The following is a 133,015-nucleotide window of genomic DNA, read 5'->3' as shown; positions in this document are numbered from 1 at the left end:
AGAAACTAATGGTAGCAGTGATGATGAATAGATGTCAGAAGGAACCTCTTCCTTTTTCCAAAAGAAAAGGACATGGGATGTGGCAGTCAAAGCAGCTGCCCTAGAGAAGCTCTGTAGTCTTTGCATATACCTGATGTAATTAGCGTTCTGCCAGTCTTCCAAGCTCATCTCTGATGATCGACAAGTATTGGGAAGATGTTTTGGCCCAACGTGTTTTGGAGCACTTCTCTCCACCACACCCCGAGAGCTCAATTTGAAAAATTAGAACTGCCTATTGTCCTATTGCATTGCCTCTAATTTCTCCACTAAATTGTTAAAAATAAAATAAACTGTAAATACAATTGCTTGTTTACTTGTTGTTTCTGGTGTTTTTTTCTCTGCTCATAACCCAACAGATTTCTCGAGGCTAGTAGTGCATGTTTTGGAGTGAGACCAAAGAGCAAAACCTACCTGCTGGATTTTATAGGTGTGTCTCCTCTAAATTCCATAGCCTGTCATGAGAAACACAGGCTGAACACTCTCTTCTCAGAAGGGGATCTTTCTTTTGCTTCACGCAGGAAAGAAGGACATCCTCTCCGAGGATGTCATTCATCTGTGGCGGTACTTGCTTGGTACCATTTAGCTTGTGTGATGAGAGGCCCACTAAAAAGCTGGCCATTATACAAGGGGCCTACTTTAGTTAGCTAAACTATCAATGTCTGTCGGGGTCGAGATGGGCAGCGGGCGGGGGGGGGAGTCAATTATCTCTCCCTTGGAGGCTGTCAGGTGGCCCAGAACTGCGGCCTGGATCAGCTCTTGTTGGTTCGGGGAGTCCAACAGAGGATGCAGAGGTGGAATTTGCAGAGTTGAAAACTTCTGTGCCTTCAGATCCTTTTTCACCTTTTGGGGTCGTTCATCTGCAGAGGCCACCAGTGAGGGAGGAAGCAGCAGCCAGGCACCTCTCCACCGTGCCTGGGTCCAGCTCCAGCTGAGAGCCCCCTCCCTCCTGCCACCAACTGTCTCTGCAGAGGCCACCAGTGAGGGAGGAAGCAGCAGCCAGGCACCTCTCCACCGTGCCTGGGTCCAGCTCCAGCTGAGAGCCCCCTCCCTCCTGCTACCAACTGTCTCTGCAGAGGCCACCAGTGAGGGAGGAAGCAGCAGCCAGGCACCTCTCCACCGTGCCTGGGTCCAGCTCCAGCTGAGAGCCCCCTCCCTCCTGCTACTAACTGTCTCTGCAGAGGCCACCAGTGAGGGAGGAAGCAGCAGCCAGGCACCTCTCCACCGTGCCTGGGTCCAGCTCCAGCTCAGAGCTCCCTCCCTCCTGCTGTCAACTGTAACTGCTGAGCTTTGCAACTAAGATTGTAGTGCCTGAATTTGCTTTCCTTTTCCCCCTCCTCCTCCTCCCTCCCAATCCCCTTTCCTTTTGTGTCATGTCTTTTAGATTGTAAGCCTGTGGGCAGGGACTGTCAAGAAATACTTTTGTAAGCCGCTGTGAGAGCCTTTTTTGGCTGAATGGCAGCACAAAAATCCTTAAATAAATAAATTGTTGGAAGCATCCGACCTTGGAGCATCCGTTGCTTCCAACGCTTCTCCACAGGGTAGCTTTTAGTCTGACTGCTCTGTTCTTCCACGTTTGCCTAGAAAAGTCCTGGTAGTGATTCCCAGAGACAAAACAGGCACAAAAAATGGGCGTCGGTTGGAGGGAGCTTGCTGCCGCAATGGACACACTTTCTGAATGGTGGCAATCAGAGATTGTGAAGAAAATTAGGAGAGAAAGACAGTAGAAAAAATGAAGAGTAGAAGGAAGATAATAGAGTAAGAGTTCTTTCCTCAGCAGACAAAACATATTTGTCAAGAGCAGTTCCTCCTTAAGGCAGTATGGTGGTCCAAAGAGAACTGAGGGACCAGGTGCACAGTGGGGAGTGGTGGGAGAGGTTCCTGACAAAACACTCCTCAGCTTTGGTACTTTCCTCCAATCGGAGGCTCCACGCAGGCACAGAGCCCACGTGTGTGAGTGAACCATAGAGGCCACAAAGAATTGTTGAGTCATTCTGAAGGGGGAGAAACGATCACTTTGAATATTGTTAGATGGGACCTGGATCAGGTAAATTCAATTCCGATTTGCTGGAAATTCTAGCTAGGTGGAAAAGAACAGTTGGGCAATTACAGTTAAGGTAAGAGGGTTGACAGGAGGAAAGTCAGAGGGTCTGTGAGAAAGAGGTCTGCTGGTTGGTGTGTGGTGAAAAAGAATTAGGAGAAAGCTGAGGAGAATGTTAATAGCTATTCTCTCTCTGTGAGATAACCTTAGATGGCTGGTGAGGATCAGGAGTAGGTGGGCTGTATTGTCAACTGGCTGCCCTAAGATCTTGCCAGAGGAAGGTTATCCCAGCAGGCAGTAAAACCAAGATAAGCTGTCCAAGCAACTTGTAATACAACAGAAGCTTGCATGTCAGAGGAACACTGTACCCTAGTTATAAGGGTATTTGGCTGGGGTGAGGGTTCAGGAAATTTGGCCTGATGTAAAAGAAGTCCTTAGAGCATGGGTTCTCAACAAGGGGGGGGATTTTATGGTTCTGGGTGGGGGGGGAGTTGGGACCACTATTCAGCAAAGTATGATGTCCTGTAGATTATGTCTTCCTACACGTTATTAAAAATGTCCCAGAAAAGTGTCATGTCGTCTGCAAAAGCCAGGCCTTTGCTCTCTTTTCTCTCCCTCCCAATCTTAGAAGTTTCAGGCTTCCCATTTAAAGGGGCAACGCAAAGCATGGGAGCTGAGCATGTAAAAGGGACCATGCTTTGCGTTGTCCCTTTAAATGGGACTAATACAGAAAAAAATAAAAGATTTTCAATATTCTATGCATATTATTTGGAATGCGCCTTTTGAGTTAGACTATCTTGGGAAGGGGGGAATTATATTCTGAACAATGGTGAAAGGGAGAATGGAGCAAAAAAGGTTGAGAACCACTGCCTTAGAGGCTTCTAACAGCAACAATGTTTCTTGAACCAAACAATTGTCACTAAGGAGTGTTTTGAAACCCCCAAATTAAATATTAGTATCCCTTATGTACAAAATATCCCTTTAATAAATTACTTGTTTTAATTGTTCAGTTTGTCTTTAATGTTGGTACCCATCTCATGCCTAAGCTTCTTATACCAACTATAAGGAGGTTTTCAAGTATTCTAACCTAATTGGTGGCAGCGGGAAAGGGTCAGTTTGTGGAACTCCGAGTTAATAGTGGCAGATATTTCCTTGGACCCAGAAAAATAAACTTTTGCTATAAATAAGAAATCCCATAAGTGGGACTGCCCAGTGAAGGAGCAATTTACTTAGATGAAATCCCCCATAGAGCAACAAGAACCTTTTCAGTTGCAACATCCCAACTACAAACTCCCACCCCTCTTATGTTTAAGATGCATTGCTAAAACTATTTTATTTCATCATTTAGTCTGTCCTGAAATTCTTCTCTTCTGCTGTTTGTTTGTTTACTATGCTGGCGCATATTCATGGTTTGCTGGTCTTGTTTATACTTAAATAATAAACAACAGCAGTAAAATGTAAGCTGTTTGGGGGGCCTCATAAGGGCTGAAAGCCAGAGTATATAAATGTTTTTAAAATAAATGGCATGAGTGAGCCTGAAGAAGATTCTCCCCAACTCCTATCAGATCTCCCTCAGGAGTCAGTTTCGAATGAGGGTTTGCAGCCCTGAGAAGGAACTCTCTGGCAAAGTCCAGCCCTACCCTTAAAAGAAATTCTTCACAGCCATCCCTCTGGCTTCTGAGATTTCAGCAAGGATTGTTCAAGCACCTCTTCACACATAAGAGATAGACATTTGTTTTATTTTTAATATGAACTTTATGATTTTCTGGAAACTAAACTCTGCCAGAATGGACCAACACAGCTGATAACAGCAATTACTATTAGGTCTTCTTCTAACATCTTTATAGTTTATCTGAATAGAAGGCAAAAGCAAACCTTGTTTTTTTAAAACATCATTTATTTAATTGCACCAAGTGGCAAATCAGTAATAGAGGTTATAAACATTATTTTGGTTGGCTCACAAGCCTAATCAATAATACCTGGAAACATAAATTTTGTTATGTGAATTGCAAAAAAACAAAACAAAAACCATTCCAGACATGATAAATGGCTGAAAAAAGGGTGACACAAATGCAACAGAAGGTAAGCTTTAGAAGAGTACTAGAAGATAGAACCCCACTTCTTACCCAGTGACAACCAAGACTGGTGTGGTTTGGAAATGCTTCAGAACTAGCCTCCAATTTCCTTCCTAGCACCGCCACAAACCTTACACTTCATCTGACTAGTTCTGAAGATTCAGTCGTCTTGCATAGCTGACCTACATCAGTCCACCTGAGTTGTTCCCAAGCCCACAGCACTGGCATAGGCAGTGAGAATATCCACCACTTGCTTTGTCTCTAGGGTCATCCGCGCTTCATTCAGCCAGTCCTGTGCCACCCTCCTAGATTCTCCTTTCAGCTGATTGACAAATTTAGCTGCCAGCTCCAGGTCTCCACGCTCAATACAATAAGATGCATAAGAGAGCAACTTAAATGTGTCCAGGTCTTCAGGGCCAAGTTCAGAAGGTGGCTTCAGCTGCTGAGGGTGAATCACAAGAAGGGACTGCAGATAAGACAGGAAGTACTGATACAAGCTGTTTCTTGTTTCATCTATCAATGCCACCCTCTTAGCTAGTTTTTGGACCGTGTGGAACCGCGCCCTCAGGGCCTCTTCTGTGTACACTCCGCGACTGAGCGATTCTGGGGGAAGTGCAGCCGTTAAGGCCTGGGTGAATGCATTGTCAGAACAGCTGGCTTGGACAGCATCCACTGCACCCTCCAGAGGCTCCGTGGGGCTATCCCCAGAAGCAGTTTTCATGCTTTGCTTTAGAGCTTCAACAGAAAGCCACAACTGGTGGGCCTTCCTGGCTTCTTCCTCAGCAACTGCGTGGCCTGCAACACAAAATCCCATAAAGTTTACTAGGACAACAGTAACCTTAAAACAGAATACTTAAAAATGTGAAGGATTTAAATAGTCATTTTTTAGACTGCTCAACACACTTCATATACATTATCTTATGAATCCTAACAGCAGCCCTGTTATACGGTAGGGTAATATATTAACATTCCCAGATTATAATGAACAGCTTAGATAGAATGATGGCTTAACTGCTGTAGAAGCAGAAAGATACACTGAGGAACATAGGAAATTGTCTTTTGCTGAGTCAGAGCTTTAGCTTAGCTCAGTACTGTCCACAGTAGGCTTTCAGAGAGGGTTTTCCCCCAACCCTACCTGGAGATGCCAGGGGTTGGACTTGGAATCTTTTGCGCACACAAAGTAGGTGTTCTACTACTAAGCTACGGCCCTTCCCCTAAGACACTTCGCACAAAACAAAAGCTACTAGAATAGACTAAACAAGTTGATTTTCATACTATTTTTGCAGCCAAGCTCAAAGAGCTGAGAAATTAATGGTCTCTCCTGTGGACTCCTATGCAAAATAGATTGTATCTGACAGTCTACAATACTAAGCAAAGCATCTATGGAGATCTCCCTTTTACTCAAACTTGGGTACGGCTGTCATCTCTGGAGAAGTACTCCCTCCCCACCACCTTCTGTCAGGGCTGGAGGAGAAACCTTTTAAGAATGCAGACTTTACCTGGATGATTAATAAGGAGAGAGTTGAAAATACTATCCTCTTCTGAGAATAAGGAAGAGGGGAAGGCTAAGTGGTGCTTCTGCCATGACGGAAGGAAAGAAATCTGCCTCAGCTCCTACTGATTTGGCATGGCAAGCTGCAGGCCAACCCAGAGGGTAGTCTGAGGCCTTCTCAAAAGCACCACAAGCAGTGAAAAAGCCACAGCTCAAAGCCCTTTTAGACCCTCTCTGACATACAAAGAGTAGATTACAATGTTGGTACTGATGGGCAGTCTGCTCTGGTTGGAAGCAGAGATCATAATTTGCTCCCATGATCTGTAGCAATTCCCAGTTGCCTGCACTCAGTGACATCCTGCGTAGGAGGGCCAGTTGCTGGATCACTTCTCCATTTCCAACCCAAGCACAGTGCGATCAAGGAGGGACCTGCACTCACAGAACTAGACTGCTGGAGCATCTGGCTCAGCAGAAGGAAATAGCCATCCAGGTCTCAAGTTTTTCATACTCACTTTCAACTGCCTGCTCAATTCCCCTCAGCCTGGCATAGGCTGTGTTGATGTCCAGAGTAAAGTTGTCAAGCTGTTCCTGAGTAAGGCGTTTATATTGCATTTCTTGATCACTGAGTTTTTCTGACAAATTCTGAAACCCAAAACTGTCTGTTACTAAAATATCAGAATAAACTTTCATTAAAGCCCTGTTTGAGCATAAAGCCTCTGCATGTTCTGAGAATATTTATCTCTGCAAGAGTCACTTCTGGGGACGCGTGGAAAGAGGAGTGGGGCTGTGCACACTAGTCCTGATCCCAACATCCCCAAAGCTACAGCCTTAAAGTCCTTTGTATGTTGAGCGGAAGGGCTGGAAGGGGCCTGCAGTGTCGGGGTTCCCAATCGTGTGGAGGATTTTAAGCACATTCAGCCAGTCACAACAATTTCCCTTTCAACGACTACCTAAACAAGACTGAACACAAAGCAAAGAATATCTTGACACATTTCATTCCTAGCAGTCCTATTTAGGATATATAGGTATATATCAGTAAGCACATTTGGAATTCAATCATGTGCCTGCTGAAGTCAATGCAAATAAATCCACAAAAGAATGCACAATCCTAAGCACACCTACACACTAATAAGTACAACTTGAGATCAGTCCTATTTACTTATGCATAATCATAGTTAGGACTGAGCTTTAAGAAGGGACATCTTTGAGATTATCCAATGATGCAAAATGCTGCACTTAAAATCACACAATAACAATACAAGCTTCCACCTGGTCAAACTGCAGCTTGAGTTCCTGCTCTTGGATCCTGAGAACATCTCTTAAGTGATCAGAATGCGCTGCAGCCTGCCGGCGGAGTTGGGTCCTCATTTCACTCTCCATCACTGCCTGGGCTTCTTCAACCTGTCAAAATGTCACTGGTATTCACTTAATTTATCTTACATGAACAGACAGTCCTCTACCCAGTGGTTCTGGTGTGCAACTTTACCTAAGAGATAGGGCCTATCCCCAATTACACAGGAAACAGTGCTCAATCATATAAGCTAACTGATCACTGAAGTTGTCAACACACTGACTGCATTTCCTACCTTGATTTATTGACCTATGTAGTAAGAGCGAAGAGTGCTTTGAAAGCAAAATAAACAGACTTAAAATCATAGAATAGAATAACAGAATTGGAAGGGACCTACAAGGCCATCGAGTCCAAGCCCCTGCTCAATGCAGGAATCCATCCTAAAGCATCCCTGACAGATGGCTGTCCAGCTGCCTCTTGAAGGCCTCTAGTGTGGGAGAGCCCACAACCTTCCTAGGTAACTGGTTCCACTGTCGCACTGCTCTAACAGTCAGGAAGTTTTCCCTGATGTCCAGCCGGAATCTGGCTTCCTTTAACTTGAGCCTGTTATTCCGTGTCCTGCACTCTGGGAAGATCGAGAAGAGATCGTAGCCCTCCTCTGTGACAACCTTTTAAGTATTTGAAGAGTGCTCTCATGTCTCCCCTCAATCTTCTCTTCTCCAGGCTAAACAGGCCCAGTTCTTTCAGTCTCTCCTCATAGGGCTTTGTTTCCAGACCCCTGATCTTCCTGGTTGCCCCCCTCTGAATATGCTCCAGCTTGTCTGCATCCTTCTTGAATTGTGGAACCCAGAACTGGATGAAATGAATAGTTTGAATTCTAATTAAACTGTAACAAAATCTCAGCAAGACTTGATTAAAAGTATCCTAAAGGCACAAGATGCCAATAATTACATGTGAGAAATCTGACTATTGGCTATTATTGTTAAGACTCGGTCACTTTGACATTAGTGGCCTTCAATTAAAGAAAGGTAGAACTCCATTTTGAGAATCAACATTTCCATTGTTTAATCCTGTCTGCCAGACAGTAGATGTTATTTGTGACTTACCCAGCTTTAATTGGTCCAGGGGCCTGGAAGCCTTTTAACGCCTTTTAGCTTTAAAAAGAGGCTGGACTAACAGCTATTCATATATGAAATTCCCCATAATGCCCACATTAGAATTTCTTGGTTGGAACACTTTATTTTGGGGGCAGCCTAGAACCCACAGAAGATAAGCGAAAGACTTATTCTAAGACTCTGTATCCATGACTGCTTAACTTCCTGATAAAATTAAAAATAGTCCTTGCGAAGAGATTGAGCTGCTGGATGGTATGGACTGGATGTTTTACCTCCATGCAATTGCACTGGGAAATTTAAATGCAGTACAAACAGAAGGGTGTAATGAGCATTTTGTGTTTCCTTTCTTTACAATAAAGTACATTTGCCTAATTTCTTTACAAGAGCTTTTTTCAGGATTTTAATGGCACACATTAGTGACTACATTCAATAGAAGTTTTTAGACTGTGCAAGGTCTGGATGGTTAAAGGACACACAGAGTTTGCCCTTGACCCATGCAATCTAGTAGCATTGTAGCCCAACACTTCAGTACTTCTTGTTGATAAATGCATTTTCATTCCCTTCAGTTATGGAGAACATTTTGAAATTATAGAAGTGAAATTCCCAGCAAAAAATATAGTACGTCAATGCCGCAAAACATAGTTTTATTGCTGCCAGAAAATATCAGTGAAACAGAGGCATAAAGGACCCCAGTGACAAGAGACCTAGCCTTGCTATGTAAACCATTCAGTCTTTTCTTTATTCTCTGACTTGTCTTATGCTCAATTTTCTGCACATGCAACGGGATTTCCAACCACACACATCCAATCTGATTAGTCACAGATATACTGGCTTATTCAGCTTCTGTGCATCTGCATGTGAAAGAAGGGCCAGTCACTGTAGTGAGCAGTGAAAAGGTTCTGTGTGGCTACAGCTTTCCTGTGCCTGCCCCTGTCTCAGCTCCAAGGCAGAGGAGTTGATTTTAACCTCTTCCCATCTCCTTGCTCTAGCCGGCCAAGCAAAGGGGTCCTGCCTTGGCAGGCAGGCTCAGCAGCTAGCTTCTTCGACCCTTGCAAGCAGTACAGGTCTCATCTGTTAGGGAGTTGCCTCTCCATCACCATGGGAATGGAGCTGTACCTTCCTTCTGGTGTTTCCATATCACAGTGTCTGCCCAATATCTGGATTGCCAAATGGCTACAGCCAACTCCACCAATTTATCAGCCCAACTTGTTAATTTGGCCATGTCCGCTGGTAGCTGGACCATGCGTCCAGGGTGGATTCCCAGACCTTACAAACAGAATAATTAAAAGCATATGCTGAAGACCATGTGAGAACCAGATCCTCAGTGTCCAAAGTTCTACTGAAATCTGGTCATATTATTAAGCAGACTTAACACTGAACACAGGCAATCTTCATATACACACACACCATCAAAAGACATTGTGCATGCACACACAGACTAATCAACAGAACAGCAGAAAATTAAAAAGTGCAACAGTTACCTTCTTCTCCTGTTCAATTTGGATTTCGTTCTTATGATGTTCTAGTGCCTTTGCCACAGCTGATTCAAAAGCTTTTTTGTCTTCCAGTTTCTGCTTTTCTAGAGCTGTATCAATGTGTTGCTGTTCTCGAACTCTCAGCTCCACCAGCTCTTTATTGAGTTGATCTATACGTCGATGAGCGTGAGCAATGAGAGAGTTCAAGTCATCCGCTGTGAGTCGTCCAGCTAAAGAGAACAGATTGTTAGATACAAATTGAACTGCACAAAGATCATCATATCTTCATAGCATAAGTAGAGACTTTACAATACTTTATGCTTACTTGACTGGCCAAATATAGTTGCACATTCCTCAGCATTAAGAATACATCAAAGTTATCAAGTAATGTACTTATCCAAAAAAGGGCTGCTAGGTCCAAAGCCCAATAGGGCTCTGTATATTATTAAAACAGCACAGGGAAATGTTGATCAGATGAAACTTCTCTCAACCAATCACATCATCCTGCTCATAACATTCAGGATACCTTTCAGGACCTAAACCTAGCAAGGTTAAAACAAAAGAAAAGAACCACACCTATTGACTCAAGTCAACACAGCAAAACACCATATATGTATTTTCTAACATGGAGCTTATCTCCATGTTAGGAAAAACTCAACACAGGCAGTGACTTTTGGGGAGGAAGGGGCAAAATGGCAACTTTTTTTTCAAGGCCAACAGAGCCTTCTGATCTAGGTTAGGACTTTAAACAATGTTAAACGTCATTTGCTTGTAAGAATTTTTTTTTTCATTTCTCAATGATTCCAAGAAACACAGGGATAGCAGGAGCCTAAAACCATATTGTAGACTAAGTTTTTGTTTGTGTACTAAAGACCTAAGCGAACATATTCATATTAAAATTGTTAAGTCCTTACATGATACAGCTTCTAGATTACTTCACCCTATGAAGCTCTCTCTCACTTTGACCACAGCTACATGAGACTTTGCTTTGAGAACCCAGAGCCACAAGAGGTATATACTTATTTATGTATTTCAATACAGCCTACAATCAAGGGATTCGATTACCAGGGGTTGAAAGTCAAAGAACATTTGGTGAGTTAACCACTTTGCAAATCTGTATGAAAATAGTGTGTACATTAGTGAAATACAAGATTGACACTCACTTTCCTTCCACCCTACTCTCCAACCAGAGTTTGGTGAGATTCTAATCAACGGCCTTATTGGTCAATTCGCTTAGTCTGTAGAAGGCTTCGTTGTAAATAGAAATAGAGCTTTTGAGAGTAAGTGTTTTAACTGGTGCATCTTGTACTGCAGTGTTTTTTCTCAAAAGGAATAAAGGCAGGTAAGGGGCATGATTCCAAAGCATGACAATTTCTGGTGTTCAATCTTATTCATGGCATCTATAAAATACTCATCTGCAAACAGCTCAAGAAAATGCTCTTATTAATGTCAGAACACTTTCTCTCATATTATGGTTGTTATTTATGTTCACAGCAATACCATTAGCAAAACAGATCATTTTCTGTTTAGTAGCATACCAAACCAAAAAGCATTATTAATTTTAGAAGTAAAAAGAAGAACAATCAAAATTGCAAAGCAACTTGATATAAGGCATTTGCCATCATAATCCTAAGAAATGCACAAGAGACCCATCACATCTACAGAAAGCAGAAATGTGGAAAGAACTCACCTAAATCACTTATTTCTGCAAGAGGAAACGAACGTTTGAAAAAATTAAAGGCTGTCCACAGAAGCAGATCAATGAGCTGTTAAAAGCATGCAGGAGTGCAAAAGCATAGATACAAGCAGACAACATGAACAAAGTATATTTGAGAGTGAAGCATTAAATGGTTCATTTCAGAAACCCATGTGGGTCACACTGAAGTAACACCTGGTTAGAGATGTACAAAGAACTACACTCAAGTTATAGCCATCGTTCAAGAGAGGGCTCCAACCACCTGGCTTTCCCCCCTAAAAGAGTGTTCATCTCCCCTTTCTTAAACAGAGCCCTCTCCTGAATTAAAAAAAGCAGCTTCAGAATTTGGTGCAAGAGGTTTTGGTGTTTTTTTAAAAAGGCAAACAGTACTAGTGTGTACGTGCTAATATTCCCCTTAAAGGAAAAAAAAGTCTCCCCAAGAGTATCTCCAACTCAGAAAAATGTGGATGCAGGCATATACATTCTTCTAATTATACATATTCATTTGATATTTCTATCCCATCTTTCTATAAAATCATACAAACAGTACACAAAGCAGCAAACATAACCCCTCAGAACTAAATCATTTTTATCTGCAAGCTAACACTCACACAGCAATGTTTTATTTATTTACTTATTTGGAAAATTTATATTAAAACAGAAAGACAAGATATAAAACACCCGAGGCAGTTTACAAATATAATCTAACATAATTCAGTCAAACAAAACAACCTGAAAGACAACTAAGACAGTAGATAAAAACTTTCAGAAATTGTAGGGAGAAAAAGGAATAGCCAACTCAAAAGGTCAAATGCCTGTCAGAATAAAAAGGCAAACCACCAGGCCGGAGGGCCTGCTTTGCCCTCCCTGAAAAGGGAGTTCCACTCCTGTGTCCCAACTGGTGGCTGCCTCCGATGTCGCAATATGGAGAAGAGCCTCTCCATCTATGTTCTAAATAGAAATAATTCAACCAAATATTTTGCACATTTTTCAGAATCGAAACTCTTTTTTAAAACAACTCTTAATTATTTTTATTTGAAAATGGGAGTTAATTTTTTGAAGTGAAGCTGCTACCTCAGCACATTATTTGATCACTTTGATCTTTAGGCATGAATTTATATATCTGAAAGGAAAGTAGGGATTTACCTCATTGCTTCCTGAAAATGACAAGGAAGCAGTAGCTAACAAAGGTAACCTGGCTCTTGAATTCTATCCTCAGGATCAAAGAGGAAGAAAACAACTCTGCTGCATGCAGGGGATTAAACTGGGTTTCTGAGGGAAAGGGTGGTCCCTCATCTGTTACAGAAGATTACTGGAATGCAACTGCCTCCTACTGGCTGAACTGACAAGCTACCCATTGTCAGAGGAGTAATGCCTACAGTGAGGGGAAAGAGAAGAATTAAAATCAGGTATTCACAGATCCTGACTGGCTTTGGAAGCTAATCAGCTGTAAGGACCAAACCCACTATGCTACTGAACAATATTATATGCACTTTCAAAACATATTAGTTTCAATGACTGAATGATGCAACATCTCAGATTTTATCTAGGTGGGGGAAAAACCATGAAATTAATTTTTAAAGCTCTTAGAGAGCAATCCTATGCGCCCTAGACAGTGTCTGGGGGACATTGGATATTTCAGTTTCCTGGCTCCAACCTCAGAGACAGGAAACCACACTCCCCAGCTGGCTGCTGCTTATGAGCTCACAAACTCACAAGAGGTATAAGGTGGCATTTTCTGGGGGCAGGGAAGAGACTGGGGATGTGGGTATCCCTAGCTGTTCCCAACCTCTTCCTTCCCCCTTCCTAAAGCCTCTGCCGGATTGGAAAAAGTGCCTGTCTAGCCAAAATGCAGAGCTTTGCATTTGATACTTCTAAGCCTATGAGTTCAGAGGCTTACGTGTACCCAGGGTGCATCCCATAGAATTGCACCCTTAATTGTGATCTTTATGGCTTTTTACTTTTTTCCTTTCTAAGTTTTAAGTCTAATCCACCTTCTGGACATTTTTATATATAATTTATTAAAAACTCAAGCACTTATGTTTTCTGGTCCACAACCAAAATTGTGTGGAAAGGATGGATTTTGGCCAATATTTTGCTTATTGTAGTTCCCTCTACAAGAAGTTTTGTTACAAAAATGAAGGACTAATGACAATTTTTTCAAGCATCAAGAGTCCTCTGGCACCTTTAAAGCAGAAGGTGTGCAACTGCAGGAGGTGTGCAACTCCAGGCGGCATTTTCACCCTCAGGCTCTCGTGACACCATTAAAAATGGGTGTCCATAGCAGCTACAGAGCACCAAAAGGGTCAAAACTACCTTGTTTGTAAGATAACATTGACTCTTTCAGCACTCAGTAGTTTTATGGACACCTTTTTCTTCTTTCAAAAATTTTTTTAAAACACAGTTGGGAAGTAGCTGGGGCCCACTGTTACCTTAAGACTAACACCTTTTTTCTGCCCATCTTCCTGCATCACACCTTTAGAACATGCTAACTACCCAAACATTTTTAAAACCTTCCTGATCCTCATTCTTTGGTATCTCATTTACTTGAATCTGAGAGGAAGCAAAGGGCAGGAGCCTTCTGTGGCATCCTGACTCAAATGCACACTTTTATTAAGTATCTACTTTGGTTATTGTTACTGAAGGATTTCCTGCTATTGCTGCTTTAGTGAATGTTAATTGACTTGTTTAAATGAAGTTGTAATATTTATTATAGTTGATGATCTCATTTGTTGTTAGCATTTTTACATTGCCTAGAGCACTTCTGTAAAGAAGGGCAGCTTATAACTCACAAGCAATATATTCAACAACAGCAGCTGATTGGCCCAATCGTTATCAATTTTATTGTAAAATGGAAGAGGACAGGTTTATGCTTTGTTCTGTACAAGGTTGTTCGGAGTGCAAAAGCCAAGGCCTTTGAGAGGGGCTCTAAGTCAATGACAGAGGTTATGCTATGCATCTAGGTGATATCAGATTTAATCAATGGTGTTTCTACTTCAAAGGATATGAAGTAGCAGACCGGGGAACACCTCTTTCTCAGTCCTTGTAGAGCTGCTACCTGTGAAGTAGACAGTATAGGGGAAGAAGGACCACCTAACTTAGTATGAACACAGCTCTTAATAGAACTGTAGGCAAATGAGTATTCTTATATAATCTTGGATCACCAATTGATGAAGTAGCTAATTTGCTTTCCTCTGTAATTTGGTGTTCATACTGGAACAGCAAGATTCTTATGGTTTATCAAACTGAAAGTACATTTTACTCAGGTCTTCAAAATTAAGAGTCTTTTTAGTTTGAAGGTAAATTTTTGATTAATAGTAGCTTATTCAAGCTACCAAAATCATCTCAGGCCAAAAAGGTAAGTACAAGCAGTAGACAAAGCCAGTACCCCAAGATTAAATAGCCATAGAATTCAGTCACTATCATTTAGAAAAGAGATTTTTAAAAGGAGGGGAACAGTCAGTGCAAGCTTATTTACTACTATAAAAAGTAGGATACCAGCAGAGATTACTTGTCAGGACCACAACTAAATGTTAACTTTAAGATAACCATCTTACTTACTTAGCCCCTTCCAACCAGGCTGAAGTTCTGGAGTAACACTATCCAGCTCTCTCTGAAATTCTTCTCTTGCTTTAGCTACAAGCTCATGGTACTGAGTTACTATTTTAGCCTCTGACTGAGCTGCTTGCACCTACACAAAAAACAAAAGGATTAAAGTCTCAAAGCAGGTATTAAATCGTAAGTTTAGAAATGACATACAGCAACTGATATCAGGCATCACACAAGTATCTAAGGGCAAAACATTGAAGCAAAGATTCAAAATGAAATATTCATCGAACTTCTCTTGCCCCCTCTTTCTTAGATAGGGGAGCTCCTTTCTGCATTACCCACCCAACCAGAAATTAGGGTAGAGGTCCAGTGGTACAAACAGGCCAATACGTAAACATTGTCAAAGCAGGAAAGGCAGTTCGAAGTACTTTGGTGGAATTAATTCTTTTAAATGTCTTCAGTTCAGAGCAGAAACAGAACATCTGATATTGTTCCCAAAGTGGGCGGTACCACCCTCTTGGGGGCGGGTAGGATTGCATAGGGGGACGCTAAGAGGCAAGGGAGCGGCAGGGGGGCACTCGAGGTGGTCTTTTCTGAGAAGCACCTCTCCAGAAGGTCTTAAAACCCAGGGACATTTTAATGGGAGAAGGTAGTTTGGTCCCAAGCCATATAGGGAAGAATCCACACATGCATTAATACCATTTAAGAAGAGTCCTTTTAACGGTGAATTGAAATGTTTCAAAAGCACCAAAACGCTAATGAAGAGACATACCCTGCTTGGTGTGCCCCGCCACGCTGGCCATGCTCTCTTTTCCCTCCCTCCCTCGGCAAGCCTGCGGCGGGTGCTTCCCATTTAAAGGGGCCAATTGAACTACAAAATGACATTGAGCTGAAGCCAAAGTTTAAGAAATCGTACCAGGAGTTTTGGTTACAGAAGGAAATTTCTGATCGCTATCCTGCACTATGGAGAGTGGTTCAGAAGCTCCTGGTTGCATTTCCAACATCATATTTGGTGGAATGTGGTTTTAGTGTGGTCTGCCTACTTCTCTCCAAGCAAAGAAATCGACTCCAGATTACTAAACATGGTGATTTAAGACTCATGTTAAATGACTTTAAACCAGACATTGGGAAACTGGTATCACTTCATCAAACCTACCCATCACATTAAAAATTTACAGAATAGTGAGGTACTCTACCCTAGTTACTAAATGTGATATCTAATATTCTTGCTAAATGACTATCAGACTTTGAAAAGATGTTATCACTGGATCAAGTTCATCAATTATGTTTAATTGAATGAACTAAAAAATGTAACTGGATTTTGAATAAATATTCAATTGTTACTCTTTTGAATTTTATTGTTATTATCTTCCTTAGTGGGTCGTTGAAAACCGCTATTCTGAATAATTATTTTTATAGGGTAGGGTAGGGGGCACTAGGCATGAGTTTGTGGAACCAAGGAGGCAGTTACCTGAAAAAGTTTGGGAACCACTGGTCTAAATTGAAAGGCCTAAACTAGGGCAGCTGCATTAATGCTGTAAATAAAAGAGCAGAGGAGTCACATTTCAACAGAAAACCTATACTGAGACAGATAACAGCACCCCATTCATGCATCACACAAACTCTCTCCCCCTAACAACCCCAAACGTTTCTCTCCAGCTGGTCCCTGGCCTCCCCAGCCCTTCCAGCTGACTTCTCACTACCCTCCCCAGTCCCACATTGGCTTTCCTTGCCCCATATCGGCTTCTTGCTACCCTCTGTAACCAACTGTGGCTCTCCTAATACCCACTCCCAGGTTCCTGCCACCCACCTAAACACTCCCTGCTTGCTTTCCTAGTACCTCTTCCAGCTTCTTGCTACCCCCCACCCCCACAAACCCCTGCTGGGTATCTTAGTCCCTCCCCTCAGCTTACCAGGCAACGACAGCCCCCTTTTCCCTTTCTTTTTCCCTTTGCTGGATGGGCTGACCATCTGCCACACAGAGTACATGTGAAGAGGTTTCCCTCCCTACCCAAGGAAGGAGCAGGAATGCTAATGTAGGTAAAGCACTATGAAGTTCTGAAGTTCTGAGATAGCTTAGCTACAGTTATCCATGCTCTGATAACCTCTCGTTTGGATTACTGCAATGCGTTATATGTGGGGCTGCCTTTGAAAACGGTCCGGAAACTTCAACTGGTGCAAAACAGGGAAGCACGCTTACTAACAGGGACTGGCCGACGACACCACATTACGCTAGTCCTTTTCCAGCTTCATTGGCTGCCAGTCCAGGTCCGGGCCCGATTCAAAGTGCTGGTATTAACATTTAAAGCCCTAAACGGCTTGGGGCCAGGTTATCTGAAGGAACGCCTCCTCCCATATGTACCTGCCCGGACCCTAAGGTCATCCTCAGGGGTCCTTCTCCGTGAGCCCCTGCCAAAGGAAGTGAGGCAGGTGGCTACCAGGAGGAGGGCCTTCTCTGCTGTGGCACCCCGGCTGTGGAATGAGCTCCCTAAGGAGGTTCGCTTGGCACCTACATTATATTCTTTTAGACGCCAGGTGAAGACCTGTTTATTCTCCCAACATTTTAACAATCTATAAATTTTAAATAACATGGTTTTAAATTTGTAATTTTGCATTGCTGCTGTTTTTATCTGGTTGAGCTTTTATATTGTATTTTATATTATGGTTTTATACTGTTGTTTTATACTTTGAATAGTTTTAATTTTTGTGAACCGCCCAGAGAGCTCCGGCTATTGGGCGGTATAGAAATGTAATAAATAAAATAAAATAAAATAAAATAAGATAAAAATTTTCTGCAGAGATGCAGAAGCCCATTGTGTGACTGGAAATCACTCAAAGAACACCACTTACAGGTAAGCAAACTACTCTTCTTGCCTTTATGTAAACAAATACCATTCAGCAGGTCCCAGCTCCCTGTCCTCAGTTCTCATTGTCTAATGTTTTGTGTATTCCTTTCAAGGAGGATCCCCACACAATCCTCAATTAAATATACACGAAAACAGTTCTAAGGGTATTTTAAAAACATATACAAGGGGCATTATCTGGACAGGGTTATTATCTGGGTTATCTGGACAGGGATAACCTAGTTTCAGTTGTCCATACTCTGGTAACTTCCAAATTAGATTACTGCAATGCCATCTACATGGGGCAGCCTTTGAAGACGGTCCCGGAAGCTGCAGCTTGTGCAAAATGCGGCGGCCAGATTGATAGTTGGAACAGGGAGGTTTGAGCATATAACACCGATTCTGGCCCGCTTGTATTGGCTGCCTATATGTTTCCAAGCCCAGTTCAAGGTGCTGGTCTTAACCTATAAAGCCCTACATGGCTAACGCCTCTCCCGACATGAACCTACCCGTACACTGCGCTCAGCGTCTAAGTGCCTACTCCGAGGGAAGCTCGGAGGATGGCAACAAGGGAGAGGGCCTTCTCAGTGGTTGCCCCCCGACTGTGGAATGATCTCCCCGATGAGGCTCGCCTGGCGCCAACGTTATCTTTTCGGCGCCAGGTCAAGATTTTTCTCTTCTCCCAGGCATTTTAACAGCATTTAACAATGTTAAGTTTGTTTTTAATAGACCTCCCAGAATTGTTGTTTTTAAATGGATACTGTTGTTTTTATACTGTTTTTATGTTTTTTAAATTTTTGTATACTTTTAATGTTTACTATTTTTAATTGTTGTAAACCGCCCAGAGAGCTTCGGCAGTGGGGCGGTATATAAATGTAATAAATAAATAAATAAATTAGCTCTGTTCAGCACACACACAAATATGGAAAGGCAAAACAGACACCTGGTGTTTTACAAAAATGAAAGAAATGCTTTTGCATCAAAGAGTCTGAAAAAAGTCAAGCTTCTCCATCACAAATGCAGTACACTCTAGTTCAGTGGTTCTCAACCTTCCTAATGCCGCGACCCTTTAATACAGTTCCTCATGTTGTGGTGACCCCCAACCATAAAATTATTTTTGTTCTTCTCTACACGATCCATTGTCATGGGATAGTAGGCTAATGAAAATAATACATAACAATGGCTTTAATAATACAAAAGATGATACATGACATAGTTCAGTCAATACAGTTTCCTAAGACCATCAGAAATACGTGTTTTCCAATGGTCTTAGGCGACCCCTGTGAAAGGGTCATTCGACCCCCAAAGGGGTCCCAACCCACAGGTTGAGAACCGCTGCTCTAGTTCATTATGGCAAAATACATCTGCTTAGAAAATGAAGTTAGTTTTTAGATGCTCAAATATCCCAAAGAGATTCCATCACGTTTACTGAAGTTCACTGAAGGCTCATAACATGCTGGTTCTTAAGCATCAAATTAAAATAATTAAAACCCGATTTAGGTTAAATTCACCTTTTTGACCACACTATCCAAGTCAACTATCATATGATGAAGGTTCTCTTCTGCAGCCAGGATATGAGGTTTGGCCCCAGGAATCTGAGACTTCTTGGCACCATCAATCACCCCTTTCATTTTCTCCAGTTCTTCTCTAAACAAAAACAAAGCACCGTTAGGGTAAGGGTTGAACCTATTGACCCCAGTCAGTGAAAATCAAGCCTGATCTTTTCTGAATAAAAAATAGACCTATCACTTTGTTGACATAGCTCTATAATGGACTGCATTTTTGGTCACGTTTAAATAATTTCATTACTGTTTATAGTTCTAATATAATGGAATCACATTATGATTTTCTACTACATTTATGTTAAAGCTAAAATGACTTACTTGGCTTTTAAAAGGACATCTGCAGCTTCATCGACAGCTTTCCTACGATCTTTCAATGCTTCCTCCAATGTTCGCCACTGAGTTGTCTTTTTGTCACTTGTACTCTAGCAAAATATACAGTCATTCTAGATCTTTCAGGTAAGGGCAATAAGCTGCTCGTCAAAAATCAAAACATATTTACCTAGATTGCCAAAACCATGTTGGATCGGAACGTTGGTACTTACTGAGAAGTTTCCTTCTGGGTTGGTGAGTAGAAGGTGTAAGGGATGGGTGAATGGTACTGGGAATGGTTCGTCTTTTAATATGTTAAATTTTATTATGGTTCCTAGGAACTGGGAGATAAGCGTCCAGCTGCATGGGGGCGTTCTGGCGCATACCGCTTGGGGCCAGGCCCGGCTGGCCTTGAGAGAGAATTAACATCTCAAGCGGAGGTGTGAAAGATCTTCATATGGAAAGCCAAGGGGAGGGGAGAAGGAATAAGAAAAAGAAACTATAAAGGCTATTCTTGGAAAGGGGGGTCGAGCTGACTCCAAGGCTGGGTGATGTATGAGTTGTAACTTAGTTTCTAGCTTGCTTTTTCTGGGTTCTTATATATATGCATGTTTTATAGTTTTTAGTATGCTAATCCCATGTAACCTACCACTTATCCTGAAATAAAATTGGTCTTAAACCTCCAAATTGTGAGCTGTGTGCGTGTGTTCTGGGGATCTGTGCAAAATCCAGTGGAAAGGCCAGTTTTGCTGGGGCGTGCTTCCTTTACAGAAGGCATCCCCTACAATGGAACAATTATTGCCCAGGAAAAGCAGGGACCATGTGACAGCGTTTTGTGTAGTCTGCTGGTCCTAGACTGCTTCTTGCTAGTTCTGCCTGTGGCTGTAGCTTAATAACCGAGACCAGGGGGGAAAATCCCCAATATAAATGGAAAAACATAAGGACCGCAGAAGAGAGGAAGGAACTTTTCCAGGACAGATACATAAAAGAAAAAGAAACTAGACTCCAAGGCGAAGGCCGGACCCAAAAGACGCAGAGGCAAGGAACCAAAAAAAGTCAGGATGTGGCCAGGATGCCTTCCAAACAACAATCCAGAAAGAACTTTCTTATTAAGTACCAATATTCTGTTCTCCAGGTTGGTTACGTTGTCCAGGAAGGCAATGGGATATGCTAAAGCTGATTGCGAGATAAGGTTGGACGATTTATTTATATTTTTTATTTATTAAAACATTTGTATCCCACCCTATATCACTGGGATCTCAGGGTAGCATACAGTCTCTATTGAGAAGTAACCCTCCTATTCAGAGAGATATAGCAGGAGAAGCCATCCTAGTCTGAACCTGCTTAATGATCATAGAATCATAGAATAGCAGAGTTGGAAGGGGCCGACAAGGCCATCGAGTACAACCCCCTGCTCAATGCAGGAATCCACCCTAAAGCATCCCTGACAGATGGTAGTCCAGCTGCCTCTTGAAGGCCTCTAGTGTGGGAGAGCCCACAACCTCCCTAGGTAACTGATTCCATTGTCGTACTGCTCTAACAGTCAGGAAGTTTTTCCTGATGTCCAGCTGGAATCTGGCTTCCTTTAACTTTAACGGGCTCCTTTAACTTGAGCCCGTTATTCTGTGTCCTGCACTCTGGGAGGATCGAGAAGAGATCCTGGCCCTCCTCTGTGTGACAACCTTTTATGTATTTGAAGAGTGCTATCATGTCTCCCCTCAACCTTCTCTTCTCCAGGCTAAACATGCCCAGTTCTTTCAGTCTCTCTTCATAGGGCTTTGTTTCCAGACCCCTGATCATCCTGGTTGCCCTTCTCTGAACACGCTCCAGCTTGTCTGCGTCCTTCTTGAATTGTGGATCCCAGAAATGGAAAACAATACTCTAGAAGAGGCCTAACCGGGGCCAAATAGAGAGGAACCAGTACCTCACGTGATTTGGAAGCTATACTTCTATTAATGCAGCCCGAAATAGCATTTGCCTTTCTTGCAGCTATATTGCACTGTTGGCTCATATTCAGCTTGTGATCTACAACAATTCCAAGATCCTTCTCATATGTAGTATTGCTGAGCCAAGTATCCCCCATCTTGTAACTGGGCATTTGGTTTCTATTTCCTAAATGTAGAACTTGGCATTTATCCCTATTAAATTTCATTCTGTTGATTTCAGCCCAGCACTCCAGCCTATCAAGATCACTTTGAAGTTTGTTTCTGTCTTCCAGGGTATTAGCTATCCCACCCAATTCTGTGTCATCTACAAATCTGATAAGCGTGCCCTGCACCTCCTCATCCAAATCATTAATAAAAATGTTGAAGAGCACTGTTGATAGCTACCCTCGGAGGAACACCACAGTAGCAGAGAAGTAGGGTTGATCCCTCTAGTCCTGATCACTGCAAGAAAGAAGGGCTTCCTGACAGCCATGCTCCCAGTCCCCATGAAGGAGACTGGCAGGACAAAGCTAGCTGTGAGATAACATGTGAACAAGTCCAGCAAATGGCTGATAGATCTCCTCAAGCCCATTACTCACTCCAAGCACCTGGGCAGGGATTCCACAGCTAAACCTGGGTCAGATGAAGAAAAGAGGTATAGCTGGATATGGTCCACATGTTGATCTTTGACCTTTCCCAGTGATTGTTGTAGATGCTAAAGAACATACTTATACACAGAACATACTTTCGGTTTCAGTCAAAGCCCAATTACTTCCACATCTTATGTGGAAGGAATAAAGTGGCTTATAATAATTATCTAAATATAATAATTAAAATAATGTTGATTAAAATAATTATTTAAATTATTTATACCCTATATTTTCAAAGAAATTTTTATCAAAGCAGAGTTTGGAAAAAGACACACAATAAAACTCAGATTAAAATAAAATGTACAAAAATTCAACACATGCAATAAAAATTAAAACATACTAACCTCAGAATTATCCATAGCCTCCTTTAGTTTTTGAGCATGAAGGTTAACAGACTGCACAGCAGCCTCCTGGAGTGTAATTGCTTGCAAAGTGACACGAGCAGTGCTACTCAGAGCACTTTCTAAAGCTGACGCAAGTGCTAGTGAGAGAGAGAAAAAATGCTTTAGTTTGCTCATCACTTACCTTGCATAATTTATTTATTTATTTATTGCATTCATATACCGCCCCATAGCTGAAGCTCTCTGGGCGGTTTACAAAAGTTAAAAACAGTAAACATTAAAACAAATATGCAAAGTTTATAAACATAAGCATAAAATCACAGAATCCATTAAAAACAAACTAACTCAGCATATGTTGTTAAATGCCTGGAAGAAGAGAAAGTTTTTGACCTGACACCAAAAATATAACAATGTTGGCGCCAGGTGAGCCTCGTTGGGGAGATCATTCCATAACTGGGGGGCCACCACTGAAAAGGCCCTCTCCCTTGTTGCCATCCTCCGAGCTTCCCTCGGAGTAGGCACTTGGAGGAGGACCTTAGATGTTGAGCGCAGTGAGCGGGTAGGTTCATGTCGGGAGACGTGTTCTGTCAGGTGTTGTGGTCCCAAGCCATGTAAGTTTAGTTTAGCTTTGTACTATCCTCCAGTGACCCAGTTTGCACATAACACTAATTCAAACATTGAACAGAGTGCACCAGGCTTCATTCCTCCTTTCATGCAATGTAGTTTACTCTGGTGTCTGGGAATTCGATGTGCAACCTGTTCTGGAGGAGGCTGCATTCCCTTAAGAGAACAGGTTTGGAGCTCCTCGATCCATTTTGTGACTGGAGGCCCAGGCAGGCCTCCTCAGTGGCTTGGAGTGTATTTTACTGGCTTTGGCTGGCTTGCCAGCTGGAACCGTTCCTAGAAAGGGATAGCTTGGCCCCAGTGGTTCATGCTCTAGCAATCTCTTGATGCAACGACTGTCATGTTACGTACATGGGTCTGCCCCTCAAAAGACCTAGAATTTTCAGCTAGTTCAGAATGTGGTTACCAGAATTTCAATTGGAGCAGCTAGTTGGGATCACATTATAGCATTCATGAAAGAGCTGGACTGGCTGTCTATTCACTTCCAAGCCCAATCCAAGGTGCTACTGCTCATCTTTAAAACCCTAAACAGTTTGAGACCCAAATCTCTTAAGGAGCACTTCTCTCTATAACAGCCTGGCCACATCTTAAGCTCTGCAGGGGAGATTCTTCCCCAGGTGCCTACAATACTTTGTGACAACAAGGGAGAAATCCTTTTGTGTTGTGACCCCAAGCTGAGGAACATCTTCCTTTTAGAGGTGTGTTTGACAACCACATTTCAGTCCCTTTGGCACCAGGTAAAACTATTTTGTTTACCCAGGCATTTTAAGTGGGGTAAAATGACTGATTGTATTTGCTGCTTCTCAATTTGTTGATGATTGTATTTTACTGTTTTTTGGAATTATAGGACTATAAGTAACCATACCTACTGTACTGTAATCATACCTCCTGCGTTCCATAAGAATGAATGTTTAAGAAAGAAGTAAATAAAAAATTCTGGAACACAGCCCACAGCAAATCAAGTCAATCCATGGTAGAGACCTCAAAGAGCAGATCACTCAGGAAAGTGAGCCAACCCACAGACTACAATATATATTATATAGTCAAAGAATCAAGCTGTCCAGATAGAGTATAGGCACACATGTACACACTACGCACCCTGAAGAATTCTATCTGCCAATTAAATACATTTGCAGGACTCTCCACTCCTATTTTTGTCTTCAGATTACCTGCTAAACAAGTGTGACACAAATTGTCCCTACATCATTTCCAAATTAAAATGGAAATTTTGAAACATCATAATTTTAGAAATATATTTTCACCGAACCAGCAAAAAAGAGATTTCTGCAATGTTCTTGATTATTTTCCATAATCTAAACTGTGAAAAAAAGCAGCATCAGGTACATTTGGGTGGGTAGAAAAAGGGTGGAAACAGAAAAGCCGTGCCCCCTCAATATGAATAATTTAACTGCTGGACCTAAGATATTCGTCCCAGGATTTTAATGAAATTTTAAATCTGAAATCTACCCTTCAGCAGGTAGATTCTTTCCATGCCAAATTTCATTCTGATCGGACTAAGTGCCTAGATATTATGAATACAGCTTTCAGTTTCACAATATACCGCCCCCGTAGTCAGAGCTCTCTGGGCGGTTTACAGAAATTCTAAATGAAAGAATGAAAGAATGCTGGGGAAAAACAGCCACCTTAGCTATGGAGCTGCTCTTGCAGCTGTAGAAGAATGCATAATTTGCAGTGCCTGGCTAGATTGTTTACCTACATACCCAAAATCCTCTTTTGTTCCTCTTTATCTTGCTGCGCAAGACGAGCTGCAACCTCCTCAGGCGGCCTCTCTTTTACAATAGTAGAATCTCCACGGCTGTGTTCTTTGCCTAGGTACAGAAGTTTTAAATAAAACACTGAATGCAAAACAAAGAGTAATACAAGTATATTCATAAGGCAGCTAATTTCTTGTCAGACTACTATTTCCTTATAGGACTACAACAGTAGTTTGCATCCTGGAAGTGTATTTTGCCACTTCAGCTGACCTCTTTAGGCTGGGGAAGCTCCATAATTTAAAAAAAAAACCCATCTAGCAGTAAGAGCATCAATATTATGGAACACAATGCACTCAGCCACATCAAGGAAAAAAGAACACAGAGCGATGCTTAACACTACAGCATGAACAACAGGGATCCACATTTCTGTTCACCCACTAACAAGGGTGATAAAAGGACCTCCAGCTTTCCTCTCTAGCTTAGAACCAGTGAGAAAGTGGGATCAGCTGTGCACTGATGCTGAGCTTTGGAAGGCTCCATGCAATGACAAGGAAATTATCCACTCCCCTAACTCATAGATAGATCAGAAGGTTAGAGTTGGTCATTTTGGTGATGGGTTTTCCTTTGGCTCTGGAAGGGAAAGCTGGGGCTGACTGATTTAGTGATGGAAAGCCAACGTTCTAGAAGCACCTTGGGTAACCAGTGTCAAAATTGACACACACATCCCAACTCCCATTCATCAACTCCAAAATTTGGACCTTGAGGGAGAGGGCAGGGGCGGGTATCCTTGACTTTATATGGAATGGAACATGACTGGAGGCCAAAGCTGCAACCCTATACACATTTACCTGGGAGTAAACTCTACTGAACAGAATGAGGGTGTTCAGACAATCACAGGGGGAAAAGAAGCCATTGTGACTTCTCCCCCCACCCCACCCAGCACATTGTTTACATAATTACATGTGCTGCAGTGTAGGTTGCCATGTTGTGTGAACCTGGCATTCAGTGCATCGGGGATGGCTTCATACCCACCCTCACTGCACGTCATGGTTGTGAGGTGGCTACAAAGCCAGTCACGCTGCGTGTCAGGTTCGCATGACACACCAACCCCTGTTGCAGTATGGCTAATTATGTAAACAAAGGGCATGTGCAGGGGTGGGAAGAGAAGCTTCTTGCCCCCCTCCTGTGATTATTGAAACTCAGTCACTATGGCTTACTTCCAAATTGTTAAGAAGATAAGGACAAATTCCTGATGACCACAAATATTAGCTTGGTTGCCAAAGCCAGCCAAAATTTATGGACTCATGGTGAACACTACTCCCAATTGAAAATATATTTGCACCTTAATTAAAATTTGGTATGGCTACTAGGGTTCAGATAAAATTGTGTCAGGGTCCAGATTCACCCTACAGACCACCAGTTAACCACTTCCTATTTAAAAACTGAACAGAATTTTTAGTGGTTTTTATTGAGAATGATGCCTTTAGTTAACATCAAAGGAGAACTGGAACAGCATACATACAGTTGGAAAGAGACACATCAGAAAAGGAAAAAAATACACACACCAAAAGAATGAAACACTTAGATCTATGTACAAAACCTTGCGTTTTGTTTGTGGCATCCAAGCAATTTTTCTCTGGGTGACTCATTAAAATCCTTATTAATGCATAGAGTAACCAAAGCAAAGAGAAACCTCTACCCCAAGGAGTTTAGAATCTAAACTTTATCAGACAGACAGGAAGACAGCAGAGAGAAAAAATAACAGAAACAATAAGCAGAAATGCAATTGTATGGTAAGTTTAATTTCAGTAGCAGATGAGAATTAAGAGGCTGAGCAAACAGCAAGAATGGCAGAGATCCTGTTTGGACATAACAGTGGCATACAGTGTCAATGGCGAGGACGTGTGCTGCATACAAGCTGGTTCCAATTTTGTAGGTTATTTCCATTACATCCGAACAAGGGGACTTGGGATTGTTCATGGGTTAAACAACCCCAAGTTAACTCAGTTTGGCTGTACGGAGATGCATAATTCTTTGGGCTTTAAATCCCAAAGCTTATAGATAAATAGGAAGTCTACAGATAAACAGACAATACCTAAGTCAGGAGGTTTGTGTTTTCCTTCAGGATGCATTTGACTTTTGTCATGTTCCTCCTTTTGCATCCCTGGAGCTGGGACTGACAAAGCTTCACCTGTCGCTGAGATTATTTGAGCTACTTCTGATGACACTGTAAATATATATTCAAATATACATTAGAACCATAAAACACAATTGTTTTATGCTGAAATACAATTCCAAGATTGACCTTAAAAATAAACAGAAATCTTGTGAAGATTATGAGCATCCCTTATACACAATTTAATTCCTCCAGTCTTGTTAACAATTTCATACATATTCAATCTTTGGAATGTAAGTTATCACCAAACATCATTGAATGTACAAAAGCAGGCATATATTAGACTCTCCAAAGACCTAGAGTTTCAAGGTTTCTCCTGGAGTCATCATTGTCACTAGAAGCTCAGGTGACCTCCATGTAATGAAGTGCCTTATATGAGGGTTGGCTTTTGGCCCAGCTATACTCCGATCTAGACAGGGATAATCTGACTTCAGTAGTCTATCCTCTGGTAATCTACAAATTAAGATTACTGCCTTTGGGGCTGCTTTGAAAACTGTTCAGAATCTGCAGCTTGTGCAAAATCAGATTGAAAGCAAAGACCAGAAGTCTGAGTATATAACACCAACTCTGCCCCACTTTCACTGGCTGCTTGTCCAATTCAAGATGCTTACATGGCCTTGGACTGCAATACTTGATGGAGCGCTTCTCCCAGTATAAACCTACTCATACACTATGACCAGTGCTGACGCCCTCATGTGAGAGGCTCCTCCAAGGGAGGTTCAGAGGATAGCAACAAGGGAGAGGGCCTTCTCAGTGGTAGCCCACAATTGTGGAAAGCTCTTCCCAGGGAGGTCTACCTCATGCTAACATTGTCATCCTTTTGGTGGCAGGTTAAGACTTTCCTTTACTTCCAGGCATCTGATGGCAAGATGAGGCCTCTTAATTAAGCTTTATTAGTCTTGGCATGCTAAAGCATTTTAGCTGATTTAGACTGTTTTACATTTTTGTATGTTTTAATCTCTGTTGTAAGACACCTTGAGTCTTTTTCTAGAAAAGTGTCTAATATAATGGTAATAGCAGCAGAAATCATGATAATGACAATGATGATAATAAGTCTATAAAAATGTGAAATACTTAAGGCAGGACCCCCATATTTTTATGAGAACGAGAGCCATTGTATCTTGTTACCTTCCTTTTCTTCACTAGCAGCTGATGGTACCTCTGTTTTACTCTTTGGAGATCTGACAGCAGGCTGTTTAGATTCTTTCATTACCTCTGCTACAGAGGAGATCTTTAGTGGACCTGGCTGTATCTGGGAGAAAACAACAACCCTATTGTGAACTGCAAACTATCAAGAATAAACATGAGACAAGTATGTTATTGTGTATGTGTGTGTACGCACACACAATATATATACATACATACACACACACACATATATATATATATATTACACACAAACACACATAGTTCAGGAATTGGCAGCAAGTGGGAAAAGTTTGATATGAATCTATATATTTAGAAGCGTAGACAAAAATTAAAAATACAATAATTTAGATTCATAATGGAAAAGCTGTTTATTAAATGCAAAAAAAAAAGATGGTAATTGCTTTTTTAGGTGGCATACTCAAAGGATACTGGGAACAAAATACAGGACAGATGCTTGTGCCTGAACTGATGTTTTCAGGAAGGAAGTCTAAGGAACTGAGGCAAACAGTGGTGACAAAACACAAATTGAAAGCAAATAAATCACCAGGCCCTGATGGTATCCATCTTAGAGTTCTCAAAGAACTTAAATATGAAATTATGGATTTTCTAACTAAAATATGCTAGGGGGGATTCAGGAAATTACAGGCCGATTAGCTTGACATCTGTTCCAGGTAAATTGCTTGAAAGCATTATTAAAGACAAAATTAGTAAGCATATAGAAGGACATGTCCTACTGAAAAAGAACCAACACGGCTTCTGCAAAGCCAAGTCCTGTCTCACTAATATTCTAGAATTCTATGAGACTGTCAACAAACACGTAGACAGAGGTGATCCAGTGGACACTTTTTACTTGGACTTCCAAAAGACTTTTGATATAGTCCCTCACCAAAGACTCCTGAACAAACTTAGCAGTTATGGAATAAGAGGAGAGTCCTCTTATGGATCAGTAATTGGTTAAAAGCAAAAAGCAGAGAGTAGGAATAAATGGTAAATTCTTCCAATGGAAGGAAGTGGGTCCCACAGGGATCGGTATTGGGCCCAATTCTTTTTAACTTGTTCATAAATGATCTGGAATTAGGAGTGAGCAGTGAAGTGGCCAAGTTTGCCAATGACCCCAAATTGAGAGATCAATGAAACTGACAGATCAATGAAAATGTTGACCCAGTGTGCAGCCTCTATAAAGAAGGCAAATGCAATGTTAGGCATTATTAGAAAAGGAATTGAGAATAAAACAGCCAGTATCATACTGCCTTTATACAAATCTATGGTGTGACCACACTTAGAATACCGTGTACAGTTCTGGTCACCAAACCTAAAAAAAAAAAGGTATTATAGAGCTGGAAAAAGAACAGAAAGGGGAAACTAAAATGATCAAGGGGCTGGAGCATCTCCCCTATGAGGAAAGGTTACAACAACTGGGATTGTTTAGCTTAGAAAAAAGGAGGCTATGGGGAGATAGGATAGAGGTGTACAAAATTATGCATGGTGTGGAGAATGTGGATAGGGAGACATTTTTCTCCCATAACGCTAGAACCCAGGGTCATCGAATGAAGCCGATTGGTGGGAAATTCAGGACAGATAAAAGGAAGTACTTCTTCATACCGCAAATAGAATTCACTACCACATAGAATTCACTATGGAATTCACTACCACAAGATATAGTGATGGCCACCAATTTGGATGGCTTTAAAAGAGGACTGGATAAATTCCTGGAGAAGGCTATCAATTGCTATTAGCCCTAATGGCTATGTGCCACCTCCAGTATCTGAGGCAGTAAGCCTGTATGCACCAGTTGCTGGGGAACATGGGTGGGAGGATGCTGTAGTATCGTGTCCTGCTTTGTTGGTCCCTGGCTGACAGCTGGTTAGCCACTGTATGAGGGTCTGAAAATTCTACGACTAATCCATCTCTACTCTATGAAACATGTACAGTGCTACAAAAGTGCAACAGTTAAAAAGAACATTACAATAGGAGTAGAATCAGGAACAGAATAGTGCAAATATCGTTTTTAACATGAAGCATTCCAAATAAGAAGATACCATATTTTTTATAATCCATGAATCACAGCCCTCTAGTAGCCATGAAAGCTTTACAACACAAACCACAACACCTGAGTTAAGAAGCCCCCCAAAAGGAAGCAGGATATTCATAAGTTTCTGAACAATTAGCGTCCTCAGTCACATACCATTTAAGTGTACAAGATCTAATTTAGAATTGGAGAAACATTGTGTGCGTTATTAAGGCAAAGGGAGAAACTTACTGGCTTCTTTGGTGTTGGAATACTATAAGGAGGACCCAGTACCATTTCAAAGAAGTTGCTGGAATAAGGGATGGTCTTCTCTACATTTTCACGGAAGCGGGGATCGTAGTTAGCATATAAAATAGTTCCACCTACTCCTCCACCAAGAAACAAGACACTGGCACCAATGATTTTGCCTGCAGAGACACTGCTGAAAACAAACAAACAAACAAACAAACACGTAAATACTGAGAAATTTTGTATAACGTCACCAAAAGCATTTCAGAGAGGAAAATACATCTGAATGCCTGCCTAGGTGCTCAGCAAAGTTCTCCAAGAATAAACTTGCTGTCAGTAGGCAAAAAAATTCATACTGCAGTGCCTACACATACATGCATACATGTTCTTACAACATAATTTGCATGGATGTGAGGGAGAAAATTCAAGCTCCTATTCACAATGTGAATAGGAGTATTGGATTCCTCCCTTCCTTTTAATCTGTTACAGTTTTAAAGTTTTAAAGATGTTTTAACATGTTTTTAATTTTACTTTAGGTTTAATCCTACTTTAACTTTTGTAATTTATATTTATATGTTTTAATTGTACATGTTTTAATATTGTAAACCACCTTGAGTCCCAGTACTGGGGAAAAGGTGGGATATAAATATAATAATAATAATAATAATAATAATAATAATAATAATAATGATGCTATTAGAGTGAATCCTCAATGACAATATAACAAGAAAGCTTTGCTCTCAAGCTAAGGAACACCGAGTTTCCTTAAAACCAATTTGCCATTGCCCATGGAAGGCAATGTGCTGTTCTAAGAAATTCTACTAGTTACACCTAAAATAGCTCTCAGAACCCCTCAGTTTCAAAGAAGAGTATATTTGCATGCAAGGAAACATTCAAGGGAATATTGGCATAAGATAAAGCTTAGAAGTTGTCCCTTTATGCAAAGAATGCAGTCTTCATATAAACAAATTTCATTAGTATAATTAAGAGATTGAGTGAAATAGCTCAAATGATTAAATACAATCAAAGGAGGTCTGAAACTTTTTTTTTAATACCAGCACTGGAAATTCATAGTGTAAGCAAACCAGTATGGAAAATTGGGGACATTCAGTATCTATGGAGACATCTCTCTACTAATGTTTCTAAGGACACAATCCTATACATGTTAGACAGAGTCTTACAACTAACACTACCAGCACTTTTTTCTGTCTAGACATGCATATGATTGTGCCCTCAGTTGATTAAACATGATGTTGACCCTTTTATTAAGAAGTTTCAAGTAGGATATATAGAAATGGACTTTGATGGGCATGGCAGCTATAATTAAGATGAAGGTTTCTATTTTTATTTCTTAAATTGTAAATTAAAACAAAATATTCTGAAGATACAATTTTAAACAAGTTTATATGAAAACACAGAACTCTAAGAACTGAGAGTGTAGTGCTCTTGTTTTAAAGAAGGATGTCTGTACTTTTTTTTTTTTTTGAAGTATTATGGTGCTGCATGTTTAGCCTTGTATCACTAGCAAGAATCCAAACATAATGGTTGTGTTAGCATGTCACGCTAAGCCATGGTGTATTGCAATATAAACAAGGCACAGCAAGTCTCAGGCTCATTCTTCTGCCCTCCTCCTCCTATGCAGCCAGGAGGGGTTCAGAAGCCTTTGCTTCTGCTTTTTCCTAACCACAGTTTATGTCACCTGGACCTATGGTTAGTCTAAAGCAAACCAACTTCAAACTGAAGCTGGTTTGTATTAACTAAACTAACCATAGTTAAAACTAAACAGAGTTCCAGGCAGCACAGCAACATGTGGTTAATAAAAAACAGAAGGTCCAAAATCCTCCTTGTGGCCACATGGGAAGAAGAGAAGAGTGCATGCAAGCCCAAGGTTTATGGTGGCTTACTGCTGCTAATTCACACCACACCAAACCATGGTTTAGTACAAGGATGGGGACTGTGTAGCCCTCCAGATGTTTTTGGACCGCAACTCCCATCATTCTTCACCATTGGTAACACTAACTAGGGCTGATGGAAATTACAGCCCAACAACATCTGGAAGGCCACATGTTCCCCACTCCTAATTTCATGTGAGTGAAATATGAACAGGCTAATATGTCCTGGGTTTTAGAGCAGCAAATAAGTTAGCCTAAGAAGGCTAAGGTAATAAAAGCTCTAGCATCCATTTGGAATACAGACATTTTTTGGCACCAGTATTTCCTGGTTTAGCACTTGTTCTTTACAACAAGGATTTTGTAGCTGCAAGAAGCACAAATGGTTTAAAATAAAATATCTGCATCCCACCTTTCCTTTTCTAACTGTAACATACAAAGCGGCTAGCATCATAATTTAAAAACTATCAAATTTTAAACAAAACCTTAATCATAGGCAGGGAATACTAGACAAAGCCAGCGACAAAGAGAGACCAGGCAAAACTAATTCAAACACTAGAAAGAATAAAGGCCTGCTGAGCACAAAAAAAAGGCTTTAGCCAGTGTTGAAACACCATCAGGGAGGGAGCCAGGGAGATCTTCCAGAGCAGGGGGTTTCACAGAGAAGGCGCTTTCATAAATTCAAACCAACTGCGCATCCAATGCTGACAGGATACACAGAATGGCTTCCCCAGCTGATCTAGGCGAATAGGCAGGTTCATGTGAGAGGAGACAGTCTTATGTGAAATTTGATTTGCAGTTTATTTCTACTTTTTAGGGGGGGTATTACTCAGCAAACAAAATATTTAGCTATTTTTAAGTCCGTTTCACTGATCCAACTAACAAAAAGGATACCCACCAAGAAGTTTTTTAAAAACCAGTCATGGATCTACGTACCCAGATTCTCCAGATGTAGCATATCCACGACACAAACGTAATGGACGGAGTGAACTTTTACGACACAGACAGTTCTAAGGAGAAATGCAAGAAATTATGCATAAAGGCTCCATTCAGTCTCATTTCATGTAACTCATGCCTTCTCTCTCCCTCTCTCTCTCCACCTGTATTTGTTTTTGTTAAGGCCCTTTTGCAAATAACTAGCCCACAATATTTTTGGCTGGCCCTTTTGCCCACATACACCTTTGCAGATCTTTTGTAGCATACTTGCAGCATGAAACAACAAGAACCAACAACTGTCTTGTGATTTAGAAAAGCTTTCCTGTCTCGCCAACTGGAAGCATCATTTATTTGCCACTCATGACGAGGCAAGTGACTACCAACAAGGTAGTGGTAAAAGACTGAAGAACAAACTGAAGAACAGATTGCCCTAGCTGATGCCACAGCAAGTTTCAGTTCAGATTCAAACCCAGACAGGATTCCAAGCATTTCAGGATCATTTTTATAATATATTTTTTCTAGAAGCTTCCACTTCTAAACAAAAATATTGTTTTATTGTTTTGAGTCTCATTTGATATTTAAAAGAAGTCCTGTAATAGTGTCCCATTTATTATTATTATTATTATTATTAGTAGTAGTAGTAGTAGTAGTAGTATCCCACCTTTTGCCCAATGCTGGGCCTCAAGGCAGCCTTACAAAGTTTAAAACATACATTGGGGGGGGGGGGAACAAAACCATAAACGTTTAAAATACACAACAAAGTTATAAGGCATTAACATAGATGGAGGGCCAGATTATTCTCCAAAGGCCTGCTGGAGAATAAAATATCCCATACATTTTATTCTCATACAATTTTTGTGAACCGCCCAGAGAGCTCCGGCTATTGGGCGGTATAGAAATGTAATAAATAAATAAATACAAAAAATCCAACTTGATAGTCAAAATTGTCTAATTTTGATCAGTATTTAGAAATGGCAAGGGTGCATCCCATAGACTACAGGCAGGCCCACAAACTTTTTCTGGCAGGCCCCCAGCATCTGCTACCACCACCAGTTGGGGGTGGGGGGACCACACAGACAAAACATGTTAGGTGTGGGCTCTATGGTTCCTGCCATAGAAGCCTCATTCCTACAGCATCCCAGGAAGGTCCCTGCCTGCTTCCCAGAATGCTCCATGGACACTCTAGGAATGAGGCTTCTACTGCAGAAACCATAGAAGGGTTAAAAGCGGTGAGTGAGCAGGCACGTGTAGGTGTGAATGAATTGGTAAGGGAGTGATTGTGTGAGAGTGAGCAACTGAGCTCTGGCGTGGGCTGGTCCATGAAGTCACGAAGAGTCGGAAACAACTGAATGAATAAACAACAAAAAAAGTTTGTATGGAGGAGACATAGGGGGATCCCAGCCCTAATAAATTATTCCTAAAGGATTGCAGAACAAGTTGCCCACCCTGTCTTAAACAGAAGGGCTTCAGCTATTGGATAGTATAGAAATGCAATAAATATTAGGATGCGTACAAGACAAGCAATGAGCGAGTGGCGTGTGTTGTATGTGAATGTGCATGCCTATGTGCGAACACGCACACACATGCAATCCCCACCACCCCAGCACACATCTGATGTCACCCTTGGGGCAAAAATATTGTGTACCTCTGATATAGAGACTATTACACATGATTGAATCTTGCAGGATCCCAAGTTGAATTCAAAAGGGAAGGAAGGAATCATGCATACAAATCTCTAAAGAAAATTTGCAGTATTAAAGGGAACATTCCATTTCCTCAGAGAAGATACTATGGAAGCACCAGACCAATATTAATCTACAAGGACATAATAGCAATCCCAAGTGATGGTACTAAAATCTCCACCTATACTCCACCCATCTAATCAAGCCCTTTCCAGTCACTAGATCCCCAACTCCGTTCACTATTCTATTTGCAAAGCTTCAGGCAGACAGGGGAAATGGATGAGATAAAGAGGAATCTGAGCTGTAGCAGCTCTCTACTCTCTCTGTGAATCTGCACCAGGCTGAGCCTGACCTTAAACTGCAATGAAAGTCTGGTTTTGTGGCGTTTTTGTGCGCACACTTGCATTTTATTGTTTGTGCAAAACAGCACCTTTAACAGAATGAAAAAGTGGATAAGAGAAGACACACCAAATAATTTGGCTTCACAAAACTATCACTATGACACATGATTTTTTTAAAAAATCCACAAGTTTCTCTGATAAAATAAACTTTTCTAAATAAAAGGTTTGGAAGTCACAGTTGTAACTTATATTCAAAAGACCTAAAGATCTGTGCATTTGACATGCATTACTACAGCTCAGGAATATTAATAAATTTCAAAGGATTAAAAAACCCTGCCTACATTATTTATAAAATGCCTGAATGAATAAGGTGCTATACTGTAAGGGAACAGACCCTGCTGCCAGCCTTACTTTCGAAAATACAATGCCGTCTTATGTAGATTAAGTTTCAGTTTGTTCACTCTCATTCAGCTATCACCAACTTCAAGCACTAATTCAGGACTACTACTGCCTCCCAAGGACCTGATTCAAATGGGAGATACAGTTGAGTCTCATTAGCATAGTGATGACCCCACACTCTAAATCTCTGGATGTTATTACAGAGAAAAATGAAATAACATGGAATTCCATGGCATCCAAACATAAACATTGTCATCTATATATTAACTGCAATTTCAAATTCAATCAGGCAAAAGCTACAGTTCTAAAACCTCTGTAGTTTCAAACCCTGCAAGAACTCATTGAAATTAGCCTGTTTAGCCTGGAGAAGATAAGATTGAGGGGAGACATGATAGCACTCTTCAAATATTTAAAAGGTTGCCACACAGAGGAGGGCCAGGATCTCTTCTCGATCCTCCCAGAGTGCAGGACATGGAATAACGGGCTCAAGTTAAAGGAAGCCAGATTCCAGCTGGACATCAGGAAAAACTTCCTGACTGTTAGAGCAGTACGACAATGGAATCAGTGACCTAGGGAGGTTGTGGGCTCTCCCACACTAGAGGCCTTCAAGAGGCAGCTGGACAACCATCTGTCAGGGATGCTTTAGGGTGGATTCCTGCATTGAGCAGGGGGTTGGACTTGATGGCCTTGTAGGTCCCTTCCAACTCTGCTATTCTATGATTCTATGATTGACTGCTGTTGTAACCCCATATTGATATTAACCTATTTTCCTTTATCATCCCATATCCAAATGGGTTCGTTACTAATGCTCTTTGTGTGAACCTTGTTCTTTCTGTGAACCTTTTTAGTCACTGTTGCAGTGACTAATAAGTGTTGTCATGTCTTATTTTCATCAGGAAGAAGAGATGTCTCAAACTTTCATTAAGGCCATGTATAAAATTCATAAGTTGTAAACTTTGGAAGTTTGTATTGTAAACTATGGAAGTTTGCATTGTATTACACACCCCAAACTTTTTCCACAACTTAAAAATATAATTTTGAAAATGCCCAAAGGACTGGCTTACAGAACTTAAACCCCCAAAGGATGGGGGCAGGGAAAGTAACACAAGTTGCTATAGTTGTGCGACTGGATGCCTTCAAAATAATTCCAATCATAAAACAAAGCCATCATATCTTTTGTGAAGGCTATCATTTATGTATGCTAAACAACACACCAGAGGGACCCCAAAGTGGCCACAGAAAACTAGGATACAGAGATACATTCAAATAAGGGTGCAATCCTATGCATGTTTTGAAAAAAAAAAATCCTAGAACTCCCAGCATGCTTCAGCCAACCATGTTGGCTAGAGCATGCTGGCAATTGTAGGCTTTTTTTCCTGTTTAAGCATGTATTTGATTGCACCCTAAATAACCTAAATTTACAGTCCATTTCACTTCTACATTAACAGCTATTTTTCTCACACAAGTCCCAAGCTTTATCGTGGACTTCATTAAAATTTTGAACTTAGTACGCTAAATGTTTTTGTTTCCAGTCACTAGAACCCAAACTATTCTGTATTGGTTGTTTTATAATGAAAATTATAAAACAACCAATACAGAAAATCAGCATTTCTTTAATGCATAGGCAGCAATCCAACATAGGGCCTGTTCAGAGAACACACTAAGCCATAGTTAGGCTGCTAACCCTTTTTCAGCAAATGGTTAGTGAGCATGTTTAGGCTGTGGATTGTAGCCACTATTGTTAGGAATGGTTCATATGACACACTAAACCATAATGTTTAGCTCAAAATGTGCTTAGTGTGTTGTCTGAGCAGGGTCAATGAGTTAAACATGTTAAACTCACTGAAATCAGTGGACTTGAGGGTGCTTTAGGCTGCAATCCTGAACTCACTTACTAGCAAGTCTCACTGATCGTAGCAATATTTACTTCTACACAGGATTGCACTGTCACTTTGAGTTGGATTATGGCCATGACTGCAAACAAATCAGAAAAAAAAACTACAGCAAAATGACTGATGTGGCTATATGCATGTTTATAGATAGGATCACAACTTTACACTGCAATCCTATACATCTTTATTCAGAAGTCCCACTATGCTCAACGGGGCTTACCCTCACTAAACATTCACAGGACTGCAGCTTGATCATAGTTCCATTTTCATGACTTAACCTGTTCAGATGACACACTAAGCCACAGTGGTTAGGCATTTTGAGCTAAACATTATGAGTTAGCATGTCGTGTGAACCATACCTAACCATGATGGCTACATGACCACAGTTTAAATATACTCACTATTTGCTGCAAAAGAGTTAGCGGCCTAACCATGGTTTAGTGTGTTACAGTCCCCACTGCCTCTTTGAATTTCCCTTCTCACCCTCTTTCTGCATATATCAAGTATGGTGAGTGGGCACAAGACTGTTTCAATGGTATCTTTCTCTATGATTATTGTTAGTCACCTTGAATATCATGATAGAAAAGCAGGGTATGATTTTGATCTTTGAAGAGAAAACAACAACCAAATGCCAAGAGCTTCAGCTATTGGGCAGTATAGAAATGAAATAAATCAATAAATATATAAATAAATACTGCAGTATGTTCTAAATGGGTCAGGAACTGAAGAAGTTAGCGCAGTCAGGCCTTACTTTGCAGGTTCAGCCCTAGAAACATTTTTTCAACGCCAGGGTCAGGTTATGGAATATGTAAACGCCATATGAATGCCCCAAGAGTATGAGCAGAATGCTTTCCTATCGCCACAGTCTGCCCCACACACTTTACAAGAAGAAGCAGACCTTCCAGGACAAGTGCTTACTGGCACTTATTTTCATAGAAATTAAACACAGGGAGCAATTTTTAAGCTTTGGAAAATAAAAATTAAAGCAAGGTCATGTCCTTCCATGCGATCTGAAGGACCTTGCCTATAATAATCTGACAGGCGTTGTAACCAAAGAAACGTATTTGGAAATTGGACACGTGGTTTGCAGGATACCCGCGAAGTAATGAGAGAAATCTCGTGGAGTTTGAGGGGGCGGCTGGCTTAGAGGTGACTCTCAAGGATCCTACAAGCCCCAGCAGCCCCTGCGAAGACCCCGGGAGTGACCCCCGACCTCTCTCAGCACGTGACTACACATTCCCACAAGCATTTCCCAGACTGACTCTGCCTGCGCCGCCCTCAGCCCCAAGAACTACAAATCCATGATGCACGACGGGTGTGTGCGAGAGACGACGCAGCCATACACCAGGGAAAGGGCGTCGCTGCGCGATGCATCATGGGACGTGTAGGCTTAATTTAAACCTACACCACGCGAACCGTCCTCATCCCGCCGCTTCGGTTGCGCCGCCGCCGCCCTCCTCCTCAATAAGACCCTGCGCGCGTCTTCCCCTCAGAGCCTCGAACGCCGACTCACGACGACCTTCCTCTGAGGCGATTTTTTGACCGGAAAAAGGCGCCCTGGCGAATGACGGCAACGGTGACAGGAGGCTGCCGGCGGCGGCGGCGGCTCCCGCCCATCCTTTTCTCACAACCGTCGTCGCTCCTGCTTACCTGAGCGGCTGTGCTCCCCGCGCGCTGACAGACCCGCAGCATGATCCCGGCCGCTGACTGAGGGGAGGTGGCGGAGAGCAAAGCGCGTAAAGCCAAGCTCGGCGGACGCCGCTCGTCTCTCCCCTCAGCGCGCAACCGCCCTGGGCCCGACAGCGCGATAGGCGGAGCTTCTTCTGCCCACCAATCAAAACAAGGGAAAGGATGAGTATGCAAATTACCGCCCGTGTCCTACGAAGACACGCGTGGCAGCCAATCGGAAAACTACTGTCATCGGCCTTTCCTGCTCGGAAACATAGAGGGAAAACTGGGAGTGACACACCCTTTGTCCTTAGAGGGGAGTGGGGGGAATCACGCCATCTTTTTTGAGTCAGTGATAGCTGCCAGTAGAAAACAATGAAGGAATCTAAAATCGCAGTGAAAATGTGTTTCTAACCTCAGGTCTGGAGCGTGTTCAGAGGAGGGCAACCAGGATGATCAGGGGTCTGGAAACAAAGCCCTATGAAGAGAGACTGAAAGAACTGGGCATGTTTAGCCTGGAGAAGAGAAGATGGAGGGGAGACATGATAGCACTCTTAAAATACTTAAAAGGTTGTCGCACAGAGGAGGGCCAGGATCTCTTCTCGATCCTCCCAGAGTGCAGGACATGGAATAACGGGCTCAAGTTAAAGGAAGTCAGATTCCAGCTGGACATCAGGAAAAACTTCCTGACTGTTAGAGCAGTACAACAATGGAATCAGTGACCTAGGGAGGTTGTGGGCTCTCCCACACTAGAGGCATTCAAGAGGCAGCTGGACAACCATCTGTCAGGGATGCTTTAGGGTGGATTCCTGCATTGAGCAGGGGGTTGGACTTGATGGCCTTGTAAGTCCCTTCCAACTCTGCTATTCTATGATTCTATGTGGAAAATATTTTTCACCATTTAAAAAATTGCCCTGCCGATGTAAATATTCTCCAGCAACATTAAGCGTGGTTTACGCCAGCCTTGCAAATACCAATAGGGGCGGGGGAGAGATGGATGGTGAGGGCGGTGCAATGAGAGATCATAGAATGAGACAATTCTGCCATGGCATAAAAATAAGTAAATAAATCACAAGTCAGTTCCATTTCTAGGGAAGCTTAGAAAAAACATATAATTAAACATAAACACAAAAATAAGCTGACAGATACAAAATTATAATAGCAACATACAGCAGGATCAAAAAGACTAAACAGTGTAGTTCAGTGTTATTATCCAGTCTTCCGCCGTTTGGGTTTTGTTTTTAAGTACATGCAGTCAAACGTACTCTGCAAAATTGATCACAGATGAGTCTAGGGAAGGAGTTAATCCTTTCCCTCCATACTTTTTTTTTTGCTATTAAATTTAAAATAGCCACCGACCCGCAGGACTCTCAACTTTCCCCTTAGATTCCCAGCCCTAAATCCCCCATACACACCGCACGTTGCAACAAGGTTCAATTGAGTTAGAGTGTTCCCCAGAACCACATCCTCTCCTGTCCGCCCAAATCTCATTCAGTTGCATGCAGAAGTGTTCCATTGACTCGCAACGTGCAGAATCAAGTGTCACATAATCTTGCCAAGTCAACTCAGAAACTGACTCTAAGAAGGCTCTTTTAAACTCTTCATTTTTTTCTAGGGATTAATGAGGTCGCAAGACCAAAAAAAAGGCCCTATGTCTGCCACCTACTGGTCACAAATAACATTTCTCTAAACGATTACTTAGACAAGTGGCTGGGGAGGGTACAAGCTTTTAAAACTATGCTCCACAACAAGCTGTTCCAAAGAAAAGCCTCTAAAAATAATGCTTTCCTTCCATTCCTAACTGCCAGTCTATGAGGAGGGGGCCTGGAGCCATTAGCCAACCTTTTAACACGATTTATTTATTACATTTATCTAGGGTGACCCTATGAAAAGGAGGACAGGGCTCCTGTATCTTTAACAGTAGTATTGAAAGGGGAATTTCAGCAGGTGTCATTTGTATATATGGAGAACCTGGTGAAATTACCTCTTCATCTCCACAGTTAAAGCTGCAGGAGCTATACTAAAGTGACCGGATTTAAACGAGGGCAGGGCACCTGCAGCTTTAACTGCTGTGATGGAGGGAATGACACCTGCTGAAATTCCCTTTTCAATACAACTGTTAAAGATACAGGACCCCTGTCCTCCTTTCCATAGGGTCACCCTAATTTATATCCGCCGCCACCATTCCCCCCCCCCTTCCAAGGAATGTGAGGCAGCTTACATGGTTGTCCTCCTTGCCATTTTATCCACACAACAGCCCTGTGAAGTAGGTTAGGCTGAGCGTCCATGACTGGCCAATGTCATCCAGTGAGCATCATGGCAGAGTAGGGACTAGAACCCAAATCTCCTTTCAGCCCAACACTCTAACCACTACACCACATTGACATTATTATATGAAATATTCATGTTATTGTCAAAAACAGTCCTTTTTCTGTTGGCATCATTCAAGCAGCTTACAAGCAACATATGTAAACTATTTAAACAACACAATTTTAAAAAATAACATAACAGCAGAAGATAAACCCTCTTTATGCTAAGTATTATTATAAAAGTATTTATACCAAAGTAACTAGCAATTAAAATATAGTTAACACTTCTATTATAGGTTTTAAAATTAATTGGATACTTGGTGTTCTCACTAATTTTAAAAAGTGGCCTCTACTATTCTGTGTAGAATAGACTTTCTCTCTTAATATTCCCTGTGCTGTGAGCAAGCTGATCTTATGGTCCCAGGACACCAAATGACCATTATACCAGGGCTAACACAGTTAATGTTCTACGCTCAACCAGCCATAGAGTCCACAGTATAACTTAAGAAAAACTTCAGAGAAGCCTATATAGCAATGATGAAAGATACTCCCGTAACACCCCAGAAACTCCAAACACAATGGGATGGATCCAGAGTTAGCCACGTTTAGATTATACTATTGAAAAGAATGGGACTCAAATTAGTCATGACATAATTGTCCCGTTGATCTCAATGGGTTTACTCAAAGTGTGACTAAATCTAGATCTAATCCTATAGTCAGAGCATTTTATCCAAGTCTTCATCCAAAGTTCCCAGAATAGCTTGCAAACATCAGCAATAAGACACTCCCTGCCCACAGGCTTGCAATAAAACATAACACAAAAGTTTTGCAAGGGAGGAGAAAAAAGCAAATTTGAGCACTAGATTCTTAGTTGCAAAGTTCAGCAAGTAATGGCAGTTGGATCGAAACACAATTGAAAGGCTGCCTCTGATGGCCTCAGCAGAGGCATCAGAAGGGTGTCTGACTGCTGCTGCTTCCTCCGCTGATGTTGCCAACAACATACCCCATTGGTTGTACACAAAAGGCAGCAAACCATGCTGTCACCCAATCCAGTATACAATCCAGTATACTTCATGTGCAACATCCAAACAGGCATTCTGCATAAGCTGCCACCAGGGTAGAATGTAGAGTTGCCCCATGAGAAGGTATCAAACACCTTGCTAAGAATAATGTTTCCATGCAATACATTCCACAACATATTTATTTTGCCATAATTTTGAGTACCAGTGTTTTGTGGACACATGCACAAGGAAGAATGCAATAACAAGTTCACAACAAATAGCACTGTGAGTTGCCTATCAAGTCAGTGTAAAAAAAGCAGTTCAAGAGGACCTGTAGGTTTAGCCTCAGCCTGGGGAGATGATAAGATGACATCTCCTGAGCAATAGGAGATCCTGATGATAATAATTCTGAATAAAAAGGGAGGCAGAAAAGTGCCACTCTAAAACCAGAGTTACAAGAGCTAATAAGATTTGTGATGTATCTCCAAAGACACACCCATTACACCCCTTTCACTCCCTTTGCCTGCAGGCATACATCACACCCATGGATTTTTGAAAAGCCAGTATATAGGGGGTGTGTGTGTGTGTGTGTGTGTGTGTGTGTGTGTGTGTGTGTGTGTGTATGTATGTATGTATGTATGTATATGCTGTAGCACACTGCAGAGGCACAGGCTTAGCATATGTGAAATCTTTAGTTTGATCCTTGGCAACACTGCCTTAGAGAAAGGACTTGGAAGAACCATATGCATCTGAGACAGCAATGCAATCAGAATAACCAGTGCATTAACCAATATGCTAAATCAGATAACTTTCTGATCTAGTCCCAAAGTATTTTACAATTTGTCCAGCCCCTTAAACCCCTTGCAAGCACACTCCATGTTCTTTGAGATGATTGCCAGTGTCTGCTAGCAATCATCCCAGCATCCTTTATTTATTTATTTCTATCATTTATATACCTCCTTGTCTGCTAAAAATAAATAAATCATACAATTGAAAACAATAAAACCCCAGGACAATAAAATGGAGAACATTAACGTTGTTCTCAGACTCTTGTCCTCCTTGTCTTGCTGGATTTATGACCGCATCAGCAGTAATGGCGGGGGGGGGGGAGTTAATAGGATGTTAAGGAGCTGGGACCACCACTTTTCCTTCCTAGTTCTTCAAGTGGTAAAGCCATGGGAGCAGGATATGGGGTGTGGTGGTTGAGAACCCACTATGCCCTGTCCCAATAGTTATTTTATTTTATTTTATTTATTACATTTTTATACCACCCGATAGCTGAAGCTCTCTGGGCGGTTCACAAAAATTTAAACCATGAAGAGCATAAAAACAACCAACAAATTTAAAACACACATACAAAATACAATATAAAAAGCACAACCCGAATAAAACCACACAGCAAAAATTAATATAGGTTCAAATATGAGATTAAAACAGCAAAGTTTAAATTTAAGTTAAATTAGGTGTTAAGTGTCCTATCAGAGGTGTCTCAAGCATACAGCTGTAGGGATTGCGGTTCTTTACCTGCTAACCATCAAGAGAAAGGAAACATAGTTGATGCAGCAACAGGTTTTATTAAACAGCCTCAGTTATCACAAAATAATAGAGTTGGCAGCCCTTTTTTTTTGTCTAGCATGGTCCTCATGCCATTAAAAGCTACATGGCAGAAAGAGGCATAATAGATACAACTTTCTCCATCCTGGTACGGAAGCTCTATTAGAGCTTTGTTTTCAACAGCTTTTCGTATTTTAGCTTGATTTATTGTTCTTATTACTATGATTATTCTTTTATTTCTGTTTTGTGAACCCCTTTCCCCCTTCTTGTTTTAATGTGATTTTAGGTTGTAAGCCTCTAGGCAGGGTATTGCTGTTTTATTTGTGTGTGTGTGTGTGTGTATAATATATATTATATTTGATGAAATATGGTCTCCTTTTCTCGATTACATCAATGGCACAGATGCGACATCCAACTCTGGTTTAACTAATCTTCCTTTGACCACAGTAAATTGAAGGAAACAAGCTCGGTTCGGCATCTACAGAAATCGTGAGGTCTCTGTTTGTGTCTTTATTAGAAATGCTGTCTGACTTGTATGTTTTTATATATATATTTAACTTTTTTAATCGTTTTGTTAAATAGAGTTTAATAAAGACTTTTACAAAAAATTGTATATTTTGTACAGCACCAAGTACATTGTTGGTGCTATATATATAAATAAATAAATAATAACAAAAGGGTGTGTGTGAAAGCCACATGGAAAGAGCCGGCTTTCCCCCTGGTCACTACTGCAGCTGCAAATCTCAGCATTAAACCAAACTTAGCATTGAGATTGCGGCTGAGTTCGGACGAAACGCTAATCAAGGGTTGTTTCCCATTCTTTTCCTAACCCCACTCACCCACCCCCAGTTGATTCGCTTGTCGTCCGAACGCAGCCTGTGACTTTTTGGTTACACAGCTGGATGCAAATGGACTTGCCGTAAGCCGCCCGCGCAGAACACAAGGGATTGAGTGACGTGTGAGGAGTAGCGAGGAACGGTCCACTCCAGGCTCGCGTTCGGGTTTGTTTGGTATTGGCCCTCGCTTGTCGCCGTAGGCAGACTGTAGGGGCGGAGGCGGGAGGCCAGGAGCAAGATGGCGGCCTTGGCGGCGGCGGCGGCGGCGCGGAGATTCTCAGGTCAGTGAGGGGGGGAGGGAGTTGCGGCCCTCCGGTCTCGAATAGGCGTCTCGTGTGAAGAAGCGGGGCTTCCCCTGAGGCAGGCAGCAGTGTTTTGCCGCAGCCCGTCCAGCCTGCACCCCACCCCGCCAGCTTAATACGACGAGCGGCGTCTGCCCTTCTTCTGGGTGCCTGGGAAGATACATGGCGACCTCCCTATTCAGGTTCGCCCGCGGTGTTCCTGTGGACGAGAAAAAGCCCACCGTAAAGTACTGGGCCTTGTTAGACTTTGGGGAATGCAGGTTTAAAAACCCGATGAACGCGTGTTCATAGCGGTCATTCAGGTTTCAGCCTCCTTCCCCGGTCTGTGGGTTCACGTGCTCTAATTGCATAGCCTGCTCTTTATTTATTTAATCACATTTATATACCGCCCCATAGCCAAAGCTCTCTGGGCGGTTCACAAAAGCTAAAAACAGTAAACATTAAAAATATTAAAGAATATTAATATTTTTAACATTAAAAATATACTGTTTTATACTTTGAATGTTTTTAATTTTTGTGAACCGCCCAGAGAGCTCCGGCTATTGGGCAGTATAGAAATGTAATTAATAAATATAAATAATAAATAAATATACAAACTTAAAAACCATCAGAGGCATAAAAACAACAGTATAAAAACAGCAGCAGCCATATAAAACACAATTCTGGGGTCCATTAAAAACAAACTTAACATTTTATATATATCAGCAGCTTTTGAGGTTAATTTTGTAATATTTTGCACTGACTGCAAGCCTGCATAGTCTCCCAACATTTTATAGATGAAAACTGCGATGCCCGCATACATCTGCCGTGTTTAACCTTAAGAAAGAACATCATCTTCACTTTTAAATCTGTCCAGGGACAGAATATTTCAGAGCGAGAAAAGCTGAGTGGACAGCAAGCAGAGAATAGCGTTGGGCAAGTGTGTGTGTGTGTGCGCGTGCGTGCGTGCGTGCATGTAGGTTGCATTTGGGCAGTGATGTTGAAATGCAGCGATGTACCATATCTGGCTGGTCTCTACCCAAGCTGAACACTACCCTGTACTTTAGTTTAGTAGTAAGTTAGGGTGACCCTATTAAAGGAGGGCAGGGCTCCTGTATCTTTAACAGTTGCACAGAAAAGGGAATTTTAGCAGATGTCATTTGTATATATGGAGAACCTGGTGAAATTTCATCTTCATCACAACAGTTGATTTGCCCAGTAGCCTTGAGGCCCAGTATTGGGCAAAAGGCGGTATACAAATAAATATAATAATAATAGTTAAAGCTGCAGGAGCTGTACAAGAGTGACCAGATTTAAAAGAGGGCAAGGCTCATGCAGCTTTAACTGTGGTGATGAAGAGGGAATTTCACGAGGTTCCCCATATATACAAATGACACCTGCTGAAATTACCTTTTCTATGCAACTGTTAAAGATACAGGAGCCCTGTCCTCCTTTTCATATGGTCACCCCAAGTAAGTTCCTCTCCATCTGTTTTGTGGGGACTACTCAGTAGCTAAGATAGCCACTCTCCCCCCTCCCCCCCCCCCCGCTCGCCTCAAGGGAGAGGCAGGAGGGAGTGTCCTGTCTTCAGGTGATACTTTGCAGAAGGGTTAAGAGCTTCCCAGTAAAAAAAGGGTAAGGTGAAGGATGGCAGTTCTGGCCCTGCTTGTCCACACAGCTGTCAAACCCACCCCCAACCTTCCTCCCACTCTTGGAGTTGGCTACCTCTTGCAGCTTTAAATTTGTATGAAAAACTAGTTGCATTGCTATTTCTGGCAAGGGAGATGTGCACTTACCATGGAGAGCGTAAATGTTAAAACCTATTAATATGCGAATAGGGGTGTTGCAATTACATACTAGTGTTGCTGTTTTTATCTCTGAAACATGCCTGGTTTCATTATAGGGTGTATGCTGTACTCCCCCCTCCCCTATGGTATTTTCTTTTGTTTCCTTAGGAGTTTTAAGATCTTTTTGTTCTTTGGTCCCTTCGGCTTACAATGGCTCTTGCAGTATCAATCCTATTTCTCGGCTGTCTTCGGTTCACTTCAGCCATGGGCAGATATCAACAATCGCTCCCAAAACTCCTCTTCTGTCTGTTGGCAGTGGTTCTTTCGGGCATTCAGTCTCAATAGTGAACAGGTAAGCATTATTTAAGAACTTGAACAAGTTTTGGTCTTCCGTAAAATTTTGTCTTCACTCATTTTCAGCTCCCACACCATAATAAAAGTGTGTAACTGTCAGTTTATAAAAAAGATTTAAAAATAGATAACTAGGATTTAAAAAAATTAAATCAGATTTTACAATTTTTGTAAAACAATTAGTAAAATAAGAGCCTACGTCAAAGATATCATCATGAATTCTAATTATACAACTTCTAATTATATTCTATGAGTATGTCAACAGTAATTTTTGGATATGAGAGATAACCTGATCAGGTGTATTCTGCACTAAAAGTGGTATACAGAAGTATATGCTCACTCTCGCGCTCTCCAGTCATTGCCTCTCTTTAAGTACAGAGAATATCAATGAATAGAGGATTTGGGGAGATGGAGTAGATCTGAACATGAAGGAGGACTGGATATAAATAGAAGGGATATGGGAGGAGAATAGAAAGTGAAACCAAAGTGAACTGAACATATTCATGTATCCTCCACTGAAGGACGGAAATACCTAGCATGGCAGCAGGCAAAAAAAGAGACCCCATTTGGTAATATTTTGTTTCCGTATCTGCTGTGGTTGAAATTGCCTAATTTATCTAAAAACTGAAATAGTTAACCATTCAAAAATCTTTTGTTAGAGTTGTTTGTTCTCCTAGCTAGTTTTCTTCTTCAAGAATCTCAATACAATTAAAAAAAACTGGTGATGATTCTGGCACATCATGACAAAAATATAATGATTAAATTAATAGTTGGAGCTGGTTCATCACCTGAATGACTTCACAACTTCATACTGATTTAGTACTAAAGTCACCAAATTATCATTTTTTTGGATGAAAATTAATCTGAAAACAATTCAGAATAACTGCTTAGTGTGTACCTATCTTATAATGAAACCTACATCTCTGAATATGTATTAAGGTTACATTAAACAATTATGTACTTCTACTAAAAATGATGATTAAATAGAAGCTTCCTCACTAATGATTTAAACTATTAAAATTGGGTCCTTCAGAGAAGCGATTTAAATCATGATTTAAGGGTGCAAGCCTATGGGTTGCGTCCTGGGTATTCATAAGCCGCCGAACTCGTGGACTTGCAACTATCCAATTCAGGGCAGCTGCAGCATGGAGAGGACAGCCAATTTTGCTTAGTATGCTTCAGAGTAGGAGGGGCGAGGCTGTGCAGCGCTTTGAAAGCTGTCTTAACCAGCTTCTGTGGTCTCTTCCCCACCCGTGGGACTGCTGCCTTTTCGCCCTCTGCGCACTCGGTTTACTGAGCACAGTGAAGCAGCTGCCATGGTTTACTTCACATTGACTGCCTGGAGGAGGGGGCAATGGCTGCAGTCTCCTGGCTCCAAACTCAGAGCCAAAACCCTGAGAAATCCTATGTCCCTCCAGATGCTGTCTGCGGGAGATAGGATTGCACCCTGAATCAATTTGATTTAAATCAAATCAACTCTGGTAACTATATGTGCATGTTCTTCCCTCTTGTTCCCATCTCCTCCCACATCCTTGTCAAAATTTATATTTGTAATGTTCTCTTCCAAGAACTAATTTTTGCTTGCTATTCTATAAACTGACATGTCTGCCAATTAATTGTCCTCTATATAAATAAATAAGAGCACAAAATAAATGTAAAATGTTAGGGAAAGATCTCTATTACTTTCATTATAGGGCTGCTCTGGTTTACACATTCCTGTTGCTCCATCTTCCTTATTAATGTTTAAAAGGGTGATACTAGTGTAGACCATTGCCAATGCTCTTAAGAAAAATTTAAGTGTATCCCTGTACTTCAGTTTAATAGTCAATGATCCCTTTATTCAGATTGGGAGCAGCAGTTGTGAGTCTAAAAATACCCACCCACCCCCTGGAGAGTTCTAAATATACTTGAAATTGCCAACCTCCAGACCAACTACCTAGACCATGGATCAGAAACCTGAAGCCCTCCAGAAGTTTTGACCTGCTACTATTGGTCCGTATAACCAATAGTGAGATCATGGGAATTGTAGGCCGAAGCATCTGGAGGGTCAGAAGTTGCCCAAGAATCCTAGAGATTCCAGTGACTGCAGTGAGAAGTGGAAGATCTTGATCTCTTTTTCTCTTGCCTATATTTGGAATGTGGCCACAGGTGCATTTCAGGTACCAGGGACGTGAGAGATGTAGTTTTCTCAGGGTGTCTCTTTCTCTTTCTCTTCCTCTCCCCCCCCCCCCCTTTCTCTGCTACTTGGAAAAACTGCATTGCCCAGGGTCCCTCATTTTTGGAGCATAGTCATAACAGCATTCCATGTGCTGGTGACTCTCTCCTATTCCTGCAGCAGCCAAAGCTACATCGGCAAGTTGAAGTAAAAAGAACCCCACTCCTTACTGGCTGCCCATTGGAGCCAGAGAAGAACTATGGGGGACCTGGGGACTGGCCCAATACAAAATAGAGGTGTGCATTGCATTATAGCACCACATTTGTATTCCAAAGCAGGAATTACAAGTCTCAGTGCTGTCTCTAATCAGTAGTAGTTTAAGAAAATGACAAAGTATTGATTACTATATTGGAAACACTAGTAGAACCTTCCATTCAAATTTCAGGTCTCTGCTGACAGAAGGCAGCATATTCCTCAACCAGGAGATTGGAATTTGTTATGGCTTTGGTAAACAGTGCCACCGATCTTTGTGACATTCACAAATCTTTAACCTAACCTTTGTCATATATGAGCCCTATTATGAACCTGATTAGAGCAAACACATGAGGAGAAGGAGCGTGTGTCACCCTCAACTTCTGGAGGGTGACAATCTGAAGAAGAGTCTCCCGCAACGTGTGGAGGCTCCCTGAGTTTAAGCAGGCTGAAGGAAGAGCGGCCTAGGGCCACAGGTTGCACACATGTGCTATAGGGCATAACAGAACCCTACAGTACATGTGTGCATCTGCCCCTTCTCCCCCCGCCCTCATCCTGTGTGTGTGCATGTGTGCATTCAGGCACTTCACTCACTAGGCTATTATAGTGACAGAAGACCCAATGAGCCCTCCTGACTTCAATTGGTCAAGGAGAAAGGGAGGAACAATATGGGATTTCAGACATGATTTCCTCAGTAGATAATTACAGAGGGAATCAGTGGGAGCAGAACCCTCTACTGTGAGTGGAGCTTGGCTGACTTGAGAGTGTTGTGCCCTCTGCCCTGACAGTAGACTAGATTGAGTTCTGATATGACAACACTTGGAAGATTTAACTCCTGATATTCATGAAAGCTGGTTGAAATGTTTAGTTTTTTTTCATAAGGAACTTAGTGTAAGGTTTCTGTATTGCTGACAGAGGAACTAGTCAAATGTTAAATGTAGTAGTTTATAACTATTAGATCTAATTCTTAATTTGATACAAATTTCAGTGTAAGACCTCTGTTCCCAAGTATCCTCCATCAGCAAGTGAGGACTCTCATCAAATATAGCTTGCGGAAAGGAAAAAGAAAAACTGTAAAAGCTGTGGTTAACAGATTTCTCCGACTGCACTGTGGCCTTTGGTTAAGGAGACGGGTAATTACATTTTCTCTACTGAGTATTATATTATCTTAGCGGCATAGCGTGGTTGTGAAAGCTGCTGCTTCTCTTTTTGTAAGGAGGTAGAAAATGTGTAAGATAAAAACTCTGTTGGGACCCTGTTGATACTCCTTGATCTCTCGATGGCTTTTGATACCATCAATCCCTCTAATATGTCTATCTGAGCTGACAACTGCATTGCAGTGGTTTTGTTCCTACTTGGATGGCCAGAAGAAGTTGTTTGGGGGATACAACTTGGCCCCGTGGATTCCCCAGAATGGTGTTCTATCTCATGTACTATTTAACATCTACATCTCATCCAGAGTTTTGGAGTGTGTTGCCATCACTATGCTGATGACACACAGCTCTGCTTCTTTTAATTTTCATCAAGTGAGGCTGTGGATGTGCTAGATCTGAAACTCAATCTATACAAGACAAATGCTGTTAGTGGATATTTCTCCTGACCAAATGGAGGGTGTTCATCCTCTTCTGGAGAACCCCCAAGCAGGCTCATAGCTTGAGGGTTTTGCTGGAGTCATCATTGTCACTTGAGTTGCCTTCTGGCAACTTCAGCTGGTAGCCCAGTTACACCCATGTAACCTGGCTTCAGTAATCTATGCTCTGGAAACCTCCAAGTTAAATTACTGCAATACTCTCTATATTCTATATTGAGATAGAAATGGAATGAATTAATAAATCAATCAATGAATGAAAAACATGGAGGACACACCTCTCAATGAAATGAAAGTTTTCTTATTTGTTTTGTGGCTAGCCATTTATGTTTCATGACTTAAAGCTTTTGCTCTTTGACAGGCTGGTTACAAGAAAAGACTTTGGAAAAAAAGTGCTAGGCGGAAAAAGCGGTTGAGGGAACAAGTCTTCTGCAATAAAACACAATCTAAGCTCCTTGATAAAATGACCAGCTCCTTCTGGAAAAGAAGAAACTGGTATGTCAATGATCCCTTCCAGAAATACCATGACCGTACAAATCTTCACTTGTAAGTTGTCAAATGCACATCAGTTATGATTTTTGTATGCCAGTACAAAAACTAATGGTTCATATTGATCGTTTTCTACACATGTGTGTAACAAGCAAATATGAAGTTCCCATTAAATAGCTGATGAAAAATAACCTGTTTACTCTGAGTATTGATTTCATGTTTTATGAGCCTAAATTGATATAGTTGTATGAATAATATACTCAGAACAGTTTAATACTTACTGCTATCTTTATATATTCACTGTACAAAATAGGAATTGCAGTCTGGCTTTTCCTGTTAATGGTTGCATTATTCCTGCTGCTGAATAGACCTAGAAAACTTAAGTGTGTGGATTGTTCTATTGAAGACAACAGCTTTTAAAGAGCTTACTTATATTCTTAATCTTTTCTGTGAATATTGTTTGGAAATGGAAATATATGCTATAGTCTGGTTCACATGTAGTGGCAACTCATGAATTGTTTTAATCATGATTTGTCATGGCTGTGAGCAAGGGAATGAGCATGCTGATTCCTGCATGCTCACGACTTCCATTTTGAATCAGCTTTAATCAACAACCCAGAATTTAGCCTAGAGTTTGGCTAGGTTTGGTTGTGTTTGGTTGTCACATAAAACCTAGGAATGGGGTGTTGGTTAAAGCTGATTGAAAGCAGAAGTGACAAGTGTGTGGGAAGCAGTGCATTCACTCCCTTGCTTACCGCCCTGCCAAGTCCTGGATTAAACAACTCACGAATTAGGATTACGTGTGAACCAGCTGAGTGAGTCCTCCGCAGTCATTGATAACAAAAGTGTAATTTTTCATGGTTTTCTCATTTTATAAACCAATTTCATTGTCAATTATATTGTGTGGCTAAAACCAACTCATTTTAGATGAAATATCAAACTAGTTACCATTAAAGATATTAAATGTATTTACCAAATATGAAACCCTATTTGCTTAGGAAAGGAAAGGAATCTCTTGTGCAAGCACTTGAGTCATTGCTGACTCCTAGAGGGACGCCTGCTTTCGCTGACGTTTTCTTGGCATTTGCCATTGCCTTCCCCAGTCATGGTTACCTCTCCTCCAGCTAGCTGGGTACTCATTTCACCGACCTCGGAAGGATGGAAGGCTGAGTCGACCTGAGCCGGCTGCCTGAGAACCAGCTTCCTCTGGGATCAAACTCAGGCCGTGGGGAGAGTTTTGGCTGCAGTAACTGCATATTTATCCATGAAGTATTTCTTCTTTCCATCAAGATGTATTAGTCCCAGTCATTTCTTCTATACATTTTATTAACAATAAGACAATAAAATTTATCTCAGGATAGCAGGTGTGACAATTTAGATTAAGAAAAAATGACTAAATCAAAGTGAAGTGATCTTTGTGGCTGAAAGGGGAATTTAAACCCAACTCCTAGTCTGACACTCTTAACCACTATATCACACTGATTATATTATATCACATAATACTTTATTATGTCCCTTTCAGTGATTTCACAGACAACACTCTGAAGATAACCTTTTGGACTAGTGGGCACATCTGGAATTTTGAGGATGTGTCATGGGTGCCATTACGGAATGGCTGCCATAGGGGATGCCTAGTCATAAAATGGGTGAGCAGGGTGGGATGGCCAGTCACAGTCCCCTTTTTCACAGAAAGGCAAACTGGTGAGACTAAAAGACAAGGAATCACAACAACCTGAATACATAGCAGATGTGGTGTCAGTCTCATAACGCAAACCCACTTCTTTGAATCCACAGTTCTCTCATTTACGATCACCCCCAAGCTCTCTCACCCTGCATTCCCAGCACACAAGATCCTCTCACCTCAGTTGCTTTAAGGTGGATTCCTGCATTGAGCAGGGGGTTGGACTCGAAGGCCTTATAGGCCCCTTCCAACTCTGCTATTCTATGATTCTTCTCTCTCCTTTGCAGCTCTTTGCTTTGCTGCAATCCACACCATGTGGGGTGGGGTGGGGGAGAGAAAAGGGGACACTGATGTCATTGCTGCTGCCCAATAAGGAGGAAGTCCTGGGAATGGCAGTGTGGAAACCAGGGGATTGCTGGTAGTGATCTAATGGAAGAGGAGGAGGAGGAGGAAGTGGGGAGATGGGAGCTTGGGGTGGGAAGGGCAGGATTGGGACCTGGCACTCTCAATTGCCCAAAACACGTTTTCATGAAATAAAAAATTAAAATAGTTATCAGCAGGGCAGTTCATGGGCGCAGGGGAAGGTCACTGTGGGCACAGTGGGACCTAATGACACCATATTGCTTACCCCAGAGCTACAGGACACCACAAAAAGTGTAGTATTAAAAAGTAATTATTTGTTATCTGAATAAAATGATAAATCCTTTTTTTTTTAAAGAAAAGTTTTAAGACTTTATTTTCAAGATGTATATTGAGCAATGTAGCAAAACTTCGACCTTTGGAATACTCTTGTAGTTTCTGATCTTACAGTGCATTCTTAAATATTCTATTCTTCTATGTCTTTTCTATGGATCACTGGAAAGAAACCATATTAAGTGCACAGTTACCAGCTTTAGATATTGACTATTTGTGAAACTTTCCAAAATACAGTGTTCTTAACAGTTTCAAATAGTGTGTGAAGAGCAAAACGGGTATCCACAAAAAAGCAAGAGAGACTAGATAACAAGCATTTAGACACAAGAAGTACATGTATCAACTATAGAACACATTTATCTTGCAGAATACAACTTGAAAGTAGCAGGCTGTTTACCACTGGCCTAGGAGGATTGGCATTGTTAACAAGAGATAATTTAAACAATTATTTTTCTCTTCCAATATATTTCTTTAGGTTTCCTCATAACAGTCCAATGAAGTTTTTGATTTGCATTGAAATAACAGTTTTGGAGTAGCCCTATTTGGTTACTTAGGAAGCTGCCTTATGCCATTTGTCTACCCAGTCCAGTGTTGCTTACTCTGACTGGCAATAGTTCTTCAGAGCGCCTGGCTCTGGTTTTTCACATAACCGGCTACTTTAACTGGAGATGCTAGGGATTGAACTGGGGACCTTCTGCATGCAAAACATGTGCTCAGCCACTGAGCAATGATTCCCCATCCAAACTTTCAGGTTTGAGAAGTTATGGTAGTTATATTGTTATTAATATGTGGGCGTAGGCATCTAAACCATAGTAGCCTTTTCCTTTCTGAAATCTTCCTTGGCTACTTTTGTAGTGAGTGTCAGGTACAATACAACTCTTCTACGGTTGCATACGTTTGGGAATTCTCCTTATAGTCTCTGTTCAGGTTATATTGCTAGAATTGCAGCAGCAGGAACAATATGGTACTAGAGAACCTTTGTTGTGCCATCTCCACATCTGCCATGCAAAAACATACAGCCAGCACAAGATGAGCAATGGAAGTTGGAGTTGACTATCCTTAGATGCACATCTGGCTCCCCACTGTTGGTCCAAGAAGATAAGACTAGAAAACTAAAGCAAGACAGCACATCATGTCAATCCCAAATGTGATTATGAAATGCTTACAGACTTGCCCAGTAAAAAATAACTAGGTAATGGGAGATTCTGGCTGAAAATAAAATGGATAGCCCTAGACATTTTGCAGAAAGTATGTGCCCTTGGTGATATGTTTTGCTACATAGAAGGCCGCCTTGAGGCCCAGTATTGGGCAAAAGGCGGGATACAAATAAATATAATAATAATAATAATGTCTGATAATCAGTGGTAGTCAAGGACCAGCTTTTCTAAACAACCTGCTTCCTTCATAATGCAGATTAAAAATTCATTGAACTTAAGTAAATGTTATTTAACCATTCATGTTTTTCACCAATCTATACATGGATATACAATTTGGCTAATAAGTTAGCACATTTGCTAGAGATACTGTTTAGTTTTGTTTTTACAGTGAATTAATTTGAAAGATAAGGCAATTTAACCGTTTCACCTTAGCACTTAATAAGAAGTCCAGAACAGTCTTATTTTCAAATAAACAGATCAGACATTAATTAGCTTTAGCTAGAATGAGGGTTAATATAGCATGTGAGGAAAAAATTACAAAGTATCTTTTTGGCATAATTGAATACAAACTTGTCAACTCTTTATTTTATTCTGTCACATATAATAGCATAGTGGCAAAACTAATTTGCTTGCAAGATAACATAATTTCTGCTAATGTTGCAGACAATTTTGAATTGTGTGTTGTAAGAGAATAGACCACAAGTCTGCAAGCTGAACTCCCCAAAGGTTTTGAGGCACATTTTCTAGCTGTCTAAATTCATGATTTATTGATTGAAATGGCGACAAATCCCAACGTAACCAGGGGAGGCATCTGTTTTATTTTCTTATACAGTAGTAAATGTGCTGATATATATTCTTATACAATGGTGGGGTTTTAAGGCTTTCCCCAAACTATAGGAAATTCCAAAATAGCATTTAGAAAGCATTGGGTGAAAGCTACGATATGGAACCTTCTATCCAAAACAGCAGTAGTAAGAAACCACTGCATAGTGTTGATCTTAGAGCCTGAAATAAAGGCCCTGTTTGCACATAATGGTGGCAAATCATGGGTTAATTAACTCACAATGTGCCACAGTATCTGCTTCCGCCTTTTTGAATATGTAATCTATGATTGGTAGTTGCTCCATGATATCCCAAACTTGACACTGGGTTAAACAACCCACAATTGACCTAACAACTAATTGTAGGTTAATTCTCAGTTGTTTAACCCACGAATAAACCATAGTGTCCAGGTTCTGACATCATGGAGCAACCTCTGATAGGGCCAATTGGAAGTTGCATATTTAAAGAGACAGCGGCACACACGTGGTATGCAACCTACTGTTAGGTGTGAACCAAATTGTAGCCACCAAGTTACTGCTACACATGAAGGAGGTTAGTGGTGTCATTTGTAATTTACCTATCTGTTCTCAATACCATGATGTTTATGTCATATAATATTAAATGTTTTCTAGGTAACAAGATAGATCCAAAAGCAAACACAAATGTCTACAGAATTAACTTCTATATTTCACATGCATTACACTGACAGGAAACATTAATCTGAAGCATAAATACACAAGTCCAAGTATGTTTTCCTCCTTTTGTACTTCACAATCTACAGACTATTGTGAGCTATACCAGAAGCTATGCTACAGCCAAAATCTCTGAATTACATGGAGGAGTTCAGTTACAGTCTTCTATAATCCTTCTGTAAACGAAATGCTTACATACATGCTGGGGAAATGTTAGGATTAAAATCCTATGTGGAAACAAGGTTGTCTTGTCTTGCACCCAAACCAATCAATATATCGCTAATGTGATTCTGGCTTACATCCTATCATTCATTATTATTATTATTATTACTAGAAACATGCCTTGGATGTGTCGTACAACTGCCCATTAAAAATGACCAAGATTTAGAACCTAATTCTAGCTTCTTTCGTTCTATACACAATGCACTTAACAATGCAATTCTAATCTTGTTTACTTCGATGCAAAATCCACCTGATTTCATAATGACTTCCTTCCAGGTAAACATGCTTAGGAAGTCAGTCTTAATATTTTTCTGCCATCAACATAAAGACTCCTCTGCTGCCATATCTTGTGATAAAGTACTCTTGACTATTTTTTCAGCGAAAATATGTGACAGAAGTACACAAAGTAACTGACTTCTAGGAAATGAGATGTAGCTCAGATTTGTTATTAAGTCTTCAGTACCTGTACAGTAAAATAATTAATGCTTTCTTACATCATTCACAGTCTTGTTATAAAGGTAAGATGGAGACAACTCTGGTCGAAAAATCCGTGACCTTGGCCAGTCAACTTTATACAGAATGAAACCCCAAATAAATATGATTATTCCAAGTATTTAGAATTGGTGAACAATTCTTTTCCTGCTTGTATTCACAAAGTTAGAACTAAGGTGATGTAACTATTAATTTCAAATGTACAGCCTCGCTGCTGCAGCTGAAAGAATTGCTATCCTGCAAAGAAATCCAGAGGGTAGCAAGAAGCATTGCTTTTGCCTGTTTGATTGCAATGCCACGCAAATGATTGGGGAACAAACAGCATATGAAAAGGAAAGCATGAAAGACCATGTTTACAATGCTGCAATATCACAAGCACATCCATCTCACCACTGGTTCCCCCCCTACATTATTAACAAAGTAGATCTTTTAAGGCAGAAGAGAGACATTCTGTAGAACTCTGTGCGAATGGCTCGTCACACCCCCATGGTTTCAGTGGTAGAAGATGAGGTACTTTTTTTCCTGAAACGAGGTCTAAGGCTCCTAGGAGGTGCCTGTCAAAAACAAAAGACATTGTACCAATTTCTCTTTCTATATATTTAACCACCACAGAAAAGTGCATAAACAGAGTCATTCATATCAGAATTTAGCATGTGAGGACCTTCAACTTTAAGAAGAGTATAAAACAGCCTCAATTTCCAGAAACTACACTAGAATTTACTGTTTGGCTGGGTTGGATCTAGACTTTGTCATGCTTAGAGAAGACCCATTAAAATCTATCAGATAAGTGAGTCATGACTAACTTAAGTCCTGTGAGTCTACTCTATGCAACTATGAAGTCTGGATCCAACCCACTATCCTTTGCCCTAGCATAAGCCAAGGCACTCAAGATCTGCATGGATATTACAAGGAAACTCATGCAGTTTAACCGTCCAAACCACAGTGCCAACATGGACTGGAGCAATGGCATCTGGGGTTGAAGTAGATGGGAATGGTGCAACACCTTCATTAGATCTTGTCAGGCTTATAGCTACACAAGGAGAAAGGCTGTTGAGCATGCTGGGGCAATTATGGTATCCTACGTCCTAGCACCATACTGGCAGAGAGGATCCGACACAGTGGGTGTCTCATCTTCATCTTTTCTGTTGGTTTAAAGTCTTACCTGATTGACTTGGTTTCTCCTCTCACTGTTCTCCAGTCCATGTATCCATAATGTCTACTTTCATGCACCTGATAAAATAGGCATTTGCCTTTGAAAGCTTCTATTGCAACAAGCTACTTAGGCTTGCTGGTTTCTTAGACCAAAGAAAAAGAGCCCAGATCACTTGATGCCTTTTGCCCCTTCAGAACTGGTGTGTTGGCAGCACAATGCATGTGCGGAGGAAGGCGAACTGGTCAGTTACTCAGCTTGAGGTGGGGGAACAAAACTCACATACCTTCTTTTTTCTTTTTTGGAAGCGGTATACCACTGCAAATTTACAAACAGCAGGACAACTTCTTCACCCCCACTTGCTTTATTTCTTTTCTCCACTCTACTGCACCTCTATTCTCATCAACATCTCAATCCACATCTGATGCTATGATGCCATAATACATGAATTACATTTCAAGAAGCCAGAAAATTCTGTCTTGTTCTTGAAGCAATACTAACATAGCTATTGTTCCGGAATTATTTTCATTGTTAGCTGTTCACCACTTACGTTTCATTATAACTAAATATGTGTATTAAAGCAATGTAATTGGTCATTTCCTAACATCTGATTGCATTAATAAACAGTGACAGAGAAGATACCAGAACATGGACAGATTAACAATGCTTTCATTTTGTCCCTCAGTCCTCCAAATACTACAAATATTTTGAAAGCTACCTATGGTTACTAAATCAGAATGGCATGAACAAGCTGGATGGGATGGGTTAGGTGTTCGATGCTTTCAATAGTCACATGCTTGCATTATCAGTCTGGGTGGACATTGTTTCATTATATTCATTCAGACAAGCTCATCAGGTGTGCTGCAGTCCCACTAAAAGTAGAATACTGTTCATTGCCTCATTTTTAGGGCACATAACAACTAATCTCCCACATCATGAGCTCTTGGAATGAATTTTAGCTACTGGTATCTCAATTTCCAAACTATTGTTGATAGAACATGCTTTTTGGCAACCTGTAATCCAGGGATGCAAAGAGCATGGGGTGCAAGTGGCCCCCAAATCCCTGTCTGGTGGTCCTTGTAGACCCCCAGCCCTCAACAAAACAAAACATGCGGACTAGCAGTACAGTGCACTGGCAGGATCACTGCTTTAATAGCAGTAGTAAAGCACAAGGTTCAAAGGGGCGGGGCAAAGGCTGAAGCAACCCCATACAGCCCAGATTGCTCCTTTCCTGCCCCTGAAGATTATGTTTTATTGCATTGTCATCCTGCTTTTCAGACAATTATCTCCCAAAGTAGCTCACAGCAAGTAAAAACAAACAAACAGGCAGGTCCTGCGATCAAGCTTACAGACAAAAAAATGAGACACACAAGGGAAAAGAAGAGGAAGGAGATTGGTTCTTCAAACCCAGAACAAGCTTTAGCTAGACATTTAAATGTACTTCAGAGCTGGCTATTCTTTCCTTGCTGGAGTTCCTGCTTGAACAATAGGCAGCCCTTATCTTTTGGCTGACAGATGGCTAATAATGGCCGCAATGCAGCAGTCATGTCAGCAGTAGTTTTACCACCACCACTAGTAGCAGTAAAGTAGTGGTGGGGTAGGGTGGCAGGGGGGGAGGCTGCAGCCTTGCTCCCACAGCAACTCTTGAGTGTGCAGGTGCATGAATGTAAATGTGTGCATGCATAAGTGCACATCTGCAGCTCCTGGTGTCCAAGCAGACACCCAATGTCACGCTTTGGGCATAAAGGTTGCGCAACCCTTGTGTAACACATGTAGCATTGTCATTACCTACTTCTGATGTCCAAGGCATACTTATTCATTATTAAGTCAAAGGAAGTTCTCTCAGCAACAATGCTAAAAGCACAGTAATATTTGTAGAAGAGAGAGCTAGCATAACCATTTCCACAGAATCCATGGAAACACTGTTACTAGACATGTCACTCTTGGTGATGCCCCCATATAGCCCATGAATGGAAAGAAGCAAGCAAGCAGCAGTGCAGAAACACCTTAACGCTATCATAACACAATTCTTTTCCCACATACAAAGCACAACTAGGCTGCCTGAAAGTGTTCACAGCTGCTGTGGTGCTGGTAGGGAACACAAAACCAGAGTCAGTGTCATATCTCCACTGGAGGAATCCTCAGAGGAAGAGTTAGAAGCTCCATAAACGCAGGGCACCCCAGACCAGGTTCTGCTACCAGACCCACTGAGCCCTCGGGGGAGATGGTTGCAGGGCCATCTCTGTCAGGGGAAAGGGATTCTCTCTTCTTATTGTGGCCACTCCTGCTGTTGCTTGATCCTCTTTGTCTGACGGCCTGACCATGTTCTGACTTCTGCCTGGATTTAGACCTACTCCATGATAGAATCATAGAATAGCAGAGTTGGAAGGGGCCTACAAGGCCATCGAGTCCAACCCCCTGCTCAATGCAGGAATCCACCCTGAAGCATCCCTGACAGATGGTTGTCCAGCTGCCTCTTGAAGGCCTCTAGTGTGGGAGAGCCCACCACCTCCCTAGGTAACTGATTCCACTGTCGTACTGCTCTAACAGTCAGGAAGTTTTTCTTGATGTCCAGGTGGAATCTGGCTTCCTGTAACTTGAGCCCGTTATTCCGTGTCCTGCACTCTGGGAGGATCGAGAAGAGATCCTGGCCCTCCTCTGTGTGACAACCTTTTAAGTATTTGAAGAGTGCTATCATGTCTCCCCTCAATCTTCTCTTCTCCAGGCTAAACATGCCCAGTTCTTTATTTTTATTTTATTTATTTATTTATTAATTTATTACACGTATATACCGCTCCCATAGCCAGGGCTCTCTGGGCAGTTTACAGTTCTTTCAGTCTCTCTTCATAGGGCTTTGTTTCCAGACCCCTGATCATCCTGGTTGTCCTCCTGAACCCCAATGGATAATAACCAATGGTAGGCTTGAAGATTCGTTGACCACTATAGTTAAGAGTCTGCTACAGCCAAAGCAGGACAGTGATACAGCCCAGTTCTGTGTACCCTATCCTTTGAATAATGGGTTCCCTGGCATTGGATTATACATTGCCATGGGTGTGCCATGCTCCACTACAAAGGCAGCAGGTATCCTATGTCCATCGTGGCTGTGTGCCACTCAGGTGGAGGGGACAGCTATTTTGGAGTCTCCACTGAGTCAACAAAATCCATACCACTATTATACCTTTATCAGGTCAACTAAAAGGTCACAGAACACCATGCAAGCTTCCAAGATCTCCATAATTCTTCATCATGAAAAATGGAAAACAAAGAAAAAGGTGGGGAGAGAGTGGCTGATGTTCAAGCCATGAACAAGCCATTTCGTCAGTCTTAAAATGGAAAGTGGGAGGAGGTTGCAGATATTCAAATTAGGCTCTACCAAGTACAGAGATGGTTTTAGATTGCACCTGAGACCCTCCCATGGGTTACCCCATTTTTGGAAATATAAAATCCAACGGTGCCTAAAAATGTCTTTTCCCCACCCCCCTTAGGCAAAACATGCAGATACCTTGGTAACTGGAAACCAGATATAGAGAGAAACTATACAGTTTTTATATTAACAAATCTGGATATAATTTTAGGTGGTGTATTAGGCATAGAAAGTGTAAAACCACAAAACACAATAAAAGTTGCAGCTAAGTGGAGCCTGCACGCCAAAATATAAATAACAATCTCTATTTCATTATTTATTTATTTAAAACATTTGTATCTTGCCCTATATCACTAGGATCTCAGGGCAGCCTGAGCAGGTGATCTGAGTAGGTGACTCCTCTTCAGCCCCCTGAAAATAGAGGGTATGGGGCTCGTGATGGATGGGGTGAGTTGTGGTAGAGGGGGAAGGAGCAATTCCCTCAAAATTGGGTGGAGCCATCTTCCATGAGTGAAGCCATTCTATCCATGGAAGGCAAATTCTGAATCCAACTGTAATAGAGCTACCGCCTCCTTCCCTCCCTTCTTAGAGAGCTCATTTAATGCAGTAAATTCTCTTTTCAAAAACAAGAACACTGTTGGACTAAAAAACCCACCTTCAGATTAAGAGTAGATATAAGGCTATTACCTATCTCCCCTAAAGCATGGAAATAGTAGGTTAAGGTGCCTGCTTTAGAGTTTCTCCATTGGGGCTTATATCATGCGATCAAGATTGGTTGCTCTTGGAAGTTTGCAGGTCCTTTAAATGAAGTCATCACCTCCAGGGACCCTCTAGCAGTTTATGACCTTTATCCGCTTTCAAAAAGATGGGAGATAACATGATTAGGGACGTTATTCCGATCTATTGGCTGTGTGAAAATATGGTATTGTGCTATAATCACAGCACCATCTAGTGGCTGTAAAACAAAACGTATAGAACATATAGAACTTTCCTTGATTCAAACCACATGTCTGGCAGTGTAAAGGAATCGATTTTAACCCTGCAAAGAATCCAGGAGCAGAAAGTCCTGGTGAGGATGCAAGATTTCTGCCACATGTGATGAACCCCTTAATGTAGGCAGTACAGTCTCCAATATTGTGCTCACTAACAAGTTAGGCTCCAGGCACTCACAAGTATTCTGTAGGCTGGATGTAACACTGAAGCATGGAGGGAATTTGGGCTGTTCACACAATGCACTAGCCCACACTCAGTGGTTGAATATGGGTTGCTGTTGAACCTTGAGTTGTTCGTTGAACTGTGGGTTAGCATGTTGTCTGAGCCCAGGATATTTTCCACAAGGTAGCTTTTTAACCCTACAGTATGGATTGTTAACCACTCGGATCAGCCCAAGAACAAACTATGGCTTCTCAAGATGGTTTTCTCAGATAAACAAGTCATACTGCATGGCTAACAAGCCACCCTGCAGAAAATGTCCTAGGTCCAGACAACATACTAACCCAAGATTCAGCAAACAGCCCATGATTCAACTACGGCCCACACTCAACTTAGTTAGTGTGTTGTACGGACGCAGTCAATGGGGCACCTGGCTGTGCACTGTCTACCTGTTTTCTCTGCAGCTTAAGATACGTATTGCAAGGTGTTACTTATTAGAATTATTAGAATTAAAAGTTTAAAACTGATGAGCAGAACTAGTCTGCAAATATGATGCTCTGATGCTGCCTTTTGTCTAACAATGGAGAGCACTGAAGTTAGCAACTTAAAATGAGTTTTACAAGCATTCCATATAGGCTTTTATAGGAGGCCGCAGCAGCAGCTTAAGATAAGCTTTCAAAAAGTTGTTCATCAGATTAAGCTTCTAAATGCTTGTAAATTCTACCTGTTTATATATCAATGACCCCAAGCCTGCAGAAGAAGAGGATTAAGTCTGTAAGAGCAAGGCAAAGGCTAGGTACATGCAGGCTATGTAATTAGCACAATATACAACACTGTACACTTGACTGCTTAAATGGCACAGAATATAAGGGAGGAGCTTTAACGGTTTCCATGTTGGGGACAAGATTGTATTGGAAATAGCCAGGACCTGTCACAATGTTTTGGCCTACTCTCCCAGGAGCCCCTGGCAGCTGGGGGAGAAAGTAGAAGTGGACAGCCTAGAGGCTGCCCGGCGAACAGGGAGGCGGGTTGGCGCCCGAGGTGGTGATGGTGGAGTGGCATGGGAGAAAGAAAGAGAGTGATTGGCTGGGTAGCTGGCCAGCCAGGCAATGGCAGAGGCAGACCATTTGGGTGGGGAGAGCGGCGCAATTCACTGCTCTTCCCATTCCGCACTGCCTGATGTGCCTGCATCATCCCAGGTAATTGTAGGAACAACCCTGTTACTTACAGTTGTTTACAGGTTCTTTAGATTATGACATGGCCCCCAGTTTCATTTCTATATCTAAAGAGTACTTTCAGCAATTTCTTTTAGTACAGGGAAAAGGTGGTATTTGTGAAAGAAAACACTTTTTCACTTGTGTATTTGTGCTGTACTACAGTGCCACCTAGAGGTTATGTAGCAGAAATGCAAGAATGGAAATGCTCTTCATGTAGTTCTCAGATCTCAATTCTGTGACAAAATTGAAAGTAGATACAGCAGATTAACAACCCTGTGTAGAAAAGCCCACCATTTTACAGGAAACAAAATTGCTACTTAGTTGAGGGCCAGCCTCAACAATTTTTCCATTGCAAAAGGAAAGTCGCGTTTTGGAAATTTAAGTGACTTCTGTGTGTTTTGTCAGTTTTCAGTGTGGAAGTACCTCAATTACTGGATCCTTCTTTTTAGGCCTTTTAGTCTTGGATGCACAATCCAATGAGTCGTTCTCTTCATCATCTGAGAACACAACTTCAGTTGGTTCAAACTTTGCCTCAGGTGGCTTTTCACTCTCTGCCTCACCCTCTAGTTCAACCACTTAGAACAGCCATTTAAGATCTAAATGGTGAAGAGAAACAGGACATGGAAAGGTCAGAGATGACTTATGGGTAGTGAGCTAATACCTGTGATTGCACAGTCCATGCATTTTCCAGGGGTTAATAATAATAATGGGGTTAAAAGGCACACTCCAGTAACAATGGCTTTGAGTGCTTCCAGACAAAGCTTTCATGGTGCCATTGCCTTGCCTCCTTGATGGAATTTTATTTGGGGTGTGTGTGTGTCCAGATGTTGTCATCTGCACCTCATAATCCTACCATGTTTGCCCACTGCTTCTTCTGTCTTTTTTTTTTACCACAGAAACTCCATTCAGAAAAAAAAAGTTGGAATAGCTGCACAATGCCACCTTTTAGTTGTCAGTTTGAGCTGCTTAAGAAGACATTTAGACTTTAATGGCTATTATCGACTAAACTTGGAATCCTATACTCATTTATCTGGGAGTAAGTCCTGTTGAACTCAGTAGGGCTTGCTTCTGAGTAAACATGGATAGGATTGCACTGAGTTGCCTGTGTTCACTTATTTTTCCATTTAAAAGAGGTCTTTTAGATGGCTAGAGTTGTAGAATTATGATCCCTGTTTAAGACAACAAAATGGAGTGTAAGTGAGTAACAAAATGCCATTGGAAATATTTATCCTATCACTACTTACCAAATAGAGGATTATCAAGTGTTAAATTATGTGCAACCAAACACTGACTATGGGTGCCCACAGTTTATTAAAAGAAAATCTCCTGGTGTTGTGGAAGTAACTTTAGTGCACTATTTGTAAGATTTGGTGGTGCTCCTAGAAATAGAATGGAGAAAGTGCTGAATATTACTAGGAGTTTAGCTATGTTGCTTACTGCATATTAGTGAATTACCAGGTAAGTAATGGGTGGTCAGGGGTTTCAACAAAAGAGCATTAATGTTCCTTAAACATTGAATGGAGCCAGCCATTGCTTCATCTAGAAATCTTGATTATATCATAAACCTTTATCATCTCTAAGGTTTCTATGTAGTCATTAAAATCTTTCCTGAAATAGGATGACATTAGTTAGGAACAGCAATGGCACTTTAGAAGAATTTTTGTCAGTCATTGCTCATTAGCCACACAAGGAATGGGGAACCTCTCTCCCATATTGATGGCTTATCTGCAGTTATGGAGAATGAGGCTCTTGGGGATGGTAGAAAGAAAGTCTTCCGAGAAGCTGAACAAATTCTTTATATTGGTCTTTGCTGTGGAAAATGATCATGTCTGAACCTCAAATAGAATGGCGAGAAATAACATTCTGGGGCTAATGGACACATTGCAAACTAACAAGTAATCGGGTTGGGATGGCATATGCCTGAGAGTTGTCTAAGAACTTAAATGTGAAGCTTTGGTCTTTCATTAAAAACATGCACAACACCCCCTGCCTCTATCAAAGGATCTGAACGTAGCCTGTTTAACAGGTTTTTGTTTAAGCAGATCCAATGAGGAGCTAGGAAATGACTGACTTGTGAGCCTAACCTGTCCTGGATAAATTACTGGATCATATTATTAAAACTAGATTTATTAAACAAATAGAACGACACTTCCTGATGTATAATCAATATTGTTCCCACAAAGTGAAGTTTTATTTTTCAAATAATTCCTTGAAAGTGTCAATGAACATGTAGATAGCAGTCATCTGATAGATGCTGTAGACTGACAAGCTCCAGAAAAACGTGGCTAAACTGGGTAAAGGGGCAAAGAGAGAAAAAAGTCGATTCGGTGTAAGTGTAAAGTGATGCACATTGGGGCAAATAGCCTGACACCACTGATGGGATTTGAACTGGTTGTGATGTTCCAGGGAAGTTATGTGGGTTGTGGTAGCTCCACAAAATTGTAATTCAGAGTGCAATGGTGATAAAAAAAAGACAAATGGCATGCTAGGAATTTAGGAGCAAATAGACTGAAATTAAAAGAGCATACATTGTAACATCTCTAGCATTGTAGTGAAGGGAAAATGTATAGGAGCTCCAGGACTTTTTTTCCCCCCAGAGCAGGAGAGATGGAACTCCTCTCTGCTGGAGCACTAGCCTAACTGATGGACTTCCCTTGCTCTGGCATGTGAATGGGGTCATAACAAGGCTTTCACGTTTTACTACTGTTTATGATAGATTAGCATATAGGAAGTTTTTAGTACTGAAACAGTATTATACACACCTTATCCTAGCCAGGCAAGCCATGTGTCTTTTATTGCTAAGCAAAGAAAACAGCAAACACTGCTATATACACTGCAGACAGCAGTCAAAGATCTAAATAGAAGGCATTAGGCTATTCAACCACTAAACAAAATAAAATCTGAAAAAGCAGTGATTAGGCAAGCATTGCTGGGCACACCAAACACAGATAGAAACATCCTTAAACATTACTAAATTGTTATAGGTAAACAAGTTTACTGGCAAGCAATCTTATGCATGTTTACTTGGAAGTCAGTCGTGCAAATCAGTAACACTTACATCAGTGTCCCAAAATATTTACATAGAGAAGGAAAAAAAGAAAGAAAAAACAGTGAACAGAAAGCACTTGGCAGGGAAAATAGTATAATTCCTGAGCTTAGCAATATTTTGCAGAGAGATTGATCATGATTGTTCAAGCAATCATTATTAGACTATTTAAAAGTTCAGTTTAGTTCAGTTTTTTAATTATTTTAGCCACTGGCTATCACTAAAAAATTGTGCTTGTATCATCATGCTGCAATAGCTTTAAATAATTTAAATAATTTTAAATAATCTATTATTCAACTAATAAAATATCCAGTACATTCAAGAGTATTACTTTATACAAAATTATGTTTTAGTTTTGTGCAAATAAAACCATTCTGTGCATCACCCTCTTTTAAAGAGTAGAGTTTCTCTCATGAAAAGATACCGTATTTCTTTGATTCTAAGACACACTTTTTCCCCCATATAAACATCTCTAAAAACGGGGTGCGTCTTAGAATTGCGGGTGTGTCTTAGGGTTGTTGTTTTCTGTTGGTGGTACTGAAATTAGTGTGCGTCTTACAATTGATGGCGTCTTACAATCGAAGAAATACGGTAATAGGTTGGATTCAGATCTAGGTATCTGCTACTGGGTTGGCAGCTGTGGACTTTCCTGCCCCCTTCTCCTCATAATACCCACTCCAGCCCCTTGAAAATACTTCTCAGAGAGTCAGGGGCCTCTGCTGAATGCATCAATCCCATATTTTAAAACATCTGTTGATGTATTATTTTTATTTATTTAAAACATTTCTTGGCTGCCTTTCAGGGCAAAAACCCTCACAAGGTGGCTTACAACAATAAAATACATAAAAACAATTAAAATATCAAAAGCAATAAAAACATAAACACAATAAAATAGCAATAAAAACAACATAAGTCAGCAATAAAGCCAGCAACAACAACGGAAATAGCAGGAACAACAGTAATGTCATGAGAAGGCCTCGGTGAAATGTTTTCAAGGCCTTCTTAAAAGCCTGCCATGATGAAGTATGGTGGACCTCCAGTGGGAACTCTTTCTTTCTTTCTTTCTTTCTTTCTTTCTTTCTTTCTTTCTTTCTTTTTATCTTTAATTCAGTGCAAACTCTGATTTCCTTTAAACATATTACATTTTACTTTTTAATTATAATTTAGTGCTTTGGATCTTTTCACACTTTACCCACTTTACTCTGGTTATACACTGGAGTTCTATTCGGTTCTTCTATTTGGTTCTATTTATACGGTAATATTAGAGTGCCTCCAGTGACCCAAGGAAATCAACTGGGGTGTTGCAGTTCAGGGTCTTAATAATCTTTGAGCCTCAATGGTGGTCCAGAAAAGAAACATTCACAGAGAAACAAATCTCTGTCACGCGCCCCTTTCATACACACAGAAACATGAGTTTGACATTATGACTCAGACTCAACTGGAAATGCAATTATAACTGGGTAGGTAGCGCTCTCTTCATGCAGATCACTGGGTTGGAGCACTGTGAAGGAATGAGGACTCTTTTTTTTTTGGTCACGCAACATCACCAAACATGTCATCCTAATCTCAAGTCCACATGTGAAAGGCTGGTGCTTCAATTGTGCACCCCATCTTGAAAAATATGGGAGGACAATTTAGAAAAAGATGGAATGGAATGTTCTGTGGAGTCAAGCCTTTTTTTGAAGGGGAAAAAAATCACCCAAGCTTTTCAGGAAGTTTAGATGTTTAGTAAATTCTGTATCTTGTTATTTCCATCCCAATACTTTATTAACCGCTTTCGGAGGTTGTGTACCTAAATTCTTAAAATATAATAAACAAATGGATGAAAAAAAGGATGATAATTTTAGACAAAAGGGCTAGTGTGGAAACAACCATACTCTCCTACACACTCCTTCCATGGAGACTGACACAGACTTTCACTCAGACATTCGAAAATATGCTGTTGTACACATTTCTTTCACACATGCACCCCCCTACACAAATACATGCTCCCACACAAACCACTTTTGCATAAAGAGAAAGATTTCCCTGTCATACAGGTACATACTCTTTCACACAGAGAAAAGAGGAAACATTTTCACACATACACAGCTCTCCCCTATCGCCCATTATGGCTCCACTCCATCCTTCCTCATCATCTGTCTTAGTTTGGTGCCATTGCCAGAAAAGCAAACAACATTGTGAGGCTGCCGCAGACCTTATATGGAAGAAGTTCCAGTCCCTTAGTCGTTTTATGTAGACTTGACAATGTCTAGCTGTAAGTCCACCATACTCAGATCTCGAATATAAAATTACAGCTGGTCCTGCAGCATTTTAGACCCATCATCTGGAAAACCCTCCCTCATGTAGTTCAGGAGTCAGAAAATGTGACATATTTTAAACATATTCACCCAGGCTTTCCTTGGGGTGTAAGTAAATTAATTTTGCCATTCCCTTTTACTGCTCCTTGATATTTTACTGTAGTTGGAAGTATTTTTAATACTGTGTTTTAATGTTTTTAATATTGTATTTTAATAATGTGAACTGCTTAGCAGTATATAAATGCCACAAAAATAATAATAAATAATAATAATTTTATCATTTTATACCACTGTTGTGATTGTAATGGCCTTTGTGCCTTAGACAAATAAAATCAATTCATTCTTCATTTTATACCATCAGCGACTATATCCCAAATTTGCTGAAGAGGTTTGTTTGGTCATTGATTTTTGGAGTGTTTGATATTATTATGCTAAATAAAGGATAAGCAACAGCTTGGCAAATTTTTGCATCTTTCAGATTAAACCATGGAATTGTGATGATATATTATTATTATTATTATTATTATTATTATTGCACAAAATTTTGCAAGGCCTTTTCTTAACAAAGGTTAAGAAAACAACAGATTTAAAATCTCACAGACACAATACAGCAAGAAAAAGAGATGAGGAGAGAACAGAAGAACAACATTTATTATTTATTACTACATTTATATCCCGCCATTTTTTTCTCTTGCAAGGAACCCATTCAAGCACTAGTTCTTCATTGTTACATAAATATTTCATGCTGAGGTGGTATGATCACTGAGGGAGTTCTGAGAGAGAAGAGGAGTTATTATGAGGCAGGAGGCCCATTAGAGAAATCTGAGGGGGGGGAATACATTAGTTTCATCTAACTGGAGGTAGAACATTAGGGTGACCATATTTTGGAAACCAAAAAGGAGGACAACATGGTCGCCCCCAAGGGGGCGTGCCCAGCACCAAGGGGGCGTGCCCACCCGAACATAGCCTTGGTCACATGTCTGATTTTACAGCACACATTTAAGACAAATCTCTTCTACATAACATCTTAATGTTAAAATCACTGAAATAAAGAACAAGTGAGAGATTCAATGTATCTGAAATTAACTTCACTCACTCCTACTTTTGTAGGTTTTGCTGTACTTTGAAGCTTTTGCTATATTCTCTGTGTTACATTCTCCCCTTCCCTCAAATATCTTTTCTGACTGTATCTTCACTCATTGCAAGCTGCTGTTGTTGTTAACAGGGTTTCCTACTGGCCCCAGATCTGTTTCAAATTTGGTATGGCTAAAGCTCTACCTAAAAGCTATCATGGTGCCAACTTTTAGCTCTTTATCTTTAAAAATGACAGTTTAAAAAATAATAATTTTAAAACCTCATTTTTAAAAAAATTCCTAAAAAATCAATGGATGAACGGATCTGTTTCAAATTTGGTGTGGCTAAAGCTCTACCTAAATCCTATCATGGTGCAAAGTTTCATCTCTTTATCTTTAAAAATGATGATTTTAAAAACAATAATTTTAAAACCTCAATTTTTAAAAAATTCCTAAAAAATCAATGGTTGAACAGATCTGTTTCAAATTTGGTATGACTAAAGTCCTTCCTAAGAGCTACCATTGTGCCAAGTTTCATGTCTTTATCTTAAAAAATGACGGCGTTATAAGCATTTTTGTTAATTCCCATTAGAGCTGCCCTTTGAAAAAAAATCCGGATTTCACCTCCCCCTCCCGGATTTGCCATCAAAAACCCGGGCAAATCCAGGCAAATCCGGGCATATGGTCACCCATAGAATCATAGAATCATAGAATAGCAGAGTTGGAAGGGGCCTACAAGGCCATCGAGTCCAACCCCCTGCTCAATGCAGGAATCCACCCTAAAGCATCCCTGGCAGAGGGTTGTCCAGCTGCCTCTTGAAGGCCTCTAGTGTGGGAGAGCCCACAACCTCCCTAGCTAACTGGGAGATCTACATGGGGGATTTACTATGGTGCTATTCCACCTCACAGACAATCATGGCACATGACATCCCATGCTCTCTGCAACAACTGTGGGTTTTCAGCCGTAAAACCCACATTTTTGCAGTTGTTTTGTGACCAGTTTCCCCATAGTATTGGCTTCAGTGCCATTTGGGAGGCTGTGTGACTTCAGCTAGTGATATTGACTTCAGCACCAGCTCGGGGAGTAGTGCTGATAGGGGGAAGGGAAAGTTGTGTCATCAAAGGGTAGACACAAGGAGAGGAGTTGGCTAAACATAGCTATTCAGAAGTAATTTCTCATTATCTTCAATTGCACTTATTCAGCACAAGAGCAGAGAGAGAGCTGGGGAATTAGGAATTATTTTACCTTTTGTTTTAAATCTCTGCTTATCTGGAGGAGTGGAGAGTTGGGGATTGCTTTCATTTTGTTTTTGCATCTACTCAGGAGTAAATCAGATTGTCTTCAATTGCATTTACTTAGCATTGGAAAGAAAGAAGACGACTTGGGACTTGTTTAGGGTTGATTTTTTTAAACTCTCCGTTTACAGCACCTATGCAGAAATTGTTGATGACGTCGCATTCTATTCGTGTGACTCCACTCACACAACCCTAAACTAAGGCAGTTTTAGGTGCCATTTGCCTTGTGAAAGTAGTTTTTTTTAATGAATACACTGCTTTACTGAAGCATCTCTGTGTAAATGGGGCCTGGGAACCAGCTGTCCAAGCCCAGCTTTGCTCATTGGACATGTGAAGTTATTGCATACAAGTGCCTTAAACTTTAAAACGTAAAGCATGCAGTTCAATCAATATCAAGGCTGGGTTAGTTTTAATGCCTCGTGACAAAATCAGTTTCAAAGAGGAAAGAAAAACTACACTGCCTTAATCCAGGCCACCCATGACGTAGAGCCCCTTTGCACAAGCTGCTACCAGTGATGGCACTTGTTAATCAAGTATTCCTTAATTATCTTCAATGGGAATAAAATCAAAGCAGATGCTGAACTTCAATATCAAAACCACACACAGCAATGCAGCATAGACTTGAGTTAGTGCTATGAAGTCTAGCTGGTGCACAACAAATGCAAGATATGGGAAATCATCTTCACAAAAGGATACCTGGATTGCAGAAGAGGAATCCAGCACTCACCTTGGACAACTTGGCAAACCGAACAACATGCATACGCTGGAAAAGGAGCCACAAATTAAGAGCTTATCATGCTATGCTGAGGGGAGGGTGGGGAACCACTTCAATTCACCTCCCCAAGGCCATTTTGGAAGATGGCAAATTGATAATTCTGTATCGTGGTAAAACATTAATCTATGTTCTATACATATAAATAGTCAAAAGTGAGCAGATACATATTATTTGCTACAGTGAGCTGCATCCTCTTTGTCAGAAGGAAGATAAAGTATTTGTCCAATTATTTTGTGACTCTTTCAAGGTCGAAGTGGGGCAGACCAAGTAGTATTACTATTTCCATTTTGTAAGTAAATCTGAAAAACAGCAGCTTGCTCAGGGCTGCTCAAAAAAATTCCTGGGAGATCCTGGACTTGTTCCTGTCTTCCATCAACCCCCACAAGAAGAGTGTTCAGAAATGTATTCTCTTCAGATCCTCAACCAACATAACCCTTCAGCAAGCCTATGTAAGGCTCATAAGGCTGCACTCCTACACAGACATAGCTGAGAGTAAGTCCTAATGAACTCAGTAGAAACTACTTCTGAGTAAGCATGCATAGGATTGCTCTGTTAGGGAATTGAGGCAAGAATGATTGAATTCTGAAGAAACCTAACAGTGCTTAAGCTCAGGAAGGGCTTCTACCAGTTGTAGTTTCTGCTATAACATACATAGCTGATAAAACCATAGCTGAGTTTTCCCATACAGCAAGGTTGGACTATTTGCTCAACAACAGCTTTGCAATCAGATCATCATTGATTTATCCACTGTCAATAATGTAAGGTAAAACCAGAAGAAATGTGTTAAAATTGCATGGAAATAAGTCCATTATGGATATGGATTATCCATACAATTTGTATTGAAACTTGGCAACTGTGATCTAGTTGATGAGTCCTACAAATGTGTCAAATGCCAAATCAATCCAGTAACCCTCACCAAAGTACAACAAGTTAGAAAGTGGTAGAAATCATCAGATTTATCCTTTTACTCCAATTTTGAACAGGCATATTATAAATTGGTGAAATTTTGGTGAAAACTAGCAATGTATTTCATTCATGCTTCTGAAGGAAGGTAATCCTTCATCGGTTTGGTAACGTTCTGAAAAGTTATTAAGGGTTTCCTGCCCCATTAAAGCTGATCACAGCAACAGCTGATGGCGAAGTTACCTCATGCAAGCTCAGTTTTATTCTGAAGCTAGAATGCCAGTGCCCTAGTGTAGTGGTCTTCAAGTGTTCCAGACCCCAGACCCACTTCAGACTCTCAACCTGCAACACTGGACCCACTTTCACAATTGCCCAACATGGTGGCAACAACTTTGCTGCAGCCCACTTTTGGGTTGCAACACACTAGCTGAAGACCATTGCTCTACTGTTTGCAGATTCCATGTTTCAGAGGGAATCTAGTGGATTCTATACGCAATGCATATTCCTTAAGTTATGGAATGTGACCTCATATGGTCAGGCTAGACAAATCGGGACCTATCCTTAGGGGATGGGGGGGCCCTTTAATACTTCTTTCTCCCTCACATGCCTTGCCTTCGCCAGACGCCTGGAGCACAACCCTTCTTGGCCCAGAGGAGCTGCCAGAGGAGGAGTATTGTGAGGCAATTCTGTGGGACAGTGGAGGATCTGAGAGAGGAAAGAGAATGGGGAGAGCAGAGGGAGAGCGAGTGAATAAAAAGCATCAGCTAGAGAAGAAAGTGGAGGACTGAAGTGCAGTCAAATACCCTCATGGAATATTCATCCAGCAGAGATGAGAAAGTGACACACTGAGGCTTGCAGATGCACTTGAGCACAGGGCTTCATAGCAGGAGACAGGCCTGAGAAGACAGATCCTATTCTTTCACTAGTGAGACCCTATCCTGGATATTTGTTTTATTGTACTCCATACCCTCCTATTTTTTATTTTGTTTAGGGCATGCCTGGACTCCATTTCTTCCTGGTTTTAGTTTGTTTAGGGGACCCCCCAAACAAAATATTTTATTTTGTTGAGGAAGGACTCAAAGCATGATATTCAGGGCAGAGTGGCTCTCTTGAGTGGACAGTCATCCAACCTCTTATTTTTGGAGAGTCCCTAGAACAAGAAATTAGGCAGGCCAGCTGCCTGGTGTCTCCCTCTGAGCTCTCTCCCAAAATGAGAAATCAGGCAAGCAGAGTCCCCAGAGAGCCTGCCCACCTGCCTGACCTCTCACTTTGGTAGTCTTTGAGAGATGCATTTGCCACAGTAGGTGAATGGGGCTGGTGCAGTGGTAGAGCCTGCAGGAGTGGTCCTGATGGTGGCAGGTGTGTGTGTGTGCATACAATCTGCCACCTTTCCTGTTCTGCTGCCTGAGCACAGGATTCACCCTGCCTCATGAGAAGGCTGTCCCTGGCTGTCTTTGTCTTTAAGACATGGAGGTCTTAAAGAGTGCGATACAAATGTGAGCACTATATAGTGTGCAGCCGGACATTTATGGTGCTGGTGTGGCTCATAACAGTTAGTAACAGTTTCTAGGCCAATTATGTTACTTTCTAACATACATTTTAACATAAAGAACATATCATGTATGTTAGAAAGTAGCATAATTGTCATAGAATCTGTTATAAACAGTTATGAGCCACACCAGCATCATAAACGTCAGGCTGCACAATATAAGGTGTTTTAATGTTCCTCACATTTGTATTGTATTCTTTTCTCCACTGAGCTTAGGATGGCACATACATGGGTATGGGTTAACACATACACACCCTTTATGCTCACAAAACCCAGAGAGTTAGGCCTGTCCCAGACAGTGACTGGCCTATGGTCACACAATGACCTTAATGGTGGATCAGATATGTGAACCCAGGTCTCTCCAACCAAACTCCAGCGTTGTAACTGCTACCCTTCCCTTTGCCAGCTCACTATTCTATAACTGCAATCTGATCCTAATGAATTAGGTATTATGCTATGTACTGCTGGTGTGTGTGTGTGTGTGTGTGTGTGTGTGTGTGTGTGTGTGAGAGAGAGAGAGAGAGAGAGAGAGAGAGAGAGAGAGAGAGAGAGAGGTGGGGAGATACATATACACAGATAGAGTAGAATCAACATAGCTGTCTGCATTTTTGGACTCTTCTTGGGGAAGGCATGGGTGTGTGGACTGTCACAATGAGCACCTGCACTTCAAAATTTAAGACTCCACTGCTGCTTCCAATTCAATAAAAAGAAGAAACCCCACATTTCTGACTGATAAGTGTTTACCCTACCACCACACCAAACTTAATAAAAAGCCACTGGATATAGTCAGAAACCTGAGTTAGCAAAAATAACATTGACAGAGGGTATATGCTGGGGGAGAAATTAGTTCAGTTAACATTTATTTATTAATTACATTTATATCCTGCATTTTTCCTCTTGCAAGGAACACAAGGCAGTTTACACTGTCCTCTCCATTTTGTCCTCACAACAACCCTATAAGGTAGGTTAGGCTGAGAGTCAGTGATTAGCTCAAAGTCACCCAGTGAGCTTCATAACCCAGTGGGCACTAGAACCTGGATTTCCCAAGTCCAAGTCCAACACTCTAACCACTACACCATACTGTCATCTCTCTATCTTCCCCCCTCTAAAAGAAGTTAAGGCAGAGAAGAAAGGCTAACTCCCTCCTGCTTGGTGATCAGGATGTAGTTCTTCAGAAGACACTACCATGTACGTGTGCCTGTGTGCATGCTAAATTTTCTCTCCTCCACCAGCCCCATACAAGGGTACCTTTAAGCTATAATCCCTATATAGTGTAAATACCGTGTTTCTTCGATTCTAAGACACACTTTTTCCCCATATAAACATCTCTAAAAACGGGGTGCGTCTTAGAATCGTGGTTGCGTTTATTATTTCTTAGAATCAAAGCTTTTTTTCTGTTGGTGGTACCGAAATTAGTGTGCATCTTACAATCAGTGGCGTCTTAGAATCGAAGAAATATGGTAGTATACAGGTGTAAGTCCCACTGACATTGATAGGCTTACTTCTGGGTAGACCTTCATAGGATTGAAATGTAAATAAAAGGGTGCAGGCATAGGATATTCCAGCCTTCTGCACACTGCCAAAAATGTGGGTTGGTGGGATTTAATTTTGCTGTCAGTTCCCCCTCTGCCACTGCTGCACACACACAGATGCTGGTGGTTTAGAGCCAGTTGGAATGACTTTGCTTACCTAGCCCCTTCTGACATCCAGTGACACTTGGGGAGAGGGTGATATGGAAAAATATGATGGTATTTTCATTTTTTAAAGACAACTCTGGCATGATACAAATAGGCTTTCCTACACACAGCACTTATACATAGGAAAACATGTCTCATTGATATCAAAGGGACATGCCTGCGAATACTTATTTGGATCAGGATTGAGGCAGGAGAGGAATGAGTACATCCCCTCACCATGACCTGTAGAGTATTAAAATGGCCATTTCAATTTGCATCCCAAGTACAAAAACATATTAGCAAAACAAAAGAGCGCTGGTGCATGAATGGTTGAGCAAAGAGTGGTTATCATCTCTCATTCAAAAGGCAATGGAGTCCTAATTGAAAAAGCTAAGGATACAGACTCAACACAAAGGGGGGGAAACACCCAAAAGGGTATTGCCTGCAGCTCAACTAATACGATAGCAGCAGACCTCCGTGTTGTTCATCCATAGCATAGGAAGATGGAAAGGAAGACTTTCATGTCAACATTCAGCCCATGGGACTCTCAAAGTCTTAAAAAAGGGTCAGTCTGAAAAACAATCTTTTACAGATAGACTTTCAGGGTCTATCAAATCCCTTATTTACATAGTCTTCTACAGGTTTTGTGGCTATTTATTGGTTTGCATGGATAATTGGTGAGGAGGGGGAAATCTGTCAGGGTTGGAAAATTTACCCACAGAGGGTTAAGCCCTGGAAGAAGAAAAATTGGACTTTGGCACAATGTGTGGAGCCTCGATTTTCTACAGGTGTTACACATCAGTACTGGACTGTAAAATGTCAAGGCCTCCTGACTAATCTGTTAATTGAATAATTGGCTGATGAAACTATGTGCAATACCATGTATGAAATGTATATAAAGTTGCACAGATGTAATAGTGGTGTTGGTGGATGCTGGTTGGTGATATTGTGTATGCTGGATGTATTTTGTACAGAAGACGTTATATGCCTCAGTAAAATCTTTGCTGAAGAAAGCTATACGTGTTGCGAGTATATTTTCTTCCTGGAGGGACAGTGCTCAGTAACCAAGCAGAAGAATCAAACGCTGAAACTGCTGTGTTGCTGCTTAATCTCTGCTAAGTCAATTCCTGACAAAATCAACATCTCAAGACCAAAGGCAGCTCTCACACTAACCTGAGCGTCCAATGCTTTCTGAAGCACTTTTGGATGTTTTGGGGTGGCTCTGCTTGCTACTTGTCCGCATGGAACTGGATGGGGCGGGAGGAGGCGGGGTCACAGTGCTGCTGCTCTCTCCTCTAATAGTGGTGAGATCTTGCATGCTAAAGCTCCGGAGTCTCTCCGATAGAGCTCCTTGACCCTGTGGAAACAAAGGCATAGAATACCTTTTAAGCAATCAATGTATTATGCTTTTATAATCTTCAGAACACTAGAAGGATATTCAGCTGATAGAAGACATAGAGGGCCTGTTCGGAAGACACCTTAAACCCTGCTGGTTAAGGCTTTTGGTTAAGCAGCACTCTCACTAATAACCATAGTCGGACCTTCTGCAACACAGTTAGTGGCTCTAACCATGGCTTAAAGTGTTGTGTGTGCGACAGCACAGATTGTGGTTAGTGCTAACCCCGGAGAACCACAGTTTTGCTAACCACAGTGCCTGAAGTGTCATCTGAACAGGCCCATTAACTTAATACTGAGAAAAAGAGAAACCATTGTCGTTGTTTTCTGATCTACATATGTGAATAAATATATAATTATAACCGTCAGGCATCTTCCTATGCAAAATAAGCAACTATTCCCTCCCAGCATCCCTTCGTCCCCTGTGCCAGGCATAGGCAGTGTTTAGAAGCCCATCTAGGCTTGGGCCCCAGATTTTTAGAGCTGCCCCAGTTGCCATCATCTACCCTAATACAAGCCTGCTCCTTCCCTCTGAACTCAGAAGCCTTACAGTTACTTGAGACATTAGGATTCCCTGCCTTAGCAAACTAATAACGGATGCAGCATGAAGGTCCCAGTCTTTTAAATTACAGTGGAGACGACCACCTCTCCTTCCATAGTCTGCTCATTATTCTCATTAAGGCCACAGTCCAAAACTGCCTAATAGCGCCACCTGCCTTTCCCGGAGTGTGCCTGACTCAGCAGAGATCTGCCCAGCCAATCACTATGGGGCAATTGGACTTGTGCCCTGGGCCGTTGTAAGCAGCCAGGCCTTACAACGCAAATAGCCCAGGCACATGGGCTATTTGCATATCAATAGGAGGGCCAGAGGCCTTCCTCATTCCTCATCTGTTGCTTCATCCAGGCTTGCCCACGACCCTTCCATGGGAGAAAACACAAATAGAGTTTGAATAAGCAACAATGTCTGAATTTGGGAGCAAGGTAATGTGTGTCTGTATGTCTTGGCCTGGCTTGCTTGAGTGTGTCTGGAGCTTCTTGGCTCGGCAAACATCTTTTTAGAGTGAACCTCCTTTTTGCATGATTCATGTGGCCAGACTCTGGTGGGTGCGTGGTCCTCCTTGCAGGGCTGGTGCTACCATAGAGGCCACTCAGGCAGCCGCCTAGAGCGCTAAGGTAAGGGGGGCGCCGAACGCTGCACCTGGAAGCTGCTCTCCCACAGTGGCTCTGAGAGGGCGGCTTCCAGGCACACCGTTCTGAAGCCGCCCGCCCACCTCAGTGTCCTGGCTTCGCTTCGGCTGGGCGCCCGGCCAGCCGAAGTGAAGCCACACCCGCCCCCCCACCCCAGCGTCCTGGCTTCAGCTGGGCGCCCACTCAGCCAAAGTGAAGCCACGCTCACCCCCACCCCACCCTGGCTTCACTTCGGCTGGGTGGGTGCCCAGCCAAAGCGAAGCCAGGATGCTGGGGCGGGCGGCTTCAGAACGGCGCACCTGTTCTCTCAGAGCAGCTTCCGGCCGGGCGCGCCATTCCGAAGCTGCCCCACCCCTACCCCAGCATCCTGGCTTTGCTTCGGCTGGGCAGGTACGATGGCGCCCCACGCCCAGGTACGCTGGGGTGGGGGTGGGGGTGGGTGGGTGAAAGCAGCTCACTTGCCTATGGTGCAAAATAGTCTGGCACCGGCCCTGCCTCCTTGGCATCAGGGCTTTGCACTAGGCTAGCGAACGGTGAATAGATATGGGAGGAGGATACGGACTTCTTACTCTTTGGGTTTAAAAGCCACAATGTCTTGTCGCACCTTAAAAGACTCATAGATTTACTGTAACATAGTAAGCTTTTATGGATTGGTACAGAAATTTATTTTGAAAGATGTTGCTTTTCATTTAACTGGAGAAAAATTGCACTTTCTGAAATAAAGGTATGGAAGCAGAAAATTATTATTTCATGTATTAATTATTATTGTATTTTCACTGCCAAGGAAGTGGAGAGAGGTGCTTGTAAGATCTTCACTCTCAGGGGCTGAAACAACTTCACTGCCTTTGAGTACTACTATGCACCTTGACTGGGGTTGTAGGGGGAGTCATACTGAGTTCAATGGGATTTACTCCCAGGTAAGCCTCGTGTGGCGCAGAGCGGTAAAGCAGCAGTTTCTGCAGCTGAAACTCTCCCCACGGCCTGAGTTCGATCCCAGCGGAAGCTGGTTTCAGGCAGCCGGCTCAGGTCGACTCAGCCTTCCATCCTTCCGAGGTTGGTAAAATGAGTACCCAGCTAGCTGGGGGAAAGGGGAATAATAACAGCCGGAGAAGTCAACGGCAAACCTCTCCGCTATAAGGCCTGCCAAGAAAACGTCAGCGAAAGCTGGCGTCCCTCCAAGAGTCAGTAATGACTCAGTGCTTGCACGAGAGGTTCCTTTCCTTTCCAAGCGTATGTAGGATTGGAGCCTTTAGGTTAAGTTTCTCTGCTGGTGTTCCCAATAACTGCTACCCTCCAAGCGCCCATTCACCAAACACTTTGTTTCCTACTTTCATTACATTTCTCCACCCCCACCTTCCTTTAAAAGAATTTAAGATTTATTTTGTTATAGTTTAACAAAATAACAAAGCCTCTCTTCTGTGGGATGCATTAACAAATAAGTATCAAGAAAAGAAATCAGACATCATAAATAATAAAAATTATAACAAAGATTCATTGGATACATGTTCAAAGGAATTCAGGAAATATATATTTATAATAATAAAAGCGGGTCCTTTATGAATGCTATAGCACTGAGACCATGAAATGGAGACACCTGAAACTTGGCATACTTACTAAGGGGACCCTAGGTATGTACATTTTAGAGTTATTTTTTTAATTCATTAATTAATTTTCATTACTTTAAATGTGACCATGTGGTTGAAGTCTGCAGTAACATTTTTAGCCACTAGGGACAGACTTTCCTAACCAGCATATAGTTTTGCAGTCCATGCAGTTTGATGCCACGGAAGATTAGTAGATTGAGGGACAGTGTTATACACGTGCCACCTCCACCTCCCCTTTTAGGGGAATGGTGTGGGGAGACCCCTCCCTCAGAAGGCTACCTGGGTACCCCATGACAGGTGCTATGCCTATGAGTTTCAGTGTCTAAGTCTGACAGCTATGTATATTTTTAAGGATGTTTGCTTGAAGGTTTCCTGTGTCAAACTAAAGGCTAATCCAACTCATGAAATAAATAAACAAATAAATAAATAAATAACTCAACTCATGCAAAGCTGGGACATTCTCCTTTGCACTGAAGGAGAATACTCCTTCAATCAGCCAGTGGACACAGTGAGAGTCCAAGCTTTAACAAAACAGGATTGAGTCTGGTACAAGGCAACGATAATTCAACGTGATAACCCATGATGGACAGGGAATAAATACCGAGATGTAACAGAAGACATTTAAGTAAAACAACAGAAGAAGCAAGTGATGCAATGACTCTGAATGAGGGACAAGCATATAACCAGCAGAGGATTGTGAGGGATGGAACAAGCAGGGAATTCTTGCCATGTGATGACCAGGGCAGAGACACACCCAAGGATAGGCCAGGAGAGATGGACAAAAGAAGAGTCTACAGCAAGGACACATCCTGAGTCTACAAGGGGGCAGAATAAAGGATGGCAGCTGAAGGACGGCAACATGCATTGATTCTGGTCTGAGGAGAGAGAGGACACTGCCTGAAAGAGGTCAGTGGAAAAGCTTTGTTGGAATAATACTTCGGATTGTTTGGAAGACAGAGTCTGTGGGGTGCAGTACTCCAACTTTGAAACAGACAACGTGGAGGGAGATGGGAGAGAAAAACATGAAGAAGCTTTCAACTTAATTCTTTCACACTATAACACAAATACTTGTTCTTTTAACTGCCTGGATGCTCTTTCATGGATTGGCACCCAGTAAAACTCATTGTGCGCGCGCACACACATACACACACACATTTTGAATGAAGCAATTCTGCCTAACCAAGAAATCATAAGCTCGTTCCACCTGGTTCCCCACCCCAATGAAATTCCCCATCCATGGTGTAGTGATATTTCAATCCCAAAGGTTATTGAATAAAATAGATTATCTAGCCCCAATTTTGTCCAGTTTCAGTCCTAGTTTTGCCGCTTTCATAGTGCAATATCCTGCTTGGTGTAGATTAGGCCTTTGATAGCTTTGGTTGCCCTGGTAATGATCTTTGCTGGGAATGGACAGAGGGTGTATGACCCTGTTGGTTCTGCTGGATGTTTCAGTGGCATTCTAAACCATTGACTGCCCAGTGGGCATGTGGTTAGGAAGAACCGTTTTGCAATTGTTCTGGTCCTTCTTTTAGGATCGGTTCCAAAAGGTGAGGTTGTGGGAGTCAGTTTTACACTTTGATCATTGCCTTAGTGTGGGCTTGGGTAGGGCGACCATATGGAAAGGAGGACAGGGCTCCTGTATCTTTAACAGTTGCGTAGAAAAGGGAATTTCAGCAGGTGTCATTTGTATATATGGGGAACCTGATGAAATTCCCTCTTCATCACAATAGTTAAAGGTGCAGGAGCTATACTAGAGTGACCAGATTTAAAAGAGGGCAGGGCACCTGCAGCTTTAACTGTTGTGATGAAGAGGAAATTTCCCCAGATTCCCCATATATACAAATGACACCTGCTGAAATTCCCTTTTCTATGCAACTGTTAAAGATATAGGAGCCCTGTCCTCCTTTCCATATGGTCGCCCTACTCTAGGACTAAATCTGGATCAAAACTAGAATCATAGAATAGCAGAGTTGGAAGGGGCCTACAAGGCCATCAAGTCCAACCCCCTGCTCAATGCAGAACTAATTTCTTATAGGGAGAGTTCAGCTTGACATTTAGCTTAGTCTGTGACATTGCTTGGTCTGGACACCCTGATACTATTAATTCCATAACAATACATATTTCTGAGCAAACTGAATACACAAAAAGCCACAGAAGGGAAACCAAGCTAGTATCAGTATTCCACATGTTAGTCTCAATAGTGACCACAAATATATAGATATTTAGTACTAAATGCTACATTATCAATCATGCTGGTCTTGATTTAAATCATGATGGTTAGTGTAGTAGTTAATAGAAACATTCATGGGGTTACCTGCCCTTCTTTCAGGTCCAAATACAAGAGAAAATGTAGGAACTGGGAGATCTAGCAGGTGAAAAAAAAATCCCATTGTGGCAACACATGAGAGTATTCTACAGCAAGTGTGAATGGAATTATTGCTGGGCCTGGATACTGAAGGGCTGAGTGTGACAGGCAGCACCTGTTCCAGGTCTTGCTGCTCTCGTTGCAGGTAGGCTGAGTAGATTGCTGCACATGCAGCAATATTGTTGTGCAACATTGAGGTTTTCTGACCTTAAATGAGAGCCCAATATTACCTGTAATCCACTGGTTTGTTTGGCGTAATAAGGTGACACAATACATTGCAAGCCCCTATACTTCCATCTACAGTATGCAAGGACCTTCGAGCACCAATCTGAAACTCTTTAGCTATGGGAAAGTATTATTCTATTTGAGAAGCTGTGATTTAAACAAGTCAGATTTCATAAGCCAACAACAAGCCATTTTGATTTGCGGGGATGGGCTTCTTCTATTTGCAGTTTGTAGTTGGTTAACCAACCATGGTTTCTATTTGTGGTTTGTAGTTGGTTAACCAACCATGGTTTGTCTGCAGGGATGGATTTGACTACAATGACCAGCCAGATTTCAAAAACCGAATCATGGCTTAGTATTATGTGTGAACCAGCCCATAGTATCAAGTGGGAAATCGATAGGAAATCTAATATTGTACTCTTAAGTCCTCTACCCCACATCATTCTTCTTTGTCCATTTTCCGACTCTAATACTTTCCCCACATCTTCCTATACAACAAATTTATTGATTGGGCTATTATGCAATGCTTTCTGCAGCTTGGCATCTAGGTGTATGAGTCCCTTTTACAACGTAATTTAGCAAACACATTATGAAGGGAAAACTTTATGCCAAGAGGTGACCATTTCATGATCAGAATTTTATCATATTTAATTCTCATAATTAAGTTAAGAAATAATTGTAATAAATACATTGTAATAAAGAATGAATTGGATTCAGTAGTTAATGTTCCAATACGGTTCAAAAATTTAAACATTTATAAAATTATTGCAGCTTTAAAAAGTCAAGCCACTAAAGTATTTGTTTTTCTTTTGTACCCTATTTGGGGTACAAGTAGAATTCTTTTAGAGTAACTCAATAAAAAATAAATAGGTTAACTGTAAACTCACATTTCCTAAAATAAAATGAAGCAGTTCTGAAGAGGACTCATAGGTAACCTCAGCCCCACTCATTCCTGGATACAATATAGTTATTATTTAGTTATCCATTGTGAAAGGGAGGGATTTTTTTAAAAAAACCTAAAGCCAAATGTTGGTATCAGCTATCTCAAAACATCAATAAGTAAGAGCCTTGAATATGATTCCTAGATGCTTGTGTTTGTATCCTCACAATCGGATTGTGCACTTTTAGACATCTTCAGCCTTTCTCAGTTTATCAATCACAAGAAGATTATATATAAACAGTGAAAGAGTTCAGAACATCCTACCTCAAGCATTATGTGTGGGACACTGACTGCCATTGGTTATGAACAACATTCAGTTGTGATGTTAATGTCACTACCATATCCTATATTATCCTACCTTGGAAGCTGCCATCACAGCAGCTGTGGCTGCAACGTTTAGCCCCCGCTTCCCAAAATGCACCAAGGCATCATAGCTTCGATCTTTTGCTTGGACAAGGCAGTCATCTATTTCCTGTTGCAAAAGAAAAACAGACACACAATCATACTCAAAAGGAGCGCTCAGACCCCTGCACCTCCCCTGGCTTGTCATTCAGAAAAGGGAACTAATTTCCAGGCTCCGCCTAAGCATTTTTGAATTCCCTGTCCTTCAGAGATAGTGATCCTGGATCAAACCAGTTGCAGCAGGGGCAACCATGCTTGTTTATTCAGGTGCTTTTCTTACTGATGCATGAAGACTGGAAGCAGTTGTCAGATCTATATATCAAAAGCGATATAATCTTCCCCCTTTTCTGTTACTGAAGCAACAGAGCGTAGGAGAGGTGAGGTGGGAAGGTAAGGGTTCATCTCCCCTTACTCAGGTGTCTCTTTTGGTGTAAAAATTAGACTCACACAACAGTTTATAGATGGACAGTGCACACATTGATTGTGGCAGAGGTCCTACAGATGCAGGTCATCAGACTGCCTGAGGCCCAATCTAAGAGGACAGCAATCCACCACCCAACCTGAGGAAAAGGCTTTGACACCTAATTGTGACCAGGCACAGGCAGACAAGATTGCTATTAGATAGATGGCTAATAGCTAATGCCATTAGCCATAATGTAATGGCTATTAGAGCATCTCTACATGAAACAAAAGTCCTGTACTCTTACTAGGGCTTCTTCTTCCAGAGCCTTTTCAGAATTAAAATTTGCACTATACATGTACTTTCCCCCTCTTTTTTGGGATGGTGGTGGTACATTTCCTTTGTGGGCAAGTTCTGTATGTTTCATTTATACTGCCCATAGATGCCACTGCAACATAGTGTGATTCTGGAAATACACCTCTTTGATGGCAGTTTATATTTATTACTGCACTTTTGGAGATTTAAACAGAGGTGGAATATAGCTTAAAAATGTCAGGAGAGGCACTGGAAGTTGACAACATTGTGAAAAGGACCCGCAAACCTCCATGTGATCGATCACAAGTGCACAATAAAAGCCTTGTGTGAAGAGGGCCTTTGATAGATGGCTTTAAAGAAGGATTAGACAGATTCAAGGAGAATAGGTCATGGATGTAAGCACGCTATTAAAAAAACACACAACTCATCATGAGTTGAAAGCAGAAAATGTAAATATATAACAGTGCAATCTTATGCTTGTCTACTAAGAAGTAGGTCCAACTAACTTCAGTGGAACTTATTCCCAGGTAAGTCTGTAGAATAATCCTTACTCCCAGGTAAATCTGTAATAATCCTTTTCTGAAGTCACCAGAAACACTTGCAATTACCTTTTCTTTTGAAGACAGTGTTGGATGTACGAATTTTCTGTACAAGAGACTGGAGCCCTTTGTGTATGGAGACAACAACCAAGCTACAAAAGCTATTTTAAGTTCATAATAAAATGGAAACCTATAGGAAAACAAAAGGACATATTTACCTCTGAAGATATATAGAGTACTCCCCCTACAATTGAGAATCACAGGTCTTTGCAATTATAGTGTTTTCATTTAACCAGTTGTGGAAATCTAGAACATCAGTTGTGTGTGCATCACAAGTGCACAATAAAAGCCTTGTGTGAATATATACATATTAAAAGTATATTACATTTGTTTTGAAATGGCAACAGCCTAAAATTACAGAGGATTCACAAGTGCCTTTTTCATTCTTGGAAGATCATATCATTCTGGTGCTACAATTCTTCTTAACTATGAGATGCCCAAGGACTGGTAAAGTGTTCAATTATATGCTGTTGATGTGTTTCTGGGGTAGCTGGTCTGAATGTTGTGAAGTCCTGTCCCTTTCAAGAGATAGCACAATAATCCTTTTTTTCATGTGGCCAATTGCTTCATAGTACCAGCATTTAGAAGTTTTTCACCTCGCCTTTTTGCCTTTGTATAACCTCAAACCTGCCAAGACATTTCATAGAATCATAGAATAGTAGAGTTGGAAGGGGCCTATAAGGCCATCGAGTCCAATCCCCTGTTCAGTGTAGGAATCCACCTTAAAGCATACCTGACAGATGGCTGTCCAGGTTCCTCTTGAAGGCCTCCAGTGTGGGAGAGCCCACAACCTCCCTAGGAAGATGGTTCCATTGCCCTGCTGCTCTAACAGTCAGGAAGTTTTTCCTGATGTCCAGCTGGAATCTGGCTTCCTTCAACTTGAGCCCGTTATTCCGTGTCCTGCACTCTGGGATGATCGAGAAGAGATCCTGGCCCTCCTCTGTGTGACAACCTTTCAAATATTTGAAGAGTGCTCTCATGTCTCCCCTCAATCTTCTCTTCTCCAGGCTAAACATGCTCAGTTCTTTCAGTCTCTCCTCATAGTGAGGAACAAGTACCTTGTACGATTTGGAAGCTATACTTCTATTAATGCAGCCCAAAATAGCATTTGCTTTTTTTGCAGCCACATCATATTGTTGGCTCATATTCAGCTTGTGATCTACAACAATTCCAAGATCCTTCTAACTTGTATATTGCTGATCCATGTATCTCCCATCTTGCAACTGTGCATTTAGTTTCTTTTTCTTAGAATGAAATTTTATAGGGAAATTGAACTCCCTATTAAATTTCATTCTGCTGTTTTCAGCCCAGCGCTCCAGCCTGTCCAGATCACTTTGAACTTTGTTCCTGTCTTCCAGGGTATTAGCTATCCCACCCAATTTTGTTTCATAACCTTAAAACCAGCTCCATCTGCATTTCTAGTGACACAACTGGATGTGTGTACCTCTATGCACAACAGAACTGGAAGTCAGCCTCACATGCTCCAGTTCAGCCTTCCTGTGACCCTGCTGAACCATACAATGAATAAGCCCAACTATCAGCTGTCCACCTTCCCCCTTTACATTTGGGGATGCCACATGGAAACTCTCTGCAAGACATCAACACTTCTCAACAGTTCCCAAAAAGAGTGGATTAAGCTCCTACCCGATACAGTCGAGTTTGCTTAACTAAGAACTCAGAACATAAATACGTACAGACTAGAAATGGCAAAGAGGAAATGCAAAGAGGAAAATCAGAATGTATTAGCCATGCTTGTGTGTTTTTCTGCTTCCTTCTTCACGATCTCTCTTCTTCTCTTCCCTCCTGCCATCCCCTTCTCATTTTTTCCTGTACTTTTCCTTTCAGGCCTTTCCTCTTCTACTACACCCATCTATGCATCCCCCACTGGCAGTTCTACTATAAGGTAGCATAAGTTACCTCCCCGCCCCAAAATTCAAGGGGTTACTCTACATGGTCAATTTGCTAGTTTAATGTTTCTAGCATGTATGCAAGCACGTGAAAGTACACTGCAACTATGTCAGGAAGAACAGTTCAAGCAATTGCTGGGGCCCACCTGCCTGTTTCTTTCTTTGAACTCCTTCCCAATTTCCCTTGCCACTGCCAGCCCACTGTTCACCTGCCCCATACCACTAGGGTAGGGCATCACTGGATTGACCAGAAGGAAGGATATAAACTCCTAGGTGATGCCTGCCACAATCAGGGTGGCAGCAGGTCTCTGGTGGGCTGTTCCTCCCCAGCAGTGTGGCTGGGCCTGGGGGGGGGGGATCTACACTACTGCTTTAAAGCACTTTGAAAACGTTTTGAAAACTGTATCTGCAGTGTGTCCTGGGCCCCAATAGTTGTCAAAACTGTTATAAAGCGCTTTAAAGCAGTAGTGTAGATTCTGCCCTCGTTGCCCTACACAGAGTCAGAGCTATGTTAAGAACAGAAGAAGTGCCATGCTGGATCAGACCAAGGGTCCGTCTAGTGCAGCACTCTGTTCACAGCCTTTGAGAAATCCAAGTAAACAATGTCCACCGGATCACCCCTGTCTACATGTTTGTTGACCCTCTCAAAGAATTCTAGTAGATTAGTGAGAGTGTTGGCAGCAGCAGGCCCTTCACAGGAAGCAGCACTGGACTATCTGCAGGCAAAGTTGCTGAGTTTGTTGCCACATGTATTATGATGATGGGGGGGAGTGCATTTCTGCTCTGTCTCCTATGTATGTTTTGTACATACATACATTGTTTATTTATGGTCAACTGACCACCAGGCATTTCCTTTCCCCTTCCATCTCTCAAGCCTTCTGCCATAGTTTCAATTATTCTCCTTGGGAGTAGACTCAGCCACAAATGCAGACAGAAGTTATGTTACACTTGCGGGAGTGGAACATTTTAACCTTGCCTTCAAAATACCTTGAGCCAGCCTTGCCTTTTCTGACAATCCACAATCTACTTGCTGAGCGCTCTCCATTAGAGCAGAATGAGGCAGCTGGATTCACAGCTTTCTATTCACAGCAGCAGACCCCTCACATTAAAGTCAGTGTATCTGTTTGCCTGGCACAGCATTTTCCATCCCACTGACATTTTATTTCCTCCCCCCCTCCCCAACCACTTCCCCTGTACTCTCCAAATGGAGGAACTAGCCAGCTTCCAAAACAAGTATTCTATGCACCTGGTGTTATTGAGCTCCTCCTAATATTATTGTTTTACTTTTAAAAACATTTACATTTCCCTGATTTTTGTTTTATTTGTTGAAGGAAGGAAACATTTCAATTAAATACCAACCAGCAAAGAAAAATGTCTGTGAACGTCTCTGCTGTTGTGAAGAGTGCAAATATGATCCAATACATCATCCATTTTACCTAGAAAGCAAGCATATTTTGGTTATAAATAATAATAATAATAATAATAATAATAATAATAATAATAATAATAATTTATTTATTTATTACCTGCCTCTTCCTTTGGATCAAGGCGGGGAACAACATTAGTACAGGAATCAACACATTTTAAAAATTCTTGATTTTACATTAATCTGGGTAGGCCTGCCGGAAAAGGTTAGTCTTCAAAGCTGCCTTAAAATCACAGAGAGAGCTAATTTTACGAATCTCCTCCGGCAGGCCATTCCATAATCCAGGGGCAACAGAAGAAAAGGTCCTCTGGGAAACTGATGTCAGCCTAGTCTTGGCTGACTGAAGTAAGTTCACCCCAGAGGACCTGAGTGAGCGGGGCGGACTGTACGGGAGAAGGCGATCCTGCAGGAAACCTGGACCCAAACCATTTAGGGCTTTAAAGGTAATGACCAACACTTTGTACTTTGCCCGGAAACTAATTGGCAGCCAGTGGAGTGATTTTAATGTTGGGGTAATATGTGTTAAGTTTAAGAAAGTAAAAGGCTTGCGTAGTCATTAAAACTGTGTGTGTGGCTATCTCAAGGCTAAACAGAGGAAGACTATCTGTGAGCAATTACCTTGAGATAGAAGCTGTACTGGGAACCTTGCCAGGATTCTCTAAGATATCATGGTGTTAATGATATGAATATACCAAAGATCCTTGAGGCTGGGTTAGCCTAATCACAGCTGTATGTAATATAGATAAAAAACTGTGTATATATGTATATGTGTATAGCTTTTGTCACTCTGCACAGTGACACGGAACTGTAAAGAAATCAGAAGCTAATAAACTTACTCTGCTAAGTAGGACCTGTATTGTGAGCTGTGTTTCTGAGCACAAACAGAATTCCCAAGGAAAAGTTCTGGCCCCAACAATATGCTCACCCCTAGATGTACTGGTGACCAACCTGGCTGCCATATTTTGAACTAGTTGAAGTTTCCGAACTAGGTACAATGGTAGCCCTATGTAGAGCTCATTGCAGAAGTCAAATTATAAGCAAATGTTCATTTGCCACTTCCTAACTATTGTGGGCATTACCTCTTTCTCCCCCTACTTATTCTCTTGGGGCCAGGGCCAGTCCTACCATTAGACAGAGTGCTGCAAGCAGATGTGGGGGTACCAGTGAAGGGCAGCAATATCAATTGTTTATTTAATTTTCATAGTTTTACCCCCAGATGAGTGGAGGGGAGGCACATTTAGATTATCTGTTTTGGTCTTGGACCATCTGCTCGGCAGCTTGAACAACAAGCATATGAAACTGATTGCAATTGCTTTTACATTTATGAAGCAAATTTGAATGTACTATGGCATGAGCAGTGAAATTCGCATCATTCCACACACTTCCCAGTTTCAGTTCTGCTTCGCATGTATAAACTAGTTTTCCTCTTTTTTTTGCTTTAATATATTAAGCTTAATTGTTAGTTCATACTGTTGAAAATTCAAATAATTTTCAACAGTATGAAAATATCAATGAATAAGAATTTTCACAAAACACTTAAAGGTTTTATGCAGTGTCTACATTCCAAATACATTATTTCAAGGGGATTACTAAACGGAGGTAGTCCTGACCATTCTCGTAATTCAGGGGCTATACAGGAGTCTGGGACAATCTCTACTTTTAGCCCAATGAGATAGATGGAAGAGAGGGTGCAAGGGGCTGTCACTCTATGCCAATCTGTGGAGCAGAACAGCGCACAAATCAGGCTTTCGAGATGGGGAAGGCCAGGGCACAGCCAATTCTCCTCTCCAGAGGAGGTGCTCACAGAGTGAGGTTCCTGATCACATCCTAAATTTGTGCCACAGATGCTGAATAGTCTTTGTGCCCTCTTATGCTGGAATGGGTCTCATAACCCTAATTAACCCCCTGCCTCTCCAGTAACTGAACTATGCAAATGTTACAGGAGACACTGTTATATTACATAACACCTGCTATTTATATACTCCTGTATTGCATGATATCCCTGTGATCTCTCTTGTACAGTACTGAGAATATTTAGCTGTCATTCATTTCATTTCAACTTGGCCTTATAAATATTGCTATTATGTTTTCAGGAACTTCCTTTATAACCATTTGTGTTATTGCTTCAGGATCACATTTTGATTAGCTCGGGATCAGAAGACGCCCAGTGTTCATAAACATTGGGTTTCTTCACACAACCAAAATAAAGCACGCACATAACTGGTCACTCCTGGAAGTTCGTGGGTCCTTTTGACGATGTTGGCCTTAGCCAGGAGATCTCCCTCCCTTATTCCGTTATAAAATAGATCAAAGAAAAGCTGGAATATACCCTAATGGCGCAAAATTAGCAGTGTGTAAAGGTGGGGTTGCTGAGGAAGGACTTTCCCGTGTCTGCGATCAGGGGAGAAGAGGGTAAAATGCCTCCCTGCATCAAAGGGAGGCAGATCTGATCCCCCTTACACCACCAAGAGCACCCCTCTACGTTCAGTGGGGCTTACTCCCAAGTAAGTGTGCTGAGGGTCTTACATCTACTCAGAACTAAGTCCTGTTGTGTTCAGTGGGGCTTACTCCCAAGTAAGTGTGCTGAGGGTCTTAAGCCCTGGCTTTCCTGGGGGCTGTGAGGAAACAGTACAGCAGACTTCCCCTCCCCTCTTTTGCACACATTCCAGGGAGGGAGGGAGGCACTTCCTTGATTCAAACCTTTAACGGAGCCCTGGGAAACAGCAGGATCTTCCGCCTTGTCTCCCCTCTCTTCCCGTGTAATGCAGCACATATCAATCACGCCAAGAACCAGGAAGCACAACAGCCCCAGGTAAACAACATGAATTCCCTTAGTGTAGAGACAGATGTGCCCTGATTCAGTGTCCCACCAACCCCAGCCCAGCCCTGGTGACCGCAGAATTAACTGTCTTCATATTTAATGCTTGGTTCCAGCTATCTAAGGTTAAGAATTGGCTATACTACCCTAGGTATGCTGTGATGTGCTATTAAATGAAGTACAACTGGAAAATGCCATGCTGATAAAATAATTTTATTCATCATGCAGCTACTGTTCATTAAATCTGTCCTGATCAAGAGGGTTGAAATAAACGCAAACAAGAATTAGGATATTTTATATATACAAGTGTTTTGGAAAGCTGTCATAAAATGGCTGTCTACTTTGGGTGGAATCCAGACATAGGACGTAGCTAGACCTAAGGTTTATCCCAGGATCATCCCGGGTTCATCCCTGCCTGAGCGCTGAATGCCCTGTGTGGCACTTAGATGAACAGGTTTGACCCCAGGACAATCCTGGGATAAACCTTAGGTTTAGCTATGGCCATAGTCATGCTTAGAGTTAGACGCACTGAAATCAAGTCAGTCACGACTTATTTGTCTCGTTTATTTCAGTGGGTCTCCTCTAAGCATGACTAAGGGCGTTGCTAGACGAGGCCTTAGCGTGCCTTGAGAGCCAGTTTCCCTGCTGTGCTTCCACATGACGCACAGGGGAATCCGGCCCCAGGCCGCACTGAAGCTTCCTCTAACGCGCCATAAGCGAAGTTGCTTATGGCGCGCCTTTTCCGCAGCTCCGGCCTGAGGCCGGGGCTGCAGAACGTCTAGAGACTTCCGTGGCTTTTTGCGGCTACTCGCTAGCGAGTAGCCGCAAAAAGCCACGGACCTGGCACAGCGCTCATACAAGCGCTGTGCCCATCGCGCCAGGGGGGTTTGATCCGGGGGGGGGAGATAGGGGGGAAGGCCGGACCGCCAGGAGAGGGGGAGGGCGCAGGGCGAGACGGAACGACGAGGGAGGGTGACACGGGACACGCAGAGGGAGAGGGAGCACGGGCACCATGGGCATCAGGGAAAGGGAGAGCGGGCACCATGGGCATCAGGGAAAGGGAGAGCGGGCACCATGGGCATCAGGGAGAGGGAGACGGAAATCGGGGAGAGGGAGACGGACATCGGGGAGAGGGAGACGGACATCGGGGAGAGGGAGACGGGCAGCACGGACATCGGGGAGAGCACGGGGGGGCTTAATTTTTTTAAAAAAGGCTCTTATCTTCTCTGGAGTCTTCGGGCGCACGTGGCCCCTTTAAAACAAAAAAAATGGCCAACGCTGCAGGGCTTCCGTTGTCCCTGCGCGTCGTGCGTCTAGGAGGCTGGGCGGCGTGCGTTAAAGTTAGCGCGCCGTCGCCCCGCCTCCCTGCCGGCTTATCCCGGCAGGTCTAGCAAGGCCCTAAGTCTGGATCCAACCCGCTGAACTCAACATTGATGTTAACATCTAAGACACTCTTATATGCTATTATATGTATTTTTCTGGGGCAGCATTGTGATTTTATTTTAATTTATTCTGAAGGATACACAATGCAATAATCCAGGAAAGAAGTTTATGAAATAGAAGAAAAATTACCAATCAAAAGTATTTTATCCAGACCTTCCACTTATATAAAATTCTACTTAGGAAAATAGAATTTTATATAAGATCTAAGACATCTAGCCATCCAACTGTTAGTAAACACCATCCAAATTGGATTCTATTGTCTTTGTACCAAGTGTATGGGTTTTTAAATTATCTCCAGGTTAGCTAATATAGAAATTGCTTTTAAAAAGTATTTTCTTTTGTCAAGTGCAGCTTCTTCAAAGCACAATGTGGAAGACACTGTACTGATTATTTGGCACCTAGTAAGAATGCAGAGAAATCACACATGAAACACTGAAGCAAGTTAGTTCTTCATTCTTTTTAAAGGGCTGAGTAAAAACCATTAGATGGCATTTTGCAAACAGAAACCTAGGTTTACCTTAATGATCCTATGGCTGCTGCCACAGGATACTCCCAGAAGTGCTACTTACATATTCTTTAATATCCTTTGATTTTACAGCTTTGTAAGAGTAGTACGCAGGGTAAAGAGTGCCAAATATAAGCCTGGAAGAAAACCAATATGGGGGAAAATCATTTTCTGCAACAGGGAAATATCCTTAATGCAAGTAAATAGTTTTTTCCTGTACTTTTGGGACATTTGATCAAAAAGCTTCATCTCTTGTTCTCATTGAAAGGAGGTCAATTGATTTAGCAACAAGAATACATAGGGCTGGATTCAGACTAAGTTAGTTGCACTTAGTCCCCATTGAAATCAACTTTCCCATCAAATTCAATAGGACCTAAGTTCAACTAACTTATCCTATACAGTCTAATTTGCTCATTTGTTTATTTTATTATTTGTTAATTTATTAAATTTGTATAGCCCCCCCATAACAAAGGTTCTGTAGGCAGCTCACAAAAAACCAATCAAAATGCAATATAAACAATAAAACTGGTTAACAGCTAACACCACAATTTTACATACCAATTTTAAATAATTTGAAACAAGAGGGACAGGCCTCCTACTTACTTGAGAGTAAGGCCCACTGAACTAAATGGGTCTTCTCAGTACATGTACATAGGATTGCACTGTTAGTTTGGATCCAATCCATAACCTCCTATCTATCTATCTATCTATCATCTATCTATCTATCATCTATCTGTCTATCTATATGCATACATTGCCTAGAAGATTAAGATGTGCTAGAAATGGGGCAGCCGTAACAACTGTGCAGAAGATGGAGTTTTTTCTCAGCTCTGTAGCTTGCTGACATGGCAAGCTGTCAAAATCCCCTATCTACACATCTATTAAAAGGTACAGATGCTCTAACACGTCTGCTGGACCCTGTCTATCTTGGCTTCTGAAGGCTTGCCAAAAGAGGTGATCAAATTCTATCCTATCATTAATGTAACATGTTGTGAAAGGCCACCTGTCTTTAAAGAAGCCCTTCTCTCATCCCTATATTAGGGATTTATACAAGTCCATTTTTTCTTTAACCACTCCTGGACAACGTGTTCAAGCAGGAAGTGAAAAATCAGCTCCTGATGTTTTTGAATGAAATTGTTTAGATTGATTTTGATCTAGCTTCAGGCCTGGGTTCTGGCCAGATTGCCTCATATCACCCTGGTAGTTTCCCTGCACTGGGAGAAAGACAGGCATCCTGTGACCTTATTGACGTTCTTGGACCTCTGTAGCTTTCAAGACTGGGCAATAACTGCTATTTCCTCTGTGAATTGCCATGTGTGGCTCTGCAGGGTGCCATCTACAAGTCATGATGGCTATATATTACCTCCACCACCAAAGCCAGTACCACTTGCTGGGGAAAACAAGTGGGAGGGTGCTGTTGGGTTCATAGTCTGTTTGGCATTTGGCTGGCCGCTGTGGGAAAAGAATGCTGGACTAGATAGGCCTTTGGTCTTATCCAGCACACCTCTTTATATATTCTTATCTGGACTCTAATGCTCTTTCACATCTTTCTGGAATTGTTGGGTGAGTTGTTCAAGCTGTTATCAGGATGCTGATGACACATATTTATATTCATGGGTGACTGCAGCGTGCCAAAGGCGGGCACTTGCACCTCCCAGATGAGCCATAATCCCCAGATTCTCAGCTTTCATTTAAAAACAAAGCTGTATCTCTAATCCTTGAGGAACCCAGGTTATGAAACAAAAGGTTCAGCCATTATTCTTCCCATACATTTTATGATTAACTACCCATCTCCTGGCTTTCAGTGTTTTTAGACAACGAATGAAGTCATACCCACTGTCTGGAGAATAAACTTCCTAGTTCATTTTTAACTCATCCACCCCCACTCTCACACACATTTCTTTTCCTTTCCTGCTGCAGAGTGATTGCTGCCTCATTTAAAAAAAACAAACAGTTCAGAAATTGAGGATTTCAGTGTAGCTGTGACTGGGCAGCAGTGTGTCTGACAAAAGATAGAAACAAAGATCTAGGTCTTTTGAAAAACATTGTTTTCCCCCTGAGTTTTCTAACATTTTAAAAAATTGCCCTACCAGTAAAGTCCATTATTATTATTATTAATATTATTATTATACCCATATTTCCGGAGGTGGGGCTCTGTTTTAGACAATGTAAGTTATGCCTGCCGTGCAAAGTAGCCCAGTATTGTTATACCAATTTTGCTGGTGGGAGGAAAAAGTTAGAGTAGTGCATGGCACTAGTGTTTTCCAAAGTTGTTATCTAGTCTTCTGGTGTGTTTGATTTTTTGGAGGTGGGTGAGAATGCAGTGGATGGGAGGATCATGAAGTTGATATAAAGGGGTGAAGAGAGTCAGAAAGAATTGAGGATCTCATTTGAGGGTAGAAAAAAGTTGTCGGGACATCAAGTCTACTTATTAAGAAACAACAGAAGGATAGGCCTGGTATACAAATTTCTCATATGCCAGGTCTATCTTTTTTGGTAAACATGGTACCCATGCCTTGTCATCTACCAAAATCTACCAAAAATAGTGAACTTGTTCTGTCAGGGCTTTTTAAAATATGCAACCAGATACAAAACATGCAGTTCCAGGGAAAACGTACACTCCTAAAAGAACATGTGTGCAGCTCAAAATTCAAGTTGTGCAAAAATTGTGTTACGTTAGCTGATGTAAAAAGTGGCTAAAGTAAAGTGAGTAGTCCAGGCCAATAATGGTCTGGATAGGTTTTCTGCCAGTATGGCTACTTAGACAGCAGTAAATTAGTGAGCTTCTGGCCCCATAAACAATCTTGCCATGCAAATCCCATGTCGGAGGCCCCCAAAGGGGGATCTGACTGGGGGCTGCTTCTGTGTCTGCTGTAGTATTCTAGGAAGGATTCCCCCCCCCCCCCCGTTTAACTGTGGCTGGTTCTTTGTGGCCTAATCACTATAAATACAGCAGGCCTAGTGGGGATAGAACTACAGTGACCAGATAACCCATAAAACCCAAGAGACCTTTAGAAAAACAAGGGTCTCCAGGGCAACCGGGACTGGGCCCTAATTTACCAGGAAAGGCCCAGATAGACACTGGGAGGGCCTAGAAGGACAGTTATTTATTTATTTATTTATTGCATTTCTATACCGCCCAATAGCTGAAGCTCTCTGGGCAGTTTACAGTTAATGGCTGTGCCTTGTTCCAGTCCCACCCCCACCCACCCCGCAGGTTTGTTGGTTGCCCTGTCAGCCAGCCCTCAGGCCTCGGGATGCTGCTTTTAAATGCCAGATCAATGCATAATATGACTTCTTGCATCCACGATTTAATTGTGGATGAGGCAGCCGATCTGGCATGTAGAACCGAGACCTGAATGGGTGAGCAGGGAGGAGTTAGTCTCTCCCAACTATGCCCACTGGGGTACTTGGTTGAGTATCACAGTAGACCTGAGGACCGTGGAGGGGGGTTGCTGTGGTCTATAGGAATTCCATCTCCCTCTACAGCAGCCTTTCTCAACCTGGGGCGCTCCAGATGTGTTGGACTGCAACTCCCAGAATGCCCCAGCCTGCTGGCTGGGGCATTCTGGGAGATGCAGTCCAACACATCTGGAGCGCCCCAGGTTGAGAACCACTGCTCTACAGGCTCCCTGTCCATGTGACTACTGGTCTGGAGTGTTTGCACAGATTAGGGATTCTGTTGGTGTACCGCCCACCCTACTACACAACAGACTCCCTAGCTGAGCTGACAGAGATGGTCTCAGGGGTGCTGTTGAGATCCCCAAACTCTTGGTTCTGGGGGATGTCAACATTCACGCTGAGGGCACTTTATCTGGGGCAGCTGAAGATTTCATGGTTCCCATGACAACCATGAGACTGTCCCAACATGCCATCGGCCCAACACATGTAACGGGGCATACTCTAGACCTGTTTTTTTTCAACTGGACATGGAGATGGTGATCTGAAAGTGGGGGACTTTACATCTACCCCTTTGTCATGGTCAGATCACCACCTGCTGAGGTTTAGACTTACAGCGGCTTCTCCCCTCTGCAAGGGTGGTGGACCCATTAAGATGGTCCACTCCCGGAGGCTAATGGATCCTGATGGTTTCCAGAGGACTCTGGGGAGTTTTCTGGCTGATAGGGCTGGCTCTCCTGTTGAAACCCTGGTTGATCTGTGGAATGCAGAAATGACCCGGGCAGTTAACACAATTGCTCCTGAGCGCCCTCTCTTGCGTGGAGCTTGTATGGCTTCGTGGTAGAACTGAGAGTGATGGAACAAAATAGGAGGCAGCTTGAGTGCATATGGAGATGAACTCCTAGTGGATGCAATCAAACACTGGTAAGTGCCTATGGTAAGTTGTATTCAGGGGCAGTGAGGGCAGCAAAAAACAATATTTTGCTGCCGCTATAGAAACATCAATAGTGAAAAGCTCCCAGCGGAGCTTTTCAGAGTTGCCAGGGGCTATTGCATGTTGGCCCCAAGGACACTGTAGAACTTCTGTAATCTATTTGCTAGGCACTTCTAGAGTCAAGTCTCCTGCATCCGCCAGGACTTGGACTCCAGAGTTATAGCAGGTGAATCAGATGAGGAATCCAGAGTACAGTCTTGTCCAGTTTTCTTGGATAAGTTTCAGTTGGTGCAGCTTGAGGACATTGACAAGGTGCTTGGACAGGTTCATGCAACCACCTCCGTATTGGATCCTTGCCCCTCTTGGCTAATAAAAGCTAGCAGAGATGGAACAACTGGCTGGGCCAGGGAAGTGATTAATGCCTCGGTGGTACAGAGTGACTTCTACCAGCTTTGGTTGGTGGCCCAGCTACGCCCCTATCTGGGCAAGGATAGCCTGGCTTCAGTTGTCTACGCTGTGGTAACCTCTAAGTTAGATTACTGCAATGCATTCTATGTGGGGCTGCTTTTGAAGATGGTTCAGAAGCGGCAGCTTGTGCAAAATGCAGCGGCCAGACTGATAACAGGGACCGGAAGGTTCGAGCATAGAAGACCCACTCTGGGCAGCTTGCACTGGCTGCCTGTATGTTTCTGAGCCCGATTCAAGGTGCTGGTTTTAGCCTATAAAGGCTTACACAGCTTGGGACCACAATACCTGATGGAACGCCTCTCCCAACATGATCCGTACACCTGTACACTATGCTCAACATCTAAGGTCCTCCTCCAGGTGCCTACTCTGAGGGAAGCTCGGAGGACAGCAACAAGAAGGAGGATCTTCTCTGTGGTGGCCCCCCAATTGTGGAACAACCTCTCGGACGAGGCCTGCTGGCGCCGACATTGTTATATTTTCAGCACCAGGTCAAGACTTTTCTCTTCTCCCAGGCATTTAGCAATATGTAATTAGCCCGGATCTGTTTTTTTAGGATCATTGTTTTTTAAAAGTTGTTACAGTTGTTTTTAAATGTATGTGTATATTGTATGTTTTTGTGGTTTTTAATTTTTGTATATTGTTTTTAAGTGTTTTTATCATATGTAAACTGCCCAGAGATCTTCGGCTATGGGGCAATATACAAATGTAATAATAATAATAATAATAATAATAATAATAATAATAATAATAATAATAGAGTGCAGTGAAGTAGGGGTGTGTGTGTGTTCAGGTCTTTTCGTATTCACTGCATTCCCATTTTCCTTTCAATAAAAAATTAAACTCTGTGTCTCATTTTATCCATGAAAAGACAAACAAATGTGGCTGCCCCATCACCACTAGTTTGCCTTAAGGGTGCATATTCAAAAAACCCTTAATGCATATTAGTTATTGTTGAGAATATTGCAACTTTGTCTGCAGGTTAGAGGAAGGGGGCAGTATTGCATATTGCATTAAATATGCATGGGAATATGGGGCATAGGATCTCTATAGCCTACTGGTTTGCTCGCTCGCTCACTCTCCTGCCTGAACCTAAAGAAATGGACTGAACAAATTCTGTTTGAAACCCGATGCTGTAGTCACATTATATGCAAGAGTAGTTGTGAGTAAAGCTGTTTTTCTTTCTTCATTAAAGAAAGGTGTGCTCTCTCTCTCTCTCTCTCTCTCTCTCTCTCTCTCTCTCTCTCTTAGCCTTTTGTGTGCATATGTGACTGGTAAATACTCATTCGGTTCTGCTTTTTGTTTTTCTCTGCTAACTGCCTTTTTAACAGGAGGCAGCAATATCAAATAATTCCCATCAGTTATTAGTTAACACACTTTAACTATTCTTCTCTCTCTCTCTCTCTCTCTTAGCCTTTTGTGTGCATATGTGACTGGTAAATACTCATTCTGTTCTGCTTTTTGTTTTTCTCTGCTAACTGCCTTTTTAACAGGAGGCAGCAATATCAAATAATTCCCATCAGTTATTAGTTAACACACTTTAACTATTCTTCTCATACTATCAATGTGCAAGAGAAAGGTGATTTCCCCCTCAGGCTGGTTGTCCATAAAGATGAGAACTTAACCGGTGTTGATTATTGACAGAACACACTAGGGAGTGGCAATTATTCTGCATTAATATAAAATAAATTTATGTTATCTTGGTGCTAATTTACTTGCCCAAATTTTGTGGAATAGCACAAAAATATTAAGAATTTGAGCTTACAATCAATATCCACTCAAAACTATTGTAGAAATTTACAGTAGAACCTTATGCCCTCTCCCAGACAAGCAGCAAACAAGGCCTCTAAAAAGTCTGGCTTCTTTTTCACCAACCAGAGAAACAACTACATGCAATTTTCTTCCTCCCTCCTCTCTCTGACCTTATTTATAACTCTACTACACTTCTTTTCCAGTTCATTTTTCTCCTTCATGAACTTGGCTTGTTGCTATCTCATGGTCCTTGTTCCCTGCAAAATAGACTCCAACATTTGACATTAACATTTGCTTCCTTCGTTTATCCTAACAACGGAAACTAACTTTGCCTTACAGAGACAGCTGAATTTACAAGCCTTGCAGAACATAGTTATATATGGACTGTTTCCTATGGGAGAAGTAAATGGAGTGTTCTCTACTTTCTTTACATATGTCTTTAAGGGTCAAATTACATATTACATTGGAATTCTATGATTAGAATATCCAACAATTTTTCTTTCCCTTTAAAAAACACACAAAAACAACCCATTTCTCTTTCTTACACAAAGGATACAATAGCAAATAAAATACCTAAAATAGATCACAAATACATAAACCATAAGAAATCCAAATATATTTAGAAACTGTCCTATACATTTGTCATAAATTAAGCAGAAAGATGTAACTGTAAAATTCCAGAAGGGTAGCCATTTTAGACTGTTGCAGAAAGAAACAACAAAAAGCCTTCGTACACCTTATTAAAGACAACAAAATCAAAATCAGAGCTCCATCAGACCTACTCCCTTCCTCCCTGGTTTAAGTCCACGGTTTCCCCCTCAGTTTCCTTAGCAAGTTCAATGCTGGGCACTTTCATGTTTGTGCATTGCTGCACTATCTCAGCTCTTTGTCTTTTCACCTGAATCACTATGTGCATGAGAATTTTCATGCCTTGCCCCCTAAGTTCTCCTCCCCCCTGGAGTTAATTTAAAAATTTTAAAAAATATGTTTTTATTTCTGGGCAAATACAATAGTATGGCCGCCTGAAACTTTACAATTACTGCACCCAACCGGAGCTTCTAATGTCTCCAAAATTATCCGACAATTTTTCAGTAATCAATGCTCTCTCTCTCTCTCTCTCTGTGTGTGTGTGTGTGTGTGTGTGTGTGTGTGTGTGTGTCTTAATTGAACATCTCCATATTTGGAAGAGGCTGAGTGGGGTGAGGGGTAGCTTTGATATTGACATTTGTGGCTAACCAAAATTCTTACATCTGCATAATTTTTAAAGATAAAGAGATGAAACTTGGCAAGGTGATAGCTCTTAAGGAGGGTTTAGCTGCACCAAGATTGAATCAGATCCATTCAAGCCTTGATTTTAAGGAATTTTTAAAATAGAAATGAACAAAAATACTTACATCTGCATATTTTTTAACGATAAAGTGTTGAAACTTGGCGCAGCAATAGCTCTTAAGGCGGGCTTTAGTCATGCCAAGTTTGAATCAGATCTGTTCATGCCTTGATTTTTAGGATTTTGTTTTATTCTCCCCCCTCAAACCATTCTCCTGATACTCCACCGATGTGAAATTCCACCTGTTTGCATTCGTGGAGGATCTGTTTTCCTTTACTTTGATAATGCGCAGCTATGCATCTCCAGTTCATAAAAATAGAGATCTGCTGGGGTCCTCAGGGATGTGGGCTCCTTCCCTCCTTTTTGCTCTGGCTTTGTTGTCTAGGAATTTACTGATTTAACATCTCATTGGCTGGGCTCCATTTCTGCGGGCAGTAAGGGTGGGGTTGGAGCAGTAAAAAGTCCATTCAACTGACTAAGCACAAGTCCATTCCTTCGACACGGTGTGCTGGAGGAGGAGAACCACCCCGCCCTTCCCTTTCATCAGCAAGTCTCCATTCAAAGCACATGCCCCCAACACAGAAAAAAGTGAAAGGACAGCAATACACAGAGGCTTAAGGCTGCATTAAATCAGACTTTCCCCACACCAAAATAATACGCAAAATGGAGGAAAAGAGGCAAGATGGGTGCAGGACAGGGATGACATCATGTGAGTCCCATGCTGCAATACCAGATACCAGATGTGGCGAGAGTGTGTTGGTATTATGGAGCTCAAAATCCATTCTGTTTGCAGTTTGAAGATCAGCTGCTATTAAGCTCAGCAGAGAAGCTGTTGAGCAACATTGATTGGTCTGTTTGAATTTCAGCATCTGCTCCGCCTCTCTTTTAGGTTTTTCAGCCTCCAGTTTGCTGGAGGTGCAAGCCTTCGGCGCGAGCCGAAGGGTGAGAGCACAAGGGCTTTCGGCCTGAGGCTCTCTGCCGTGGGCGCGAAGCCGGTCAAATGGAACTTCTACTCCGGAGGAAAACTGGTCGCTGCTACTTTCTGATTCAGGACACAATCTTCTCATTTTCTCCTCTCAATTCTTTTCTCCTCATATCTGTTCCTTATGGCTCGTTCCAATTTCGTCTCTCCTAACTTGGTTCCTATTCGGTGTCTCCCCTCTTCTCAGCTGCCTTTTTCGTGTTCCTTATGGAACTGTCGCTCTGTTGCTTCTAAGGCCCCTGTCATTCAGGACTTGTTTATCTCTAGGTCTCTCCACCTCCTTGCTCTTACTGAAACCTGGCTTCCCGCCCATGATACCGCCATCTCTGCTGCCCTCTCTCTTGGAGGACTCTCTTTCTCTCACACTAGTCGCCCAGAGGGTCGGGGTGGTGGTGTGGGTCTTTTATTATCTAGTTTGTGCCAGTTCCAGCCTCTTTCCATTCCACCTTCACATTGTTTTTCCTCCTTTGAGGTACATGTGGCGAGGCTTTTCGCTCCATTGCGACTGCCGATTGCAGTTCTGTATCGCCCCCCAGGCTCGTCCTCAAAATTTATCTCTGATTTTGATTCGTGGCTGTCCTTTTTTCTCTCTGATAACGGTCCTACTCTTATTTTGGGTGACTTCAATATTCAAGTGGATGACCCTCAAGACGCTGCAGCTCTACGATTTCAGTCATTATCTTCCTCTTATGATCTTAAGCTTTGGTCTGATGCACCCACACATTCCCTTGGACACTGTCTGGATCTTGTTCTCACTCGGAATTGCTCTGTTTTGGACTTTTCTACTGCTCAGATCATCACCTAGTTTCTTTCAATATTACTCATAATCCTCCTCCTTCACGTCCCGCTTCTCGCTCTTGTCGTGACTTGCAATCTATCAATTATGAGGCTTTTTCTCAGTCTCTAGCCTCCTCTCTTCCTTCTGTCTTTTCGGCTGTCTCCTTGGACTCAGCTGTCTCCTTCTTTAATTCCTCCTTATCTTCAACTCTTGATAATCTTGCTCCATCTACAACTTAGATAGTTCGCCCTTCTCAACCCCAACCGTGGCTCACCTCTTTCCTCCGCTACCTTCGCTCTTGTTCCCGGGCAGCTGAACGCCATTGGCGTAGGACCAGGGACTGGGCGGACTTTGTCCATTACAAATTTGTACTCTCCTCTTTCTCTTCTGCCATTTCATTGGCCAAACAGCAGTATTACTCAACGTTGATCCAGTCAAATGCTAGGCATCCTCAGCGGCTCTTTGCATCCTTCAATTCTCTTCTGAAGCCTAATCCACCATCTCTCCCTGCCTCTCTGTCTGCTAATAACTTTGCCTCTTTTTTCAATGCTAAAATCCAAACTATTCGCTCTGATCTGGCCAGCTCTGCTCCTCTTCCAGTTCCTGTTCCTCATCTGTCCGTTCCTCCTGCAAATTTCTCTGCGTTTCCTTCGGTCTCAGCTGATGAACTGTCTACAATACTGCACTCTTCGAAGCCTTCCACTTGTTCTCGTGATCCGATTCCTTCTCGCGTCTTTATTAATCTTATCCCTGCTATTCTCCCTTCCTTGCTTCATATTATTAATTTTTCTCTGTCCTCTGGTTCATTTCCTTCTGCTTTTAAACATGCTACAGTCTCTCCTATTCTCAAGAAACCTACTCTTGATAGGCTATCTCTGTCTAACTACCGACCTGTCTCTTTGTTGCCGCTTGTTTCAAAGATCCTGGAGCGTGTGGTCTATTCTCATTGTCTTGATTTTCTTTCTAGTAACTCTGCTCTGGATCCTTTTCAATCTGGATTCCGTCCTTTCCATTCCACTGTAACAGCCCTTACTAAGATCACCAATGATCTCCTTACTGCCAAGTCTAAAGGCCATTATTCCGTTCTTATTCTCCTTGATCTAACTGCAGCCTTTGACACGGTTGATCATGATCTTCTCTTAGATTCCCTTCATGACCTTGGATTTTGTGGCTCTGTCTATAACTGGTTTGCCTCCTATCTAGCGGGTCGCTCTTTCAGCGTGTTGGCTAATGGCAGCTCGTCTTCTTCTTTTCCCCTTTCAGTAGGGGTTCCGCAAGGCTCGGTGCTTGGCCCGTTGTTGTTTTCTTTATACATGTTGCCCTTGGGTAATCTTATTCAATCTCATGGCCTCCAATATCATCTGTATGCCGATGATACACAATTATATCTTTCATCTCCGGATCTTTCTCCTGATGTTCACGATCGTATCTCGGCATGTCTCTCAGATATCTCAGCCTGGCTGCTTCATCGTCGTTTGAAACTTAATATGGCAAAGACTGAATTGCTTGTTTTTCCTCCTAAACCTTCTCCTCATCTCTCATTCTCTCTTACTGTCAATGATGTTACACTTACTCCAGTCAAGGAAGCTCATAGTCTTGGCTTTATATTTGATTCCTCGCTCTCCTTTATTCCTCATATTGAGACAGTAGCTAAATCCTGTCGTTTTTTCCTGTATAATATTGCCAAGATTCGATCATTTTTTTCTGTCTCTTCTGCCAAGACTCTTGTTCATGCATTGGTTATTTCTCGGTTGGACTACTGCAACCTTCTTCTCACTGGCCTTCCTTCTTCTCACATCAGTCCGTTGGTTTCTGTTCACCACTCTGCTGCTAAGATCATCTTCTTGGCTCGCCGCTCTGACCATGTAACTCCGCTTCTGAAATCTCTTCATTGGCTTCCAATTCACTCCAGAATCCAATATAAACTTCTCCTGTTGACCTACAAAGCTTTTCACTATCTAGCTCCTTCCTATCTTTCCTCTCTCATCTCACACTATTGCCCCGCTCGTGCTCTTCGCTCCTCTGATGCCATGTTTCTTGCCTGCCCAAGGGTCTCTACTTCCCTTGCTCGGCTTCGTCCATTTTCTTCCGCTGCCCCTTACGCCTGGAACGCTCTTCCAGAACATTTGAGAACTACAAGTTCAACCGCAGCTTTTAAAGCTCAGCTAAAAACTTTTCTTTTTCCTAAAGCTTTTAAAACTTGATTTTGTTCTGACTTTATACTGTTAGTTTTACCCTACCCAGTGCCTGTTTACCCTACCCTGTGCCTGTTTGCATTCTCTTCCCCTCCTTATTGTTTTATTATGATTTTATTAGAATGTAAGCCTATGCGGCAGGGTCTTGCTATTTGCTGTTTACTCTGTACAGCACCATGTACATTGATGGTGCTAAATAAATAAATAAATAAATAAATAAATAAATAATAATTCTGCTAATCTGTCTACATATGTTTCATTACAATAGCTGAAGAGGCCATAGCTCATACCTCTCACCAGGGTTGATAAAAATAAATAAATCACTGATTTTTAAGAAATCTGGTGTGTTTTTTAAAATTTAAATTGTATTTTTTGATTTAAACCGAGAGCCTTGTGTGGCGCAGAGTGGTAAGCGGCAGTTACTGCAGCTGAAACTCTCCCCACGGCCTGAGTTCAATCCCAGCGGAAGCTGGTTCTCAGGCAGCTGGCTCAGGTCGACTCAGCCTTCCATCCTTCCGAGGTCGGTAAAATGAGTACCCAGCTAGCTGGGGGAAAGGTAACCGCGACTGGGGAAGGCAATGGCAAACCACCCCGCTACAAAGTCCGCCAAGAAAACGTCAGCGCAAGCAGGCGTCCCTCTAGGAGTCAGCAATGACTCAAGTGCTTGCATGAGGGGCTCCTTTCCTTTTTTCCTTGATTTAAACCAGTTTTTTAAAATTTAAATCAGATTGTGAAATTTTCTTAAAACAATTAGTGAAAAAGAGCCTAGATCAAAGATATCATCATGAATACTAATTATACAACTTCTAATTATATTCTATGAACAGCAGTTTATGGAGATGGGAGAAAACCTAACCAGTCTTTTTCTGCACTACAGGTGGTGTACAGAAGCACACACTCGCTCGTTTTCAAGGTCTTACCTCTCTAAGTGCTAAGATAGAGAAGGTCAATGATTAGAGAATTTGGGGAGATGGAGACCTGAGCAAGGAGGAGGAGTCTGGATATAAATGCAAGGGATAAGGGAGGGGAATAGAAAGTGAATAGAACAGATTCATGCAGTCTGACGCCTGAGGAAACTTCTCCTTTGCTGTAGAAAAAAAGTACTGTAAAAGGCTGTAAAAGAGACCTCATTTGGGAATATATTTTTTCTGTACTTCCTGTGGTTGAAATTGCCTACATTTTTTTAAAAGAACTTTACATTTATCTAAAATTGGAATAGATAACCATTCAAAAATCCGCATGCATCTTTTGTTAATATTTTTTGATGAAGAAGAAAATTACCTAGAAAAATAAACAATCTTAGTAGTAAAATTTAAAAGTCTGTTTGGTGGTAGTGATTCTGGTGTATCATGACAAAAATATCATAATTAAATGAATATTTGGAGCTCTTTCATCCAACTTTTTTTGGAGAAAATTAATCTGAAAACCCTACATCTCTGAATAAGTATTAAGGTTATATTAAACAATAATGTACTTCAACTAAAAATGATGATAAAACAGAATCTTCCTCACTAGTGATTTAAACTGTGATTTAAATCATTAAACCTAAGACCTTCAGAGAAGTGCACTTGCCACTCAGTAGCAAAGAGCACCTTTTATCAGCTTAGGCTGATATACCAACTATGCCCTTATCTGGATGGAGATAGCCTAGATAAAGTTACCCATGCTCTTATAACCTCTCGTTTGGATTACTGCAATGCATTATACGTGGGGCTGCCTTTGAAAACGGTTCGGAAACTTCAACTGGTACAAAACAGGGCAGCATGGTTACTAACAGGGACTGGCCGACGAGACCACATCACGCCAGTCCTTTTCCAACTTCGTTGGCTGCCAGTCCAGGTCTGGGCCCGATTCAAAGTGCTGATATTAACATTTAAAGCCCTAAACAGCTTGGGGCCAGGCTATCTGAAGAAACGCCTCCTCCCATATGTACCTGCCCAGACCCTAAGGTCATCCTCAGGGGTCCTTCTCCGCGAGCCCCTGCCAACGGAAGTGAGGCAGGTGGCTACCAGGAGGAGGGCCTTCTCTGCTGTGGCACCCTGGCTGTGGAATGAGCTCCCTAAGGAGGTTTGCCTGGCACCTACATTATATTCTTTTAGACGCCAGGTGAAGACCTTTTTATTCTCCCAGTATTTTAACAGTCTATAAATTAATTTGAACTTGCTGTTTTAAATTTGTATTTTTGCATTGCTGCTGTTTTTATCTTGGTTGTGCTTTTATATTGTATTTTATATTATGGTTTTATACTGTTGTTTTATACTTGAATTGCCTTAATTTTGTAAACCGCCCAGAGAGCTTCGGCTATTGGGCGGTATAGAAATGCAATAAATAAATAAATAAATAAACACTAAATCATGATTTAAATCAAAACAACCCTGCCTCTCACAAAGTGACTTACAGGTAATCATAAAAATATAAAACGTGCTCCAAGAGTTGTGGATGTATGATTTGTGGAGGCCCAAATTTGATAGTGGAGTGCCATATGCAGGTCCATATTTATATCAGGGATGGGATGCATGTGGCCCCTGCTGCAACCCCACTGAATTCAGCCACATTAAAAATGATGCGTTTGTTTGCATGCTAAATTTGACCTCTCTTAGCACTACAAATGCCATTTTTTTAAAAAAAAAATATCACCACCGTCAAATTTGGAAACATGATGGGGCAGTGGTAACTGAAAAGCACCCATTTTAGGTTTTTTTTCCTGGGTGTGGGTGGTCCATGGGTGGGTGGGGGAGACTCAGGGAGTAAAAATGGCCTGATTTATACATACTTTGTCTATTATTGGCAAGGGAGCAGAATGCCTGAGAGCATTTTACTCTAAAACAAAGCAGAAGACTGGGTGTGATGCTCACAGAGTACACTCTCCTAGAGTTATGGGTGTATGATTTGGGGTGGCCCAAAGCTTAGGATAAAGTATATACTCCCTGTTCTTTATTTGTAAGTGTCATCACACAGTAAAGAGCATTGCACAAAAACCTTTTGATCGGGGAGAATTCTTGTGGATCAACCAGCAATTGAAATCTGGATACGTCCAGTCCTCATGAGACTAAGCCTGTGGAAGAGTTGTGAAGCAGGTCCAGCAAGTGCTCTGACATGCCAAGATCAGATGATGCACAGACAGGAGCTACATGTACCATTCAAGATCAGGAAACATGGACCAGAGAACGAAGGCATTCAGACAGGTCTTTCAGTACCCTGGACAGATCACAGTGATCAGACAATTTGTTCCAAAGGTTCTTCCTACATCCAATCAAGTGCTTACTGATTACTCCCTTGGGCTCCTCTCCCTTCCTGAGGAATGGAAAGCCTTAAAGGGATAGTCCTGTGGCCTGGACCCTACCATTCCATCACCCTTCTCTTTCCTGCCAAGTATATTTCCTGCATTGTGAGGTATGAGGGCCTTGGTGGTGATACTGCCCCCCATCAGGAGAACACAGCTGTTGGGTTCAAGCTTGGTGTCAGGGCATGGGTCTAGTGCCTCTGTGGTGTCACTGGCCACTTCCTGGCCCCTTTCCCTCAAGAAGTGGAGCTCACCCACAAATACTTTCATACATTAATCTAGGCCTGTTTCCTCGTAAGCTTTCCTGCCTAATTTAGTAGGAGGCGGGATGGGGGAAAGCTTTTTGTTGTGGCTATTGTTGAACTTGAACTTTCTGCATGCAAAGCATGTGCTTCATCACGGACACTGTGGAAGAGGTACCTGATATCATGTGTGTTTGGAGTTGCCATCACTCATTTGTAAAAGTATTGCTCTTTCCTATCATGTTCCAATAAGTATGGATTAGCAATGACTAACATGGGGATCAATACAAACACATTACAATTATAGGAAAAAGCTAATATCTGGAAGCATTCTTACTAACTACTCGAGGGTCATATTTTTACAATAAGTTTAGTTTTTAGTTTATATCAAGGATGGGCAACTTACAGCCCTCCAAATTTTTGGCCTACCACTCCCATGAGGCCAAGCAGGGATTCTGGAGGTTGTACACCAAAACCTCTGGAGGACCACAACTTGCCCACCCCTGTTTATATTAACACAACACACACACACAATCATAACAACAAATTTCCATCCATAACAACAACATAACACAAAAAAGAGTGGGGTTCATCACCTGTAGTGTTTGCTCATTTTCAGTTTACAGAGTAAACAAAGTTCAACTAGGCACAGAGTTTGGAAGATTGAGAATCATTTGGAAGTCTGGTTCTTTTTACTGATAATTTTATCATTTATTAAATGCTACAGTTGGATGTAACTTTACCCAAATATTTTATTTATATTTTTTATTAAATGTATAAACAACACACATATGTAACATATTGAAACATATTGAATATGATTGTTCTGCATGCCATACATAGTGTTTTTCAAAAATATCATATACATAGTATATACAAATACGAATAAATGGCTCCTATATACCCTCAAAACCATTCTTTATATATAACTCTGCCTTTTCAGCTGAAGAACAGAATAAATATTTGTGCTGTGCCGAAAATTTCTCCCAGATTTCCCCCCTATAATTCTCATTCAATCTGATAGAAAAGAAATCTCGTTCAAAACAAAATTCAAAGGAGAAGAAAATTTTGAAGAAGTTTCTCATGGGATGGGTTCAGGTTCCTTGTGCTTACTATACTTGGGAGCCAGCTGAGGAGTGTGCACAAGGGTCCCGTCTTTCATTGTGCAATCATATCTTTGGCAACCTTGGCTTCCTGCACTTCAATTAAATCCCAAGGGAAGCCATCATGAGGCAATTCCTCCCATAATAGGGCATTTTCAGGTCAGGAAGCCCAGGCAGAACAGGAGTCTCCAGAGCAATGGAGAGATGCATAATAGAAAGAAAACACACACTTGGGCCACCTCACAGAGACAAGGTAAGCTCTTCCCTGGAGCTAGACATAACACTGTCACCCTCACACCCGCATTGTGGTGGATGCAAAATGGGGCCAGACTGCCAACACAGTTGATGCAGCACAAAACCTTTAGTCAGAAAAGAGAGAAGCTGTGCTGCAACCCCTCCAGGGGGGATCCCTACCTGCACGAAACTTGAGAATTTCTCCTCCTACTGGAGAAATTTGATGAAATTGTCCACCCAATTTTGGGGCCAACGAATAGGGTGGGGAATTTCAATAGGCCGTTTCTACAGAGTGTGAGTTAAAACGCTGTAATTAGATAGGAACATAAGAAGCTGCCTTAAATTGAGTCAGACCCTTGGTCCATCTAGCCCACTATGGTCAACACTGACTGGCAGCAACTCTCCACAGTTCCTGGCAGGATTCCTTCCTAGCTCTAACTGGAGTTACTGGAAACTGAACCTGGGCCCTTCTGCCTGCAAAGCAGGTGCTACAGCCCTTCCTGCCCAGGACTGACTCAGCAATCAATTCTGTATAAATACTATTTACATAACTTTTAGCAGACACCACAAATATATTAGGAAAGGAAGATTGTACCCTAATCTTAAATAAAGAACAATGGGGATATAAAGAACATTTTATACAAAATACATATTTATTGTTCTGTTTTGTTTCAAGGAGTCTAAGCACTCTCCACTGTATCATTCCTGTGATAGCAGTCATGCATTAAAAGTCTGAAAGGGAAAACACACACACACACACCAATTTGTGAACTTAAAAGGAAACCCAAATTGTGTGATCTCCCTCTCCAGAACTGGAGTGCACACAGCCCCTCTCTTTCCAGTGCTTTACTAATCGCAGAGCCAATGTTCTGATCAATTATAGACCATTTCTTTCACTGTAATTTCCAGTACTGAGGTTATAAAAGCAGCATTGCTAAGATGAGATCATACGCAATCAATTAAGTTCAATCATATTTGCATAAATATCAACTTAATCAGCTATCTCTGCAGCACTGAATTCAGAGCAATGAAATCATTTTGACCGAACGGGAAGAAGTCAAAAAGGTAAAATTATGCAAGCTTCTTTTTTTTCTTCTACTTTATTAGCAAACGGTAATGTTTTAGGGAATAAAATCTGACCTGCCCAAAGGTCCATTCTTTAGGGAGAATGATGCAGTCATAGAATCATAGAATCGCAGAGTTGGAAGGGGCCTACAAGGCCATCGAGTCCAATCCCCTGCTCAACACAGGAATCCACCCTAAAGCATCCCTGACAGATGGTTGTCCAGCTGCCTCTTCAAGGCCTCTAGTGTGGGAGAGCCCACAACCTCCCTAGGTCACTGATTCCATTGTCGTACTGCTCTAACAGTCAGGAAGTTTTTCCTGATGACCAGCTGGAATCTGGCTTCCTGTAACTTGAGCCCGTTATTCTGTGTCCTGCACTCTGGGAGGATGGAGGATCCTGGACTTCCTCTGTGTGACAACCTTTTAAGTCTTTGAAGAGTGCTATCATGTCTCCCCTCAATCTTCTCTTCTCCAGGCTAAACATTCCCAGTTCTTTCAGTCTCTCTTCATAGGGCTTTGTTTCCAGACCCCTGATCATCCTGGTTGCCCTCCTCTGAACACACTCCAGCTTGTCTGCGTCCTTCTTGAATTGTGGAGCCCAGAACTGGACGCAATACTCTAGATGAGGCCTAACCAGGGCCGAATAGAGAGGAACCAGTACCTCACGTGATTTGGAAGCTATACTTCTATTAATGCAGCCCCAAATAGCATTTGCCTTTCTTGCAGCCATATCGTACTGTTGGCTCATATTCAGCTTGCTTTGGTCCTTAAATGTGTGTCTGTGGTTTATTCCTGTGAACATCTGGCTCATCCCGGTTGTGTACAAGGCAGGGAGGTGAGATACCTGGGAGTTTAGGACGTTTGTTCCAGGAGCCTACCTTTCAGGATTGTCAGGTGGACCCTGACTTCCTTTACACCATATAGGCTGCCCCTGCCCTCACCCCCAAGCTAGCCTGTTGCTCTCAGGTATGGTAGAAGATGTCCCATCGCCAATGTTGATGTCCAGTCGGCTTCAGTTCATGAAATGGGAGTGAGTGGCCACCATCTTGTCCTTTGCCTCTGCCCCAATTCTGATAATTTCACTTGCTGCCTGCAACAGTTAGTGGATTAAAACTAAACACTTGGCTTTCTCTCATTGCTGCAACAATTTCTTCCCCATCATGAATCAATCTGTGGCTCTCTCAGAACACTGAAGTCATCTTGGAGCCTGACATTCTCTTCATGCATGTATTGCACAAATGATGCTTTTTTGCAAGCTGCTTTTTGGGGCATTTTTGGAGTTAGAATGTGGGAATATGAAAGTTCTAGATAAATAAGATATCCAAGATCATCAAGTGAATGACAAATTGTACAGTGGAAATTCCATTTAAAAAGAAAGAAGAAAACGGATGTTCTAACTCTCCCTTATAGGGCTTTATAAAGAGGCTTTCAAGGCTGCCTGCATTTATAGCAGAAGACTCTGACAAAGCAGCCTTAAGAAGGCTATCCAAAGGCAGCCTGCCAGACAGATACCCCTGGGGAGTTTACAAGCAGGACATGCAGATAATACTTCACATAAGGTCCATGATTCCATCCCATTGTGTTCAATGCAACACAATAAATTAGGGCTCACACTGAATTAAATTGGTGTTTCCAGTAAGCTTCATTCACACAACTGATAAGGACATTTGGCGACAGTGCAGCTTCTCTGTGAAAAGACGGTAGCTCAAGATTCATATCAATTCAGCCTATCATAATGAATTCAGAATCAGTTTTTAGAAGTAGTTCTATATATTGAACGAGCAGTAACACAAATGATCTAAAAGCAGCAAAATATTAATTTTCGAAAGAATGATATATGCAAATGATACATACACACCCTTTCCCGGGAACAGTGACATGTATTATTGGATGGCTACAGATGCGGATGATCATGTATTCCAGGTTTTCCAATGTGGTACCCTCCATATGTTTTGTACTACAACTCCAGCATTCCTGGCAATGTACCATGTTGCCTTAGGCTGATGGGAATTGGTCGAAAACATCTGGAGGGAGCACCAGGTTGGGGGAGGTTGATTTATTTCATAGTTGCTTGCTTACCACAGTGTGTTTGTTACCATGTGGTAAGCTTATTGTCTGTAGGCAATGGTAAAGTCATTTTGTAAAGATCCCTCATGTTTCTAATTATATGCAGGAGCATGGAGAAATGTTCCACATCACATGGCCAGACAGTGCACACTGTTACGTATGCAGGGCCGGTGCTACCATTAGGCCAACTAGGCAGCTGCCTAGGGCGCAGACCTCAGAGGGGCGCAGTACTGATCTTTAAGGGTCCTTTGGCCCACCCAGTGCCTGCTGTGGTGCAGCTCCTTTGGGGCAAAGAGGGAGTGGCCTCTGCCTGATTGGGCGGAGCCCCAGCCAGCCGCCCATGGGGACCTGCTTGGCAAGTCTGCTTGGCAGGCGGGGAGCCTCCGCTGGAACCGGGAGTGGTGTGCCGCGGGCTGGCTAGATGGGCAGAGAAGGTACCCCACTGGCACTCCCAAGTGCCCACGGGGCGGGAAGGCGAAGCGAGCAAGGAGAGGCTTTCCGTCGCCCCAAACACCCACCTCCCCCCACAGCTTAATATGTGCCGCTCTTGCCAAGGCGTCCTCCAAACTTCTGCCTCTCAACTGCCTCTTTTCCCCCCTCTTCTCCCCACGTTGGATTCTAGGGATGGATCCTGCAGACCTTTAAGGGCAATTTCTTTTGGGTGGGTGCAAGTACCCTGCCTTGCCTAGGGCACAAAATAGTCTGGCACTGGCCCTGTATGTATGCACCATGATAAGCAATGAATGCATAATTGGTCATTGGTAGGGGCTCTGTATTCTAGCCCTACACAGCTGAAAATACAGTTTCTGTGCATCGTATATTTTTTCCAGAGTCTATCTTCAAGTTAATCTTTACTCACCCCTTGCCCACATTTCAGCTCAGATCACCTCCTCACCTGGGCATAACAGAGGCTGCCTGCCATTGCTTTGGATGCTCCAGTTTGAGAAGCAGATGCACAAAGTATTATTCCTTTCTAATATGATAATTTGTTTTTTGTTTTTTTAAAAAATGCAAACAGGTATGCTTGCTTCTCTTCACTGCTATAAATTCGCAGGAGCTAAACATCTGGTCCGCTAATATGTTAGGAAAAAATTACAAAGGGTCATTTAACCCTTTATAAGGGTGGTAAACCCACCGTGTCCAACGAGTGTGCACTTCACAGGGAGTTGCAGTCAATTCCGGCTGCCTGATAAGTATACCTTCCTCATTATACATCATGAACAGTGAGTAGCAGATATTGTTTTATCCCACACAGATCTCTTTTTAAACAAAATAAATAAATAAATCAGTCTCACTGCAACAGACCACTATCAGCAGACATCCATAGACTAGGGAGACCATATGAAAAGGAGGACAGGGCTTCTGTATCTTTAACAGTTGTATTGAAAAGGGAATTTCAGCAGGTGTCATTTGTATATATGGAGAACCTGGTAAAATTCCCTCTTCATCACCACAGTTAAAGCTGCCCTCTTTTAAATCCGATCACTCTAGTATAGCTCCTGCAGCTTTAACTTTGGTGCTGAAGAGGGGATTTCACGAGGTTCTCCATATATACAAATGACACCTGCTGAAATTCCCTTTTCTATGCAACTACTAAAGATACAGGAGCCCTGTCCTCCTTTTCATAGGGTCACCCCATAAGCAAGAAATAATGCAGAGGCCTTCTTTTTGATGAGGACAGAATCTGGTGAACTAGAAGAAGAGATAACGGTAGGACAGGTTTCAAACATTTTTCATAAACAAATTTGTACTCTTTTTTTTCAAACATAAAAGAACAGCCTCTCCCCTCCCTATATTCCTTCCTTTTCTGGATGATAATTGTGTGATGTTGTTGTTTTAAAGAGCCTGGTCTCCCTTCCCTACTCTGCACAATAGCCACAATTTCTTTAATGTGACCTAAGTTGTGGCACTTCTCAGAACGCTGAGGTGATCGATGAGCACCATCTACGCCTTGGTGTCTTGTATCTGTCAGAAAATAGGCAGTGGGGTGTGACTATGGCTGTAGCTAGACCTAAGGTTTATCCCAGGATCATCCTGGGTTCATCCCTGCCTGAGCGCTGGATGCCCTGTGTGGCACTTAGGGCCTTGCTAGACCTACTAGGGAATCCGTGTGGGAGGAGGGGCCAGCCCGTGCTAAAAGTAGTGTGGGCCGTTGCCCCTATCTACATGTAAGACACGACAGGCTGCTAGAAGGACCCGTCGCGTCCACCATTTTTTTTTAGTTTAAAGGGGCCGCGTGCGCAGGAGCGCACCACTGGAAAAGGTAGGTGGTTTTTTTAAAAAAATTGGGTCCCCTGCTCCCCCCGATTTCCCCTCCCTATGATTTCCCCTGGCCTCCAATCCCCCTGATCTCCCGATGTCCTCTGTTTCCTGCCCCCCCACGTCCCCAGCCTCCGTCTCCCGCCCCCCCATGTCCCCAGCCTCCATTTCCCACCCACCCCCATGTCCCCAGGCCTGCGATCTTGCCACCGCTGCCGCGTCCCCGGATTGCGGGAAAAACCGGGCTAAAAGGGGTTTCATTTACCCCGCGCCCAGGGAGGTTTCACCCCTGCCTGACCCCGGGATCCCCTGTGCGTCATCTGGATGCACAGAGGCGAGCCCGAGGCAAGCACCAGGCTAAACCTCCGTCTAGCAAGGCCCTTAGATGAACAGGTTTGACCCCAGGACAATCCTGGGATAAACCTTAGGTCTAGCTATGGCCTATGTTAATTCTCCTGAATCTTGTCAGTAGCCTTCAGTACCACTGACTGTGGTATCGCGCAGGGACTTCTTGCCGCAAAAGGGGCTTGGGAGGCCCTGTGCGTCAATCACTCTGAGAATCCTTTGAGAGTAGAGCCCAGAAGGTGTGGTGCTGGGGGACTGCAGCTTCTTCTTTGGTTTGTGGCTTATGGAGAGGCAAGGGCCCATCTTGACAGGAACTTCGATGGATACGGAATGCTGCTGCCACATTTCTGACAATTCCAACCTTATGTGGCCTACATGGGTTTACCGATCCCTTTCTGAGTTCAGTTCAAGATACCGGTTTTAGCTTTTAAAGCAGCCGTGTGGGACCTCTGTTCTGTTGCAGTTCCTTATCTGGCCCACTTGCTTCTCCCCCACCACCACCACATGCCACAGGAAAGGAGAATAGAGATAAGAGATTTCCCATTCTCCTCTCCCCACTGCTGCTGGGAAGGGTAGGGATAACTGTCCCAGTCCAAAACACTGTCACCCCACTCAAAAAAATTGCCTCCATGTTACAACCAGGCTTTTAAAAAGCATCCATTCGTGCCAATAGAATCTTTTTAAAAACCTAAATGTTGTGTGTGTGTGTGTGTGTGTGTGTGTGCGCGCGCATATGCATATGTGCGTACGGGTGTGTCTGTGAGTGGGTGTGAAGGGGGTCTGGGCAATCATATAGGGGATTGGCCCTGCCCACTGCTGACATGCCATCCTCTCACGGCTTCCTTGTCCAGATCCATTTCAGCAAAGGTTCCTCACTGTAAATGCCTCAAAGACTAGATGAATTTGGCAATTGGAACAATGGACTAAAAATTGGGTAAGAGAAAATGGAGATTGTAGTGAGTTGTCGAAGTTTGAGGAACTAATTGTCAAAAAAGAAATTGATAAGGGAGAAAGTACAGTGATAAAAGGGTTAATGAGTGAAATATATAGAATATTGCTTGAGAAAGGGTTGATGGACAACTCAGGAAAATTGGTTTGGGAGACAGATTTGAAGGTACAAATAGGACAGCAGAGTTGGGAAGGATTATGGAGACAAAGAGTGTTGAGAAATATGTCAGTGAGAATAAAAGAGAATTATTATAAAATTATATGGAGGTGGTACTTAACCCCGGTTAGATTAAATAAGATAAACAAGCAGCATTCAGCAAATTGTTGGGAGAGGTTGTGGGGAAAAAGGAACGTATTTACATATGTGGTGGGAATGCAAATATGTGCAAAAGTTGTGGAAGATGGTGTTTTCTGAGATTGAAGAAATTGTTGGAATGAAGATAGAAGAAACACCAAGAGTTGCATTACTCTCACTACATGAAGATTTAAAATGTAAAAAAGAAATTAAGGAATTGATAACAAATTTGCTGACTGCAGAAAGGTTAATTGTAACTAGGAACTGGAAGATTCAAGGTGATTATTGTATTGAAGAATGGTATAAAGAAGTATGGGATATTGCTATTAATGATAAATTGACATGTAACATTAAAGTGAGAAGAGGTATAGCAAAAGCAAATGATTTTGAGGAAATTTGGAAACAGTTCCTAATATTTGTGTTTTCTAAGGGAAGTGGGAAACCACCAGCAGAAGAGGTGTTAAGATTTTGGAAACAGGAATGATCCCGAAGGGAAGGGGGAGCACTTGTTGGATTATGTTGAATTATGTTGGATTATGTTATGGATAAAGTATTATATGTTAACAATTGTATATTCAAGTAATCTGTTATGTATTGAAATTCGTTTTTTTTTTCCTTTTTGTATGGTATGTTAAATTGTTATGTTGGTTTGTATTTTATGTAGTAGTTCAATAATTTTTTTTTAAAAAAAAGACTAGATGAATTGGGAACGGGATATGATGACAGACCCCCCCCATTCTTTGTGGATGCCACCCAGTGTGTTTCAGTCACCATCAGAGGCCTTGTTCCAGCTCCTTCTGCCAAATGAGGCGGAATAGGCATCTTCTAGGACAGAGCTTTCCAAACTGTGTGTCGCGACACATTAGTGTGTCAGCTGCAGTGTGTAGGTGTGTCACACAAACGTAACGAGAAACCTCTGAGTCTCTGTGAAATAAGCAATACCAACTTGCATGCATTTTTACGCAGCAAAGGTGCCAATTAGTATGGTGCACTAGTATATTCCCCTTCCGTCATATCTGTGTATGCACACCACGGTCGAGGGATCATACAGGTACTGCGCATGCGCAGTATGCATAATTGGGTCAAAACAGCTGATTCTGCGTCACTTCCGGTGACGCGGCTGCACCTGAAGTGACGCATTCAAGAAATTCCATGGGTCCAGTTTTTTATAGAACACCGTCTCAACCGCCGCTCGATCGCAGCTCGACAAAATTGGTTCAATGGGCGTTACTAGACGAGGCTCTAGCGCGCGTTACCTTCCGCAGCCACGTCGAGGCTTCCAGATGACGTTCACGAGGATCCGCCGTTATCCCGCGGTGAAGCCTCTTTCTCCCGACTTTAAAAAAGTGAGTTGTAGTGCGCCTTTTCCTGCTGTCCCGCGGTAATTCGGAGTACGTGTGGGAGGATGTGAGGTCACTGCGGTCGGCACTGGTCAGGAAAAGGCGTGCTAAGGGGGAGTGGTCAGCGGCTTCGGTCAAGCCGCCTCCGCCATTTGCGCGCAGTCCGCCAGCTGGGGCAGCGCGGCGGAGCGGCTTTTTTTTTTTATTTCCCCAGTGACAGTTTGCGCAGGACCGGAGGACCGGAAAAGTGGCTGGTGACTCCTTGCGGTGGGCAGCTACCGTGGCCGCATAATGGCGGTGCTGTACGCTGCCTGTTAGTGTGGGTACCAGGCTGGCAGAGGGCAGAGCTGTTTGTGGGCTGCTGCCATGGCTACGGCCAGATGTGGGTTGGCTCCTTGGGATGGGGCACAGGGCACAGAGGCGGTCATCGCCGCCGACACCTCAGAGGCATGATGGGAGATGTAGGCACAGAGTGGCCATGCAGACGATTGACCTCGGGTCATATGACACCCGCCACGACCCCCATCAGGAAGTGAGCGCATCAATGTTGACCCTCAACAGCACCAGCAGCACTTCAGCTGGCACTGGCACTGCCGCCGCTGCCGCCGCCAGGGCCGGCGGCGGCATCGCTGACGGCTGCGCAAGTTTGCGGTCTTTCGGACGTGCGCAAACCGTGCAGCGAGCGAAAAAAAAAACCGCGGCAATCAGGCCGGTGTGGCTGCGCAACCGTGCTCGCGGCGGCAGCAGCACAACCGGCGCAAACTTCCGCCATAAATCGAAGGCAGGTGTGGATCATGAGGCGTCACGGCTGAACGGGAAAATCCGCTTTCACCGCTCCTCAACGACGGAACACCCGGTAGGTCTAGCAACGCCCCATGTGAAAAGTCTTGGAAACATATGTGACTATCTTGCAAATCATATATTTTAAAAAATATAAATGAAAGGTTTTCATGAGATATGTTGTGTCCCCATACATTTCATTATTACAATTTATGTATGTGCCCGTATCTCTTATAAGGGGGTTGTTTAACCTCGGGTTTGCTAGTAAAACTGAATTACTGTGTCGCGAAATGATGCAGGTCTAAAAAGTGTGTCACCAACATGAAAAGTTTGGAAAGCTCTGTTCTAGGAGCAGGAACTTTTCAGCAGTAGCACCAAAACTGTGCAAGGCCCAGCAGGCCCAGACACCATTTAGACACCAGGTAAAAGCCTGACTCTTTCAGAAGTCATTTGCTGAAGTGTCGCACTTATTGTACGGCTCTTAGTTGTTTGATTCACTGTGCTGATGGATGGGTCACTGTTTTATTTTTGTTGATTTTACGTGCGTTTATCTTGGAGGTAGTTAAAGGCATCTTTAAGATGTCACAGGTTTCTTTATTGTTTTTATCTTAACAGCAGTGGCAGATCAGAAAAATGTATTTGGCAGTGGATGGGTTGAAGTGCATTTGTGTGTGTATATAGGGGAGGCAGGATGTGCTTTGTCCCACATGTTAGATTTCTGAAAGAGAAGTAGTGGTATATTGTACTTTAATACTTCCATCCTAAACATATCTTCTCTGAAGTAAGTCTATAGCTTTAGATAGAATTAATATTCAATTAAGTATGCTTAGGACTACAACCTTACTTTAATTTTAGTTATTTCATGGTCATCTCTCGCCACCAGCCATAGCAAACTTTGCACCAGCCTCAGACCTGGCATAAGGAATTTGCCTCTCATAGACTTCAGTACCACTATTACCTTTCTGTCCTGCCCACATTGGCATGACAGTACAGAGGATATGATGTAACTCAACACTCAATCACAGCATACCACCCCCAGTATATAAAGTTCAAGTCAGATGATAGGGCATACGCTATGGGGCTATCGCCTCTCTGCCTTCACATACACTTAAAGGTCACAAGGGGGAACTCTGGTAAGAGAAAACTATGCGGAATGGGCACTTTGTACACAAAGCGAGCACTTTACATTAAGTTTGTCTAATGAGCAAATATGGGAAGTTGCACACCTTGCTAACACTTCTCTGCCCAACAGGTCCCTTGGCTCAGGACTTGAGGCACAAACCCCCAACAGCCACCTCCACTCCACCAACTGGGAGAGAGTACCAGCACAAGAGGTATGCGCTGGATATTCCACACCAAGCAGGATATTCCACTATGAAAGCAGTATATAAAAGGCAGGAGCCACACTACTGCTTTATAGCAGTATTGAAGTGCACTGACAACGGTTGGGGCCCATGACACATCTACACCAAGCAAGATGCAGCACTATGAAAGTGGTATGAAAGCGGTATATGGTATGTATCATAGGCCCCAACAGTTGTCAATGCACTTCAATACCACAATAAAGCAGTAGTGTGGCTCCTGCCTTTTATATACCACTTTCATACCGCTTTCATAGTGGAATATTCTGTTTGGTGTAGATGAGCCCCAAATATGCCACATACAAGGGAAGGGAACACACTTGCTGTAATGGATAACTGCTGTGGCTGTCTGCCACCCTCCCCACTTTGCTATATATGAAAACTGGATCTTGCCCAAACTAACCTGCTTTACTCCTCTTTTTGGAAGCATGTCTCCCACACATGGGGAGCACTCATCCCCACATACGAAGGCCAGGCACCACTCCCTTTTCTCTCTCCCTCCCTCACAAACGCCAACTGTACATTTTGTTTCAGTATTAATGTGCTCCAGCTGCTGACTATTCCTTGTTATTTTATCTGTGGCCCCATTCAGAAGACACCTTAACCCATGTCTTTAACCACAGTGGTTAAGCCAGAAATCCGGGCTGTGTTCAGAAGACACCTTAAACTACAGCTTTAACCACGGTGTCTAAGGCTTTTTGCCTTAGTCACTGTGGATAAAGCCATGGTTTAAGGTGTCTTCTGAACACAGCCTGACTTTCTGGCTTAACCACCATGGTTAAAGGCATGGTTTAAGGTGTCTTCTAATGGGGCCAACATCATCTCTTGCTCTCTACTGCCACTGCTCTCTCACAGGTATAGGATCTCTCTCACATCCTGTTCCATGCAGCAGAGACCACAGCAGAGGTCCTACAGCAGAGACCAGGATGCTCCCAGCTGTTCATCTGCTGGAGTTGCTGACTTACTTACTCCAGGCAAGTTCCTCTACAGTTGTGCACTCCATAACAGACACAATGTTACAGGTGAAGGAGCTGGTGACTTAAGGGACCCTACCCCTGCTATGCTGCATCTCTGTCAAGCCATTGTCCAGGGCACAGGAGCCCTCCTAGCCTGGCTGGCTGACAACTGCATGCATGTTTTTCCCTTTCAGGATATCTTCCATCCCAGTTGCTTATCAATAAGGGCTTTGACATTGTCCCATGTGCTGTTTTGGATCAGGGTCCTCCAGCATGTAAAACATCAATGGTTTCACTCCTGCAGCCTCTGTGCTCTTGGCATCTATGCCTGGGTCTTGAGGAGAGAAATGTCACGTGAGGAGTTTGATTCCTATCTGCTGCTATAACTTATGGGTTAGGGTAATGTGTGGGGCTAACACTGCATGTTTGAGTCCTGGGAGTTCCCTTCCTTTTGCCCCAGACATTTGTTTTTGGGAGCATATTGCCCACTTCTTCCTGATTCAGCTTGAACTCCCATTTTCTGCTTCCCAACCTCATGCCCTACACAGTGAGCCAGTGTGGCTGGTGTAGTGGGGATGCTCTAGCACAGCCTTCCTCAACCTGGGGCGCTCCAGATGTATTGGACTACAACTCCCAGAATGCCCCAGCCAGCTCTGCTGGCTGGGGCATTCTGGTAGGCGCAGTCCAACACATCTGGAGCGCCCCAGGTTGAGGAAGGCTGCTCTAGCATCAGTACGTGTGATTGCTGGGTGTGTGCCCAGATTGACATAAGATCATTGGCAACCTTTATATGCAGGTGTCATTGTTGGCACAGACCCCGGTTAGTACTTGTAGCAGTGTTTCCAGAGATGAAGTGACACCCCTATTTTTCTGCTGGTTTTGTAATTTCTTTTATGGCATTCTCTCCTGCCCCCTGGACTGAGCAAGCAAAGGATTTGGCAGCCATTCTTCCAATGTATCTCTGGGCCCAGCATAGCTTAAGTATAGGTGCTCAGCCCTTTATTTGTATAAAATATGTCTACATGGCTATTTGCCAGGGCAACTCTCTGAAGCTGGGAAATTAAGATATCAATATGTATAATAAAATGATAAAACGTCACATTACTCACTTGTAGGGTGACCCTATGAAAAGGAGGACAGGGCTCCTGTATCTTTAACAGTTGCATAGAAAAGGGAATTTCATCAGGTATCATTTGTATATATAGGGAACCTGGTGAAATTCTCTCTAAATCACAACAGTTAAAGGTGCAGGAGCTATACTAGAGTGACCAGATTTAACAGAGGGCAGGGCACCTGCACTTTTAGCTGTGGTGATGAAGAGGAAATTTCACCAGGTCCTCCATATATACATTCAAGAGGCAGCTGGACAACCATCTGTCAGGGATGCTTTAGGGTGGATTCCTGCATTGAGCAGGGGTTTGGATTCGATGGCCTTGTAGGCCCCCTCCAATTCTGCTATTCTATGATTCTATGTCTCCCCTCAATCTTCTCTTCTCCAGGCGAAACATGCCCAGTTTTTTCAGTCTCTCCTCATAGGGCTTTGTTTCCAGACCCCTGGTCATCCTGGTTGCCCTCCTCTGAACACGCTCCAGCTTGTCTGCGTCCTTCTTGAATTGTGGAGCCAAAACTGGACGCAATACTCTAGATGAGGCCTAACCAGGGCCGAATAGAGAGGAACCAGTACCTCACGCGATTTGGAAGCTATACTTCTATTAATGCAGCCCAAAATAGCATTTGCCTTTCTTGCAGCCATATGACACTGTTGGCTCATATTCAGCTTGTGATCTACAACAATTCCAAGATCTTTCTCGTTTGTAGTATTGCTGAGCCAAGTATCCCCCATCTTGTAACTGTGCCTTTGGTTTCTATTTCCTAGATGTAGAACTTGGCATTTATCCCTATTAAATTTCATTCTGTTGTTTTCAGCCCAGCACTCCAGCTTATCAAAATCACTTTGAAGTTTGCTTCTGTCTTCCAGGGTATTAGCCATCCCATCCAATTTTGTGTCATCTGCAAATTTGATAAGCGTTCCCTGCACCTCCTCATTCAAATCATTAATAAAATGTTGAAGAGCACTGGGCTCTTGTCCTCTGGAATGACTCTGGGCGTTACTAGACGAGGCTGTAGCGCGTGTTACCTTCCGCAGTCGTGTCGAGGCTTCCAGATGACGTTCACGAGGATCCGTCGTTATCCTGCGGTGAAGCCTCTTTCTCCCGACTTTAAAAAAGTGAGTTCTAGTGCGCCTTTTCCTGCCAGCCCGCGGTAATTCGGAGTACGTGTGGGAGGATGTGAGGTCACTGCGGTCCGCACTGGTCAGGAAAAGGCGTGCTAAGGGGAGTGGCCAGTGGCTTCGGTCAAGCCGCCTCTGCCATTTGCACCCAGTCCACCAGCTGGGGCAGTGCAGCTGAGCGGCTTTTTTTAATTATTCCCACAGTGGCAGTTTGCGCAGGAACGGAGGAACGGAAAAGTGGCTGGTGTGCTGCTGGGGGTGGGTGCGGGATGTGCGCCTGTTTTTCCTATTTCAACCTCTGCGGGGGTCACTTTTCGGAAAGGCGGGCATCCCACAGTCATGGGAAGTTGGTGACTCCTCGGGTGGGCAGCCACAGCGGCTGCATAATGGCAGTGCTGTACGCTGCGCCGAAGATGTAAAGGCTAGTGGGGACTGAGGGGGTCGCTCCAGGCATGAAGGGCTGTGTGCCTGTTGGTGTGGGTACACGGCTGGAAGAGGGCACAGCTGTTTCTGGGCTGCTGCCATGCCTACGCCCAGATGTGGGTTGGCTCCGTGGGATGGGGGGGGAGGGCACAGAGGCGGTCATCGCCACCGACACTTCAGAGGCATGATGGGAGATGTAGGCACAGAGTGCCCATGCAGACGACTGACCTCGGGTCATATTACACCTGCCACGACCCCCATCAGGAAGTGACCGCATCAGTGTTCACCCTCAACACCGGCACTCGCTGGTGCCTGAGGGGGCTGGTAGGCAGCGGCAGCAGCAGCAGCAGCAGCAGCAGCAGCACTTCAGCTGGTACTGCCACTGCCGCCGCCGGCGGTGCCGCGGCGGCATCGCTGACGGCAGCGCAAGCGATCTACGCTGTTTGTGGTCTTTCGGACTTGCGCAAACCGTGCGGCGAGCGGAAAAAAACCCCGCGGAAATCAGGCCGGTGTGGCTGCGCAGCCGTGCTCGAGGCGGCAGCAGCACAACCGGCGCAAACTTCCGCCACAAATCTAACGAAGGTGTGGATCATGAGGCGTCACGGCTGAACGGGGAAATCCGCTTTCACCGCTCCTCAACGATGGAACACCCGGTAGGTCTAGCAAAGCCCTCAGTCTACTCAGGCAGGCCATTGGGTCCTCTTGGACAGGAAAAGGTCTCAGAAGGCTTCTTGGTTGAGCTTTGCCTGAGCTTCAGTGTAATCCTGTATCCTTTGATCCTAACTCCTGGTTTTCCCTTTGGGCTTGACTTGCTCTTTGGTCCTACTTTCTGCCATTATTGCTTGACTGTGGCACAACCCCAGGTTCCTAGATCATTTCAGACTGCTATTTAAGCTGTACTTCTGGCAAGTCTGAGAAATTTTGTCTTAGTGCAGAATATTCTATGGTCCAAACTAGCAGTGTTTCCAGGGCTCCTAGCATTATCAGTCAGAACGCATTGTGCAGCTATTCTGTCTTTTTCTCCTTAGTGGATTTTTGGCAGTAAGAAAAAAGGTAGACACAGTGGTAGAAAACATTTTGTGAAGACAACAATGTCCAGACAATGTCATTTATTGCCATCTTGATGCTCTCAAGGGCTAAAACTCTTTCTGTGTTTGCAGAATAGTCAAACGATGCCCCCATTTCAATTCTAAGATAGGTCAAAAATTGCAACCCCTGCCAAGAGGTGCCCATGAAATCTTCACTTATTGGTAGGCAGGAAGACATCGTAACCCCCAACCAAACTTAGAATTACTCAAATAGAGTCCCATGAAGAAGGGATTTCAAACGATGAAATGCTCAAGAGGCATGATGATTTCTGATGTTTAATCTGAGGTACCCCCTTTCTACCACTCCCACTGTGTCTCCAGGGTGTCAACTTAGTTCGCTAATAGAGGGGTGAAGTGGGGACCTGCAACAAATGTTGCAGTGTCTCCTCAACTCCTAACAAAAGTGTTCCTGTTCTTGAACAGGAACCTTGCAATGCTGTTCAGAGCTGGGGGAGGGAGGGAGGTTTCAGAAAGAGGGAAAGGAAAACAGATACCATTTTTCTTCCCCCCCCCCCACTTGCTATATAATACTGAAGAAGCTGGTGCTGGCAGTCAACACCCTGAGGAGAGAATTTCTAGAGAGCAGGAAAAAGAAAAAGTCTGTAGCATAGGGAGCATAGCACAGGGAGGGATCTTTTTTAACATCATGGCACCCCTCCCCCAGTTTTCTTCTCCCCCACTGAAGAGGGTTGCAAATGCAAAAAAATAGCATATTTAAGGCGACGGTCAGCATTTTATCTCTTTGTCACCCTCAGAGATTTTCATAGAACATTAACAAAACAGGCAGACAGACAGAAAGCAGGTAATCGGCTTACATACTGTTGCCTTATACCAAGTCAGGACCATTGGTCCATTTATCTCAGAATTGTCTACACCAGCCTTTCCCAACCTGTTGCCTTCCAGATGTTTTGGACTTCAGTTTTCACCAGACCTAGCCAGCTTCTCCAATGGTCAGGAATGCTGAGAGCTGCAGTCTAAAACCGGGAGGTAGATTTGGGATGACCCATCTTTCCCAAAGGCAATTCCAATGTTGTCAGAACAACCATTTCAGATATTTCACCTCCTACTAAACAAGGAGGTGCTTTCTCCTCCCCTCCATCCCAAATCCAAAGTGCCTCTTATGTGTAACCTCAGCAGGTTTTCATGCCTGAGCTTCAGTGTAATCCTGTATCCTTTGATCCTAACTCCTGGTTTTTCCTTTGGGCTTCACTTGCTCTTTGGTCCTACCTTCTGCCATTATTGCTCGACTGTGGCACAACCCAGGGTTCCTAGCTCATTTCAGACTGCTACTTAAGCTGTACTTCTGGCAAGTCTGAGAAATTTTGTCTTAATGCAGAATATTCTATGGTCCAAACTAGTTGTGTTTCCAGGGTTTTCATGAGACAGAAGCCAGGCTGGTATGCAAAAGAAAGCATGCCCCCCAGCTCTTGCTCTTTCCACTTTCTTGCCCTCCCATCCATCACTGAGGCTGTTGCTGCAGGCAGCTAAATTGACAATAAGACGCATGATTTGGTCAAGCACATAAGAGGAATGAGAACATTCTTCAGGAGGAACAAAGGGCACTACATTTTTCCTCCTCCAGGCTGTGAAACTATACATTGAAGTCATGTGTTCTGTAATAATACAAAAACTGGGGGTACTAATGAGCGATACAGGTTAGACATATGAGTAATGATAATGACATCAGTGAGAATCTCCTTAGGCTTGACAGGACCGAATAGGTTTGATTAAATTTCATATATTATGTGATATTGGAATATGGTGTGTAAATGCAATGACATGACGATGGGGCTCTGTATTGTTCTATCAACTTCTCATCCAAAAAAGCCTCAATGGGCTTTTATATGCCATCCACCAGTGCCAGATGGGAAGATAAATTCCATCCCTCAATGAAATGGATGGTCAACACAATTACCCCCAAGCAATTTGCAGCCCTTAAAAAGAAAGAACACCAAAGAATCCTAACAAAGCAAAATAAATAAATTAGATGGCAGTCCAGAAATCATTCTCATTCATCTATTTTTTAAATTAACGATACAGATACACTATCATGGATAGACTAGAAATCTATGAAGGTGAGATTAGGGCTTAAAGCATGTGGCATGCATTAAAAATTAAACCAATGCACAAAGAGAGAGGCAGCTGAGCTACACGGGGCTCAGATTGCCCTACATTTTCTTATAGCATCTTCACAACATTTAAGTAAAACAACATTACAGGGATAACCAGACAAAGAGCTCTAACTCTGCAAACCTACATTCCATCTGGAGAAAGGAGAGAATAGGAAACAGGTTTATACATGTCAATGTGACTAAATACAACACCAATGACATTGCAACCTGTAAAAACTGAGGGAATTTGTGGGGGGGGGGGGAGGTACAGCCCCTTCCAGAATCTTGGTTAGGGTAGGTTCCACTAGGAACCCGTCATGCCTCCAAGTAAACCTACAGCTCTCCTTACGATTTCCTTTAGGGTCTGGGCACCTTAAAGGGGGAGGGAGTAGAGACTCTTAATGAACAACTGATGGGGTGACATCAGTTGCCCCATAAGTTCAGACCTTCATATTTTTCATCAACCATCAGTCTATTATTGGCCACTGCTGCTTCTTGCTTCAACATCGCAGTTGAGCTAGTGTTCAGCCTGAATACCCCACTTCCTGCCTTTTCCAATTACCTTGCTTAGGAGGCTGCCTGCCTGCCAACTGATTGTATAGAGCAGCCTCTCACAGCATGGTACTCTCCAACTCCCATCAACCTTGGCCATGCTGGCTGGGGCATATGGGTGTTGTGATCTAAAACATCTGGAAAGCACCACACAGGGACAGACTGGTAAAAATAAAGACATTTCCCGACCACAAATTTTGGAATCTTCCTTGTAGGCCAAGATGGCCCCCTTTGCTTTTTGTGTTCCTCCTAACAGTTGTTTTGAAAGTGTTCCTGCCTTAAGCTTGAAAGCCACCAGGTCTTGGCTGGGAATCAACTAACACTCTTAACTGTTAGCACTGAATGCATTCCTTCATCTCCTCTCTTGGAAGCTTCAGTGCTTGCTTCAAATGGGCACGCTCTGAATTAGTGCATTAGCTTCAATAAACTCAAGCCACAGCTGCAATGGTTATTTGCCTGTAAGGCCTTTGGTAGACTATGGGGGCCAGTTTTGCTCAACTGCTTATTTTTCTGCAATTTCATTTAAGCTAGGGTGACCATATGGAAAGAAGGACAGGGCTCCTGTATCTTTAACAGTTGTATTGAAAAGGGAATTTCAGCAGGTGTCATTTGTATATATGGAGAATCTGGTGAAATTTCTTCTAAATCACACCAGTTAAAGCTGCAGGTGCCCTGCCCTCTTTTGAATCTGGTCACTCTAGTATAGTTCCTGCAGCTTTAACTGTGGTGATGAAGAGGGAATTTCACCAGGGTCTCCATATATACAAATGACACCTGCTGAAATTCCCTTTTCTATGCAACTCTTAAAGACACAGGAGCCCTGTCTTCCTTTTCATATGGTCACCCTATTTAAGCCCTATTCCAAATTTGTATGACCCTGATGACTACCTTAACATCACATCTACACACAACCTAGGAAGTTCAGAAAGAGGATCTAGAATGGTCTGTATTGTACCGAGACTATTTGTATATGTGCAAATTAACAAAGAATGCCTCATTTTGTGTTCTATTCTTGCAAGTCCTAATGTCATATCCTAACAGGAGGATGAATTTTCTGTTTGTGGACTGTGCATAACAAAGAATTATAAATGCACACATACTGCTCTTCCTCCCCTCCTCCTTGCAAACTGGTCAGATATGACCTCATGTATTATGATCTCCCCTTGGGTTGCCTTTGTTTCTCAGAACTCTGTATCAATCCACATTATGATGTTATCTGATTAAAACATAGATCTATGTTTAAAAATCAGAGAGAAACTATATTAAACTGCACCAAACATATTAAAAGACTGGAACTATATCTTTAAACAAGGACTTTAAAATACTATGTACATTATGAGAGAAAACAGAGAGAGTGACATTGTTTTGTAGGAACAAAACCTGAAGTGTCATCTCATGGTTTAAAAGATCAGCAAAATACTCATACGGCTCACAAAATAGTCATATAATATTTAACATGATTCACCCTAATAAAGCGGAATCCCAGCCACAGTAAGCGACAGCTGCAGATCGATGAAGATCTTATAACTGTTCCACACCCTTTGAAATGCTTTGTCACTGAAGTGATTGATCTGTCATCAAGAGGCTCTTGATTGCTTCAGAGGGGAAGCTAAAGATTAAACTACCGTCTTCCTGTGTCTTTCAGTCTATTGGACAGAGACACAGGGCAGGTGAAGGAAGAGCGCTTATCCTAAACCAGTCTTCCCCAACCTGGTGCCCTCCAGATACGTTGGATGACCACATCCATCACTGCCATACAGCATGGCCACTGTGGATGCTGGAGGTTGTAGTCAAACACATCTGAAGGGTACCAGTTGGAGGCCCGGGAATAACAGTAGCTGTAATCCAATCCATCTGGAAGGCACCAGGTTGGGGAAAGCTCTCTGAGACGTAGCACATCTCAGCCGACCCAGACAAAGAGCGTGCTGGGCCTCTAACAACAAAACATCTTCCATGTCTTAGGGCGCAAGCCTGTGCATATTTAAAAAACCCTACAACTCCCAGAGCATTGGTTGGGGATTGATGGGAGGTGTAGGGCTTTTTCCAGTCTAAATATGCCTAGGGTTGTGCCCTTAGAATAGTAAGCCCAAGGAACATGAACTTGCATTTAGATTCCTTCCATCGCTTCGCTAACCTTGGCAAGCTACGTTTCCAAAAAAAGAAGCATCAATAAGAAACACCGGATCCCAGTTCTGCTTCTCATGGTAAGCGCACCCATCCCTTTCTTCCCAGCGGTCCCTTTCCTCTCTGACTCCCTTCTCTTAAGCAACCCTCGACAGATTCAGATGGCGGTGGAAACGGGCTCTATTGTTTGCTTTCTACGGAGCATTGCTAAGGAATTCCTGTACAACCCAGCATGGCAGGCAATTATCACCGCCAGAGCAAGGGCTGAAGTAGCAGACGCATCCTGGCACTTTTCCTTCTACGCTCTAGACGTTCCACCAAAGGCATGATGGACATGCTCTGTTGTTTTGGGCTCCGGCGGGGAGTGGGGGACGGGGGACGCCCCCCCATGCTTTTGTATATGTACATTATGTAAGGTGAGCAGCGATGAACCGAAATCATTTTATTACCATTTATTTAAAGCATTTTTTTAGCACCGCCTCACCATTTCTGGCATCGAAGCGCTTTACAATCACATATAAAACAATTCCATTAAAACCCTCAACCCACATTAAGACAATTCCATTCAATCAAGGCTCTTCCCTCTCCTTCCACCTCCCGTAGGATCGCTCCAGACGGCGCCCCCTAGTGCGTGTCAGGGAGAACTACTTCTTGCCCGTAACAAAGCGGCGGTGCTGGGCTTTTGCCCCTGCCCTGCCCTGCCCTGCCCTGCCCTGAGCCATGCATGCCCGGGCCCGCTGGCAAGAGGGATCCCTGCAAAAGCCCCCCTCCTCCGACGGAGCAGCCTTAACCAGCTTTCTTCCCGGCGTCAGCCTGCCCCTCAGGCAGGAATAGCCGCGATGCCACCCCGGCACGCGTTTCATGCGCCGTAGGGAAAACACCCTGCTTTAAAGCCCGCGTCTGCTGCCCCGAGGGCGAGAAAAGCAGGCATCGGCTGCTAAAAATAGGCGGCTGGTCAGCCTGACCCGGTATTATTAGCCGCCGCCGCCGCCGCCGCCGCGCTCGGGGGAGACTGCGGGTGCGCAGGCGGTGGGGGGCAGGCGCGCTGGGCGAGCCGGCGGCTCTCGGTGCGGCGAGGGCGCGCTGTGGCGCGAGGGCCACCCGGGTACTCACACCACTAGCCTGGAGATGATCCAGGAAACCATGGCGCTGCGGCGGGGCTCCGGGGGCGGCAGGCAGGCAGGCAGGCGGGCAGGCAGGCGGCAAGCAGGGGAGCGGCTCTTCTCCCCCCGCCCCGGCTTCAGTCGGTCCGTCTGCCGTCGCTAGAATGAGCCGGGCAGGCGCCTCAGCCATTCGGCATGCCAGCCGCAGCGCGCAGCCTCACTGGGGAGCGGCCGGAAGCAGCGGCAGCAGCGGCAGCCAACGCTGGCCGAGCAGGCGGGCTCACGCGAGCGGGCCGAGGGTGCTGACCCTGCCTGCTCACACCTGGCCCGGGCCCGTCACTGTCCCTCTGCCTGCTGCCCCTGGAGAAGGGGCCGGCCCTTCAGGGAGCCCTTCTTCAGGCGGCAGCAGCCCCCGCCTGCCTGCCTTGGCCCAGGCTCAGTGGGGACGCGCGCGGGATGGCAGCAGCGCGAAAGGTGTCGCTGACGGACCTTCCACGAATCACAGAATAGCAGAGTTGGAAGGGGCCTCCAAGGCCATCAAGTCGAACCCCCTGCTCAACGAAGGAATCCACCCTAAAGCATCCCTGACAGATGGTTGTCCAGCTGCCTCTTGAATGCCCCTAGTGTGGGAGAGCCCACAACCTCCCTAGGTAACTGGTTCCATTGTCGTACTGCTCTAACAGTCAGGGAGTTTTTCCTGATGTCCAGCTGGAATTTGGTTTCCTTTAACTTGAGCCTGTTATTCCAT

General features: G+C 42.7%; 3 protein-coding genes across 12 annotated transcripts; 1 reads left to right on the top strand and 2 right to left on the bottom strand.

Annotated features, from left to right (window-relative positions):
* Positions 1 to 3,962: 3,962 nt before the first annotated feature.
* On the bottom strand, positions 3,963 to 39,217 carry IMMT (inner membrane mitochondrial protein). 5 transcript variants are annotated; one of them, XM_063131871.1, is made up of 15 exons: positions 39,114 to 39,217; positions 33,150 to 33,223; positions 30,328 to 30,517; positions 28,047 to 28,170; positions 26,838 to 26,969; positions 24,749 to 24,856; positions 22,407 to 22,543; positions 19,497 to 19,600; positions 19,125 to 19,260; positions 14,783 to 14,912; positions 11,216 to 11,230; positions 9,532 to 9,755; positions 6,914 to 7,045; positions 6,157 to 6,286; positions 3,963 to 4,947 (listed from the first exon to the last, which is right to left on the bottom strand). In XM_063131871.1, the coding sequence occupies exons 1-15, from the start codon at positions 39,153 to 39,155 to the stop codon at positions 4,340 to 4,342; spliced, it is 2,286 nt and encodes a 761-aa protein (XP_062987941.1). In that variant the 5' UTR covers positions 39,156 to 39,217; the 3' UTR covers positions 3,963 to 4,339. The 5 variants fall into 5 exon arrangements, with proteins under 5 accessions (XP_062987941.1, XP_062987950.1, XP_062987958.1 ...); XM_063131880.1 differs by having other exon boundaries at positions 30,328 to 30,514; positions 39,114 to 39,216; XM_063131888.1 differs by lacking the exon at positions 11,216 to 11,230 and having other exon boundaries at positions 39,114 to 39,216.
* A 5,829-nt stretch (positions 39,218 to 45,046) lies between these two features.
* Positions 45,047 to 51,925, top strand: MRPL35 (mitochondrial ribosomal protein L35). Its single transcript, XM_063116702.1, has 4 exons — positions 45,047 to 45,112; positions 47,068 to 47,251; positions 50,646 to 50,790; positions 51,607 to 51,925. Exons 1-4 carry the CDS (start codon positions 45,070 to 45,072, stop codon positions 51,793 to 51,795), a joined length of 561 nt encoding a protein of 186 aa, XP_062972772.1. The 5' UTR covers positions 45,047 to 45,069; the 3' UTR covers positions 51,796 to 51,925.
* Positions 51,926 to 57,411: 5,486 nt separating this feature from the next.
* On the bottom strand, positions 57,412 to 132,338 carry REEP1 (receptor accessory protein 1). Of its 6 annotated transcripts, none has more exons than XM_063131822.1 (10): positions 132,278 to 132,338; positions 94,591 to 94,663; positions 89,694 to 89,770; positions 86,437 to 86,557; positions 85,070 to 85,183; positions 83,496 to 83,546; positions 78,168 to 78,351; positions 72,819 to 72,854; positions 64,800 to 64,951; positions 57,413 to 58,047 (listed from the first exon to the last, which is right to left on the bottom strand). In XM_063131822.1, the coding sequence occupies exons 1-10, from the start codon at positions 132,307 to 132,309 to the stop codon at positions 57,970 to 57,972; spliced, it is 918 nt and encodes a 305-aa protein (XP_062987892.1). In that variant the 5' UTR covers positions 132,310 to 132,338; the 3' UTR covers positions 57,413 to 57,969. The 6 variants fall into 6 exon arrangements, with proteins under 6 accessions (XP_062987927.1, XP_062987892.1, XP_062987915.1 ...); XM_063131845.1 differs by having other exon boundaries at positions 94,539 to 94,663; positions 132,280 to 132,324; XM_063131830.1 differs by lacking the exon at positions 72,819 to 72,854.
* Positions 132,339 to 133,015: the final 677 nt, after the last annotated feature.

The sequence above is a fragment of the Elgaria multicarinata genome, chromosome 1 (assembly GCF_023053635.1).
Source record: "Elgaria multicarinata webbii isolate HBS135686 ecotype San Diego chromosome 1, rElgMul1.1.pri, whole genome shotgun sequence".
NCBI lineage: Eukaryota > Metazoa > Chordata > Lepidosauria > Squamata > Anguidae > Elgaria > Elgaria multicarinata.
The sequence above is the reverse complement of the archived record's forward strand: the minus strand, read 5'-3'. Positions and strand labels throughout refer to the sequence as shown.

Coding starts and splice junctions, on each gene's coding strand:
- IMMT (XM_063131871.1), bottom strand. CDS start 39,155: ATGCTGCGGGTCTGTCAGCGCGCGGGGAGCACAGCCGCTCAG. Junction 19,601..22,406: donor AGGCTATGGATAATTCTGAG/GTTAGTATGTTT, acceptor ATATTTTGCTAG/AGTACAAGTGACAAAAAGAC. Junction 7,046..9,531: donor AAATTGAACAGGAGAAGAAG/GTAACTGTTGCA, acceptor ACATTTTGACAG/GTTGAAGAAGCCCAGGCAGT.
- MRPL35 (XM_063116702.1), top strand. CDS start 45,070: ATGGCGGCCTTGGCGGCGGCGGCGGCGGCGCGGAGATTCTCAG. Junction 45,113..47,067: donor GGCGGCGCGGAGATTCTCAG/GTCAGTGAGGGG, acceptor TTGTTTCCTTAG/GAGTTTTAAGATCTTTTTGT. Junction 47,252..50,645: donor TCAGTCTCAATAGTGAACAG/GTAAGCATTATT, acceptor TACAAATTTCAG/TGTAAGACCTCTGTTCCCAA.
- REEP1 (XM_063131822.1), bottom strand. CDS start 132,309: ATGGTTTCCTGGATCATCTCCAGGCTAGTGGT. Junction 85,184..86,436: donor CACTGTCTTCAAAAGAAAAG/GTAATTGCAAGT, acceptor CTTTTGCAACAG/GAAATAGATGACTGCCTTGT. Junction 78,352..83,495: donor TGGACCTGAAAGAAGGGCAG/GTAACCCCATGA, acceptor TTGTTTCCACAG/GGTCAAGGAGCTCTATCGGA.